General features: G+C 43.7%; 1 protein-coding gene across 1 annotated transcript; it reads left to right on the forward strand.

Moving 5' to 3' along the window:
• The first annotated feature begins 34,044 nt into the window (after nucleotides 1-34,044).
• On the forward strand, nucleotides 34,045-99,123 carry CHST13 (carbohydrate sulfotransferase 13). Its single transcript, XM_063123397.1, has 3 exons — nucleotides 34,045-34,230; nucleotides 92,322-92,404; nucleotides 97,932-99,123. Exons 1-3 carry the CDS (start codon nucleotides 34,137-34,139, stop codon nucleotides 98,775-98,777), a joined length of 1,023 nt encoding a protein of 340 aa, XP_062979467.1. The 5' UTR covers nucleotides 34,045-34,136; the 3' UTR covers nucleotides 98,778-99,123.
• The last annotated feature ends 21,615 nt before the right edge of the window (nucleotides 99,124-120,738 follow it).

The following is a 120,738-nucleotide window of genomic DNA, read 5'->3' on the forward strand; positions in this document are numbered from 1 at the left end:
CAGAGGCTTCTTACACTAGCGTAGAAACAACTACACATGATGTCCTTCTCCAAAGGTCTCTGGCATATGCATTTTCCCTTTTGCCATATTTGATTGTCTGTCAAGTTCTACTATATGCTTGTGTCCTATTTCTACTTTATCCCCATTTGTACAATCAAAAACATTTTCACCTTCATCTCCTAGAGATGATTCATCCTGAAGTGAATGCTCCTTAACACCTGTCGGCTTTCCTTTTTACCAGTCCCCTCATTTTAGAAAAGTTTCCTGTTTTGTAGTCAAGTGGGACTGTGTTGGAATTACTTGGCAATTTTCCACTTACATACAAATTAAATTTGATAGCACTGTGATCACTATTTCCAACTGGTTCAACAAGTCGCAAAAGTGAAATGACAGTTAAGGATAGATGCACAAACACCTGGTGCAGGCATGGAAGCTTATATTGGCCTGCTCCAGTGACACACACACACACACACACTCATAGATATAGATCAACACAGTTGCCTGTTTGCATTTTTGGATTCTCATCCCGAGTGCCTACACTTCCAGATTTACCACTACACCATTGCATGAATGCTTATGCCAGAAAATATATATATTAGTCTTTAATGTGCTACAAGAGTCTTTATAGAAGTTTTACCTCTTTCTTGTGACCGAAACACACATTTATCTGGTCTCTGTGAAAGTAATTAAAATCACCTTTGAATACTTCCCTGATTTCCATTTTTCATCTCAAGATTGCCATGAACGCTGCCTACAAAATGTCAGCCACAAATAAAACATTTAAAATTAATTATATTTTAAAAGCACCCAAATTAAATTCACAGCAGGATGTTACATTGCCCTTTGTTTAGGGTAGTGGCCTGGAGGAGGAAACAAAATGAATTAATTCAGCAAGCAGAGGAGCGGCGTCTGATGCTACAACTTAAAAAAAGGTCGTGTTCCCGGAACCACTGTTTCACACCTAACAACTCTCAGCAATGTAAGGCAGTTCATTTTATTAGCATACCATTCTTAAAAGTAGAACCTGGGGAACAGAAGAATTGAGGCTTTCCATTCCTAACTGGAACTATTTTCTTCCAAGGGCTATTTAGAATGGACAGGCAGTTGAGGTTTAATCCATGGGTTGACTTCTTAAAGAGAGAATCCATGTTTACACACAAAAAAGTCCTATAACTCCCAGTATTCCCTAGTCGACCATTATGGAAGACAATTGTAGGACTTCTTCTTTTCATCTAAACATGCATAGGAATGAGCCCTAATAATCTTTAGGACTCTTACGGGATCCTTTGAAATTGCACCCCTTGTAGTGAGATATGTTATTTACCATGCGTGGGAGTGAGATTTAGAACTTCTACTTGCCTTTTAAGAATTCCTCTCTCCACATTATTTTAGAAATCAATGTAACCTGTTGTTTAAGAAGTTCCTCAAGCTGGTTTTCCGCATCTTGGTCTGCCTAAAAACTATAGTTCTGATTTAAGTAACTGTTGGTTCACTTGCACTCACTATATTTGAATTCATGATTTCCATGAACTTTCCTTAAAGCTCCAATAATGTGGGGTTTAGAGAAGACACCGTTGTTGCAGTTACATTAATCTTGCAGGTAGGTACAAAAGGTTTAGCAGATGTCCACCTATACAGCAGCATGAGCTGTTAGCTTGTCATGGCTACTCCCCCAGTATTGAAGCGGCTGACCAATAGGGAGGATTTAGACCAGTTTAGAATTAATGGCTATTTACTGGTCTGACACCCACTTATGTGTCCCACTAGTGGTGGAGTGATTGTGGAGGTCTATACAAAGCTCAGAGCACATGTTTTGCATGCATGCATGCAGGTTCAGTCCCTGGCATCTCTAGGTAGAGCTGGGAAATACCCTTGTCTGAAAGCCTGGAGAGCTGTTGCCAGTCAGCATGTAGAGCTTTTTCTGTGGGGAGAGGACCCTCCCCAGAAGCAAAACCTTCTGAAAATGCCTCCCACAGCAAGTAGGCCTTTTAAAAGCCTCCACTGGCACCAATGGAGGCTTTTTAAAAACCTGATTGTTGTGTAGGGGGTGGCAGCCGGAGATAGCGAGAGGGTAGGCCCTGCAGGTCGCATCAAGACCAGAGGCCCGAGGTTCCTCCAGCCCTGATGCAAACAGTATTGAACCAGATGAGCCAATAGTTTGTCTCAGTTTAAGTCAGCTTCCTAAATCCCTCAACGCTCACACTGGCACTCTGAACTGGCCTGTATTGTATGAATTTTGCTCACATTCTGCGTGTCCAATTTTGGGGAGGGAAAAATTACTCAAGTCAGATGAGCTGCTGACTGAAACATTTAGGTTGGCTAATTTGTCTGGAAGTATTTGCTTATAAGAACCCTTCTGGCCTGTATATTTCTCTTTGCTTGTAGCAAATTTTGCTCTGGGTTATGAAAGTTGATGTGTGGATACCTGGGTGCTAGATTGTCCTTCTTTGCAGCAAAATGCTGGACTAAATTGCCTTTTGACTCTAAGATTATTTTCCGGGGGGGGGGGGGACTTTTAGCGATGTGTTTTTAACATCTTCCCTTCAACCAATGTAAATGTTGATCTACCAAATTAAGCAATAGAGTCACAGCTGTTCTGACTTGCTACTGTAATATAAGATCATAAAATTAATAATTTCTCCATAGCACTAAAGGAGCCTCTTATGGCGCAGAGCGGTAAAGCAGCAGTTTCTGCAGCTGAAACTCTCCCCATGGCCTGAGTTCAATCCCAGCGGAAGCTGGTTTCAGGCAGCCGGCTCGGGTCGACTCAGCCTTCCATCCTCCCGAAGTCGGTAAAATGAATACCCAGTTAGCTGGGGGAAAGGTAATAACGGCCGGGGAAGGCAATGGCAAACCACCCCGCTATAAGGCCTGCCAAGAAAACGTCAGCAAAAGCTGGCGTCCCTCCAAGAGTCAGTAATGACTCAGTGCTTGCACGAGAGGTTCCTTTCCTTTTTTTTCCATAGCACTAAGCGGGGCAATATTCCGTGTGTCTGGGGCCACGCACGTGCACACACACACGCCCCACTTTCCTTTTTCTCCTCTCTTTTAAACCTGAAACGCAAGTGAGACAGGAGCAAGCAAGGGGACTACTTCATTTGGACTGTTCCCCCACCCCTCCTCAGTCCAGGAGATGAGAGGTTAAGCAAGGCCATTTCCACCAACCCTGCTGAACGATCCCCCCCTCTTCCCTCCCCATCCCTTTTCCCTTGTGTGTCAGGTATTTTTTAAGATTGTAAGCCTGAGGGCAGGTACTTGTTTTGTTTTACTAATTGAGTGTAAGCTGCTCCAGGAGCCTTTTTTTTTTTTTTTAGCTGAGGGGCAGGTTAAAAATAATTTAAATAAAATTATTATAAATATAAATATTCCTTCCTCCTCCTGATTCACATCTTCCTTCCTGGTGATTCTGGCTCTTTCTCAGATGATTCCATTTCCCAAGCTCTCCCACTGTTGCTTCCTCTCCTACTTTTAATTTCACCTTCACCATTTCTCCTTCCCTTCTAATTGTTCTTCTTTCCTCTGCTGCCTCATCTCTTTGCTTCTCCTCCACTTCTCCTGCTTTCACCGGACATTTAAATATTCCACTGTCATTCCCTGGCTCTACCTCCCCTCTCCTGTTTGTCCACACCTGTGGCATCTTTTAGGTAAGCCAGCAAGCGTGCGATGCTCACATGTGATGTCATCAGTGGGCACTGGAGTCCACTGCCAGGCTGCTCCAACTCCCACCATGATTGGGAACAAAGAGGATGGTGTGGTGAGCTCTCGTGGCCCACTACGCTTGGATGGATAGGCCTGCTGTGGGCCTGCCAGCAGGGGGGGGGGCTGGTGGAAGAGTGAGCGCTCCACTGATGCCTGTGGAGCAACCCTACATGTGACTCTGTGCATGTGGGCCCTGCAGGATTCCACCCATGACATAGAATCATAGAATAGCAGAGTTGGAAGGGGCCTACAAGGCCATCGAGTCCAACCCCCTGCTCAATGCAGGAATCCACCCTAAAGCATCCCTGACAGATGGTTGTCCAGCTGTCTCTTGAATGCCTCTTGAATGCCTGAATTTGATTGAATGCATCAAATTCACTACAATGGGGAACAGCAAAGAAATTAAGAAGCAATATTATGTGAGTTAAGGACAAAGAAAATGTTCAGTGACGAGACAAGAAAAAGCTGATTTCTGCAAGCTGCTCTTGTGCTTCTCTTTGTTGCCTAAATCTAGACTACGTTAAAGGCAAATCATATTTAGAAGTTATGATTCATTCGTTGTCAGCATACTCTTAGCCTTGGTTTATTTGATGATGGCTTCTAAGTGACAAGTAAGGCTGAACATGTGGTTTACCCATGAGGCATGCATTTGGGAGGGAATGAATCCTGCCATTTCTGAGGGCCTTTTTTCAATTCTATATAATTACTGTAGTGGTCATTTTAAGCTTGGTGCACACCCTTTCCAAACCACCATGCACAGATGATATCAACGAAATAGATTTTTTAATTAAAATAAAAGTTACTTCATTTGGTATTTTTATAGTTATACAGCATTCTACCACAAACCAGCCATGCAAGCTATTTGACTGGTAAAATATAGTAGTTTTACCTGCATGTACAGCTTGTTCATGTGAACATGCTTAATCATGTAAGCCAGTGATCTTCAACTGGTCCAGATGTAAGACCCACCTTGGACTCTCAACCTGCGACATGGGACCCACAGTTTTCTCCATGCCCAAGATGGCGGCAACAGCTTTTCTGCAACCTGTCTGGACTGATCTTGTGACCCACTTTTGGGTCATGACCCGCCAGTTGAATACCACTGATGTAAGAGAATGCCACGGATTAGTTGAGTAATAATTTGTAAGATCAGGCTTCAAGTTGGTGCATTTTAAAGTGAACAAAATAGTAGATTACTCACCTTTAATACATGCCAGCATAACATGTCTAAAAATCCTGATTAGTTTACATTACAAACATCAAAAACACATTCATTTCCTGAGGCTATAAACAGTCATAATGTTTGTCAACGGCATAACGTTTTACTTGAAGATATGTGAATTCTTATCCAGAATCTCCTATTCTGCACCATCATGCTCAATTTAAATGTGATGCCTAGCAGGCATCTTAGCCATGCAGCATTGCATGCACCTGGCGCCAATTTGTTTGCCCGTCCATTACCATGTTCAAATTGGACCCCAAATGCTCCAAATTGACAACATAGCTCTGGTTGTGATAGCTCTCAAGGTCAATTCACACAACTCTAATTTGTCATACTGGAGGTGGTCTTTTTATGATCTAAGCCCAGAGAGCTTTGGCTATGAGGTGCTATATAAATGTAATCAGTAGAGAAATAAATAAGCTGAAGGTGCACAAACCACAGCCCTCACCTGCTGCTGGTGTGGTCCATGAACCCAGCAGCAACTGCACCCACTTTTCCCCCAGCCCAGCTGATCTTCCCAGACTTTTTCCCTTCTCCCTGCAGGAAAAGGCTCATATCAGCTGCCTTTCTCAAGACTGAGCAGGGAAAAGCTCTTATTTCTGATCAGCTACGTATTGGAGATAAGAACTTTTCATTGCTGAGGAAAGGGGGCAGGGCCCATGGAAGCTGCTGAATGATTCAGTCTTGCTTAGTTCTCAGGCTTATCCCATTTACTTCTGAATAGACATCCAGTCCTGCTTACTTGTGAGTAGAGACACGGCTGACTTTTGAGTGGACCTACAGAGTCTTGGCATTTAGGATGCTATTTGAAAGAGATGCTGAGTGATTCAGTCCTACTTACTTATTGAGTAGGTTAAAGGTCCCTCATATAGTGGTGGTGGTGACCACTACACTAGTGGCAGTGTGTGTGCACATGTACACACATGTGCAACCCCTGGCTCCCCAGCAGAACAAAAAGGTGGTACACCCCTGATCCGAGCAGATAGCTTCTGTTCAAGTGTACTTGTCCCAAAGCTGCACAAGAGTTCAGTCACAAGCAAAAACTGTGATGCAACGTGACTCATTAAAGTTGCTTGGAATGTGCTTGCTTCAACTATACATATACCAAAACGGGAATGCTATGGAAGAGATTAGCTGACCCCTGCTCAAGAATCACATTCAAATATGTAAAGCATAAAAAGAAGAAGAAAAAAGTTGCTTGGGATAGCACATGGTGCATCGTCAGACAAGCGTTTTATCGCACGCTTGCTACTGGCCGCTCAACAGTTTTTCGCAGGTCCCTTTGACAACACCGTCCATCTTCCTTCATCTCCTGCTCCTTCTGAACTTTTACTCACAAACAACAACCCGGTAAATCTGATCTTATTTTATTTTTTAAATGAAATTTGCTGCCATTTCCTGTTGTGTGCAGGAAAAGCAGCACGATAAAAATATCCAGTGAATGGGCCACATGGTCATTTCTGCTTCGTCTGTCTTCCACGTGTGAAGGAAGAGGAAACTGCTCATCCCTATTGTGGGACAGAAGCAGGAGGCCAAAGGGACAGCAGGGAAACGCGATTTCCCCTCCATCTAATGATGCTCATACAAGCACAGTTTATATCTTCTAAAATGATGTCCTTATAGAGCTTTCCTCGCACCTATGATAACTTTCCAGCCCGTAGGTACTGTAGGGAAACTACAGTAATAGTTGTATTCCTTTATTTTGGTCATTTCTACCACTGTTTATTGAAAACTTTTCTGGGATGGCTTACAATAAAATAGAACCACAAAATCAGTGAGTATAACAGAACAACCACACGATTTTTTTTTTTTTAAAAAAAATGAGCCGTTAATAGCAGTACGCTATTAATCATCAGTTAGAAACTCATACTTAAAAGCCTGGAAAAATAAAATTATCTTTGCTCAGCAGTGAAAAGACATCAAAGTAGGCACTGGGCAAGTCTTCCTGGGGAGAGCATTCTATAGTTGGGAACCCATTGCCACTGATATTAAGTATAAACAATAAATAACTTATTGTGTCTTAGAGCATCATCAGACGAGTGTTTTATAGCACGCTCGTTACTGGGCACTCACAGATTTTCGTGGGTCCCTCTCACTACACTGTCCACCTCCTGCGGGCCTCCCGCTAGTTTTCCACTCCTTCTGCCATTTTTTTCATAGTAAAATAGTCCAAGCAAAATGCAACTCTTCTGATTTATAATGGAACTGGTTGCCATTTCCTGCTGCGTGCAGAGAAGTTTTACTATAAAACGCCCACTAGAGGGCGTAGTCACACTACACTGGTTGCAGTTGTTTCCCCTTTCTCTCCTGTGTGATTCTTTCCATAGCAATAGTGGAAAAGCAGCAGGAAGCAAGAGCAACGGTGAGGAAATGCAACTCCCCCCCCCCAATCTGATGATACCCTTATTTATACTGTGTGATATTAACGATCATGCTTTTACTCCATGAGTCTTTCTTGTACATGGAAAAGTATCCTTTAACTTAGTGGGTCCAACCTGGAGAAGGTTCGTTGCGTTTAAATCACATTTAAAATCATTGGAGTAAGTTTAACAAATCCTGTAAAGCATTTTCAAGTGTTCATAACTTGAACGTTCCTTTTTCTTGTCCTTGATTGCCCAGATCATAATCTAGAGTCTTCTGAAAACTTTCCTGAAACTTTGTTTACTTGGATGAAGCCTTACAAGCAACATCACAGCCGCCCATACACAGTGATGGAGGAAACGACCATCAATCTTCCTAGAGATTTCCCTTACAGGTAAATGAGACGTAATAACTTTAGAAATAATTCTGCATTTCTGAAGCTTAATTCCTCTTAGTGTGTTTTAAAATGCCTTGGAATGATTCATACAAATCAATGTTCCATTCCTCTGAAATTAAATTGATGGAGCACCAGCTACTTTATTTATACAACAGTTTAGAAGAACTGGAGGCTAGGGATGATGGATATATCAGTACCTAGTAGAGTGTTGATCAGTGGTGGTGAACTGGTTCCCAGCCCCCACTTCATTTGCTTTTTTCAGACCAATCTTCAGAGCTTTGTCTTTGAGCAAATATTGGTAATAGCAGCCATTTTTCTGTCCTAGTTCACCCGTTGACATCCTCAAGTTATGACATCTCAGCTTTTCCTGACTGGAAAGATTGCATGGAGATCCATCTAGAATTCGTCAATGGAATCTGTTTAGATATGGAGTGGTGTATAGATGTTGTAAATAAATAAATAAACAAATAAACATTTAATAGGGGAAATTTATTGTTCTTCTACAACATAAGAAATTCCTTGCCAAGTCCTGATAACCAAGCATAGGACTTGTGAATGCACCTCTCTTATCAGGATATTATATATATTTTTCAGTAACTAAAGTACAATATTTTGTCTCTATGAAAATGAGACAGGTCCCATTCATAGTACATATGGCATGGCTACATATTGGATATTCCCTGTGAAACAACTCGTGTCGAGAGACACGACTTCCCTCTTCTTCTTTTTTTTAAAAAAATTATTCGTGTATTTGGTTGAATTGCACCATGCTTATTCTGCTATGCAACTGTAATGCTTATTAGATTTATTTTCGGAAATTTGAAGATGAACAAGTCTACCTATTCTGTTTCCGGCTACCTTCAGTTTTGTAAACCTTTATGTATATTAAAATTTCCTGAAGGTGGTGGAACTGGCCTCCTTTTTGTGGGTATATACATTAACTTAGATTTAAAGAAATGGAGGAGGACAGCACAGGTGCTTCGAGATGGAGGGCTCCTACCTCTATGCCATCTTTTCCTCCTTAACAGATTTTTTTTTTTTTTTTGTGGTAAAAAAGATGGAAGAAGAGGTGGGAAAATACAGGAAGATTACAAGTGGAAGACGATGACATGTTGTCCCCTTCTAAAAGTCAATGAGTGAGGCAAGGCAATTTCACGATAAAATCCTTGCCTTGAAATATTTCAGGCTGAGTATCTTATCCAGCTCATGCATTATGTACAGAGAATGTATTATTATTACTGCATTGGAACCTATAAGAGTATTATGCTAAGGATGAAATGCAGTTCATGCATACTTTGCCTTATCATGCAGAAAGACTCCGAGTCTGATCCAATTCATGTTTACTTGGAAGTAGGTCCCATTGTGTTCAATGGGGCTTACTCCCATATAAGTATGTATAGAATTGCAGCCTGAGACTCAAAATATGCAGGTTTTATTGATTTAACATGTATCTTCATAAACTAAGCTACAACTAGTCCTTTAAGAATTCTTTCTCTATTATTTTCAAAATCAGTGTAACCTCTTATATTCATAGGCTGGCTTGGGGAACACCAACCACTCAAGATCTGGACATAAAGCTGTACCACCCCAAGATGAAGTTAAATATGCAACACAGAATAAGCAGCTTGCTTACAGAGAAAAGTCTGCAACCAACGAAATCAATCCCAGACAAAGGGTATGTTTGGAAAATAAGTCATTCTCATGCTAACAAGCCTCTTAACACTCTGTTTTTGCCTTCCATTCATTGTGGAAGCTATGTCAATCTTACTGCTTTTCTGAAGTTAGCAACACATTTTCATTCCATGGATTCTTGTAAAAGTAGAAAGAACTCTAATTTTCACCTTGATTTTTCTTTATGTTTTTCAAAGGTTGGTAGACGTTTAAGCAAGAGGAGGATTGATTGTGTAAGAGGCAGGATTCCGCTTACTTTAGAAAACTTATCACAAGAATGCATCGGTTCATAGAACTGAGATCTTAGCTTACTAGATTTTTTTTTTAATGTAAAGACATTACGTTATTTATTATTTTTAGGTTTGCCACTAAAATGTGCAAATCTGGAAAAGTGAACTGGGCAGAAAGGCAGAATCAACCACAAATGTGTCTGGTCACTTACCAAAAACAGCAGGTTACACCAAGTTCCAGCGAGGTCCTCTAGCCAGACCTCACCAGATCTTTGATAAAACTACTGCATGGCCAGCAGGATCAAATGATCCCAATAGTGTATTCTAGGGTCTAGAGGTATTAATGCAGGTTTCTACCTACAAAGATAGGATTGTTCTATTAGCACCATTTCTCCACTGGAGTCATCTTGGGTATACACTGGGCAGGGCATGATCTCAGCCTCATATTTGTGGTTTGTTCAAGATTTCTCAGCATTTTTAATAGTCTCCACTTCAAGTATTGCCTCGAATGTTTCCATATATCTGCAGAAACATTCAGGGCTGCTGTGTCATGTTTAACAGATGATATGAGCAATTTCACTATTGTTTTGGCATAATTAACTATTTAAAAACCACTTGCATATTGGCAGATGCCAGACGGTGTTAATGGACACACTGAGCTACAGTAGTGGTGAAAAAAAAGGAGAAAAGCATCAGAAAAAATAAGGAACATGAGAGGAGAGATAAGACAAGCTTCAAACTGCTACTGAATTGGCACCCTTATCCTTGTAGAATAAAAGTCATACAAAGGCCGACACCCTTTCTGTGCCATTGAGAGATATTATTTCAGTGTGATGATGCCAAGAGAGTTCTCTTTAAAGAAAAATAATGGCATATTCTACAGCCCCTGAAAATCCAAAATACATTGGACCTGTTCTAGTAGTACTAATTTGAGACTTGCTCCTCATCTTGTTTTTTACTTCTCCTGAAATGCCACATGACTCTTAAATGGCAGGAGAACGTTCCCGCCATGTTGGAATGACGAAATATACTTTCTCTGAATATCTAAACTAGGAGCAGGAAACCTCTGGCCCATGGGCCTAATCCAGCTTGCAGAGGATTGGGCAGCCTCCACAGGACCCATGTCAAGTCCTGTCTCCTGGCCTGGAGCCGACGAGGACTTAGGGAGGAGTTGGGGAGAGGAATCACTTTGCTATCTTTGATCTATGATGGGAGATATCTAGGGGATTCTCCCACACATTGTTACCTCCTCCCTGCTGGCATTTCAGGAGTTGGAAATATGTCCCCCAAACCAGTACAGTTTCCTCACCCCTCATCTAAACTCATTAATTTTACTAGGATATTAATAGCCCTTGTGTTGGTAATTCACCATGAGCAAATTTCCCACAGCTTGATTTGGAGTGGGCTCAGTTAGTGTGAGTTATTATATAAGAAGTAGAAAGTAGCTCATTTTTCCCAGGCCCAATTTCAAAATGTCTATTTTGTTTGGTTCCCAACATTGAAAGAACATGCAGGCCCAGACTTTGTTCCAATACTCCATGATCCTCTTCCACTTACCTGGTGGTGATGACAACAGGATGGTCATGCAGGAGGTTTCGCTGTGCTGTCATGAGTCAGCATCCCAGTTGCAAGGAGCCTTGGGACACGTAGCTGACAATCTGATATCCATATTAAACACTCAGGAGCCTTCGGAAATTACATTTCCCAAGTCTTTGTTGCCTGGGATATTGCTGTTTCAATGTTCCCAATATCAGGGAGGGAGGGAGGCTTTGCAAAAGGATCCCTTTATTACTGCAGCCACCACCAGATAAGTTTTGGAGGAATGGAAAGAGGCAGCTGCAGTAGTGGGGAGAGGTAGCATTGGGCAAACTAAATAGTCAGACTCTTAATTTTAGTGGAGTTTGGGCTCAGCTTGTAATGAAGTAGGGGGCAAACTCTGCAGTTCACCATCATGAGTCCTCAATTCTCAACTTCTGTGTCACCACTGTTGGTAGCAAACAAAAAAGTGCTGAACAAGTTGAGAGAACTCACCATTATGAGACAGGTCAATGCAATTACCCGTTTTTGATTCTGTCATCATATATTTCAAGCTTTTTATTGAAAACAATTCCCGTCTCAAAAAACGCCAGCTGTTAATCTTTCTTTTCTCCCCCTTTTCAGGAGATTCATCTTAGTGAGTGACCCGATTTCAGCACCTTCTACTCCTTCTTTGAGCCCCCTGGAGAGCAAGTTACTCAGTGTCCGTTTCCCTAGGCAGAAGGAAAAGATTCTTCGTTCTCTCCTCTTGGATGGGCAGGAACCGTGCTAGTCTTTCCTTTTACATGCAGGAACTTCGTTTTACTGATTGAGATGCCTTCAACACCTTACGCTCCTTCCATTAGGTCCACAGGACAGCAGGTTTCTGAGGGTGCAACTTCTCAGACAAAGCAACGTGCATCCGTCATACTTTTTTCTTCCCAAACTTGTGTGGGCAGTGCTGCCTTTTTTCGTATTGTTTAAATAAGTCAGTCTCCAAGGTTGGTTAGCCGAGTAATAACACCAATATCTGAGCCCTCATATTTCATTTTTCAGTATGAATTCTTTCTATGATGCACTATTCGCTCCTTGTAGCAAATACTTGAGAAATTGTTGTCCTGAGCTCCAGAATATTTAGTAAATAAGTATTAATGGTCAAACAGACGATTTAGAGATGTATTACTGAGTAAAAACCTAGAGATCAGATTTGTGCAGATGTTTTTAAAGCCTAAACTTGTGAGAAAACTGGTTTCCCAATAAAGTAAAGTAATCTCTCCTTGATTTGGGCTTTGGATGAGACTTCTAGCACTTCCTTACAAACTACACACATTCCTGTTCTCTTTCTTCCACTCATATTTTTGCAAGAAACAGGGTTAACTCCTTGCAGTTAGCCTTTGAGTAACTATCGGCTTGACTACAGGCACTATCACACATTTTTATGTGGTCCATTTGGCAATCTGACAATCCATTCCTTTGCTCTCTCTTCCTCCTTGAGGACTAATTGGGATATACATGAATGGTTCCCAATGCTACTGATAAACTCTGAGTGAAACCTAATCAGTTTTTCAGGACTGATTTCTTCTTGTGAATACTGAGGGGTCTGTCAATTTGTGAAAACTGTTCCACCTAAAAAATGGTTGTGAGTGAGCTCTCAGATTGCTCAAGCCTACCTAATAGGGTTTCTTTCCTTCTAGAATCCTGTTTTTAAGTTGGTAGTAAAGACCACTAAGTCCTGTCTCTTTTAAGTCACCTTAGTGTATGATAATGTCCTTGAAGAAATTCAAGGACAGTGTACCCAGCAAACAACAAAAAGACGACATCTTTAACTCATGCTATTGAAGCTGACGTTGATAGAATTTTACTAAATCAGTAAATACAATGCATTTTAAAAATATTTTATTGATAAAACATTGTTCAATATTTTTTGTCCTTGTACAAGATTTTGTCTTTCAGTTACATGGTGTATATTTGGGCAGTCTTTCAGCTGCCTTCTGGGTACAATTCAATGTGTCTGCTCCCCACATATCTTAGAGCCTGCCTTCTTCACTCCATCCTATCATGACCTTGCAGATCTAGAATACCCTCTATAGCACACCCTTTATATGACATTAGAACAAAGGCAAACGGGGGCATCCGTGCCAGCTTTACTATAAAGTTGCACAAAACAGTTGCTTCAGGCTGCCGTTCCCACAAGGGGAAACTTTTCTGCCCCTATATGTCCTAAAATGAACTTCAAATCATTTTTATTTTTTCTCGCTAGTGTGAAAATGTCTAAGGTTTGTGCTGAGAAACTTTCTTCTTGGTTTCTTTTCAACTCTGAAACAACTTCTCTTCCTCCTCCTCCACCTTCTTCCGAAGCTGGAGCATCTTTCGGAAGTGTTGTAAAATCTTTCTTTGGGCAAGCATTTAGTATCTTGGAATCCTGAAGGGAGATTTAGCGGTACGTTTTAAATTATTTTGTGTTTTAATATATTTTCAATACTCTTAACATCTTTTTCCCTTCTATCATTTAGTTTTTATTGGATTGTCACCTAATCTAAGGGCCAACTAGTCGTGACATTTAAATGCACCAATAGATAATTCCTTCTCAAAGCAAATAGCTTTAAAGGAGCAATTTTTATCAGAATTATAGCAGGGGACAAAAACGCATGCACACCCACAGTTGCTGTTTGCATTTAAAACTGTCGGGCACCCATTTTTCCTGTCGGGTGCCGCATGTCAGTGGTGAGTGGGGCCGTAGCCAGCAGTGGGCAAGACCAGAGCCAAAACTAGGTGGTCATTCCCTTTCTGTTTGTCTTTCTCCCATCTGCTTTTCTCTCTCCCTGGCACCCACTCTTCCTTCCATGAAGAAGCCTATCGAGGAAGGGCCCGGTTGCTTTTGAACTGATAGCATGCAGAGGGCTCTTAGAATTGGACTAAGGGCCACAGGTTGTCCATCTCTAACTTAAATGTGCAGGTTAAATATGTGCAGTTTGGGTCTGTGGTTGAGGAGGCTTATGTATCAGAAAAGAATTCCTACCAGTTTACATGTGTATTTCCTTTAAAAGTTTCCCAGCATTTTGAAAACAATAACCCAGTCTGATAACTTGATTAAGAAATAAGGTGGGGAAATTTGTTCTGCTGCTGCTGAATCCTATCTCACATTTCTATTGGCATCCTTCCCATGCATGTCCAATGGCTTAGTTAAAGGAGGAGCTGGATTGGACCTAGTATTGTATTCTTCTCTTTTGCCCCACTATATTCTTCTCAGGTTATTTTTCAAATGTTGTATCAGTTCTCATAACAGCAGCACATTCAGACTTTAGCTTTACATCCTGTGCTATTTCAAGCACAGCTTTAGCCACAGAGGCTATAATTTGTTTTGCGGGCATGTGTGAGCACACACACGCAAGCTTTATCATGACACTGGGTGCATTTAGTTAGAAGAAAGCACACACGGATTCCTTATTCCATCAATCGGGAGGGGAAAGCAACTGAATAGTGTCCAACTTCGCTAGAACTTAAGCCTTGTGGAAAATTTTGACACTGTTGAATCTAAATGGCAAGGCTTTTGAACAGCCAAAATGTTTTCGCAGATCAGTGGCTACTGCCCAGCTTATGGCAGGCAGCAAAGCAACCTGGCTTCCCACTACCCTTTGAAACCCAATGCTTAGTGGAACAACACACAGAGGAGAGAGACTGGAAGGAAGCAAAATGGCTCCCTCAAGCCATACTGACACCTTCCTTGCCTGCTGGCGATGGGAGAACAAAGTGGCAGTGGATAGTTTGGCAGCAGCAGAAGCCCTTCTTTGGGGAGGTCCATTCAGGAGACAAAGTTACAGATGGTGCTAGAAACATGCCATAAAAGACCTTGCATCTCCCATGCTTGGTGTGTTTTGTTTTTGATATCTATTTTTATTTATTACATTGCATTGATATCCTGCTTCCCCCCCCCCCAAAGGAACTCAAGGCAGCATACATAATCCTCCTCCTCCATTTTATCCTCACAACAAGCCTGTGAGGTAGGTTAGGCTGAGAGTCTGTGACTGGCCCAGAGTCACCCAGTGAGTTTCTATGGCGGAGTGAGGACTACAATCCGGATCTCCCGGCTCCCAGTCCAATGCTTTAGCCACTACACCACACTGGCTCTATTGTAATGTTTTAAACTTCAGCAGGCTGGACACTTTCCCTGCAAAACTAAAGTATGGGTAGCACCCATCCTGCTCCCAAAGTTTTGGATTCCTTTTGTCGAGTTACCCCCAGTTGTGCAAATCCTCAGGACTATTTCCCCCTTAAATCTAGAAGCCACTTGCTTTTCTTCTTTAGCACACAGCCTGCAATTGTTCCTAAAATATTGGCAAACATTTCCTCCCCCTTTCAACAGGATTGCCCTGCACTGCAGCCAGGCTTTCATGCACATGCACTTGGGTCTTGTTTCTCTAGGATTATCAGAATAAGCACTAGAGTTATTGTCTCTCTCTCTCTCTCTCTCTCTCTCTGTGTGTGTGTGTGTGTGTGTGTGTGTGTGTGTGTGTGCATGTGCACTCTGGTTGATAGCTTGGGGTGGGGAAGGGTGTGTGCTTGGAATGATTTCATATAGTCCTGCCACTATTCATTCTAAGTGCCACAGTTACACTGACATACCTTGAAACTGCTGCTAATCACTGTGGACTGGAAATCTCATGAACAAAAAGACTTACCTTGTGGGGACTGGCCTCTCATTTTGAGTCATAACGAAGTTGAATCATTTAAAGCATTTTTATAGGGAAGGTACAATTGGGCACATTTCCTCACTTACCCACAGAGGTTTCTCTGTTTGTATGCTTTTAGTATTATTAGGACATTTAACCAAACCACTAGCCTGGGCCTGAAAGGCAGTGTTATTTGTTTTAACATGCTCACCCACAAAATCACGTTGGCTGCATCAGTATTGGCACACATCTGTGCAGGGATGAAATGGTCAGAAACCTTGAAGATTTTTTCTCTCTCCTTGTATATTCACACCTATCAGCAACGTGGTTTCCCCCATGTGCAGCCAAAATGGGTTTACACCCACTCATATGCCACATGCTGCATACAGGGAGACAGGATCCTTTGGACTGTGATGGGACTTATCTCTGTTTAAAGGGGAGATTGGCCCTGAGAGGCCCATTTCTTCTGAGATCAATTCTTCTCCACACCCTTCACCCATTATCCTCCCTGCCCCTAACAGGGCTCCACTTACTGAATCTACAATCTAATTGCTGATCATTTGCCAAGAACATGTCAGTTTCTGATAGTGGGAGGGATACCGAACTTTGGTGATTATTTCAGCATTCAAGATTTCGTACTACTCAAAACGAATGTTTAGCAACATCGTAACTCTGCATTCTTGTCCAAAAACAACCTAAAGCTTCAGAAAGGGGCAAATCTAGACGTGTTCAATGTGCAGACAAGTACAGCTCTTATGTGCAAGTGCAGGGGAAGCTGAGCAAGCACTTTTGTACACATCCTAACCAGTGGGGTGGAGAAGGAGTGTGTGTGTGTGTGTGTGTGTGTGTGTGTGTAGTGCCGCTCCAGGACGTTTTTGTTTTGAGAAGGAGCAATGGCATCTTCAGTAGGAACACCAGAGTAATTGATGCACTTTCTTTGCTCTGGCAAGTAAATGAAGTGATTACAAGGCTTTCAGTTTTTACCACTGTTTGTGACAAAACAGCATAAAGAAAGTCAAAGGGAAACCAAGAAGACAGTCTTTTCCTTTCCTTTGATTGTGTTCCTACTTCAAGCTAGCAGTTTTTTGCTAACTCTTCTTTGCAAGTATGCATTTTGAATTAAAAGCTGAAAGTTGCATTTCACCTAGTTTAAAATTTTTCTTAAAGGCTAAAGTGTTTTACAAGTTAAGCCTTTGCAGTCAGAAGTCAGCACCATTTAAGTTCAATGGAGTTTACTTCCAGATAACTGCATAGGATTTGTAATCAGATCTTCCAAACAATTGGGTATATTTTTTTACTATTGGTTTGTTTGTTTGTTTGGAATGCCTGTGTTTTATGACAGAGATTTTAACCACAGAATTAGCTCCTTTGAGTATAAATAATGGGAAAGCAGAATATAAATAAACAAAATTCAATGTCATGCATATAAAATAAGAGTTTAAACTGAAGCTTAGTTGCTTTCCCACCAGTGGTTTTCCAGCAGCAGTGGAGTCCAAAATAAGGATGTGTCATAAGAATATGAGAAAAGCCATTTGGATCAGACCAAGGGTTCATCTAGTCCAACTGTTGGTGGGAAACCCACAAGTAGGATGTGAGCACAATGGCACCCTCAGACTCTTGTGCCCCAGCAATTAATGTACATAGGCATACATCTCCTTTTACTGTAGGTAGCATATAGGCATCAGGGCTGGTAGCCATCAATAGCCTCACCCTCTATGAATTTGCCCAATCCCCTTTTAAAGTCACCCAAATTGGTGGCCATCGCTACATCTTGTGGAAGTGAATTGTAAGGGCTGTCGGAATGTTTTATCTGTCCTGAATCTCCCACCAATCAGCTTCATGGGATGGTCTGGGTTCTAGGATTATGAGAGGGAGAGAAAAATGTCTCCCTGTCCACTTTTTACACACCATGCATAATTCTGTGCACCTCTATCTGTACTATTCTGTACTCCCCTAATTTGCCTTTTTCTAAGCTAAACAGTTTGAAAAGTTGTAACCTTTCCTTATAAGGGAGTTATCACTTCCCCTGCCCTCCCATCGCAGAAAGCTTCGCAGTTGCTTCTCTTCCCAGATCACTGTAGTGATCTCAGAAGAGGGTCTGGGAGAGAGAACAGCTGGTGGGACTATGAGCGGGGAGGGGGAAAACATGGATCTCCTAGATCCAAAAGCATCTCTATCAATCTGAGGAAAGGCTTTGACAAATATTGCTGTGTGTGTCCTTTATTTGTCCATCCCAATGCAATCTATGCACTGACAATGGAACCAGTCACCTAGGGAGGTTGTGGGCTCTCCCACACTAGAGGCCTTCAAGAGGCAGCTGGACAAGCATCTGTCAGGGATGCTTTAGGGTGGATTCCTGCATTGAGCAGGGGGTTGGACTCGATGGCCTTGTAGGCCCCTTCCAACTCTGCTATTCTATGATTAGAACATCTGAGGACAGCCCCCCCCACCCCCAGCTGCAATGTGGGCAGTAATAACACCTGGTGGGCAATAGTAACACTACTTTCTGTGGCAGGATTGCTGTGAAGATTACCAACCTAATGCAAGTGACATGCTGAAACTCTCTCAAGCTTTATAAAAATGCTAAGAATCAATATTATTTGTCTGCTGATACTTAATACTGTAGCTAAGAAAAGAAAGCTTGAAGCAAGGTGACTTTTGTTAACTAACATTGTTGCATTTCCTGTGAAATGAAAATGCTGGTGTTTAAAAACTGGAACAGTACATTTAAAAATATGAATTGCAAAGTAAAACTTTCCCTTGCCAGCAATTTTGTTACAATATTTTCTACGCTGTAAAATACAAGTATGTTTCAAGCAGATGGGAGCACCTCCTTCAGGGAAGAATTCTGTAGCCTGTAATTTGGTTTCATACCATCCCAACCATAGCCTTGCTTTGTAAAATAAAGCAGCTTGCTTTTTTATTTTTAATTGCGCCAGCACAGGAGCTATAAGAGGCCGAAATGATTGATTTCCTGAGATCTATTTTGGAAATGTTCAACGTGTCACTGAATAAGCCTAAGCTTCCAGTCTGTGTCAAACTCTTTCCAGGGATATTTTCCGAAGCACGATTCTGAAGGTTTTTTTTTTTTTGCTGAGTAGTATGTGGTTATGATTGCTATTCCTAAACAGATGTGTCAGCAGTTCTACAGTATGACCAGCCCTATATTGCTTAAGGTTGCCCACTAGTTGCCAGGCACATCCTCTGATTGGGCACCTCCTCCTGATCATTTCCCAGAAAAGAAATATGGAAAGCAAGGGCGGAGAACCATTTTTCACCCCAAGCGTCACATTCTTTCCAGCTCTATGCCAATGTTGCACAGAGCAAAAGTGGACCAGAAAAAAAAATCTGTCCATTTTTTTCTGTTAATCCCCTATTTACTTATACCATACATTAACAACAACTACAACAACAACATGATGATGATGATGATGATGATGATGATGATGATGATGCTCACACTGATTTTTTTTTAAAAAAATAAAATAGCTGTTTTTCCTATGGCGGTCCTGCAATGCATATGGTTTTGAGGCCCTGTGCCTTCAATCCATTTTTAAAAACAGATAGTTTACTTTGCAACGTACTCAGGAGATGATCAGAGATGATTTGTCTTTAAATTTCCATTTTTAAAGGTATATGATTGCCAAGAGGGAAAGGATACTCAGGGGCCCTAATATTTGCCTTAAAATCATAACATTCAAGAAAGTACAACTGATTGCAGTGGATCTTAGTCAAATGTGCTTAGAGGGACTTTTTTTTTTTTTTTTTAAAAAGGAAAGTTCATAATACAGGATAAAATACTTTGTGTGTAAAAGAAATTTGAGGCTACCACACCCAAAAGGTCTGAATCTAGAACAATGAATAACACAGGAAAGGCAGCTGGCAACACTTCACCAACAGCAAGAACCACTAACATTTATGGCATATATCACTATAGCTCTGAAGCAGTAAGTCCTATGCTCATGGTTTTAGGTCTGGATGGTTTTTATGGTGGGATTGCTATTGTCCCAGTATAGTGACCTCCTGGGTTGTAGAATGTTGATGCGCACACAGAGCTTCTGCCTAGTAGGTTTTCCCATCATTTCAGCATAAGGTGAAAATCCCCACCCGAGGGCAACGTAGGGTGAATCTCTTGCATGCACAAGGAACTATATAGACTTGATCTCTTAACTGAAGTGAACATGAAAGCCAACCAGGGTGGATTTGATTTACATCAATTTGATTTAAATCATGATTTAAATCACTACTGAGAAAGGCTCGATTTAATCATGTGACTTCCCCCCCCTCAAAAAAGTGCACTCTTCCTCGCTATATTTTACACATCTCAGAGTTACCGAAGTCTCATTCTTGCTGGTATAATCTTAATATTTACAACCAGATGAAGGTTTCATTTTTAGAATAGCAACTTTTCAGATTAGTTTTACACTTATATCAAAAAATACTGACTTGGTTATACTATTAGAAACACATCATAGATAGATAATTATGAAATTATTGCGAGGTGAACTATCTCCATTTTAATAGGTTAAAATCATACATATTTGGACAACTTTTCTGCTGTACTTTATTGGAAGGACAAAAATAATCTTGCGCAAACCTCTGGAAGTGCATGACATTGTGAATGGATTAATGGAATTCATTTACCAAAAAAATTAAACAGCCTCATGCTACATAAGTAAAAAACTAATCCTTATTTCATGATGAATAACCTTTGGACTATAATGTTTCTTAAATAGAAAACTATCTTTAGATAGATTTTTCCTCAAAAAGTATTTCATTTTTTAAAAAACCATTTTTAATGTGTGTGTTTTTAAATTATTAATTTTTATCCACCGTGAAGCCAACTAAAAGCAGTTCAAGATAGGACCCTTCAAATGAGTGGAAGAAATTATTAATATAAAAAACAAACTGTTCCCCATGCCTTTAGTATTATTATTCATTCAGTCCTATTGAAACCAAGTTGTGGTTTAAAAATGAGGTATCAGGATTTTTCAGTTATTTCCACAAGCAACATCCCAGGTTTTGCACAGTTAACAAAACATTAACTGTATCAATCTGGTTCCCCAAGCAATCAGCAGAAAACATTTCTATAAACTGCATTGTTGCTTGAATTTTATTTATTTATTTATTTATTAAAAATGTAACTTAAGGAAGGCAATAAGAATGCTTTACATTCATTTAATCATACAAAAAGATCTGGCATCTTAGTGTAAGATCAAAATATTGTTATAAAATTTCTTTCCTGCAGCACAGAAATTATACTTATCTCACTGTAATTTCCCGAGCAGTTTCCAATTTCCTTGCCTCTGAAACAGGTTTAGAATTCAATTCATTCACTGGGATAAAGGGCAAGAAAAGCAAAAATTCTGCTTGAATGGATACTGGAAGAAACTAGTAATGAATTATATTAATCACCAGTGCACTTTCAGGACAATGAAGATCCTATGGTCCTAACCGAGTTAAAGTTAGTCTTAAGTGCAATCATATGCACACTTAACTTGGAAGGGAACTCCACTTCGAAGTTTCAGGTAATATATAAAATCATGTACATCCCATTGAAGCCTACTGAAAACAACTAACTGGAGTCCTATTTCATTGCTTTCAATGAGACTTGGAACTAACCCTTGCCTGATTAGGGCAATATCTCTTTCCAAAGCTGATGGGTTACACAGACCATGTGTAAGAGAGAACACTCAAGATTAAAGCCATATCCACTGCGGTGGTTAGACCCCGACCGTGCTGTATAAGAAATGAATTGGAAAGAGCTGGATTCAAATCCCAATTTACCTGTAAAGCTCACTGGATAGTTTTCGGAAGTCCTCATTAAACCCACCTCCCAGGATTGTTACGAGGATAAAAAGAATCATATATAGGATAAAGATAGAAAGTATCACTTCTTCTTCGTGGTCTCTGTGCATCACACATATGGGCTCGGCGCCTGCGCGAAGCCCCGCTTCGGGAATTTTCTATAGCTAAAAGGCATTTTGGGCGGGAAACCCTCCCCCTTCCACTGCGCATGTGCAGGAGGGTTCCCGCCCAGAATCCCCAGTTCTTCTTTGACCGTCTTGCAGACAGCCTCGTCAGGAACAACGCTCTTCAAAAAAACACTATAGCTAAGACTTACCTTAATTTCTCTAACTACTTTCCCTCATAGATTCTCTTTTCCTTCTGTATTCTACCTTCTTCTTCTGAATTTTTTTTTTTTTTAAATCCTTATCCTTCACTTATCTTATTCTCGCTTTCTCCTTCTTCAATTAAATTCTGGACCGCATGGGCCCCAAGGCCCCATTTAAAAAGTGTACCCATTGTGGTACAAAACTACCTCCATCGGACGGCCACAACCACTGTGTTATCTGCCTGGGAGAAGGCCATAAGGTGGACACCTGTACCCATTGCCAAGCCTTTTCAAAACTTACAAGGTGGCATAGAGCAGATAAATTGCGGGCAGAGCTGTGGGAAAGGGCGCTTGCATCGGTTGATAAACCTGCAATGGCTTCGCACCAACAGCCAGTAGCGCGTCCAGCTCCTGTCGAGCTGCCAAGGATTCAGGCCGACAGACCCCGCCAGGAAACCCCTGCAACGCCAGGGCGAACCCTGACTACCTCAGTAGCAAAAAAGCTAACAAAAAAGGCACATACATCGAAGTCCACGGAGGTGGTGAAGCAAAAAAGGGCTAAGTCGGCCAAAACTCACGACCGCCAGAAAACTCGACCATCGATGGCCGCAGCATCAAAGGACGCATTGATCCCTTTGATGATTGAGACGGTCTCCATTCCTGTTCCTGCCTCGGTATCGACGATCACTCCAATGCCGCCTCCATCATTATCGGAGGATGAGATTAGAGAGAGCGAATCCCACCAAAGTAGAGATCCAATACGTTCTACAAGGGGATCAATTAGAGGCTCACCTCAAGGAAACTTACCTGACCATATTCAGCAGTACGATGATCGAAGACCGCCTACACCGCTCGATCGTCGAACACAATATCGACGCTCACCGGACTCCGTTTGTTCGATTGAAGATCGATATCGAGAAGACCAACGTTATTTTTATGCAAGGCGACACCGATCCAGATTCCCTGTAAGAGAGTACGACGAACAATCAGAATACTCTCTCCCACCAAGACCGAGCTATTATTATAGAGATTGGTATGATGACCGTGACCGATATCAACGAAGAAGCAGGCTATCACCTCCTCGATATCGACAACCACCTTCTGCAACGATATCGGCACCGGAACAAGTCACTGAGATAGTACCAGTACCACTACCGATTACGACAGTCGAACCGACAACTTGAGATCCACAAACAACGCTCTCCATTGCAGAGCAAGTTCCTGATATGCAAACTGTACGAATACCTTCATCCCCTGAGGAACCGGACGACTATGGTTCAGACTCAGTTTCGGTTGTCTCACCAAATCTGTCTATCCCATCTCCGAATTCGATGGTGGAGGCGCAGGGATCAGTTTCGCCATCCGAAGGACTGGCCCATTTTTCGGACCTTATTCAGAGAATGGCGCAAGCACTGGGCATAGAGACCAGACAGACCTTGGAAAGGCTAGTCGATCCTGTTTTTGAAGCAATTTACACTGAAGCAACAACACCAATTGCGATACCCTTTCTACCTACTCTAACCAGGGCAGTCAAAGAATCATGGAAAGACCCAGTGACGTTACAGCCGTCGTCAAAACGGCTAGATAACATGTATAGAGTACTCAACAAGGATGCGGAATTCCTTTTTACACATCCTCAGCCAAATTCCATTATTGTAGAGTCGGCGCAAGGACGATCTCAAAGGGTGCATTCAGCACCAGTAGACAGGGAAGGTCGACGCCTCGATTTAATGGGCAGAAGATTTTATTCTACTGCAGCACTAAGCCTTAAAATAGCAAATTACCAGGCCACGATGTCCCGGTATCAGTTATTTTTGTGGGAGAAAGTGATGTCTTTGTGTAACAACTTAGGGGATGACCAAAGGGAACTAGCAAGAGTTTTCCATGATGAACCCACCAGAATGGCAAGACAACAAATAGCCACAGCTAAGCATCATGCCGATTGTGGCACGAAGACGATGATTGGAGCAGTCGCGCTAAGAAGACATGCGTGGCTCAGATCCGCTGGGTTGTCACAAGAGGCCAGATCACGCATCGAAAGTCTACCTTTCGATGGTACTGGCCTCTTTAATTCCACAACCGATGAAACCATGGACAATGTTCAAAAGGCTAGAATAATAGCACGTAAAATGGGACTAGGTCCAGCTCAACACCAACAGCAACAGTTTAGACCAAGAAGATGTTTTAGACAGCCTGGATTCGCTACCACAAGATATCAGCCGGAGCGGCAACCCTATAGGCAACAATTCCAACCTCAACAGGGGAAGAAGCAATTTCCATCCGCGAAACCCAAATTTCAGCGTTGCAAGCCCGATTACCCCCAAAATCGGCATCTTTGACTTCAATTCCCACACTACAACCACTCTCTTCGGCGACCGTCTCTCGACCTCAAGGGCAGCATGGAATCGAATAACTACAGACAAATGGGTGCTTTCCATCATAGAACATGGCTACAAGATAGAATTCGATTCCCTCCCACCCTTGGGAGTCCAGAGATCAACTACACCATCGTCACCGCTCCTACAAGAGGTTCGCTTACTCATAGAAAAGGGAGCAATAACATCAGCACCAAAACATCAAGTAATGAAAGGATTTTATTCCAGATACTTCACTGTCCTGAAAGCCGATGGAGGCATCAGACCCATTTTGGACCTACGCAACGTAAACACCTTTATAACACCAAGAAAGTTTCGTATGGTCTCGCTTCCAATGATCCTACCACTTCTCACAAGAAAATCATGGTTTGCCTCCATCGACCTCAAGGACGCATATTTTCATATAGCTATCCATCAGGACAGCCAACGATACCTACGTTTCGCCATAAATCAAACGGCGTTTCAGTTCAGGGTTCTGCCTTTCGGATTATCAACAGCTCCCAGAGTATTCACAAAGTGCATTGCTGTAGTTTGTGCTCACTTTAGGAATCAGGGGATTCAAATCCACCCGTATATAGACTACTGGCTTTTAGTAGTGGAATCAAAGCAGGCCGTCCAGCAGCACATAACCTATGTTCGGGACCTGATGATGGAGCTAGGTCTATTACTAAATATCAAAAAGTCTACCCTCACACCAACCAAGACCATAAAGTTCATAGGTGCAATCTTGGATTCGCAGACTACCAGAGCGTTTTTACCAATACAAAGGGCCATTGTTATTCAAAGGCTAGCGATCAATCTCTCCAAACAGAAAACCATTACCGTGTATACAGTCCAAAGACTTTTAGGGTTGATGGCTTCAACCACCATGGTTGTACAGTTTGCAAAACTCAAGATGCGACGCTTGCAACTCTGGTTCACCAGGGTATTCAACCCATTGCAGAATGCCAAACGCATTGTTCTTTCCTTACCATCAACAGTAATAAAATCCCTACAATGGTGGACAAGCCAATACAATCTGCTGAAAGGCGTTCCTTTCCAACCATCAATGCCAACCAAGTCAATCACAACAGATGCTTCGACGACAGGATGGGGAGTTCATCTCGACTCCCTAAGAGTACAAGGCACGTGGTCGGTGAAGGAGAGAAAACACCACATCAACTATCTCGAGCTCCTAGCAGTCCAAAAGGCCCTAAAGGCATTCGAATCCATGATATGCAACCACCATATTCAAGTGACATCAGACAACACAACAGTTGTTTTTACATCAACAAACAGGGAGGTACAAAGTCCTTGTCCCTAGCAAAACTCACCATACACATATGGGAATGGTGTGTTCGACGACAGCTGTTCCTGACTGCGGTTCACATAGCCGGTCTATCCAACACGCTGGCAGACAATCTCAGCAGGCACTCGTCGATAGCCCACGAATGGTGCATTCATCCTCAAGTGGTCAAGGAACTGTTTCACCATTGGGGACAGCCAAACATAGATCTATTTGCAACAGAGAACAACACAGTGTGTCACCAATTTTGCAGCAGAGCAGGAATAGGAAGGAAATCGTTGGGAGATGCATTTCTCCAACACTGGAACACTCACCTCTTGTACATGTTTCCTCCATTCCCCCTGATAACGAGAATCCTTGCCAAGATTATTCACGACAATGCGAACTGCATAATTCTAACTCCCTGGTGGCCCAGACAGAATTGGTTTACAACCCTTCTCAACAGGTCACAGGGTCGCTTCCGACGTCTACCGATGAGAAGAGACCTTCTGTCCCAGGGTCACAGACTGGTATATCACCCAGACCGCGACACCCTTCACATGACAGCGTGGAGGGTGATCCCCCAGTAGAGGATACAGACCTGGCAGCTAAGATCCAAGAGGTTTTGGATGCAGCACTAAAACTGTCAACAAGGCGGAACTATAACAGAAAGTGGTCGGCTTTTAAAAACTTTGCCTCTGAACATGAGTTTTCACCTACAAGTTGTTCTATTAATCGCATCCTGTCCTTTTTATTAATGTTGGTTGACAGGGGTTTAAAAGTTTCCTCTTTAAAGGTGTACTTGGCATCTATATCCATGTTTCATGAATGTGTGGATGGTCTTACTGTTTTTTCCCATCCTATGGTTAAGCGGTTCTTGAAAGGGTTACTAAATTTACATCCACCAGTAAGAACATTCTCCCCTTCCTGGAGCCTATCAGTGGTCCTACATGCACTCTCAAATAAACCATTTGAACCTTTGGCAACTACTGACCTGCGCCTCTTGACTTTGAAGGTGGTTTTCTTGGTGGCTATCACGTCAGCAAGACGTGCTAGCGAACTATGTGTGTTAAGGATAGATGAACCTTACCTCATATTCCATGTTGATAAAGTGGTACTTCGTACTGACGCTCAATTCCTTCCCAAAGTTGTCTCTAGTTTTCATGTCAACCAAGACATTATTTTACCAGCCTTCTTCCCAGCACCTTCATCTGCGTTGGAAACAACCTTACACTTATTAGATGTCAGAAGGGCCTTAGCCTTCTACAGGGATCGCACTGCTTTTTTCCGCCAGTCACAACGCCTATTTGTATGTTATGGACAAAACAAAAAAGGCTTACCAGTATCAGCTCAGAGACTCTCTTCGTGGCTGGTGCAATGTATCGTCCTAGCTTACCAGTTGCAGAAGTTAGACCCCCCGACTTCAGTTAGGGGGCACTCTACTAGAGCTGTCTCTACATCCTCTGCTTTTCAGCGTGGTGTCACGATTCCAGAAATATGCAAGGCAGCGACGTGGGCTAGACCAATGACGTTTGTATCTCACTACAAGCTGGACGTCAGGTCAAGGTCCGACTGCTCCTTTGGCAGAGCCGTCTTGTCATCTATCTTCACCTAGAGACACCAACCCTCCTCCGGTGAGTAAAAGCTCGCTAATTGCCCATATGTATGATGCATAGAGACCACGAAGGAGGAGGACAGGTTGCTTACCTGTAACTGTGGTTCTTCGAGTGGTCATCTGTGCAGTCACACAACCCACCCACCGTACTCCCCCCTTGGTGTCCAATGTTTGTTACTAATTATACTGTTAGTGTTGTTTCACATACACCTACAGGTGTCTATATCCTCAGACGAGGCTCTCAAGTCTCAGAAGAACTGGGGATTCTGGGAGGGAACCCTCCTGCACATGCGCAGTGGAAGGGGGAGGGTTTCCCGCCCAAAATGCCTTTTAGCTATAGAAAATTCCCGAAGCGGGGCTTCACGCAGGCGCTGAGCCCATATGTGTGACTGCACAGATGACCACTCGAAGAACCACAGTTACAGGTAAGCAACCTGTCCTTTCTTTCATGTGACTACCCGTGCTTTAAGGCACCCTTCCCCAACATGTCACCCTCCAAATGTGTTGGACTACAACTCCCACCAACCCTGTCCAACATGGCCATTGAGCTGATGGGAGTTGTAGTCCAAGAAAACTTGGGCTACATTCCCCAGTAAGGCTGTTTTAAAGTCTAATTTGGAGGCACGGTTCCAAGTCCCCCGCTGATTGAAGTAGTGCAGGGGGCTACTTGAGATAAGGAGGGCTTTTAACAGTGGCACCAAAGATTTGAAACTCCCTCCTCATTGTTTGATAGGAGATCTGGAGCCCTGTGAGTGTGAAGGCATCTTCTTCCCTGGATCCTCTCCCAGGTTCGTTCGTTCTGCTGTTTTTGTTTGCTGTTGCTTAATTCATTCACTAAAGGTTTGTTGTTGTTATTAATTATTTGCTTGGTGTTTTTTTTAATTGTTAATCAATCATTGTTTGAATGTGCATTTGTTTTGTAATGATGCTGCTAGCTGCCATTTAGACCCTTTTCAAAAAGGCAAGCCTCAGGATATAAATCTCCAAATATAAATAATATGATTAAATAAATAATATGATTAAATAAAAATGCTATGCATTTGTCCTGGCCTTTGGCCTGAATGGTAACATTTCTCTCCCTTGAATAAGTAAATCTTATATATTCTGGAGCTCATCAGAAAAAGAGTTGAATATGACAGATAAATGCCTGTGACACCATTAAATGCAGACTCTTTAAGAGCCATTTTTAGCCAAAAAATATATGGAATTGTGTTTATAGCACTAGAAGGCTGATGTGGAAATTTCATGGACATTACAAGCCTGCACTCATTTCTTTCAAAAATGTCCTGAGAAAGAAAGTTTCCTGGGGCTACCAAAGCCATAGTACTGGACTGAAACCGAGGAGCCTCATTCTTTTGTTGGCTTTATGTAACCTGTTTTGATTTTCCCATTGTAAATAGCCTCTGAGAAATACCCCTGCCAGCTGAATCTTTGTTTTTGTTCTTGCAGACTCTCTCCATCCCATATAATACCATTGACCTGTAAGGCATGGCCAGGAAAGTCAATACAGATAGAGTTTCACCCTCTTTCTCTCTTCCCCAAGCAGGGGGGATTTTTGGGGTAGACTTTTGCAGAGTTGGATTTTCTTCCAGAGGAGGAAGGTCACTCGAGGCTTGTGCCTTCATTTAAATCACTTTTCTTGCCAACTTATACCTTGAACAGGTACTGGGGGTAGGAAGGAGAATAGCAGAAGTACACACGGGTAGGCTTTGCTAGGTTCACAGCAATTTCAGACCCAAAGTAACAGCAGCTACCCTGAGGCTGCAATCCTATGCACACTTTTACCCACAGCATTACTTCTGAGCAGAGCATCAGATTGCACAAGTCAAAAAACTAATTTTCTCCAGGAATCTCCTGTCCAGCTAATTCTTCTCACCACAAACATTTTCACATTCTTCCACCTTACAAGTGGGAATATAGTGATCTGCCACACTGATTGTCCATCAGTGCAGTAATAGCATGTATTAGCTATCAACCCATGCTACAGCTAAAAGGTAGTTTTGAATATAAAAACCCTGTGGCTCACAGCAATGGGTGTGCTGCTAACACTGCCACTCTGATATAAGTTTATTGCAATTCTCATGTGGGCTTTTTAAGCTGCAAAATCAAGCGTTTGCAAAAGGATCGGTTTATAGTGTGAAAAATGTTGTTCATTTGTTGGGGAAGTTCTAGGGCTCCATCACACCTACTTTTTTCTCCTGGTTTGCCTCCGCGATTTCTACCTCCGTTTCATTAGCATGTCAAGTTAATGGTCCCTTTCACGTGTGTTTGTGGTATCACCACTGTAAAAGTGAGATCTCCTTTTGCTTGTTTGCTCTCCCGTTCCTTCTCCTTCCCCCTCCAGTTCATTGGTTCTTGACACTGATGGACCTTGTGATGGACAGGCACCGCTCTGGCTTTGTTGTCTAGTGTTTTACCAACATTGTTATCTTTTCGGCGCCAGGTCAAGACTTTTCTCTTCTCCCAGGCATTTTAACAGCATTTAACAATGTTAAGTTTGTTTTTAATGGACCCCAGAATTGTTGTTTTTAAATGGATACTGTTTTAACGTTTTTTTAAATTTTGTATACTTTGAATGTTTACTATTTTTAATTGTTGTAAACCGCCCAGAGAGCTTCGGTATATAAATGTAATAAAATAAATAAATAAAAATAAATTTAACATTTCATTGGCTGGCTGCCATTTCTGCAGGCAATGAGAGTGGGGTTGGAGCAGCAAAGTCAGTCCAACTGAGGCCTTAGCTAGACCTAAGGTTTATCCCAGGATCATCCCGAGGTCATCCCTGTGCATCTAAATGACACGCAGGGGATCCTGGGAACAGGCAGGGATGACCCCGGGATAAACTTTAGGTCTAGCTAAGGCCTGAGTCAGCACAAGCCCATTCATTCAACATGGTGTGCTGGAAGAGGAGAACCACCCCACCCACCTCTTTCATCAGCAAGACCTCCCTTCAAAGCACACCCACCCAACAAAGGACATAGCGTGAGAACAGCAATATACGGAGGCGGAAGGACACTTTAACCCTGCATGGAGGAAATAAACTGGATTTTCCCCACTCTAGGAAAACACAGAAAATGGAGGGGAAGAGGCGGGGTGATTGCAGGTCAGGCACAATGTCATGTGAGTACCGCGCTGCAAAATGGCAAACCAGGCATGACGAGCGTGCGATAAAACGCTGGTGTGATGGATCCCCTCGACACCTCTTCTCAAAGAAGCACTTCTCTTGTGGGGATGCTGCATTTTCTCAGCAGTGAGCCACTAATTATCGCTGGGGGTAAGCTACATCTTTCATTGCCAGCAAAGCGACATAGAGTGCTGTCTGGAATGTACGTGCTATAAGATAGCACCTGTAACATCATGAATCATGAGCAATGCAGCTGTCACCTTGTACTGGCAAGATGTTGTGGTCCTGACACCAGGCATATCCTGCGTATAGATTTCTAGGGGAGCTGAAAATGCCAGTTTGGCACTACCACAAAAAAAGAAATCCTGTCTATTCCACCCACCCATTAAATTTCCAGCGGACACTCAAGGGTCACTGGAGTTGCTTTTAGATCTCAAGAAGGTTCAAGTATTACTCAGGCTGGAATAAACAGTATATCAAATGGAACACAAATATTTGATATTGATTTCCATCTCTTTTTTTTCCTTTTCTTTTTTTAATGGACCATTTGTCTGGTGCCCATCTTCTGCATTTTTCAGACAGTGAACAAGGAGATCACCATTTTCCTAAGGTTGACCTTTGGGCTTTCATTTCTAAATCGTTGGAAGACCAGTGTTCTAGAACCATGAAGCACCCCAAAACTCTTCCATAGTGTTTCTTAATGTTACAAGTAAACATGTTTTTGTTTTAAATAGCACTGTCAAGAATCCCAAGATGATAGATACTGTACCCGTGATCTCAGTGAGCCTTAACTCCTTTCCATCTGAAGGATCAAATACAAATAGGTGAATTTAAACAGTTGTATTGTCAACTTCATTACTACATGTTGCATTTATAAAATACAATTATAAGAACATGCCGGATCAGGCCAAGGGTCCATCTAATCCAGCCTTCCTCAACCTGGGGCGCTCCAGATGTGTTGGACTACACCTCCCAGAATGCCCCAGCCAGCTGGCTGGGGCATTCTGGGAGGTGCAGTCCAACACATCTGGAGCGCTCCAGGTTGAGGAAGGCTGATCTAGTCCAACATTTTCTTCACAAAGTGATCAACCAGCTGCCCATAGGATACCCACAAGTAGAACATAAGTGCAACAATACTCTCCCACCCATGTTCCCCAGCAACTAGTGTATGTAGACTTATTGCCCCTGATACAGGAGGTAGCACATAGCCATCAGGACTAGCAGCCATTGCTAGCCTTCTCCTCCAGGAATTTGTATAACCACACTTTAAAGCCATCTTGTGGTAGTGAATTCCATAGTTCAACTATGCACTCTGTGAAGAAGTACTTCCTTTTATTTGTCCTGAATCTTCCACCAATCAGTTTCCGGTTCTAGTATTATTGGAAAGGGGAAAAAATGTCTCCCTACCCACTTTCTCCTCACCAGGCATAATTTTGTATACCACTATCATATCTCCCCTTACTCACCTTTTCTCCAGGCTAAACAATCCCAGCCGTTGTAACCTTCCCTCATAGGGGAATGGCTCGTCCTCCCAGTTTAGAGACCCTTTTGGAGCTCCTCCATTGTGTTTTAACCGCCTTAAATAATTTAGTGTCATCAGCAAACATGGCCACTTTACCTGCTCACTTCTAATTCCAGATTATTTATGAATTATTTGAAAAGCATTGGTCCCAATTACATCCCTCCACAGGGAGAATTTACCATTTATTCTTACTCCCTGCTTTCTGTTCTTTAACCAATTACTGATCCATAAGAGGACCTCTCCTCTTATTCCATGCCTGCTAAGCTTGCTCAGGAGTCTTTGTCGAAGGCCTTTTGGAAGTCCAAGTAGACAAGGTCTATCACTTCACCCTGTCCACATTTTTATTGACACACTCAGTCCTGCACTGACCCAGGAGATGGGAGACCTAAGATCTTTTCCACTTCAGATGCCTTTTATTTACAACTGTCTGATGGATTTGAATATGGGCATGAATATGTCACAACAACTGCTATATGAGGTGATTAAGAAGTTGCCCAGCTCACAATAAGTGTCGCATGGTTATTTGTCCTTTGCAGAAACAACAGACAGCCCCATCCTATGCTATTAGACGCATTGCCTTTGGAAAGGAGCCACCCCACACCCCTTCCATGTACAGAACCCAGTCAGACTGGCAATTGAATCTTACTACAACATTGGCAATGGGACAGCCTGGTCTTCACACCTGAGGACGGGAGGCTAGTTTAGCGGGTGCAGAGCAGGCTGTGCGTGGCACACAGCTCTGCCTTCCGACACTCTGCCGCCTGAGCCAGCCACCTTACTCTGCCTAATGGCAAGACCGGCTGCAGCTGCAATCCTGCACCCACTGGGAGTAAGTCTCATTGAACTTACTTCTAAGTAGACTTCTCTAGGATTGCACCATAGGTCTACTGCGATCCTATGTACACTTATTTGGAAGCAAGCTTCACTGACAACCCTGGGAAGGGGCGTTGGCTCCGTGGTGGAGCATCTGCTTTGCATGCTCCAGTCCCTGGCATCTTCAGATAGGGTTAAGGTAGGGTGACCATATGAAAAGGAGGACAGGGCTCCTGTATCTTTAACAGTTGTATTGAAAAGGGACTTTCAGCAGCTGTCATTTGTATATATGGAGAACCTGGTGAATTTCCCTCTTCATCACCAGTTAAAGCTGCAGGTGCCCTGCCCTCTTTTAAATCTGGTCACTCTAGTATAGCTCCTGCACTTTAACTGTTGGGATGAAGAGGGAAATTCACCAGGTTCTCCATAGATACAAATGACAGCTGCTGAAATTCCCTTTTCTATGCAACTGTTAAAGATACAGGAGCCCTGCCCTCCTTTTCATATGGTCACCCTAGTTAAGGGCTTCGCTCTCAAACCTTGGCAAACTGCTGCCAAACAGTATAGGCCACCTATCCCCAGCCAGGGTTGAAGATGTTTCAAACTTCAACTCCCATCAGCCCCGGCCAGGAATTCTGGAAGCATTCATCCAAAACACCATATTAGAGGGACCAATAGCTATGCTCATATTGCATGTATGTAGTGGGACTTACCTCCCAGGAGACATGCCTATGGAATGGCGTAAGCTGCAGAAGGGCTGAAGTGATGGGGGGGGGGCACTTCCAAGCATCTGGGACAAAAAGGGAGAAAAGGCTCCTGGGCCTTTTCATGGGCGCGCTTCTCGAATCCTTTCCTCTTCACATGCTCAGAGACCTTCTCGCCTTTAGACACACACACACACACCGGCGGGGTTGAACTCCAGCGTCCGAAAGGAAACAAGATCCGGAGCGGAACTTTCGGCAGCCCCAGCAGGTAGGCAGCTTGCAAAGGCGGCGTCGAGCCTCGGTGTGGGTTCGTGCGCGCCTAAGTGACGGACTCCTACCCCCCCCTCCCCGCTCCGCACTTCAGGCGGAGGGATCCACGGGGCGGGAAGACGCGGCGGCGGGGGGAGCCGCCTCCCCGGACGAGGCGCGCAACAGGCTCTCCCCGCGCTTGGTTGCGTCGGATCCCCTTGGAGAAGCTGTGCCGAGAAGCGTCCGCGGGGAGCGAAAGCGCTCGCCAGGGGGCAACTCTCCCCCGGACGCCTGCTGCTTCCTCCCCGGGCGGCCCGCTGGTGTCGTACGGCCCTGCCCCGTGCAAAGGTTTCCCTCGAGGAGGGGCTGGCGGAGGCGGAGGCGGAACTTTACCCTGTCTGCTGCTCACGCTGTAGAGTCAGATCCAGCTGAAGCTGCCGAGCTTGGATCCCCGCCGCCAGGACCAGCATCAGTAGTGCCGCGGCCGCCGCCAAGGCAAGCCGGGCCATGAAGAGCTGCCGCGACTCCCTCGCGACTTGCCCAAACTTCCTCGCTGCGCTGACCCCGGGGGATGCCGTGTAGGCGAGAGGATGAGGAAGAGCCGGGTGCAGCGGATGGTGCTGGCCACTTGCGTGGGGTCTTTGCTGCTGGTGATCTTCTACTTCCAGAGCAGCCTCAACCCAGGTGAGTTAAACATTCACCCCGCGTCCTCCTCACCCCCCCCCCCCCGGCCCATGAACCAATCCTGCACTCCCCAATCAAGTCTTCTTTACTTCTTTTTCGGAAGTTTCTGTTTCGTTTGGTAGTATCCCGTGCTAGCCCTATGCAGAGTGGACCCATGGAAATGAATGGGACTTAAGTTAGCTGTGACTCGTGTGTTTCAGTGGGTCTACTCACTGTAAGGCTAACGCTGGATACTATCCATTGAATGACTGCGGTTCAGAGCAGCTTCTCACTTTTGTAAGGTGTCACCCCACCCCAAGGCACACTTTCTGTGGCTTTTGCTGTAACAGACTTAACGCAGTCGCCCCACTTGGAAACTATAGTTCTAGAGTTGCTTTCTCACAGCTTTCCCTCCCAAATCCTTGTGTTTCCGTTTGAAACGGATTAGATTAAACAACAAAGAGTCTTGTGGCACCTGGAAGACTAGCACATTTATTCAGGTATAAGCTTTCGTGGATACTGCCCACTTCACAGGAGCTGCCCATTAAGGAGAACAGAAGATCATGATTGCCAAATGTAACGTTGCGGTTTGTTTGTTATTATTTATTAATACCTTTATTGGTCACTTTTCTAGAAGGATACCTCTAAAAGTGACATGTGCTGTTCTGTTTGTAAATCTATATCAGCTGGTGTTCTGTGTGTATACTTAACTTGGTTGTTCAGTCCCATTGGACTCAGCAATAAAAAACATATGTAGGACTGGGCCGCACAATGGATTAAAAACGGAATGGCTGGATCATGCCCTCAGTATTTTCAGGTAGTTAAGCAGTTTTAAGTCCATCAGCTTCAGTGGGAAAGATTTAAACAGGTGGTTTAAATTTCATACTGAAATCAATAGTTGGTTGTTGTTGTTGTTGTTGTTTTTAAAAAATCAGCTTTGCTTGAGTTGGGCCCCAAAACAGCAGCAGCGTAATTGATGTTCAACAGGTAGCTGTCAGTCAATACCTGGAAAATGTCTGTAACAGTATTTTATTGCTTGGGTCCAAGGATCATTGCAAGATAAAAACAATATCAATTAATTAAAACAGTAAAAGGCTTACATATTTTGAACCAAGATCACAATTTAAAATAACACATAAAAGATTAAGAAGATGGATACCTGGAAAACGTCTTTTGATATGGAAGTGCCTTTACCTATAGATTAAAGCTGTTTAAAGATCATTCTGGTTGGAATGTTGGAGTTCTAGAAAGTAAGTGTCATTGTGGGAATGCCACACACACCCCACACACACTATTCCAAGTCCTACTGGGTCTTCCCTTGCTGTACAGGGTTTATTTATTTTATTTATTTATTATTACATTTGTATCCCACCTTCCTCTTGCAAGGAACCCAGGGCAGCTTTCGTGGTCCTCATCTGTATTTTATCCTTGCAACAACAACCCTGTGATGTAGGGTAGGTGGAGATAGTCAGTGACAGGCCCAAAGTCACCTAGTGAGCTTCATGGGCAAGTGGACTTGAATCTGGGTCTCTCAAATCCCTTTATCTAACCACTACACTGGGAATATTATTGTGTTTACAGTGCTGTTCTGTTTTGCTGGTCTTGTGACCATAATAAATCCTCCTTTTTCTCAACCACTACACCACACTGTCTCTCAATGATCTGCAGTAGGACTGTTGAGAATTGGAGCTTGAGTCCCTCCAGGATTTAATTCCATTGAATTCAATTAAGGTGAATGTGTCTGTGAAATCAATTGGGCCTTCTGCTTGCTGAAACACTCCGTCAGCTCGGTGCAACTTAACATGCCGGGTACGTGAAAAAGTTTGGTAAGCAAATATGAGTGTGCTGAAAAATCCTTCTTAAGTTGAATCAACACAATGGCCCCAGGGGAAGTCACTCTTGAGAATATTACATATTTTCTGGCTAAGATCACTCTTCCTTATCGATGCACGTTTTTGCAGATGGATGTGAAATCCAGAATACACTCACTGGAAACAAAGCTGTATTTAAAAGCCGACCTTAGCACAGACCTCAGTGTCATGCTGAAAGGTCTGTAGTAGAGGTGGAGCCAGCACAGAGGTCCTCCAGATCCAAACCCAGTTGGTCCTTCATAGGTTTTATTTTCTTAGATGCTAAGTAAGCCACTTTCTAGGGGAGCTGGAGCTGCAACCCTCAACATCCTTACTCAGGAGCAGGTCTTGTTGAACACAGCAGGCTTACTTCTGAGTAATGTGTGTCAGATTGTGCCCTAAGAGTTAATTCTTGTATGCAGTGCTGAGCTCCCATTCTATCAGTGTATTGCTCACCCTCACACAGACGTCCGTGGCTAGTTTTTCCAACTCGAATCTATTTACAACATTGCGGGACTGCTTTTCATTCGCGGGGAGCGCCGCACAGAGACACAACCATGCAGATGTGAAGAGGCTGAGATACATAAGCATTCAGTGGTTCCCAGACAGAGGTATGTGTTGCTGTATGGCACATGCCACAGTGGGCTGAGGCATGCTTGTATAGTCAAGCCACAACTCTGTCCCACAACCATAAGCAGATGAGCAGAAATAACGCTGATCATTTTTTGAGGGAAGTGAAAATCCTGAAGATTCCAGTAGGGCTGTGGGGAGGGGAGCTTCCCATGGTGGAAAATAGTCCCCCACATCTCCCCCCTCAGACTAAATCCAGTCCCCTGCTCTCTCCGACAACAACACATCCCTATTGAAGGCAACCTTAGTGAGGCTGCACACAGGCAACTCCTACTGCTACCTTTCCACATCTGATGCCCTCCAGAACTACACCTCCCAGAATTCCTGATCATTGGGCATGCTGCCTGGGGCTGATGGGGGATGAAGTCTGATACATCTGGAGGGCACCAGGTTGGGGATGGCTGCTCTTCTGAAGGAGTTTTTCAGTCTCAGGAACGTGCACACAGTACCCTTTCCGGAGCTAGGAATGTGCTCAAAGAAGGTTCTTTCACACATGTTTGGTCCTAGCTGGACGAGAGCATGTGACATCAGCAGAGCAACTTAGAATTCGTACCCAGCATGGATGTACCCTATACAAAAATGGCATTTTGTCCCTCTTTCCTCTTTGTAATGAGTGCAGCCCAGAGAACTCTTGTGTCCTTCTTCTTTTTTTTAGGAGTTAAACATACTCGATTCTGCATTTGTTGCATTGATTTCAGTATGACATAAGCACATTATCACTGCGTTCCATACATGTCTACTCAGAAATAAGGCCCATTGAGTTACACTTACTCCCAGATAAGTGTGTACAGGATTGCAGCCTGACTTGTCTTTTTGAATGAAGTCCAGAGCCTTCATTAGAAGCAAGAGTTTCAGTGAATCACAGAGCAATCCTATGTGTGTTTTAACCAGAAGTAAGTCCCACTGCGTTCAACAGAACTCATTCCCAGGTAAGCATGTATATAGGAATGTAGCCTTGGAGTTTAACTGTCTTGATGACTGCAATATTTAAGATCATAAGTCTTCTGTGGCTGTTTTATGAAGGCAGCAATGGCTCCTGCCTAATAAAACAGTGATTTTTTTTTAAAAAAATCTGAAAATCATGGTGAACACATTGGCTGTTTCAGAAATTTAGAGCATTGACAGTAAAGCTGTCAGCTGTGAACAGGGTTCTACAAAGGGTCTGCTTTAATTAAAAGCTTATTCAAACTTTGTGGCCAGATTAATCTACCAATTAATTCCATTAATGTTTTCAGCTGTACAACCAAATGATGCCAAGCTGAGAAGATCCAAGGTTTCGCTGCCAGTTTCCTGCTTTTATATTCACAAGTAGAGAAATGTGCCTGTGTAATTGTTGTGATTCAACACTATACCGGTATTTCTCATTATGCTCTCAGCTGTTACCAAAATTGCAGTGACCTCAATCTGAACAGATTTTTTTGTTTTGTTTAAATTCACGATGGATTGAATGGTGACATTTCCATGTTACTGCGTTGGAGGGAACTGTATGATTTAGTTGGCTGAATAGCTTACAGTTTGAGCAGGGCATTATGGGATTGATGTGTGTGTTTAAATTTTTTACTGTGGAAGCATCATATAAAGTTTAGTAGATGAGTTCTACAGTTTTGAGAAGACTGTACTGGAATCTCCACTTTCTAATCCTGTATTTTAAAAGAAATAGCTGCAGTTTATCTTGATTTTACATTTGCTTAGTGGAAAAATACTGGAAAAGAGAGAGAGACAATCCAAGCTTCCCTGAAGTCAGTGGAGAGATTTTTGCACTCGCCTTTTGTAGTCCTGTGTATGCTTACTAGGGAGTAAGTCCTATTGAGATCAGTGGCACTTAACGTCTTGAGTAATCATGAATAGGTTTGGGTTGTAAGTCAGTGCAAATGCATCTCCACCAGAAGGGGGTAGAAGAGGTTGACTGATACAGTAGCATTGCTATAGTTGTGGCAGGTCTGATTCATGACTTGTCTGTTCTATTGTTGGTAAATAACGGCAAGATGGTTCTGCCTAAATGTTCCTCCAAAGTCTCCCTATTTGGAGATGGTGAAATTAGTCGTGCAGCTAGATAATTCTAGATCCAGGACGTAATGGTGTTATGCGACCTCCCTGAGTAGGAGGTGGTCACATGTATTAATTCAGTTGTGGAATGCCTGACAAACATTTCTCTTCTCCCCACTCCCATGCCATTCCATGCTTTACAACTGCTTCTACATTTCTTCTAAGTTAGAGCAGAAACCAAAAGTGATCATGCACACACACGAACTGTTTGCCAAACCTGATCTAAAACACACACACACAACCAAAGACTCCAAGCATGTGCAGATCTGTATTTTCCCCCTAATATCTTTTAAAAGTAAAAATGATAAAATGCATATCTAAAACAATTACATGCCTACTATCAGCTTCGGCTGATACGCCACCTGTGCCCCTTCCTAGAGTCGGAAGACCTAAAGATGATAGTGCACGTGTTGGTAACTTTGAGGCTCGACTTCTGCAATACACTCTACATAGGGCTACCTGTGTTCCTAGTCCGGAAACTTCAACTAGTTCAAAATATGGCAGCCAGGCTGGTCACCGGTACACCTAGGGGTGACCACATCACACCACTTTTAAAATCTCTTCACTGGATGCTGATTAGTTTCTGGGCGAAGTATAAAGTGTTGGTTATCACCTTTAAAGCCCTACATGGTTTGGGTCCAGGCTCTTGCGGGATCGCCGCCTTCTGTACAATCCACCCCTCATACTCAGGTCCTCTGGGAAGAACTTCCTTTTAGCCAGCCAAAACAAGGCTGATAAATATTACCCAGAGGACCTTTTCCTCTGCTGCTCCCAGACTGTGGAATGGCTCGCCGGAGGAGATTTGTCAACTTAACAGTCTTTTAGCATTTAAGGAAGCTATAAAGACTGATCTCTTCCGGCAGGCCTATCCAGTGGAATTTTAGGATGCTTTTAGGATGTTTTTAATATGTTTTTAGGAAGTTTTAAATATTGTGTTTTGATTAATATTTTATGTATTTTATACTTGTTGTTGTTCCCTGCCTCAATCAGGATGGAGAGGCGGGTTAGAAATAATTTTATTATTATATTATTATTATGGCCCAAAAAGAAGGATGCTGTAGCAACTTGCATCAGCTCTGCTTGTCTGTGTGCTGGCACTGGGCCTGTTTGCCTGTGGCCCCATCAGCTGCAGCTCTCTAGAGCAGCCCGCCCCAATGTGGTGCCCTCCAGATGGTTGAGACATACTGGGTGTTGAAATCCGACACACCTGGAAGTCATCAGGTCGGGGAAGGTTGCTCTACAGGGTCATTTGGGTTTTCCTCCCCTGAGCCGTGGGGTCCTGGACCTCTGCCCTGAGGTCTAGCCCACTTTGTGAAATCATGTGTGATAAAATAAAACAGCATGATAGACATGTGGTTTATTATGGTGGATTGCGAGCTGTGAATCCCTAGGACATGTCCCTGTTTGCTTTTGAGCTTCTTCTTTTGAGAGGCCGGAGAAATGAATCCTACTGTGAGTCCTGACCCAGACCCCAGCATAGATCTCCTTTGCTGTGTCAGTGCCATCAAGGCCCTTGTTTGCCCCCAGGCCAGGCTGCTGGGAAGTTGCCAGATGGGGGGAGTTGCGCCTTGGATCTCGGCTGGCTGCAGCAGAGCCTGTAGAACTAGATAAGAATCTCTGGGGAAGTACAGACGGGCGTCTTGTCAGCTAGGCTAATCATCTGCTGGTGTTGGGCTGCAGCCACCTTTTCTAACCTGGTACTCTCCAGGCTGGCTTGGGAGGATGGGAGTTGTAGTCCAATACATCTAGAGGGAACCAGATTGAGGTCATCCTGTCTTGTCCCTGTTTCAGGAGGTGCAGATTTTTCATGTTTGTGAATTGCAGTGTCTCCTTGTGCGCTCCTAACCCGGATCTGATCTGTATAGCATTTCTGGAGAGGAAGGCTTTGGATCCCTGCTAATCTCCCGTGTCTGTTCTGTTGCCCCTAATCCTCTTTCCCTAAACCATGTTGTTAACATGTGAACACAAAACAAGCCCTGCTGGATCAGACCAGGGGTCCTGCCTTCTGTTTCCATGGTAGTTTGTGGGAAGTCCATAAGTGGGACATGAGCACAGCAGCCCTGCCTCACTCAGGTTCCCCAGCAATTGGTATAAAGAGGCTCTGATACTGGAGGGAAAATATAGCCACCACATGACTAGTAGGCAATGATAGCCTTATCCACCATGTATTGGCCTAGTCCCCATTAGAACCAAAATCCAGAATGGGATTAACACACACACAAAAAAACCATGGGAGTGGGTCTACCGTGCTCATGTCCTGCCTATGAACTTCTCATAAGCCACCATGGAAACAGAACTGAGGTACCATATCAACTAGTTTTAAAATGATGCCTTCCTTTTGTCATCTTAAGAACAGAGATGTGACTCATTTACTTCCAAGTTCATGATGTTCCTTTCAGTTCTTTGTTCCGTTAGCACCATGAAAAGAAGAAGAAGCAAGAGTGCCGATTTCGTGCACATCCCACCAGTTTCCTGTGAAGCAAGCTGATTCCAAAGATGACTTCTCATTTTTAGTTTTGATTTCGAAGTTGCCTCTGTTTCTATTTCTAAGTTGGTTATGATGAACCTGATGTGGATGGGACAGTCATCTGGTATTGCATCTTTTCTGGAAAAGGCTTTTTCAAAATAGCGTTCATTTGTATAGGTCAATTAAATCATGTCAATTTCCATTCACGTGGTTATCTCTAGTGAGTAAGACTAGAGATAACCAGATAAAGAACGTTTCTTAACCAGAAGCAGGTTGATCATTTGACTTTTAGATTCCTAGTGAACCAAAAATAACCTATATGTGGCCAGGTGGGATGCTAATTGTTTTAATAGGCCAGTAATAGTTGTGAGCCACCTTGGGAGCCTTTTTGGCTAGAGGGCAGGGGGAAAAAGTGCTATAAATAAACTTAAAAGCTTTCACTAATTGGTTCAAATGTATTCAGCTTAGAATTGTCCATTGATTGGTATGTAAGCTAACAAATTAATTCTGAAACAGTGCACTTACCAGTGTTTTAAAAACACTCTTAACTATCAGCCAGAGCTGTTAATATCTAAGGTCCAGCCACAGCTGTAACTAATAGGTTTTGTACACTGGGCAGACCCAAATTGAGCAAAATACCAGCTCTGTCTATTTTAAATTCTAGACATGAGAAACTGAGCTGATAGCATGTTCTCGTATTCTCTTTATCAGTTGATTTTTTCTGTGCCAGTTTTTCACCCCTTCTACGTGTGTTTTTTCTCTTCTTACGTCTTCTGTCTATCTATATAAATAAAAATGTAAATGTTCGTTTGTTCCTAATCTAAAATCTCCGAAAGTTCTTCACTGATTGCTTGGAAATTTTGACACAACGTTGCATTCGAATACGCGCGTGTTTTTATGTAACTATATTATAGATGGGGACAAAAGTGTGTCTTAAAATCGAAGAAATAGGGTATATAAAAGCTCAGAGGCCTCCTCCAAGCCACTTATGCAAATAGGAGAGAAGTCATTGTGACATCACCAACCAGTAGGCCAATCCACTGCCTCTGCCTTCAGTTAACTGCTTTCTTCACCTTATGTCAAAATGACGCGTTTGCAAAAACACTGCTGTATTCGGAAGTGCCTACGTATTACACATGGAATGCGAGTAGAAAAACATTTGAACGACGCAAACGAGGAGAACGAGTCGACGGACAACCTGGCATATTCAAAGAAACTACGATAGGCAGACTGTACACTGTGCATCCCAATCAAGATGAATGCTTCTTTCTTCGCATGCTGTTGGTAAATGTGGCCGGTCCAACGTCTTTCCAGCAATTGCGAATTGTCAACGGCGTTACACATGCCACTTTCCACAGTGCATGTCAAGCTCTGAATTTATTGGAGAACGACCAACACTGGGATGTATGCATTAATGACGGGTGCAACACGTCACATCCAAATCAAATTCATGCATTGTTTGCAATCATATTGATCGCCTGCTCTCCTTCATCTCCAACAGAGTTATGGGAGAAATATAAATCGCACATGGCTGAAGATATTTTCCGTCGAATACGCAACGAAAATTCAAATATGAACATAGAATTCACAGCAGAAATCTACAACGAAGCGTTGATAATGATTGAAGATTTGTGCTTAGAAATCGCAAACAAAGTTCTCAATCAATTGGGAATGCCATCACCGAATCGATCTGCTCCTGCTTCGTTCGATGTAGAATTGCGTCGTGAACAAAATTCCAACACGCGTGATCTTTTGTCGTATGTGCAATCAAATATTCCTAAGCTAACGCTTGAGCAAAATGGCATTTATGATCAAATAATGCAAACTGTCAATAACAGGGTTGGAGAAATCTTCTTCTTAGATGCGCCAGGAGGAACTGGTAAAACCTTCCTAATTAGATTGATTCTGGCAGCAAATCGATCCCAAAATGACATAGCCTTAGCTCTTGCCTCGTCCGGAATAGGTGTGCCATTGCTACCAGGTGGAAGAACTGCTCATTCCGCTTTGAAATTGCCATTGAACATGCAATTCATTGAAACTCCCACGTGCAACATTTCCAAAGCATCCGGCATGGGAAAAGTATTGCAGAAATGCAAACTTATGGTTTGGCATGAATGCACAATGGCGCAAAAAAAATCGCTCGAGGCTCTTGATCGATCATTGCAAGATTTGCGTAGAAACATCAGACCATTTGGGAATGCATTAATATTGCTTGCAGGAGATTTCAGGAAAACATTACCTGTAATTCCTCGATCGACACCAGCGGATGAAATAAATGCTTGCCTGAAATATTCTACTTTGTGGCGACACATAAAGACTTTAAAATTAACTACAAATATGCGTGTCCAGCTGCAAAACGATCGATCAGCTGAGATATTCTCACGTCAATTGCTGGAAATTGGGAACTGAAAGGTGCCGGTTGATCTGACCTCAGGACGAATTTCATTGCCTCATAACTTCTGCAATTTAGTGACGTCAAAAGAAGAATTGGTTGAAAAAGTATTTCCCAATATTCAAACCAATTATAAGAATCAGTTGATTGGCTGAGTGAACGAGCTATTCTTGCGGCCAAGAACAAAGACGTCTACGAACTTAACAATATTATTCAGTCTAACATTCAAAGCTAGGCAGTCCATACAAGTCCGTCGACACTGTTGTGGAAGCAGATGAAGCGCTTAATTATCCAACAGAGTTTTTGAATTCACTTGATCTGCCAGGGATACCACCGCACGTACTACAATTGAAAATCGGCGTGCCAATTATCATGTTGCGAAATATCAACCAGCCAAAGCTTTGCAACGGCACGCGGCTTGCAGTAAAAAAATTACTGAGCAACGTCGTAGAAGCAACAAACTTGACAGGACCTTTCAAAGGTGAAGATGTCCTCATTCCTCGCATTCCTATGATTCCAACAGATATGCCATTTCAATTTAAGAGATTGCAATTCCCAATTCGATTGGCGTTTGCAATCACCATCAACAAAGCTCAGGGCCAATCTTTAGAATAGGTTTTAATTTTTGTGAACCGCCCAGAGAGCTTCGGCTATTGGGCGGTATAAAAATGTAATAAATAAATAAATAAATATAATTGTGCAGTTTAGATCTAGACACGGATTGGTTCTCACATGGACAATTATATGTTGTGTGTTCTAGAGTCGGCAAACCAGACAATCTCTATATCTGCACAGACAATGGAACAACAAAAAATATTGTATACCCACAAGCATTGTGAAATTAAACATATTAGAAACGTGCGCTTTCTCTTTTCTTTCTTTTCCATTTAACCAGACTGAGCTACAGCAATGCGTGGCTGGGTACAGCTAGTTTTCTAATAAGGATGTAGTTCTCCCTTGGAGTATTACTACTGGGATGGATAAGATAGATAAAGTGACAGTGGCTCAGTTCAGACAACACGTTTCTCTACGGTGGTTTTTAGAACTCCACAGTGGGGGTTTTACACCACCATTGAGAAATGTGTTGTCTAGAGGGAAAACTCCACCCCACAATGGAGGTTTTTTTTAGAAAACACTCCACGCTGAATATCCATGCTGTGCAGAGGAGAGTTCCTGCACAACCATTGTGTTGTGTGGAGGGCTCCATGGAGTTTCTCATTGTGTTGAGTGGACTTTTCCCACTGGCTACAGAGTTCTCTGGCAAGAGTAGTGAAAGGAGAGAGTGCCACTCTAGGAGAGCCACTGGGATTTTTTTTTTTTACAGCAATGGCTGTTGGGATACCAACCGGAGGACTGGGGGAGGAGAGAGGGCAGAGGAACTGTCAATCAAACATTGTGTTGCCTTTTTACTCAACTCCATGGGAGCCCACAGTTATACAACAGTGGAGTTAGAACATCTACACTACTGCTTTAATGCGCTTTATAACAGTTTTGACAACTGTTGGGGCCCAGGACACACTGCATATACAGTTGTCAAAACTGTTATAAAGCGCTTTAAAGCAGTAGTGTAGATCCGGCTGTGTGGGGAATACCACCTAAAAACTCAACCGTTGAGTGGAGTTTTCCCACTGTATAGAGAAACGTGTTGTCTGAACTGAGCCAGTGAATAATTTAGGGTGGTTTCCACTGCACCTTTTGTTTTGTTTTTTGTTTTAAAAACCCCCCACTGATACAACTTAGGGAAGATTAAAAGCTGATTCAAGCATTCACAAAACTCAACATGCAACAAGATTGTGAAATTGTGCCCCAGGCATTTGACATGATCTCTAAATGTGCTATCTGCACATAGGTTTCTGTGTGTGCATGCCTGGAAACACCTAACCCCCTCAAAATCTGAGCATACATTCATATGTAGGACAGAATTGAGATTCTGAAGTTTAGATGAGCACAAATGGTGGCCTGTGGTGATCATGGAAACCTGGTCTTTATCAGACAGGACATGAAAAAGATTGTCACTGAGTACACAGAGAGGAAATCTCGTTCTAACTACCAATGTTTTAGTTACTTCAGATAGTAGCATACTCTCATGATGTTTGTTCATTTCAAGAACATGATATCCTCTTTTTAACCCTGCAGTGAAAAAGTGGGCTGGAATTAAGCAGTCAAGAAAGAAGGGGAGATCTCTTTTTCAATTCATTGTTCTTTGTACTCAGCAGGGCTGCATATTTTAATTATCGGGCCCATCTTTTAAAGACAATTTTCTTTCATGATAAGAGGTAAGAGGCTAAGCAAAGAGAGGTCATTTTGGGAAGAAACATTTATCCACCATTGACAACTAACCCTTTGCCATTTTCCATTGTTCAATGAAGCTGAATGGTGGGAGATTTTGGACAGATAAAAGGAAGTGCTTCTTCACAGGGCGCCTTGTTAGACTGTGGAATTCACTCTCACAAGATGTAGTAATGACCGCTAATTTGGATGGCTTTAAAAAGGGATTAGATGAATTCATGGAAAGGAAGGCTATCTGTGGCTATTGTCATGGTGACTATATGCTACCTGCAGTTTCAGTGGCAGTATTTATTTATTTATTACATTTAGATCCTGCTTTTTTTTCTCCAAGGAACCCAAGGCAGTTTAAATGGTCCTCCTCCTCTTCTCCACTTTATCCTCAGAACAACAACCTTGTGAGGTAGGTTGGGCTGAGAGTCTGTGACTGGCCCAAAGTCACCCAGTGAGTTTCCATGGCCGAGTGGGGACTAGAACCCAGATTTTCGGACTCCCAGTCCAACACTTTAGCCACTACACCACATTGGCTCTCTATGCCCCTCAGAGTTCTTCTTGTGGGCTTTGTATGGACATCTGGTTGACCACTTTGGAGCAGAATGCTTGCCCAGATGGGCCTTTGGTCTGATCCAGCATGGCTTTTTTAATGTTCCTATGGTGCAGGGAGAGAAGAAAAGTGTATTTGGCTAAATCTCACCCCTCTTGGTGGGACACAATATAATAAAAATGAAGCCCCTGCAACCGCCACATACTGTAAAAGTGGATTTTAGCCAACTCATTTCATCTGGGCATTCTTCATTTAAGGATGTTCAGTGCCTTGCAGGATGTGGCCATTTCTGTGCCCCCTCCCAACATTTTACCCTATGGTTGCTTTCCATGTGTTCAAGAGCTGTGCTGTATTTGGAGCACAACTTGGGGTTTTAATCTCCATTTCTATTCCTATAGCACTGAGAAGTGACTGTACTTAAAAAAAAAATATTAATTAAAGAATCGTTATCTTCTGCTTGAATCTTAAGCTTTTGGCTCAGGCTGATGAGAACTGCTGGATGCCACTGTGTTTCCCGATCCATTCTGCAGCACCTCCCTCTCCGTCCCCCATCCTCAGCCCAATTGTATACACATGGTGAACCCTTTGATAGTAAATATCCCACTTATCTCTTGAGAGGGAGACATTTTGGGGGGAAACAGCAGGACACAAAAACTGTTTGCTCTCCAACTAAATGCAGTAAATGGATAGCTTATGCATGTGCGACTTGCTGAGCTTGCAAAATTGGATGCTGCAGAAGAAAAGAGACCTCCACTGCAGTCTTCCCCAACAGGGTGCCCTCCAGATGTGTTGGACTGCAACACCCATAAATCCCAGCCAGCTGGGTGTTGTAGTCCAACACATCTGGAGGGTACCAGGTTGGGAGAAGATTGCTCTGTGGTGTTCCTTGTGGGTGTTCACTTCTTACTTAGCTTTTCCCACCACCAGCCACTCAGTCCACGAATCTGTCATGCATGAGCACCTGCCTGCCCTGGGAGATGCAACCTCTAATGCCGTTTGCCTTTTTACAGTGTTCTCTGTGCAAGTTGGATGGCTTAAATTTCCCTAAACTTCCTTCTCTCTTGCAGTGTTGGCAGCCCAGCTCAGAGATGCAAGTGTCCTGTTTGATGGTTTGGGGAAGAAGATGAAGTGAGGGCGAGGATGTGTTGTGGCCCTCTCCCAATCTCCTCTAGGAGACATTAGTGGTTCTGATGTTGCTCCCCGGACATTATGTTATTCTTTATGACCATGCACTATTGCAGTCTTTTGGTAATGAGACTTGTCTTTAAACAGAGGTGGGTGATAGTATCTGGCAGGATACACCCACCCACACCCAGCTCTTCACATGGCACATTTTCAGGTTCAACCATTGGCTAGAAGGAAAGATGGAGGATGGGAAATATCCCTGTACAGCAGGAATGGGAACCATTTTCACCTTGAGAGTTGCATTTCCTTGTGAGTAACTGCATGATAGTAACAGATGGTATCTATTGTTATTATTATTGTTATTATTATTTTATTTATTTATTTATTTATTTATTTATATAGCACCATCAATGTACATGGTGCTGTACAGAGTAAAATGAAGATCCCTTCCTTCACCTCCACCTATATAGCAGTGACGCTTGAGAAAAAAGCCTCCTGTTGAATCCAAGGGGAGGCTTTTAAAGAAAGGCTAATTGTCACATGGGTGGATAATTTTTTTGGGAAGGGAGAGCTTGCAACATATGGGGAAGCTTAACTCTCCCCTGCCCAACTGTCACCCCCCCATGCTGCAATTAGGTTTGGCTCCAATGGGAGGCATTTTTTCAAGCCTAACATTTATGGGAAAGGGCTCACAAGCCACTTTTTCCTTACTCCTGCTGTAGGGTATAGTCAGGTTCTTGTTCAGAACCTCTGAATGGGATGTTTATTCTCACCAACTGATTTTTTCCTTCATCTTGGCATAAATGGTAGATGATGTGTCATATAATAATCCATCCTGTGGAGAAGGAGGTTGTACATTTAATCTAATGACCTCAGTGAAGTTGTTGGGTTTCTTTAGCACTGACTGATAGAGGTCAGGGTCCAGACTTTGGTTTCTAGTTTTCAACCCCATCCCCACCCCTTTGTGGTTGACATTTTAAGATGGTATCTACAGGAGAGCTTTTGCAAACAGCATTATTTCAAATTTTGCTATGTGATAAATGTGCTGCATTCTGACTCTTGCTGATCTGCACACATTTCCAGCCTTCTCAGTTGTGCCACCATCAATCATTCAGTGCAGCCTAATAGACAGTAAATGAACCTGGAAGTGTTCACTGTGCAGGCAGGAGAAAGACTAGCTCTAGGGAGCCGTGGGGGTGGGCCTCCTCGTCCAGCCCCCTAGTCAAGACTTCCTTTGAATAAGCCTGCCTCCTAGTGGACAGAGGAGAGCACTCCATTGTGTAGGTCACTGGGTGGCACCCCAAGTAGAATCCCTGGATTTAGGGATTTAGGCTAAACCTAAATCAGCATTTGACCGTAATACACCAGGTTTCGAGTCTAAGCACTTTTATGATGGCATACGCTCTGTTGAATTCAGCATAACTTACTTTCAGGCAAAAATATTTAGGGTCATTGTGCACAGTCACAATGTCTACTCATTTCTGACCCCAACTGATTGGGTGATGCTGTTCACTTAACCACTTTTTGTTGGACAAAGCATGCAGGCTTGTAGAGAACTCTTCCTTAGGCAGAAAGCTGAATTGTCTTGGGAGACTTAGAGACTTTCATTCACCACCATAGCTTGAGCTGCAAAGCATACTTTATATCCATCATTCTCTGGGATAAACAACTTTCTGTTCATCAATTCTTCAAAAGAAGTATAACAATGCGATTCCAGAGATCCTGTTCGCAACGTATTTGGATGGCTGTAACCATTACTGTAACAAAATTGCAAAAGTTGTTTCTCTTCCCTGGAGATTCCTAATATAAATTTTAAAAGAGCCCGATTCTTACGAACATAAGAAAAGTCTAACCCTATCCTGTTGTGTTTAGGTGGGATGGAAGATACTGTCCCATGGCTAGTGTCAAAGAGAGATTCAACCACCAGTCCAGTCGACTTTTGTGCATGAATGTGGGCGGAGCGCCGTCTTGACCTTCCTCAGGCAGCAAAATGTATTGGGCTGACCTGCATATTTAATGGTTGCTCCCATTTCATTCATAGTAGCTTCTGTAGAGGAGTAAATAGCCGACGTGTATATTCAGGGAAAAGCTTGCTAAAGTCTTTGTTGCTACTCACAATGGGGAGGAGAGGGTTAAAGAAAGTGTCTTGAGTTATGTAAGAGTAAGTTGGCAGAGTTGGCCAAAGAGCAGTATCCAATATTAATCCTACGCAGAGTTGAGTCATTGAAATGAATGAAACTTAAATTAGTCGCAACTAATTTGTCCCATGCATTTCAATGGGTCTACTATATGTAGGACTAACATTGGATACCACCCAAAGGTGCTGACCCTTCAATTCTTGCTCAGTTCAAAATTTGCCCCCATTTTTATTTCATTTTTATTTATTTGCTTATCAGGGTGTTTAGGTGGGGGCCTCTTTTTCTTTGGCGTTTTTATGACTGGAAGATTGCTTGGCACAAACCCTTTGCTTTCTGTTAGCATTTCTATTTTAGCATTGCAAATATTGAAGCTAGCAAGCAGGTTGGCTTTTGCTTGTGCATTTTTCTCTCTCCACATGTTCCGTTTGCCGTGGCTGTTAGAACTGTGTCGTCTTGTTGCTGGGGTTAGTGAAAGGGGGGGGGGATTTAAAGCTTATTCTAAACTTGACGTCTTTCCCTGCTTGCAATATATTTTACACCTCCCTGACTTGGAGAGCCACTTGGCCAACCAGAATTTGGAAATGGGCTGGAGATGTACAGAAATCCCCTTTATCCATTGATTAGGCCTGTGCTTTGGTTTTCTGGATGTCGCCTACTTACCGAATTACTTCAGCCCATGTTGGGGAAAAAGGGGCCCGGGGGTGGAGGTGGGGTGGGGTGGGGTGGTAGGATGACACCTCTGCTGCTGCCCTACTCCAGAACACCCCCCATCAGAAGCTCCATCTGCCATTAGTTTCTCCTTGACTCCAGGAGCAGCTGACCTCTCCTGATTACATAAAAGGGGCTGGTCCTAAGAACTACCGCTTCTTTGAAGAGAAGAGGGGCTGTAGCCTCAGTGGGAGAGCACCTGGTTTGCATTCAGAAGGTCCCCGGTTCAATCCCCGGCTTCTCCAGGTAGGTCGAGGAAAGAATCCTGCCTGACACCCTGAAGAGCCACTGCCAACCAAGGTTGACAGTACTGGGCTAGATGGACCCATGGTCTGACTCAGAATAAGGCAGCTGCCTATGTTCCTAAGAGGTTTTTGGGGTTGTAGCAGCTCCTCTTCTCCCTCCCCCATTTTGAGCATGTGGGGCCAGGTCAGGGCCAACCAAGACATTTTGTTGCCTGAGGCAAAGTAGCAAAGTGCCATCCCCCCACATTAAGATGCCTACTAGAGAGAAGATGGAGCAAACAACCTACACTGCTATGCCACCTGCGTCCTCTTCCCATAGAGTTAAAAGAATGGACCCCCCCCCCCAAACCCAAAGAGCCAAGGTGGAGCCAGAGATACATATTTGCTTTAAGGTACAGCATATCCTCTGGGTTTCTGCAAGCTTTGCTTTATTTCTTCATTTATCCGTGAGGAATTACTTATGCAGACTAAGGCCATGGCTAGACCAGGCGTATATCCCGGGATCATCCTTGTACATTCAAATCACACACAGGGGATACTGAGAGCAGGCAGGGACGACCCCTCCATTTGCCCTCCATTTGTCTAGCTAAGGCCTAAGAAGAACCATGCTGAGGGTCCATCTTGCACGGTCTTTTGTTCACACAGTGGACAAACAGTTGCCCATGAGAAACCCACAAGCAGGACATGAGTGCAATAGCATTCTCCCACTCAAGTTCCCCAGCAACTGGGGTATAGGCATATTGCCTCTGATACCAGGGGCAGCTTTCATAGGCCAGACCTCACTTTTTCAGATGCCTAAAGGGGTCATAGAAGCAGGTAAATGCCTATCTATTTATCTCTCTATCTCTATCTGTTTTTAAGGGCTATTTTACATTTTTGTACCTTTCCCAAGGAATCTTGGGAAACGTAGTTTGGCAAGGATGCTGAGTACTTTGTTAGAGATCCCCCCCTCTCTCTCTCACACACACACACTCACCCAAAATGGCTATAGTTCCCAGACTGCCTTGGGTTGAAGAAGGAACCACAGTTATTCTCCTTTGTCATTGTTAACAAGTCATCTCAGCAATGCTTCAAATGCAATAAAAGCTTTGCAACTCGCTCAAGCAAAAGGGAACGAGGATATGAGGAAAGATTCAGAGCAGATAGGCTGTATCTTTGTTCTTCCATAATCTGGTGGCTGGAGTTCATCAGTTCCAGATGTGGAGTTGGCAGACTAGCTAGAAGCAGGCCAACCAGGCGTGCACAGCCCTCTGAGGAACGCTGGTCTGCGCAATACCTCATCAGGGAAAATCTGTTCCTCCAACTTGTGTGACGTTGGGAGTTCCTGGAGCACATTTGGTGATGTGCAAAAGCTGTAATGTGAAAGGGCTGTGCAATTTGGGGGCAGGCAGGTGGTCACATTTGCTTTGGGGAAAGCATAGGGTTGAATATGTCTATTGAATGCCACTTCTGCATCACTGTTTGAAGCAGTGGTTGAGCATACACTAAACAGGATGGCTGCTTTGAGATGAGGCATTTATTGTGGAATCATTCACATTTTAAGGCGGGGGCGGGGGGCACAATCTCTTTCAGCCTGAGAGACCAATTCCATTTCGGAGAAGCTGTCAAGTCCCCATTCCTGTGGTGGGCAGGGGCAAAGGCAAAAGTGGGCAGGGGCGAAACACCTGAAATGCCCCCATGTTTTAGCTTAAAGTTGTCACTGCCAGTAGCTAAGCCTAGGGGAGGCCTTTCAGCCTTTCAGAATGTGGAAAGATCCAAGAAACCAAGGGACGATAGGTATTTAGGGAAAGAGAGATGCCTCCAGGGAAAGGGGCCTGGCTTTCTGAGGAATTTCTGAGGGCTGGATTGGGACCCCCAGAGCATTTAATTCAGCCCCCAGGCCTGAGGATTTGCACCCCTGTTTTATGAAGACTCCACACAACACAACACCCCCATGTTTTCATCTTGTTTTCCTCACTGATCCCATCTTGTTTTCCTCACTGCAGAAAGTCTGGTGCACCATCTCCACAGGTAGAGATGCCCTCAGTGCTGCTCTTACATATTTTTTAAAAGAGGTGTGGCTTTGACAGGGGGAGTGGCCTGTTGGACAGGTGAACCTATCATAGCTCAGCATGCATTCAGGCTGGACTCACACTGTTGTTCTCTTCCATATGCTGCTGATCCCATTCAGAGCCAAGAGGCTCTTTGGGGATCTAATGTGGGTGGTCATTTTGGGGAGTTGACCTGTGGCTCTGCAGAGAGGGTTAACTCTTTGAAAACTGCAGGTGGTGGTTTCACCCTGAAAAAGGACAGAGAGATGTAAAACAACTTCTTATCGTGGGTCAAATTTTTTCTGAGTTTTTTTTTTTAACTGCAAGTTATTTATCAGACAGTAGGTAAGCAAAGTGAAAATTAAAAAAAAAAGTATATCCACACCTGGTGGTCTATCAACTAGCTGCTCTGGGAACAAAGATGACATTGTCTAGGCTTGGTTAACAGGATTATATTTGGTCTGGTCTTGCATCTTCTGTTGTGGAATTTGGCAAACATTTGTTACGGTGTCTGGATTTTTCATTGCATGATTTATATCAGGTTAAACCTTCAAGCTCTGGTTCTTCCCCACCCCCACCTTTTCGGGCCATTTGGCTCGAGCTTTGCAGATGTATCCCACAATGAGTAAAAAATGAAAAATGGTTTTGAACGACGCCATCCAAAACTTTGACTTGGCTCTGCATGCTTCTTTGAGACTTCCTTTTGGGGCCAGGTGTGCAGACATCCAAAGAACTGGTACGAATGCTTTGGAAACTGGCTGTCATTGAACCAGCTGAGACTTTCAGACTTAATTTTCAATGAGGCAGTCAGCTTATGGTTGGCCCATACCACTTCAGGCTGCAAGTGGGGACTCATATGACCGACTCCTTTTCCATTCAGGAAATAAAAGCCATGCACATAGAAATTATAGGTATCAGGGAGAAAGGCTCTAGCTTAGTTTTCTGTATGCAGGGAATTTTTTAAATTCTATTTTATTTATTTTTATGAAGAAGTATTCTGTCATGCATGAAAGCCCTCATCTGAAGTGGTAGAACCCAGACACATGTTTACTACTTCACTGAGAACTAAGTTTAAGAGATAAGCCAAGTGGGCAAATAAGGAGAGGCGGATAAGGCATAAAACCTCTTTATGATTAGGGTTTATAGGACATCTAGTAGTGCTGCTCAGATGCCACCATCGTAATGTGCATATGGCCGGGTGCCCCACTGCATTCTGCACTTGCTGCAGCTTCCAAACCCAGCTCAAGTGATATTGTTCTCTCTGTTTCCAAAAGAGTCAAATACAACCCTGAGATTGTGTGCTTGCATCCGTGGGTACAATATGATGTACCAAGTAAAAGGCAACAGATACACACACACAAACGTAGTTCTAGTTTAAGGTCGCTCGCATTGCTTGCTATGCATTCCTTAATGATGAGAACATTAGAGACAAAGAGAAAAGTTTTATCCAATGAGACAACGAATGTAACAGGTGATTTATGATTGTATGCACTAACACTTTCTTTGGTAACCTAACATGCTACTAAAAGGACCAATAGGGTGCTATCAATGACAAATTGAATGCACTTTTTTCTGATCAAAAGACTATAAATGTTTCAAGTATTTTTTGATCGGGGTGCTCTGGTTTGATTTGATGCTAGAGTGCCCAATACTGCAGTATTGTTCAAATAAAACTTGGCTAAGTTGGATTCTCGACCCCATGTGTGTTTGATTGGGATATACGTGCCGGGGCCAGGACCTGCAAACCCTAATTGAGGGACAACACAAGGGCAGTCCCCTACAGAGTGTATTACAGTAGTCTAATTGTAAGGTTGCCAATGGATGAACCACAGTGGCTAAGCTATCCCTATCCAGGAAAGGGTGTTGTTGTGCCAACTGAAGTTTGTAATGAGTGCTCTGACCACTGAGGTTACCTGTGGCTCTAGTGACAAAGATAGATCCAGGAGCAGCTCCTATTAGAAACTATATATATGTATATGTTAGGAGTTATATGTGACATATCTCTTCACGTTTTGTGGGAGATTTATCACTTTTATTTAGCAGAGAGAAAGATAGCAGCAACAGAATACTTGACCAGATGTTGTATATTAAACTGTTTCTTTATGATGAGCTTGAAGAAAGTGGCAGAGACTACAAAAAACAGTCTGTCCTTTTCTTAAGATAGACAACAGAAAAGAGATCAGTTAACTGCCTTTTTACAACCACAATGGAATAGAGCAGAAATCCCCCCTCTCACTTTATACTGGTAGAATGTTGCTCTATCTAGAATCAAACTATGCAAAATGCATCATCAATATTTCTAACAGCTCCAAATAATGGACCCATTCCTTCAGAGGAAGTGCAACCCACAACAGGTGAACAGTCCAATTCCTGGACCTGGCAACCACCTTCATAGAATCATAGAACAGTAAAACTGGAAGGGGCCTACAAGGCCATTGAGTCCAACCCCCTGCTCAATGCAGGAATCCACCCTAAAGTATCCCTGACAGATTTTATTTTTATTTTATTTATTACATTTTTATACCGCCCAATAGCCGAAGCTCTCTGGGCGGTTCACAAAATGGTTGTCCAGCTGCCTCTTGAAGGCCTCTAGTGTGGGAGAGCCCACAACCTCCCTAGGTAACTGATTCCATTGTCGTACTGCTCTAATAGTCAGGAAGTTTTTCCTGATGTCCAGCTGGAATCTGGCTTCCTTTAACTTGAGCCCGTTATTCCGTGTCCTGCACTCTGGGAGGATTGAGAAGAGATCCTGGCCCTCCTCTGCGTGACAACCTTTTAAGTATTTGAAGAGTGCTCTCATGTCTCCCCTCAATCTTCTCTTCTCCAGGCTAAACATGCCCAGTTCTTTCCGTCTCTCTTCATAGGGCTTTGTTTCTAGACGTCTGATCATCCTGGTTGCCCTCCTCTGAACATGCTCCAGCTTGTCTGCGTCCTTCTTGAATTGTGGAGCCCAGAACTGGATGCAATATTCTAGATGAGGCCTAACCAGGGCTGAATTGGAAGCTATACTTCTATTAATGCAGCCCAAAATAGCATTTGCCTTTCTTGCAGCCCTATTGCGCTGTTGGCTCATATTCAGCTTGCGATCTACAACAATTCCAAGATCCTTCTCGTTTGTAGTATTGCTGAGCCAAGTATCCCCCATCTTGTAACTGTGCATTTGGTTTCTATTTCCTAAATGTAGAACTTGGCATTTATCCCTATTAAATTTCATTCTGTTGTTTTCAGCCCAGCACTCCAGCCTATCAAGATCACTTTGAAGTTTGTTTCTGTCTTCCAGGGTATTAGCTATCCCACCCAATTTTGTGTCATCTGCAAATTTGATAAGCGTTCCCTGCACCTCCTTGTCCAAATCATTAATAAAAGTGTTGACGAGCACTGGGCCCAGGACTGAGCCCTGCGGTACCCCACTCGTTGCCTCTCCCCAGTTTGAGAAGGTTCCATTGATAAGTACTCTTTGAGTCTAATTCTGTAGCCAGCTGTGAATCCACCTAATAGTTGTTCCATCTAGCCCATTTTTAGCTAGTTTATTAATCAGAATATCATGGGGCACTTTGTCAAAAGCTTTGCTGAAGTCAAGATATATGACGTCCACAGCATTCCCACAGTCCATAAGGGAGGTTACCCGATCAAAAAATGAGATCAAATTAGTCTGACAGGACTTGTTCCTGACAAATCCATGTTGGCTTCTAGTGATCACCGCATTGATTTCAAGGTGTTTACAGATTGACTTCTTTATAATCTGCTCCAGAATTTTCCCAGGGATGGATGTCAGACTGACCGGTCTGCAGTTCCCAGGTTCCTCCTTTTTGCCCTTTTTGAAGATAGGGACATTAGCCCTCCTCCAGTTGTCCGGCACCTCACCCGTCTTCCATGATTTTGCAAAAATAATAGACAAAGGTTCTGAGAGTTCTTCCGCTAGCTCCTTCATTACTCTAGGATGCAGTTCATTGGGCCCTGGAGATTTGAACTCATTCAAGGAAATTAGGTGTTCTTTGACCATTTGTTTATCAATCTCAAACTGCAATCCTGCCCCCTCAACTTCTGCTTCACTTTTTCCAGGGGGGTCATAGATCCGCTTTTGGGAGAAGACCGAGGCAAAGTAGGAATTGAGCACTTCAGCCTTTTGTTTGTCGTCTGTTATCAATTTGCCATCCTCATTAAGCAGTTGAACCACCATTTCTTTCCTCTGTCTTTTACTACTCACGTATCTGAAGAAAGCCTTTTTATTTCTTTTAGCATCCCTTGCTAATCTCAGCTCATTCTGAGCTTTAGCCTTCCTGACACCATTTCGGCACTTCTGCGCCACCTGTCTGTACTCTTCTTTTGTAGCCTGACCTTCCCCTAGGGTCACTATCTTATCAGGATTCAGTGTCTTTATTAGCCTTCATACAGCCCCCTGATGGTATCCAGATACTGGTTCAGAATGCACATGACCTCTCCTGACTAACATGGTACAGAGAAATAGAGGTGGGTGTTATCAGCACACTGATGACATCTTACCACCGATCTCCTAATGCCCACTCCCAACAGCTTCATATAAATGTTAACACTGGGGACAAAACAGTAAGAGCCAAACCACCACATAACAGTGCCTTTAACTCCCTAAGTGAGACAATCCAGGAGGATACCATTGGGCAACAGTATTGAAAACTGCTGAGAGATCAAGAAGGAGTAACATGTTGTACTCTCTCTGTCCATCTTCTGAAAAAGGTAATTTATCAGGATGACTAAGGCTGAGTCCATCCCAAACTGGGCCTGAACCCAGACTGGAATGGATGAAGATAATCAGTTTCATCCAGAAGTCCCTGCAGTGGAAACACCATGACTCTCTCAATCACCTTATTTGTGACCAGATGATAATTAGTATAAATTTGTGGATCCAAGGTGAGTTTTTTCAGGAATAGTCTCACTCCCACCTCCTTCAAGGCTGTGGAAGCCACCTCATCACGCAGTGATGCATTCACCACTCAACCAGTCCATCCAGCCAATCCCGCACAGTTAGCTTGAAGGAGCCAAGGTGGGCAAGGGTTGGGAGGGCACATGGCAGGTCACACAGATGCAAGCATCCTCTCCACATTCTCAGGCCTCAAAAAAGGAAACCAATACCACAAAATAGGGTCAGACAATGAACTGGACACCTCAACACATACTGTATCAATTGCAGTGTTTAAGGCAGCTTGAAGGTGGGCCATATTATCCTTGAAGTGTCTTGCAACCATGTCACAGTGGGTCTCAAAAGGCTTCAATATTGGATTCCCTAGGGTAGATGAAAGCAACCCCCCACATCACTTGGAAAAGCTCAGATAGATGGCTACTTGAAGATGTAATGGAGAGAGCAAAGTACTTTCATTTCCCTGCTGTTCTGATTTTCTAGTTGCAGGGTGATATCACACCCCGGAAAGTGTGATCCCCATATCTAGAGTCGAATCTGTCACCTCAATTCCCAGCTTATTTCTGCTGCCTATGTAGACCTGGCATAAGTGGTGACTTGCAGTGCGGAATCGATGAATGTTTCCCATTTACTGCCTTTTCTCATTTATTTAGAGCCAGCAGTGGTGCCTAGCATGGAAGAGAGCATTGGAGTGGGATGCTCCCTACCAGGAGGCTTAGTAAACAGATAAAACAGGGCTCAGGAAGGTTCGTGTCAGGGATTGAAAATGAGTAATGATAGGCTGGGTGACATAGTCAGTGGAGGAGCAGGGATATTGAAGCGAGGTTGGTTCAGAATAAAAAAAATGGCTTAGTAAGAGAAGACTTCTGGCCAATAGGAAAAGGAGAAGTTGCCCAGGTAGATGGAGCATTGTGGCAGAAAGGAAAGGAGCCAGTGGGGTTTAGCTAGTAACTGCAGCAGGAAATAGAATTGTGTCCTATTGACTACAATTGGGATGAAAATGTGAAAGAAATAAACTGTTGGGCCAATAGAACTGAACTGAGTCAATCCAAATGCTCTGGCTTAAATGGAAGTTGGACCAGGTTGTCCAAAAGCATGAACAGAAAAACAACATATGTTTGAGGGTACTTCTTTTTCCCCCTTCTAGTTTTTGATCTATTTGACTTTTTTGCTATCGTTCTTTGTTTTGGGGGGACTTATTGTGTGCTCATCATTACCTACTCATGGTTGTTTACAGGTTCTTTAGATGATGTTGTGACCCTCCAGTTTCACTTCTGTGCCCAAAGAGCATTGTGAAAGTGAAAGAAACCGCTTTTTTCATGTGTAGTTGTACTATTCTGCTAAACTACAGTGCCATCTAGATGTTATGTAGTGGAAAAGCAGGAAAGGAAACGTTCTTTATGTAGTGCTCAGATCTCAATTTTGTGACAAGACCAAAAGTACAGTAGGTATGTGGATTAACAGCCTTGTTTCGAAAAACTAGTTACAGCTGATCCCAGCACCCATGAGGACTAGAAGTTTTTATTTTAACACAGACTTAAGATGCAATCTAATGCATGTTTAGGCAGAAAAAAGCCTTCCATCTCCTTGCATTCCCCAGCCAGCATGATTGACTGAGGAATGTTGGGAATTGGAGGAGTCTTTTTCTGCCTAAACATGCATAGGATTGTGTCCGAAGTTGCACTTAACACAGGCTTCAGCTCCTTAAGGGAGCCTGGCTCTGTGTTGTGGATTGTGGCCTATATAGTCAGTCACAGCAAGCCAAAGCAAACTTTTCTCCAAATGGGGCAGAGGCGAGAAAAAGTGGCTGAAATCTCCCTTTTCCTCTTCCTTCTCCCCCACCCCTCTTTGTATTACAACAGAAGTTCCCCTACTGAGACGTCTACCTGGCTTGGAATTTCCAAACCATTAGAAAGCACATTTTGGCAGCCAGGTTTTCCTGATTGCTGACTTTTTTTCTTTTTCTTTTTTCTTTTTACTGGCTTTTTACTGGCTGATTTTAATGTCATTGTTCCTTAATCCGTTTGAGTGGGATTAAAATAAGGAAACTGTCTGATTTAGTTAGGGTTTTCTAGCGGTCAAGTTCAGAGCATGCTATCAAGCTCCGTTAATTCTGATTTGGGCCAGGTTTATCCCACATGGCGCTCATCGCCAGATATTTTATGCTGACCACTCCTATGTCATTTTTCAGGTTTTCCTGCCCAGCAAAATCCAATTACAGCAGCACAAAAGGGAATAAATAAATTTTAAAAATGTCAATATCTCTTCAGTATCAATCATCAGAAGTGCATTCCGTGAGCTAGCATGCTGTCGTTGCTGTTAAGTGCCAAATAGTAGTGAAATGTTAGTCGGACACACATAACTACTGCTGCTATTTATGTTGCAATCCTGTAACCACTTTCCTGGGAGCAAGTCCCACTGAACTCAGCGAAACTTATTTCTGAGTAGACACGAACAAGACTGCGCAATTAAAGGATCACATGCTCCTGCAGGAGCCTACCTGATTGTTGGAAACCTTTTTCCGATGCTCAACTTTGTGTGCCCCCCCCCCAGAGCCGGCCCTACCATTAGGCAGTGTGAGACAACTGCTTAGACGTCAGGTGCTGGGAGACAGAGCAGTGGAAAGATGTTGGAGGACACTGCTAGGTGTGGCCTTCAGCCTTCCTTGCACCTCACCCCCCACCCCACACACAAGCTAGCCTGCTGCCCTCCAATGTGGTGAAGGATGCTATCCCATGTCTAGTCAGGGGGCCTTCTGCATCTGGAATGGGACAGAGAGGCAACATCTTGTGCTTTGCCTCAGATAGTTGTGGGCCACACCTGATGCCCCCACCCACAGAAAATAGATGGGTGGTGACTGGGGAGAGGGGTCTGTTCTATGATGGCATTCGCCTAGGGAATAACCTCCCTTGATAAGATAGGAAAGGAGGTGCTACACTATCTACAGAGGTGTAGAACCTGGAGTCCAGGTCTGCCCTTCCGGGGATCCTCGGTTGGCCATGCCCCTTCTCCTGGCCCCACCCCTTTCTTCCAAACACCAATTGTTGGGTGGTGTTCTAGCTTTTGTGCAGTTTTCCCCCTTATCGCATCCTCCCGTCCGGCTTAGGTACTTGCAATAAGAGCTTAAAGCTAAAATACGTCGGCATTTGAGGTATTTTGGCCCTTTTGCCTTCAGCTCTGCCCACCGCTAGAATGCAACCCTTGACAGCTTCACCAAAATGGAATCCAACCCTCAGGTTGAAGGAGGTTCAACACCCTTGTCTATAGTCTTGTCATTTAGGTGCTAGCTTAAGATTTGTTTTTTGTACCAAGACTTTAACTAAACCGTTTGATGCCTTTAATTGGAACTACGCTTCCATTGGCTGCTGTCTTATTAATTATGTCATCTGCTTGCTGTTTATTTTACTGATAATTATAGTTTAGTGATGAGTGGGGTTTTACCAATGGTTCAAGCCAGGTCATTTTGGACTCTCGACTTAATGGTCTTACGGGCTAGGGAGGCGGTGGCGGCTTTAGGCAGCCATGTGTACTACTTCCATTGTGAAGCACCCAGCTGTCCTTTCTCTTTCCTCCCTTCCCACCGGCATTCCACGCTTTATAGCTGCTCCCACATTCTTCATACCTTAGAGCAAAAACACACAAAACAACCTACAGACAAACGAAGAAAACTGTTTGCCGAGCCTGATAATAAAAATACTTTGAATGTGTGCATGTTTGCATTCTAAGCTCTCTTCAATCATAGCACCATCATGCCTAGAGGAATCAAGTGGGGATTGCTTCTGTCGACCTGATGCTAAACACATAGCTCCATTTTATTGTAGGAAAGGATAATATACCTTTTAAAGCAAATAAATGGGATGAGCATCTGTAAGCATGTAGATGCCTGACGGGCTGCTCGCTGACAATAGCATGTTCTTAAAAATAAGGCAGGAAGGATGCTGTGGTGACCTCTGGTGGGCCATTGACTGACGCTGGGCCTGTTTGCCGCTGCCCCCAACACCTGCTGCTCTCTGGGTGGTTATTTAGGCACCGCCCCACCCCGGGCCACGGAACCCTGAACTGTGGCCCCAAGGTCCAACCCTGGCTGGGTTTCATTAGCTGTTTTTAAGGGACGTTATTTTTAAGTCACTTTGGAGATACTTGATGAGAAACAAGGTGTACCTTCTTAAAATAAATGAATAAATAAAGCAATTTGGGAGGGTGTGTGTTTGGGAGGGGAGAAGTTGGGTTTCATCAGGGCCTTTGAAACGTCCAACTCAAAGTTTTACTTCAAATGGACTTTGAATTCAAGGACCCAAAATGCAGAGTCTCATTTTTATTTTGGTTCTAGTGTAGGTTCAATTGAGGACACTTTTCTGCTCCAAGTAGTTGCAGTGTACCTTGAACGAAGTACATTTCCTCAGTCTGGCCTAACACTACTGCTCTTATTTCCATCTTGCTTCAGTATTCAGGATGTCATTAGATCTGTTCTCAAATAGCAAAATATGCCTGCTTTCTCTTAGAATAATTTCTCACCCAGGAGTGGGAAGAACCTGATCCACTTTGGGATTTTTTTGTTTTTTATTTGGGGGTTTGGGGTATTATTTTACTAGATTCCCCCACTACCGATCCCGGTGAGAGGAAGCTGTGGAATCAATGACCTCCTACAGCCCATGAGTGATACACTCTATATACAAACTGCAATACTATAAATCAGGAGTTCTAACACAGAAGTCTCAAAGTGGCCAGTAGAGCTGCACAAAGACCTGGCCAAACGTTTAATGGGCAATGGACACTGAGGCTAAGAGATAAGTGACCAGAGCAGCAGGGCATAACTAGCCCCCCTCTCCAATCCAGCCCGTGGAACCCTCTGGGGTTTCTTTCCGTGGTGGGGCTTAATCTCATTAGTACAAGGCTGATCATGGCAGAGAGATTTTATTTTTTTAAAAAAAACTATTTTACTTGCAACTGTGATTCAGAATCCCATGGAGATCTGCTGCAAATCACCCAAAGATCTACAAGTAGATCCTGATTTCCCTCTGCCTGCCCCTGTAACCTGATCAGACTGCTTCTCTCTTCAGCAGGTGCCTAGCTTCTCTTTTAAATAAAGGAGACATAAAAGTTCAGTAGTAGGAAGGACTTCTACAGATAACGAGCTCATAAATATGCCATGTTTATGCTTTGATGAAAGGAGAAGCCAAAGCTGCTGCTAAAACTCTTTTATTTCCTGCTCTCTAAATACCCAGAAAGAGCGGAAATTGCCCTCAGCCACAACAACAGAGACCTCGAAAGAAGAGAAACTGGGCTAAGGGAAAGCAGCAAAGAGTTCAGTTTGCATCATGCACTGGGGTTGAGGAACCAACATTGTTTGGGGCAGTGTGAGCCATGCCAACGACTGGTTTTCCTGTTAAAAATCAGCTCAAAGGATGTGGGTGCCTGTGTGATTCACAACCGCGGCAGAATGCATGGATGGCTCAAGCCATAGATCAAGCTTGCACAACTCTGAGCACGTCTTGAATACTTTCCCCTTAATCATTGCTGCGTAGTTCTCAGCCGTTCTGTACAGAACTGACTCTAAGCACATAACCATCATTTGCATTTTAGACAGGAGAGCAGAACCACAGCACCGGGGGCCATACTGGACTTCCAGGGTCCCAGTCCACCATGATTCCCCAGATGGTTGTGCTGTCTTTCCCTGGTGGCACCCCCTTTTCCCCATCCATGAATTTTTGGGAGAGTTCCAGCCTTTTGTGCACTGTTTCACCAATACGAAGGTGTTGAAATGTCTCTTCTAAGGCTTAGTTACAGGCAGTAAGAGTGTTAAGCTAAAACACACTGGTAGTTTTGGGGGGGGGTTTTGTGCTGCACCTTTTGTTTTCGGCCCTACCCACTACTGGAATGCAGCCCCCGGACATCTCCAAAATGGAACTCAGCCCTCAGATTGAAAGTGGTTCTGCACCCCCTACAATTTAAAACACTAAAAATGTGGCATGTTTGTTTACTGTCATATGGACAAGCTTCTGCGGTCCCAGCACCTAGACTGGTAATTCAACTGAAATCAGGATTAGTTGCTAAGTTACTAACAGCTAAAGGTTGCTATGAATTCAGTTATCTGTCAGGGATGTGTAAAGGTGGATTCCTGCCTTGAGCAGGGGGTTGGACTTGATGGCCTTATGGACCCCTTCCAACTCTACTATTCTATGATTCTAGGAATTCCATTTGGAACTTGGCACATGTACAGATAGCAGAAAGGGCTAAAAGTGGGGAATGACACATAAAGTACTTCAGTTTTTTTTTTTTTTAGTTATTATTTTGCAAACTCCTTGTTTACCTTTCGCTTTGCAGGAAATTGACTCTTGTTTCAGGAAAAAAGTACCTTTCTCTGTTATGTTTGACAGTAATTGAACACCTTGCAAATAAGCCCCAGTGACTTGAGCTGTTGTATCATGCTCAAATCAAACAAATTTGGAAATGGCAGATTGGTTTTGACTTCATTCAGCACTTCTAAATATGAGTTTTTGACATGTCTGGAAACATTTTTCTTGCTGTTTTCCGGTACAAATATTTGCATACAGCTATGCTGCTTTCTTTTAAATAGAATATAGTGAGGGGTTTTTTTTAAAAAAAAAAACTGGCCAAGACTTAGATTCTGATGCAAGGAAATGAAAAATTAAGAGCAGATATTTGATGCTCTAATGAGCTTCATCCAGTCTGTTTCCTGTTCCCAAGAGCAGTGGAAAAGAAGGAAAGGGTTTTAACTTAGCAGTCACATAAAGAAAAAGGAGAGAGAAAAAACCCACGTTGGAACACAAAGCCATGAGATGACCTAACTGTGGTTGCTGGCATTTAATTTTCTTATGTCTCAGTGTCTGTTAACAGATGTAACAGCCAATATGTCTCCTTGTAGGATCACCTCATATAGCTGCTGACTGTAGACTCCAAAGCACTGGCTGCCAGGAATAACTAGCAGTACGTCAGAACTGGCCCAGGGACAGAATGGCTTTCCTGTTTGAAAGGGTATCTCTGGAGGGATCCATGTCAAAAACGTTGACATCGAGTGCAAAACTCTTTTTTAAGGAGCAAGTCTCCTGCTTCTGGAGCCTTTCTACAAATACCCTGTGGATTTGGAATTCTGACAAATGTTCCCCCCACTCTTTGAATTATTATTTCTTAGACATTCTTCTGTGGAGAAGAGAAATGTCTGCATTGGCCAAAGCTGTTCTTCTCTAGAGCACTGTGTGCTTTCCCTCCTAGATCACAAAAGGTTTTCTCTTTATGTCCCTAACACCTATAGATGAAAATAAAGGCAGGCATTTAACACCCCTGTTCCCATACCATTATGTGCAAACCGTCTGGCTCTAATGTCCCTGAGAAAGCTCTGCCCCATCTACTGCAGGAAGGTGATTTAGAGCTTATTCATAAAATGATGGAAAAACAAATATAAATTGAGCTACATTTGTTGGTACCTGCAGTATTACTTATGTTTCCCCTTTTTTTATAACTCTTCATTTTACGCAGAAACTGACAGGACGGGAGGTCTCAGCTTCTTGGACTTAAACCGGCTTTCCCCAAGGAAGGAGCCTTTTAGATGTTTTAGGTTATATTTGTTAGTAGGTATAATAAAACCTATGTATAATAATTCCATAGAAAAGAAACCAGTCTTCTAAGGCTCTTCAGAAGACCTCCACCCATTGGCATTGCTCTAATTGTATGGACCATAACACCAAACCGGGCAGGTTATTATTCATTTATTTTGAGTTTATCCCATCCCCTTCCCCAAGGAGTTTCGGATGGTGTACTTAGTTTTTCCTCCCCTTAATCCTCATGGCAACTCTGTAAAGGAAACTGTTGGGGATTTGAACCCAGGTCTTCCCAATCCCAATCCAACTAACTGCTACACCACACTGGCAGGAGTGGGGAACCTGAGGTCGGAGTTCAACTTCAGAGAAGCTCTCGCGGCCTGCATTCCAGTGGTGGGTGGAGCCAAAGGCAAAAGGGGCATGGCCTTTTTTTTTTTTTTTTTAATCACATTGTAGCTTAAAGCTCTCACTGCCAGTAACTAAGCTTTCAGAGTGGTATTTCAGCCTTTCCGAATGGGAGAATAAGCTGCACAAATGCTTGGAAACTACCCAATGAACACCGATTGAGGGTAAGGGGCAGAGCCAGGGCAAGGGTGTGTGTGCCCTGGGGAACCCCAGAGGGCTGAATTTGGTCCCTGGATCTGGGGTTCCCCACCCTGCTTTTATAGGCTGCTTTTTCTTCCCCTTTCTCAGACTGAGCTTGTTGCTTTTTCTTCCATTCATAAAAAAACAAACTTTAAAAATCCCCAAAATAATTTTACTTCCATATGCTGGCTGGTTGCATCTATACCAGTGACGCATCAAACCATTAACAGTGTGTGTGTGTGTGTGTGTGTGTGTGTGTGTTGGCTAGAAACATGCTTTCATTATCAGTAGGGAGTGGAGTGGTTCAGCAGCTCTGATTACTTTCTGGGTCTGCGGAGTCTCCTGCGATTCAAGAGAAGTTGCCGTCTGATGGGAGCGGGAAGAAGGCTGGGCCAGAACTGCTGCTTGAGTATTTAGCTGTTTCCCTTTAACAAAAGTTGAAAGGAGACTGCTCTATGGGGAAAGGGGGATGTGCTACACAGTGCTAAGTGCCCAGGTCCTAATCCCATGTATCAGAATACTGCGCCATTGTCACCTGAATGTGGATGTGTGTGACTGGGGAGGAGACAGGGAGGCAGAGAGTGAACTATTTCATGGATCTGGGACGAAGACCATGGGCAGTATCCAGCGGTGTCGTTCTGCAAAATCAAACGGTGCTGGTGGAGCTCCACCAAATCTTTCTCTTGTGCAAGTGGTTGTGTACATGTAATATGCTCCAGGGCTGCACAGCCATGCTTGCACAAACTTCTTCCTTTTACGCATAGTTTAGAACTTAGTTTCCACGAGTGCAATGTCATTTGTGATAGTGGGATGACACAGTTCAGTGCTGGCCCATATATACCCTGCAGCTCAATATTGCGTTTAGCATTATATGCGAACCAGGCCAATTTAATACAAAGGTAGAGAGAGAGCTCTGAACCAATCAGAGGACTCTTGCTGCCTTTGTATCAGATTGGCCTGGTTCACATATAATGTTGTATAAACCTGTAGTTTATTTAACCCATGGTTTGTAGCCCTACGCAGCGTTTGTCTGGCAGACCATTGAATAAACTGTGGTTTGCTTTCTCAATTCCTGGGTTGTTTATCTTTCAGCCACTCTCTTCCTGTATCCCAAATGCCTTTGCAGCACTGTAGTATTAGCATATAGAGCTTCTGGCTTTTTTGACCATTCTTGCCACTGTGATGCCTCTGTCTGTAACTCATGAACAACTCATGGTTCTGAGTTCACACATAATGGCAATGCATGATTTAAACAACCCTGAGTTCACAACCCAACAACAAATCACGGGCCGTCTTTCTGGGTTTTTGATGGTTTAGAAACCATGGCTTATTAGCGTGGCCACATGCGCAGATCACAACAATCCAGAATTCAACAACCCATAACAAGTAGGGCGTTGTTTACACATTCAGCTGCTGCTGAATTGGAAGTGTTTACTCCACAAGGGTTATCTCATGCCAAAAAAGCTTGTCTCCAGGCACAAAGGAAGATTTGTTTATCTCTCGCCCACATAGTGTCAACCCATTTTTTAAATATTTTCTTTTCTGTTTTGTCTTGCAAAGCAGTATGCAGTTGTATGCTTCCCAGTCCATCTAGCTGCACAGTCTGATATGGAAGATTCACGCGGTGAACAGCCAAACAATGAAACGTTCGCAAACACAGGCTCATGGTCATCTTTGGGCTGGGCAGAATGGGCTGCAGAATGTTGATGGCATTGCCAGGGCATTAGGAGGGCAAAGTGCCTTGGAAGTAGCAAAATCATTAATTTGGAAGGTCATTTATTTATTTAGAATTGCTTTTATATCCTACTTTTTCCCTCTTGCAAGGACCCCAAGGGTGACTTACATTGTCCTCTGCCTCTCCATTTTAACCTCGTAACTACCTATTTTCTTGATCAGGGGTTGAGGCATTGTGTGACAGAGAGCTAGCTGCTTCGAATATGTCGGAGCTTAAAATCCATATGGATTTTTCAGTGAAGATCAGGATGTAAAATGCTGGTATCTGCTGGATTCTGTACCTGACTTTCCTTTCTGATGATGATGATGATGATGATGATGATGATGATTAGTATGCTGTCACATAGCCGAAGCTCTCTGGGCGGTTTGCAGAAGATTAAAATATTAAAAATGATATATAAATTTAAAACCATAAAAATGTAGAACAGACAGTATACACAAAGACGACATACATCTAAAAACAAATATGAGCTGTCAGCCAAACCTAAAAACAGATCTGGATTGATTAAAAACTCAACACATGCTGCTAAATGCCTGGGAAAAGAGAAAAGTCTTGACCTGGCAAAACAAACATCACACTATCTCGATGACAGTAGCTAAAACACTGGACTATTTGGTATCTTCTTCCTTCACTCTTAATTTGGCACTCCAGTCACTAATAGCTGGAACCACCCAGAGCGTGCTAACTGATACAGGCCTTGTGACAAATGGAAAATATAAGCACCTGGTGGAAACAGAATGGGTGTGGCATCCAAATGGCAGATTTCCATCTGCCCATATTTTTTATGGAAGATTATATTGCAGCTGGAAAATTTGGGCCCTTTTTAAGCTTGTGCTGCTGTGAGGCATGGTAACAACGCCCCCCCCCCCCCACACACACATATACGATGACTCCCAGAGGTTTTCAGCCCAGCTGACGCAGGTTGTGTATTAGTTACAAGCTAATGTTACAAGTTACAAGCCAGTGGGTTGTAGTGGCTAAAGTGTTGGACTGGGCATCAGGACACTTGGGTTCTAGTCCCCACTCAGCCATGGAAATCCACTGGGTGACTTTGGGCCAATCACAGACTCTCAGCCCGACCTACCTCACAGGATTGTTGTTGTGAGGATAAAATGGAGAGGAGGAGGAGGATTATGTACATTGCCTTGGGTTCCTTGAAGGAAAAAAGATGGGATATAAATGCAATAAATAAATAAATAAAGTCAGTGGGGCTGTGGACAATTCCTTTAAAGTTCTGACTGAAACCCGGAGCGGATTCACTGCCCCACTGACATTAGAGCCACCAGCCTCCACTGATTACAGGTACCTTAAATAAGGGAAGGAAATGTTCCCGAATCACAAACGTTTCACAGAGTTGCTCATCTTTCTGCCTTCAAGAAGGTGTTTGTCTGAAAGGTTCGTGGAGCGTGCCAGTGCGATTTCCCAGCCAGGCCTGGCAGGAGTTTTGTCTGGAACTTTGCTGGAATTCGCCCCATAGGAAGGGTGCTGCTTCTGAAAAGGCAGTTGTGCAGAGGTGGAAGGAGCTTGATACATTTCAGGTCACAAAGCCAATTTTGCCACTGCTCTCACTCTCCTGTGGAAGGATCAAGACAGGGAGAATGTTGGCGGCCTCCTGGCACAGACCCAATAGCATGGTCCATCTAATGGGCAAGTGGCAAATGGAGCAGAGATATGCTAGGAGGGTCTTCCACTTCAGGTGACCTGGTTTGCCAGTTGGGCAGGTTATTTATTTACCTCCAGTGCTTCTTACACGATTTCTCATTGCGTGGGGAGGCTGGTTTGTGCATTTGTGTACATCACTTGGTTACCATAACCTGGACAACCAGAAGGTCTAAAGTGGCTCCTCAGAAAAGAATTATGTATAAGTAATATTATATCCTCTGCACCTTCAGTAAATCTAAACAAAAATAAAAAAAAAACCATGCATACTTAAAGACTATTAAAATAAATTAAACTACAAAACAACATAAAATAATCAAATAACAATAGTAAATTTTACAATAGAATTTTAACTAATGGCATTGTGAACTGACTTTTTTTCTTTTGCTGTTGTTTTTTGCAAATCAAGCATATTATTATTTATAAGAATGATAATAATCAAAACAGAAGCAGAATAAAACACCATAACCTTCAAAGGAGAAAATAGAAACGGCTGAGTTGTGTTTTTAAAAAGGCAAAGATCTTTATCTGGGGCTGTTGTGAGGATAAAATAGAGAGGAAGAAGAGGATTATGTATGCCACCTATGGTTCCTTGGAGGAAAAAAGGCGGGATATAAATGCAGTAATAAAGTGTAGGTGCCCTACCAGCTTCCATGGGAACAGCACTCCATAAACATGGCACCACTGCTGAGAAGGCTCTGTCTACAATTGCCACTTGCCTACCTTCAGAAGGTGAGGGGCACTTGGAGAAGGGCCACTAGCAAAGATCTTAACACCTGACCAGGTCTGTGTGGGAAAAGATGGCCCTTCAGGTATTATTATGTTTAACTCAGAAGGTCTGGTCCTCTCAATAGACTGCTTTTTTTTTAACAGCAAAAGTAAAAATATTGTGTCCTTAGGGTTCAAGAACCCCTTACCTAAGGCAAATAAGAAAACTTCAACATGTTCTTACAATTTATAAATGTCCTCCTCCTCCCCTTCCTCACTGAAGCTAGCATAATGATTTTTCAACAATTTGAGTTAGTGCTCCTGGAAAGAAATTTTTGCCTTCCCAGCTGCGTAGAAGGACCAGTTGATATGAAGGGCTTGCCGCAGTTTCCAGTCAACCACATTTTCCACTTAACGTTACTAAAATAAGAATACCATTTGTGGCTCTTGAGCTCATTCATGATAAATCTCCAGTACAATCCTCATTTTCACTCAGCCCCTTTAAAAAGCCTCTCCTTATTTCTCTTTCCCGTACTGCTTTCAGGATCACATGTTGTTGTACAATTGTGCTGGTTTCCATTTAAGATAGCGCTCCTGCTTCTTAATATATTACTAACTCCCTCACAATTATCTGCTTATTCTACCTGAATGAATTTCTGTTAGGCCTCTGGATTTTTACTATGGTTGTGACAGGTCGACCATGTAGCAGTTTAAGAAAACTGGGGGTGGTTTCCTTTCTAAGCAATTGGGGCAGGATGGAGGGCAAGGTGAAACCTTTTGGCGCTTCTGATCAATATTCATTCAGCTTTATCAATGGAAAAAGGTTTGGCAAAAAGTACTAGGAATTAATTTTAAAGGACCTGGTTGCATGTAAAATATATTTGGGAAAAATATGCTGGGAATTTTGAAAAGAATAGACCAGAGATAGGGAACTGTGTGATGATTCCATGGGTGTGGGTGTTTTTCCTAGTGGTGATGATGCCAAATTCTTAGAGGTGTGCCTGTTGTAGACTCTTATGTCACAGAGTCTATCTGTTTAATGCTCAACCCAGCCCCACAGACCTCAGCATTCCACAGGGTAAACCTAAAACCTTGACAGAATAGCCAGAGAGCCTGGGTTAGACACTGATTCAGTCATTCCTTCATGTTTAGTCTTTACACATAGCCCCTGCTACATATCAACCACTCTTTTCTTCTTAAAGCCAGTGATTTGGCTACTTCACATAAGACTATATGGCTATTACCTCAGTATATGAAGAATATGTTTTTCTGTTTAAGTGTGACAAATGTACTTCAATTTGTATTGGCCCCAAATTTGTTCACTTTAAGCTCAAGCTTGTTCTGAGCTCCAGGTCTCATTCTGTGCTTGATGACAACATCATGAATAGGTCAAGCCCTGGAGACTTCCATACCTTCTGTGAACTCCCACCCTGCAGGGTAGCATTATTAAGCTTTGAGGCCTACCTATCCATAACCCCCTCAAAACCACCCCTGCATGCAGGCCCCTTTCCCTACGCTATTTAGACCCTAGAGAACAATGCAGGGACAGCATCCCAGGTGTCAGGATCTGTGGGGCACGGCACTTCCCCGCAGATTTGGTGCCTGCAATGCTTTGGGTGAGAACCTCAGCTTAGTGAGGGTGTGAATTGGTCCCTTATTCATTCAGCCAGAAAGCTGAAGCAGCCAAATGGTGTTTGGGGTCCCTTTACCCGAGTTTCAAGACTGTTTTCAGCACTGGAAAACAACATTCTAGCTGGGTTGCTCCACCACCATCATTTGCTGGTGCCTCTGCAGCAAAGCCTTGTGCTGGCTGTGCCAGGCGCAGGTCTTTGCCAATCCACCATCTCCATTGCATTGCACAGGCAGGGTGTTATGTCTGGGATAGATTGCCTGAGCTTGCTTGGAATAGACTCCAGCCTGTTGTGTGTTGCTTTGTCAAACCACAAACACGCAGGTCTACCTTGGGAAAAGGAAAATGCCTGTAGTCAGGAGACAGAGATGCAGCTGGATGAAGGGAACATGAGTGATTAAGGATAAAGATGGTATTCAAGGGCAAAGTAGGTCAGGGCCCAGCAGGCAGAGTTGCTGCTGGATTTCCTCCATTGAGAACTGCACAAAATGGTCCAGATACACCTCCTGAATTTTACATGTGGCTTTTTATCCACAGATCAGATCTACCCAACTAAATTACAGATGTGATGCAACTGTCTACTTAAAGAGAAAAAGGTTGCAACTTGTTGCATTCCCCGGTTGTGCAAACAGAGGTATGAAAAGTGTGTTGGGCAAAGGCCGTTGCTTCCCCCTTCACACTGTCTCCACCAGCCCCAGGATGCCCCCCTGATCCCTACAGGAAACCAGCTATGCTGATGACACACAGGCTTGTCCATCTAAGGATTTCAGCTCTCAAGGAACCGTTGTAGGCTGAACCACCCCATATGCACCCAGCCCTCTAAAGTACAGCTTAAGCAGGCCAGAAAGGTCCAGAAATGTTAGTCTCATTTCTGGAACGCCAAAGGAAAGCTGAAGTTTGGGTTACTGTGGTTTGTTTGTTTTAAAGTTGACTTTTATTTTTGCAGTGTCAATACAATGTCTGATCTAAGATATTATAGAGTGAACCTCAAAACAATGTGTTGATTTCGTGTTGTTGTTGTTTTTAAAAAATGAGCATTACATTACATTGTGTATTCCAGTAATCAAATGAGGAATGGCCAAATCAAATCAAATCCTCCACCTATATGGCTCATGTGATTGTAGAATTTTTTTTACCTTGTTCACAATACTCTTTTCCCCTAAGGAACTGTGTTAGGCCATTTAAACCAACACTATATTTTGTTGGTAAGAGAGATAAAGGTGTAAAAATACAGTCAGTTTAGAAAAGAAATCAAAATATTAAAATACAACTAACCTTTTCTTATTTTTAGAAGTCTAGTCTGCATTGATGGTAGTTTGCTTGAGTGAGCCCTTAAGCGTTTGCAGGTTCTTAGGCTAAGAATATATATTGCACATTTACTCACATCTAGATCAGAACCAAGAATGGCTGTATTTTCCCAAAATGTGTGGTTTCTGACCCCTGCTTTTAGAAAAGTCTCTGTTTTTAAGGAGGATATTTTGGAGGGTCAATTTTACTTTAGGACTCTTGGCCAATGAAGCTTGCAAATTTAGAACCAGCCAATGGGGAAGTTGTCTTTGAATAACTCAGCCCTTTGCTGTGTTTTGCTCTGTTAATACTTAAAGGCAAATGGGGCAGGAAAGGAATAACTTATCCCTTTGGAAATAAGTATGAATGAAGGGAGAGCGGCTGTGAGACATCTCTCTGGGCATGGCTATGTCTTGGAAGGTGACTTAATTCGTCTCTCCCAAGGAAATTTTGGGGCCAGTATTTAATTTATAGGTAGCTGAGGTGTCAAAAGGTCACCAAAAATAGAGGGGGGAGAAGTGATTTTTCAATCATTGCTGTAAACTGGATGCATCTTAAGCCACAGATAGTCTCTGTCCTTGTTGCATTGTTTTCAGTGGGACAGATGTTCATGCATGTTGACTGCATGTGCCGACCCGCATGGGGTGAGACACATTTACATTGCTATTCATATGTCAACAGCCACCATTTTAAAATGCAGCTACTGCTGGATCAGAGTATGTGTTTTTGATCACCAAACGGGACCTTGTCAAACATCAGCCATTCATTTCAGTGAATATGTTCACTTGTTCACTCCCTGAATCTTGGATCACAATCACATGTAGTTCAAATGATATTTTGCCAGTATTGCAGTGGGTTCCCCCCCCCCTAATTTTTCCTCTTTTGCAAGTGCAGCACAGGACCTAGAAATCCTCTTTGGTTAGCCTTGGGGTGACACAGCCATTTCTGCACTCCACTACTATGCCTTTACCTCTGAAATGGCAGAAGCAGCCCACCGTATCGACTGCAGACTTTTAAATTCTGCTTTGCACTTAAGCCACTGTATCAGCAAACATGTTTTTTCTCCATGAGGAGAACGTATGAATGACCCATCTTTCTAAAATATATGATGAAAAACCAGCCACCAGCGAACATTTAATTTTGTTCAGTTTGATGAATACAAACCAAGAGCTGTTTCAAAAATAGCTCTGGCCCTTCACTTCTCTGTGTCATTTAGAATTTCTGCTTATTCTTCCCAATCTCTAATCTTGAACTTCTGGCTGTGTTATTCTGGGTTGTTGCACGTTCCATAGCAGGTATGAGAAAGCAACTGTGTATATAACTCATGCTTCCATTTCCCCCATTCCCCCAGGTCTCATGTAAAGGGGTGTGTGTGTGTGTGATATCCCTTTGAAGGGAGGTGTGAGTTGTCCAAGGCAGGATCTGCACTACTGATTTATAACGGTTTATAGCACTTTTGACAACTGTTCAGGCCCAGGACACATTTTCAAAGTGTTGTATCCTGCTTGGTGTAGATCTGGCCTATGTGGAACCAACGGCAGTATTCAACGAGCTGCAACTGCTAACGTAAATTATGTTGCACTAGTGTAAACTATTGTAGTGCAAAACCAGTATCTAACACTATTGAAGAGAAGGTGGAGCACTAGATAGCCCGCTGTGACCAATTTGTGCAACACTTTGCAGAACAAAAATTGATCATATCAGTGCTGACTGGGATGCCATAGTTGATACAGGTCCAGCAGATGTAACTTGGACCTCTGTTTTTCAAGTTACAATGAATGCTTTCCCATTTGTACAGCCTGAAGATATGGACAGGATCTTTGGAGAAGTGAGGCCTATCTCTTATGTGCTGGACCCTTGCTCTTCCTGGCTTATAAAAGCATTCGGGATGGGGCGGGGGATGGCTGAATGGGTAAGGGTAGTGGTGAATGTATATTTACTCAAGGTTTGGTCCCCTCTTCCCTAAAAGAGGTGATGGTAACACCTTTGTTTGTTTTTAAAGAAAACCTTCCTGAACTCCAGTGAATTGGATAATTTCGGGCTGGTCCGTTATATTCCATTCTTGGGCAAGGTACTAGAATGTGTGGTGGCTTCTCAGTTCCAGGGATTTCTGGATGATGCAGATTATCTAGATCCATTTGAATCCAGCTTCAGGCCTGGCTGTGGGATAGAGATTGCTTTAGATGGATGTTCTGCACAGGGAACTGGATAGTGGGAGTTGGTTTTGCTGGATCTCTAGGCAGCTTTTGATTACCATTGATCATAGTATCCTTCTGAGGTGACTATCTGAGATGGAACTGGTAGGCAATGTTATACGGTAGCTCCAGTCCTTCTGGGAGGGGTGATCTCAGAAGGTCGTGCTGAGGGATTATTGTTTGATGCTGTGGCCATTGGCTGGTGGTGTCCCTCAGGTTTCCAACCTATCCACCATGCTATTTAATGTATACATGAAACTGTTGGGAGACATTGTCTGGAGTTTTGGTGTATGATCTTACCAGTATGCTGATGACACCTCTCTCTCTCTCTCTCTCTCTCCTTTCTATCTAAATACAAAGTAGCTGTTCTGGTTCTAAATCTGTACCTAATGTCAGAAATGGATCGGATGAGGGCAAATAAATTGAAACGTAATCCAGACAAGACAAAGGTGCTCCTGGTTAGTCAAAATGCAAAACGGGGATTAGGGACTCAACCTGCGCTGGATGGGGTTACACTTCCCCTGAAGTCTCAGGCTGGATGCCCAGGCCTTGAACCTGGATGCCCAAGTTTTGGCAACGTCCAGGAGTGTGTTTGCAGAGTGGAGGTTAGTGAGCCAACTGCATCCATTCCTAGAGATGTCTGATCCAGCCATGGTCATGTATGCCTTAGTTACATCCTGCTTGTACTATTGTAACATGCTCTACATGGGGCTGCCTTAGAAAACTGTTCTTAAACGTCATCTGGTGCAGAATGCTGCAGCCAGGCTGTTGACTGGAGCTGGTTCCAAGGAGTACTCAACTCCCTTATTACACAGCATCACTATCATTCTGTTTCCAGGCAGAATTGAAAGTGTTGGTTATAACCGATAAAGCCCTATATGGCTTGGAACCAGGCTGCTTGAAAGACGGCCTTCTCCCATACAAGCCTGCTCCGTTCTTAAGAACTTCAGAACAGGCCCTTTTTTCAAGACTGCCGCCTTCAGAGGTGTGTTTGGTGGGGACATGAGAAAGGGCATTCTCTGTGACTGCTCCCTGGCTGTGGGACTCCCTCCCAAGGGAGTCTAGGTTTGCTCTCTCTTTGCTGTTCTTCAGTCAGAAGGCAGAGACTGCCTTATTGAAGCGCCCTTTGGCCTGTTGAGTTCGATGCTGTTTTTCCTCTGTTGCTGTGTTTTGAATCATTTTAAATTGTGCTTTAATGTATTTGCTCATTCTTGTTTTTATCAGTGATTGTATGCTGCCTCAGGTGCCATTTTTTGATAGAAAGGTGGGATAGAAATCAAATAAATAAATATATACTGGCATTGCACTAGAGTAGTTCACAGTAGTGCAACATACTTTACGTTAGTGGTCACATTCCATTGGGTATTTCCCCAAATGTCTACTTCCTTTTGGGTTGCATTCCACTGGGTATTTCCCCTTCACACACAGCCTAGAAATGGTGGGGGATGGGGTGGGGGAAGGAAATATGAATAACTCCCTAAGCTAGGGTGACCATATGAAAAGGAGGACAGGGCTCTTGTATGTTTAACAGTTACATAGAAAAGGGAATTTCAGCAGCTGTCATTTGTATACAGGCAGCACCTGGTGAAATCCCCTCTTCATCACAACAGTTAAAGCTACAGGAGCCCTGTCCTCTTTTGTATCTGGTCAATAGGGCAGGGTTCCTGCAGCTTTAACTGTGGTATTGAAGAGAGAATTTCACCAGGTGCTTCATGCGTACAAATGACACTTGCTGAAATCCCCCTTTCTACGCAACTGTTAAAATACAGGAGCCCTGTCCTCCTTTTCATATGGTCACCCTACCTAAGCATGTCTCTTTTCATGCCTGAAGTTACTTACAACAGTCTATCTTGTGAATGTAAAACTGCCTTGGTTGGCTTCAGAAAGGCAGTACAGAAATAAAGATTAAAATAAATAAATAAACCTTGCATTGACTGCAATACATATTTGTTTGATTGATTGACATTTGTATCCCAACTTTCTTCTAAGGAGCTCAAGGTGGCTTACAGGGCTTCCTCCCCCATTTTATCCCCACAACAACCCTGTGAGAGAGGTTAGGCTAAGAGAGAGTATGACTGGCCCAGAGTCACCCAGTGAATATCAAAACTAGGTGGGGATATGAACCTTGGTCTCTTCAGTCCTCGTCCAATACTAACCACTACATCACATGGGCGCTTGATAGTTTAGATTCTCCTTCTAGCTCTTGTTTAATAACTTTACATGTGGCACTACTCTCAGTAGAGATAATCAAAGGGGGTATGTGTGTGAACTTTATGTGTGACAATGCTCTAATTGTGGACTGGCTTGGAGTACAGGAGGCAATGTATGTTTATTATGGGTTGGCAGCAACAATAACCCATTTTATTTAGGATGGGTGCTTCTTATAAGGACACAAATCCATCACAGAAAAAGGCACATTGCTCTTGTATCCTTTTCAAATTACCATTTTGTGGTCATTGTTGGACATTTAAATTGTTCACTTTAACTAAGGAAGAAAGGTAAACATATTCTAAATGCAGTTGCCCTCTTCAAAGCAGTACTCTTCCTAAAAGCCAACAAAGACACACAATAATTAAAAAAGGAGAAGAAAGATCTTTTCCATCACTTTTCAGGATTTTTCCTTCCAGTCATGTCAGTGGCTGTAATTACTGCCCAAAGCTATAATTTCTGGCTTTAAGACAGCTCTATCATTTCCCCCCTCTTTTTATATCTTGTACAGATACTAAAGGAAAGGAAAAGGGTGGTTAAATTCAGTAGCCTCAGAGGGGGGTCAGAGGAATTAATGTAGTGTGTGACTGCATGTGCACTCCTGGTATCCCTTCCAAGTTTGCTACGGAAATGATCTGGCCAAACAGGAGCATTTTTAAACCCCTTGATCCATTTTGATGGGAGAGTTAAGTATGTGCTCCATTTTCTTCCATTGAAATGAATAAATGTTAGAGTTCTAACCATGGGCATGTCTGTACCAGGGGAGGGAAGGGGGAGGATCTCACGATATGCTGATTGCAAGATCCTCCCCTTTGTCCACATGCGGCGTGCGACGTCCAGGGAGAAAGGAGAACGTCGGACCCGCCATTTTTTAAAACTGAAGTTGAGCACATGTGCTCTCCATGAAAACATCAGTAAAAACAACAACAACCAACCGATACCACTCCCCTCCCACCCCGATGGGCACGGAACACCTGAAGAGCTCCATGCCCCTTGCCTGGTTCCTGTCTCCTCACGTTTACTCGTGAGGAGGCAAGACAAAGTCGGGACGATCCCGAGACCACAGGAAAAATTGGGCTAAAAGCCATCCCGGTTATCCTGGGGAAATGAAGGGATCTTCCCTCCCTGCCCCCAGGATCCCCTGTGCGTCATGGGGATGCACAGGGATGATCCTGGGGCAATCCCCGCGATAAGGTATGGTTTAGACATGCCCCATATTTCATTCAGTGAAATACCCATTGAATTGACTTCTCCTGAAACAGCAGACGTTCCTTCTGTCTCTCTTCTTTCATGCATTGGGTTACATCCAGACTAAGATGGTCATGCTCCACATTTAGCCCCAATAAAATCAATGGGACAAATTAGACAGAACTAGAATCATAGAATCATAGAATAGCAGAGTTGGAAGGGCCATCGAGTCCAACCCCCTGCTCAATGCAGTAATCCACCCTAAAGCATCCTTGACAGATGGTTGTCCAGCTGCCTCTTGAATGAAATGAAACCCCATTGATTTCAGTGGGACTAAAGCACGATTATCTTAGTCTGGATCCAGCCCTGCATGACCTGGATTCCCATTTTATCGTATAATCCAGGAATGCTTTATGTCTAAGGCTGTGAGCTTTTGCATTTTGGGAATCATTGCTCTACAGGGAAGCCCTGTTGGCTGCTGTTTACATGATGTCACATTTGGCTACCCTTGAATGTTGTTCGTTCTATTTCCAACCAGTCACTCTGCAAATTTAAAGGCCAAGAGCACTACTAGTAACACTAAAAGTTCTTGATTTTTCCTCCAGAAAGAAAAATCAGGGCATGTTGTTTCCTAAGACCAGGTGTTTTTTTTAGTGTGCAGTTGGACACAAAATGTGTAGTTGAAAATCTGATAATGTGCAGTTCAAAATGTGGTGAAAAAAATAAGACACATGTTATGTGTTATGTGTATGTGTTTATTAAGAAGTTAACAATAGACAAAGTCAGGGATGGCATGTAACACAAATTATATAAGGATGCAGGTGAAGGAGCCCTTGATGGTGTGACTGATGCTGTTGGGTCCTGTGACACTGTTGCCTGAATAGATGTGGGGGCAGAGCTGGCACTTGGGTCTATTGCATGGTCTGGTCCCTCTGTCTGTGCCACTGTCCTGTGTACTGTTGCTGGTTTAGCATCCGCTTCAGGTTGGGAGGTTGTCTGTAGGCCAGGACTGCTCTGCCTCCCAAGGCTTGTGTGAGAGAAGTGTCTGTGCTGATGATGGGTTGGAGTTCACTGATGATCCGTTGCAGTGGTTTCAATTGGGGGCTGTAGGTGACAACCAGTGGTGTACTTCTCTTGGACTGTCGTTCTTCCTGGGTATCCGTATGGCCCTGTCAATCTGTCTTTAAGTTTAAGGTGCTACTAGGCTTGGGTGGGGGTGGGGGGATCTGGCAGGGCATTTGTGCAGTTGGGAAATTTGCTTTTTAAAAACCCTGCCTAAGACAGAATAACTAATGGTGTCTACCCACAGCCAGTCATGGTAAAATACATGTGTGAGTGGAGAGAGAGAGAGAGGGAGGGAGGGAGAGGGAGAAGTACAGATATTGACTGTTTAATGGTTTGTCAAATGTGCACCTTAGGAAAACAGCTTCACTCTGCTTGACCATTAAACTGGGGGACAGACCTGGGGACCCCAGAGGGCAGGATTAAGACCCCGAACAGCTGGATTTGAGCCCAGGGTCGGAGGTTCCCCATCTCTGGCTTAATGTCAATGTCTGTCCTGCAATGGACTACTGACTACTGTGGGAGAGCTAGGGTCCTGATAGATCTTTGGGCAATTCTTCAGTGCTATTCAGCCCTCATGGTTAGGTGGTCTTTTGAGTATTTCAGCTTCCTCTTTCAGTACTTGTAGCGGAGCCCTAAACAGTAGTGTTTTACTTCTCATCTGATGTATTTCATACATCCTGCCTGCACTCACCTGTTCTTTTGCCAAACCACAGGTTTGGTTGTGATAGATCCATGCTGTGCATGTCTGTTGGCCTGTTCCGTAGTCCTTGATATGCCCGGCTGGAAAGGAGGAGGAATTGCAAACTGGGGGCTGGTGGGCAGCAAACTGGAGCTTAGCAGTAGCTGATTCCCCCACTCTGAAGCTGTGAGGAAACCTGACATGTAGAATTCAAAATTTGGCTTTTGGTTCTAGATGGGAAAAGCTGTGTGTATTTTCCAGTTCTGTGATGGTGCTGTGCATGCACAGAAATTGGGTGGGAATTCAGCATTTTGAGAAACTCAGTGTTGTTGTTGTTGTTGTTGTTGTTTAAAAAGAAATGTGTACATGGGTGATACCTGCTAAAATATCAGAAGCTTGTGCAGAGGATAGAGGACACGGGGTTGTGTAGGAATTCCAGGGGCTGGTGGAGCCTCAGTTCTGTGTGTAGCTCTACACCCCTCCCCATGTTTAGCAGGAACTGGTTAAGCCTAGGGTTCCCAACATGGTGCCCATGGGCTCCATTCTTTCTATGTACACCTTTCTTGATGCCCTACAGGCCTCTTGCCTCTCCTGATTTTTATTTTTATTTTATTAAGATTTTTTAATTAATATTTTTTTAATTGGCTGGCTAGCAAGCTGCAAAGTGAAGGGCTGCCTTCCAGCACCATCTTTATTTGGGTTCAAAGGAGAGGTTTTGTGTGTTGGAGTTCAGACCCCACCTCTGCCTTATCTTTTGGTTCTTGGACAAGTTACTTTTCTTTTTGCCTCACCAGTTTGCCTTCTGGGAAATGAGTGTTTTGTGACTAGCCATGCCCACCGTGGTAGCCATTTAATGAGTGGGCATGCTTCTTTGCATGGCAGCCATTTTGTGAGAGAAGCCATGACACTCGCTTAAAATTCCAAATATACCCAGCATTGAAAAAAAGGTTGGGGACTCCTGGGTTAAGCAAAATAGGCAGATATAAGCAATTTAGTAATTAAATTAATAAACAGAGACCGTGGAATTCCAAATACAGAATTTAGGTTGCCATAGTCACATTACTATTTTTTAATTGTGTTGATTGGTTTTTAGCAAAGAGCATGAGTAGCCCTGAAGGTAATGAGACTTTGTCATACCAATATTTGGGACTCTTCTAAAATTCATCTTTTAATCCTACAAACTAGGGGTTGTGTGCATGTGTACATCATCATTCTTGCCATAAATTTGCAGTGGAAGAACAAAAGTGCAGGTGCTGGATAATTTCAGATAGATGTATGAGCAGAGCTGATCCCAGGTCTGAGGGGTGGGCAAAGTGCCCTCTGGTGCCCCCCTCATCTCAGTGAGACCTGACAGACTTACCTGCAGTGGCAGCCATTCCAAACAATTCTGGGCCACTTTGTCTACCCCCCTTTGTATTTCCCACAATGCCCCAGGGTAATGCTTGGTCAAGGGTAGGCATCAGGAGTGAACCTGTGGCCTTGATACCTGCCCAAGGATGCTATATGCTGATGCTGTCTTTCTGCCTGAGAAATAGATGATTTCTGATAAACAAAAGCAGCATTGTGGTATGGCTCAAAAGGTTCCAAGCAGCTATCTCTCTTTATCATCTGCTCACTCAATCAGACTAATAAAACAACCGGCTTAGCTTCAGATTGATTTCCCCTCCGTTTTTGAAAGAGAGTTATGGGAACCAGCTGACAAGCCATTTCACGACCCCAGTTTACAGCTATTATTACTATCAAACTGCTGGAGAATAATAGCACCACTGTTTAATAGAACATTACTTCAATTTGAAGTGGTGTTTTCCTTTTCCTGAGGCCTCTAGGCAGGATTGATGGCAGTAGTGGTTAACTCAGCAAAACCGTTCTTCATACATTAATAGAATGGAATCAACCTTTGTTAACAAGTATCAGATAATTACTTTGTTAGACTTCCTCCTGAAATTCCTTGCAGTGGATTTGTGTATGGCCGGGGGCAGTCCCTTGGGATTGCTTTGCATCTCATATAAATGATTGGGGCCTTTTCATACATTACATTTTTTTTTTAAAAAAAAAGATACCTACAAAGTGTTAAAAATGTGTTTAAAATGTACTGTGTCAATGTAAAAAATTCAGGAATCTCCAGCTTTGTGCTTCAAAAATTATGGAGAACATGGCACCTTCAGAAGCGTTCTCTCTGATGATCACAAACATCAGGCAGGGACGTAAGGGATGAGGCAGTCCCTGAAGTAACCTGGTCCCATGTTGTTTTGAGCTGTATATGTTAATGACATCAGCTTAAACGTGGCTTGGTGGCTTGGTAGCTTATGAGCAGCCAGTGCAGTTCTTTGACTAAGGGCAGAATTTGCTGTCAGAAAGAGGCCCTAGTTGGCAGCCTTGTTGCTGCCTTCTGCACCAGCTGCAGCTTCTGGATAGGAAGCCACACACAGAGGGCATTACAATAATCTTAATATTACCAGTCCTGAACCACTGTGGTTAAGCTAGCACAGTCGTGGAACGGTCATAGTTGGCATACCAGCTGAAGCAGATAAAAGGCACTCCTAGCCACTTGAGCCTCCAGTGACAAAGATGGATTTAGGAGAACCCCCATACTACACACCTGTTCCTTCCCCAGGCCACCACTGTATCCTTGAATCCTTCAAACCAAGCTTTCCTAACTCAGTGACTTCCATGCGTTGGACTACAACTCGCATCATTCCCCAGCCAGATTCTGTGGGTGATGGGAGTTTTAGACCAACACATAGGGAGAGCACAATAATAATAATAATAATAATAATAATAATAATAATAATAATAATTTATTTCTTACCCACCTCTCCATTCTGATCGAGGCAGGGAACAACAGTAAATATAAAATACATAAAACTGAATTAAAACATAATATACATTGTTTAAACATCCTAAAATCATTTTAAAAACATCCTAAAATTACACTGGATAGGCCTGCTGGAAGAAATCAGTCTTAATAGCTTCTTAAATGCTGATAGGCTGTTAAGTTGATGAGTCTCCTCCGGCAGGCCATTCCACAGTCTGGGAGCAGCAGAAGAGAAATTGAGGAAGGCTACTTTTGTATAAGAGGAAAATGGACTGGATGTGAGGTTACCGTACAAACAGAAGTTTTACTCAGTTACCTTTAACTCATTTGATTTGCAAAATGAAGCCTGGGGCTTGGAAGAAGATAGTTTGAACAGAACCAGAATGAGGGGCCTGGCAGGGAGCAGGCTGTGTTTGCCTCATAGCACTCTTGCTCTTGGGATATTGCAACTGTGGCTCTGCTAAACCTTTTTATGTCTTCCACATATAAAAGATGTCATGTATGGCACCTGATGGATCATAAAGAAGGTGGATTTTCAGCCAAGACATTGTGATCTTGGAAAGGCCTGTGTGATGGAGAATCCTGCTGAATTGCTGGCTGTGATTCCAACATCTATGGGCAGCTAGTAATGTACTGAGATCTTGCTCTTAAAGGAGGGAGCGCAGCTTTGCACACAGAAGGTCCCACATTCAGCCCTGCCTGAAATGAAATCATCCCTGTACCTGGTTGAAGAAATTGAGTTGCCATATTTTCAAGGGGTAGGTGCATGGATTTTCCACATTCTGTAAATCAAAAATACTATATTGACCAGAATGTACATACGATTAACAACATTAAGAAACGGTTTTGGTTTGCTTACTTTTAGGATGGGCATACCCTTTCCAAAGATATAAGATAATATAAAATACATTTTTTTAAAAAAAAACAACAACCCTCAAAGTTCTAAAAGCAGTTACAAAAAAGAACAGTTCTAAAAGCATAACCAGGCACATTTCATTAAATTAGCATTTCTGACTTTAAGATATTCATTGGGCTCCTGGGGAAAATGCTCTCTGTCATGAAGTGACATTTTGGAATTCTCTCTCAGCCATTTTCTGCAGGCTGTGGATACAGCCCCGTTCCAATGGATACAAGTTGCTGTAATCTTACTCTGGGAAATTTGAGTATAAAGCAAACATACGTTTTCTGGATTAAGACACTTCTTGATGCACGAGCATTTGTGAAATCTGCCGTTGCTTCTGACCCAAGCCATGAAATTTGAAAAGCATACAGTCAGAGAGATGGCGTAATCGTATATTTCACATTTAAAACTGCCAAGTTCCCTGAAGTGAAGAGTCTTGGCTGCTGCCCATTTGCAGGCCAGAGCTTCAAAGCTCTTCCACCAATAACAGCTGTTCAACCGCCCTCCCCCCCAGCTCTAAAATAATAACCATTACATCCTTTTCCCTTTTGCCAAACAGGCGAAAGGTTTCACTGAATGTGACAGAAGTGCATGGAAGGGTCATGTAGACGGTTGCCAAAGCTTAAATGCTTAAAAGACAGTATTCTGGTACTTGATTGGAGCCCCAGCCTGGTGGTCTAAAGGGGCAGCGCCCGGTGTTGGGCGTGTGTGTCAGGAACCCAGTGGTAAAGGGGCAAAGCCCACATCTCTGTGCACATAGCACAGAGATGAACCACTGTCTATCTGTGGTGCACATAGCCATACCAGACCAACACAGATCATCTTTCCACAATGCCAACTCCAGCTGTGTCCCAAGCATAACACAAGATCTAAAAGTGCATACATGGGGCTGCCTTTGAAAACTGTTCATAAACATCAGCTGGTCCAAAATGCTCCAGCCCTACTGTCGACTGGGGCGTGTGGCTCCTTCGTTGCAGCAGCTTCCCTGGTTACTGGTCTGTTTATAGGCAGAATTCAAAGTGCTGATTATGACCTATAATGCTCTATACAGCTTGGGACAAGGCTACCTGAAAGACTGCCTTCTCCCATCAAAACCTGGCCAGGTCTTAAGATCTTCTGGTCAAGCTCTTGTTCCAAGACCACTACCTTCACAGGCACATTTGATGGTGACCCAAAAGAGCGTTTTTTTGGTGGCTGCTCAGAACTGTGGACCTCCATCCCAAGGGAGGCTAAGTTTATTGCCTTTGTGTCGTCCTTCTGCCGACAGGCAAAGGCCGCTTATTCAAGAAGGCCTTTTCCCTGTAAGTGGGTCTGTTGGCTTGGGTGTTGCTTTTAATAATATTATTTGGAGTATTTGTCATTTATTGCATTTTAATGTATTGTTTAAATTAATTTGAATTGTTTTTGTAAGCTGCCTGAGTGCCATTTATTTTTTTTGGTAGAAAGGTGGGATGCAAATAAAATAAAATAAAGTCAGGCAGGTGAGCCCAGCATACACATCAGGATACATGCATAAAACACACACATACAGCATATTATTAAGGAATTAAGTATTTAGAAGGCATTTTAGAAAACATTTGCTCATCTTGCAGATGGGAACCATGGAGGCTAAGACTCTCCAATTCAAAAAGCAATTGGTGAATCCATGGTGGATAATTCAAAACCTGTGCAAAACTGGTAAATAAGCAAGCAAAGCCATAGACTATAAAACCAAGGGTCCCCATGCTAGAGGCATTAAGCATATTTTAAAGGCGTTAAGGATTCAGAAAATGTATTTACCCATCGCACTCTTACAAATGCTTTCATACAAATGGACCAAAACATTCCCTCACTCTGCCACCTTTCATGTTCTCTCTCTCTCTCACACACACACATGAGAAGTTCATGGGGGCTGCTGCTGCGGGGGGGGGGGGGGCAGGGGCTGGCAGCTGGAGGATTTGGCAGGGACTGCTCTGGCCTAGCAGTAATGGTGGCTAGCTGTGCAATCGACAGACCAACCCGCGGTCTACACCAGGGGTGTGTAGGCAGACTTTTAAATTTCAGCAATATAATTTAGGTTCAGCAAGGTGGCTACCTCATGTGCCTTCAGACCATGCCCTGGGAGTCTACTGTAGCACACCCAGAGATTGACCAGTAGATCCAGAACTACCTTTTGCCCACCCGTTCTCCATTAAGAATGATGTAAGATGCTTGAAGCCTGCCCTCTAATTCCTTTTCCCTACCTTTTAATTCCGCTTTCAAAAGGCACATAGCTTTCAGCTGTGCTTTATGATTAGCATAGACTTGGCGTTTCAGTGATTTTTGACAACATAATCAGTGTGTGTCTTCTAGCTTGTGGGTGGAAGGTTATGAATGGCCATGCAGTAATGTACAGTCTTGGAGCTGAGTACATCTATTGACAATCATGGTAGATTTTAAAAGGCACTGTGGGGGTTTCTTTTTAAAGACCATGTCCATTCCACTTTTAAGGAGCAAGTGTTGCAAAGATTTGAATTAAAGTGCAAACCTCCCAGGATAATTTCATAATCCAGCTCAGCATTTCTTGCATGTGTGGATGTGGGGTATTCATCAGCCTTCACCAACCTGGCACCTTCCAGATGTTTCCCAAAACATATGGAAGGCACCCAACACCCAAAATATCTGGAGAGCACCAAATTGGGGGAGGCAGATACACAGTATTCCTTTCCTTTCTTCTTAATATGCATGCAGCTGCATCACTACAGTTACATGGTCAGAGATGGCCACCGTTGAGAAACCTCTTGAACACACAACAGAAGATGGCATTTCCTCTTGACTGCATGGATCAGAGTAGTTCCCAGTAGTTACTGGACTAAAGCCTAAAACACAAACTTGTGTTTTCACAACAGGACATGTCGGGCCAGTTTTAAAACCACTTTAGATTTACAGGGAATATAACAAGACATTTCTGCAATTATCTATTGAAGTAGCTTCGCTTTTAGAAGTGTGAGAGAGATTTGGTACTAGAGTCCGTACTCAAAGCTGTATTTGAATGGAAAACAGCCAAGATCACAAGCACAGCATGCCAGATGTGGCTGGATGGGGCCTGCGATGCAATAGCAGCACCTATTTTAAATGAGGTGACAGCGTGAAACCTGGTTAGTTTGCTTTTTCCTGTCCTTGCATGCTGAAAGTCACCCAGGGTGTGGAATCTCTCTCAAAGTGGCTTCTTTTCAGAGCGAAGTATGTTGTTTGATGCAGTTATGGAGCTGGATGGTTTCCATATGTTGTCATGGAGCATTGGACACAAAGGTCTTGCATCAGAAATGCCATTTGAAGTTTAGATCTCAGACTGATTTTGGAAGAATACGCTTCTCATTCTCAGGTTAGAGATGTTGGTCTAGTGCAGGAGGGAGCAATTTGTGGCTCTCCAGATCTTTGGGCCTACAATTCCCTCATCCCTCATCACTGGCTATGTTGGCAAGGGCTGATGGAAGTTGTAGGTCTAAACATCTAGAGGGCCACAAGTTGCCTACCCTGGTTGGAAAACCTTTCTCAGGGTCTGCATTCCATCAGAGCCCAAGATGGGTGAGACATACACATGCACACATCTAGCCACCTGCCCTCATGCTTACAAGACTGTCTCCAGATTGGACACTGTGACATCTCTAATAAAGGTTTGTCTAATTTGGCTAATTGCTGTCAGTGCAATAGAGCTAATGCTTCTTTTAAACATACATTTTGGCAGTGCCCAATAGTTGCTTGTTTTTGGGAGGAGTTTATTACACAGATAAACTTTGTACTGGAACAGCCTTTAATATTCACTGATATACATGCTCCTTTAAATTATTTACCTGGTCCATGGAAATTAACAAATGGTCAAAGTAAATAGATTCTCTGTCCCCTTTTGATATCTAAAAAACTGAACTTAAATCATTGAAAGGATAAACACTCATTCCCTATAATACAGTGGTTTGAGGACCTTACAACGCTTTCAGTATTTGAATGGGTGGCATATAGGAGCCACCTTAAAATGGATGCTTATTTGAATATTTGGTCTGCTTTTGTTGAAGCCTATGTATAATTGCTAGAAAATTGTATTCATTGCTATGGATGTAAACACATCTATATATGTATATTTTTTTAAAAAATGGGGGAAAACATGTTTAAAACTGGAAAAAAAAAGTTTTGCAGGTGCCTGAGGATACTGCATTGAGGACCGTGCTCTGTGGAGTTGAATGAAGATGGAACTTGGGGGGGGGGGGGGGGCGAGGGAGAAGAGAGCTTCTCTCACCATCCCTTTCTCTTCCCCATCAGAACCACTCAGCCAGGGTCTCACTTCCCAGACAGCTAGAGGGAGCATGGCTGGGGTGTGGTTTGAGGATTGAAGCCCTGATCCAGATAGGACAGAGCCAAGGTCCATATTTGGACTGCAGTCCAGAGGCTCCCAGTCCATGTTTAAAGGAACCCAAATTTCCCCAATTTATGCATCTTCAGTCAAGGGTAGACCTGAGGCAAGACTGAAATAACACATCTAACATGTGGCTACCCATACCTAGCAGAATTACAAGGACAAGCATTTCCTGTCACCTCCTTAACGGTAACTTTGTGGGCCTGGGTTGTGGTTGCTTGCAAAACCACATTTCTGCTCCTCTGTGGTAGAGCCAGAGGGGGAAGAGGGCAGCTCATCTAACCGTCCGTCTCGCCTTGGAGCTTACTTTCCACAGGCCCCTTGCATCAGCTCACTGATGGCTCCTCTTCCAGCAACAGTCAGCCTTGCAGCTCCCACCACTGCACTTTGCTCACAGTGAGCAGCTGTCCCTTCTGAGCCAGGCTATCTCACCGGCTGCCCCAGTGACAAGCAGGGAGAAGGGCTGGCAACACTTTTGTGAAGGGAGGCTGCCCGTGTTTTTCTGCTGGTATCCGAGGTGGCTGTAAATTCCCAGGTTTACATCTATGGCATTCCTTGCCACACTGCAAATCTTACTTTCCCCCTTTGATTAGCATCCTGTAAGGCGGAAGCTGCATTTCCCATGTGCCAAGCAACATAAGAACATGCATTTGCTTCTCTCCCCATCTCAAGGCAGGGCCGATGACATTATGATTAATCGCCTCTAATCTTTTACCTTTGAATTATGGGCGTGTTTGGCATGGAGGCCCATAACGGCCAACACTTGTCCCATCAAAGCCTTGCTTCCCAAACACACTCATCCTGACGCTGCAAAGATCTAGATTTCCCATTCTAAACATGCCTCCTTGTGGCTTGACAAATACAGTGCTGACAGCTGCAGCAGGACAGTGGATGGAAGCTACGAAGAGGCTTTTGACTGGCCAATTCTGCTCTGTGATGATTCATTGTCATGCCAACCAAAGTGCGGATCCTGAGCACAGGCCTTGATTTTGACACCACTGCATCGCCCTGCGACAATAACATGTGTCTGTGTTCCTTGCAGTGGGGAATAAAAGTAATGAGTGAGCCCTTTCAGTTCTTCAAGCACCTCACCCCCACCAAGAGTTTTTAGCCATTGCACAGAGTGAAAGTTTACAACTCTTTAGTTAGAATCGCCTTGACAGATTTCAGTTTTAATCAGTAGGCCTCTGGTGAGGCATGGCCTGGAGCCTCACGCCTGAGCAACTCCGGAGAGAGCAGGGGCTTGGCAGGTGTTTGATCAGGCCCTTCCCTCCACCTAGCACAATGGTGGCTTTGCTTTGTTGCAGGCTGAGGGTCCGCTGGGTTGAGCAAGCCAGCGACTGTTACTGAGCCCTACCACTTGATGGGCCATTTCCTGGGGAGTCTGGCACAGCAGGAAGCGGCTCTTTTCATGTGTCTCCATCAGCTTCGTTATTCACCCGTGAAAGGCTTACATATTGTAAAAGGGCCGTGTTAAATAAGTGGGCCACAAGCATGGGCTTTTCTTTATTTCAATAAATAATGTGTAATACCCATTAACTTAAAATAATAAGCCAAGGCTGCAGCATCTCCCACTACTCACTCAGAAATAAGACCATTGAGATCATTGGGTGTCTGTCTGTCTGTCTGTCTGTCTCTCTCTCTCTCTCTCATACACACACACACACACACACATTCTCTCACACACATTCTCTCTCTCTCTCTCTCTCTCTCTCACACCCCCACACCCCCACACCCACCTGTTGAAATGTTTCAGTGAACATTTACAAAGCCCAGAACTTGGTGTAGAGTCTGAGAAGTCGAAAGAAAATACTTCCTTTTACACAATAAATTATTTATGGCATTTGCTACCCTAAGATGAGGTGATAGTTGCTAGCACAGATGTGGATTTTAAAAAGGATTAGAGGAACTCCTGGAGGATATGTCTGTCTCTGGTTATTATTGCTGCACTGTAGAGAGCTAGAGTTCAGCTATGCCACCCCACCAGCCATCTCCGCTTCTAGAATGTTCCGTTCCACAGACACAGTTCTCCATGCGCGCACCCCCCCTGCCAGCCAGCCAGCATTCCATGGTCACTGAGTATGCTCAGTTCTCATTGGGATATTTATTTATTTAATTACATCTATATACTGCCCCACAGCCGAAGCTCTCTGGGCAGTTCACAAAAGCTAAAAACAGTAAACATTAAAAATTTACAAAATTTAAAAACCATCAGAGACATAAAAACAACAGTATAAAAACAGCAGCACCCATTTAAAACAACAACATATGTTGGTTTCCCCCCACCCACCTCCTTTGGGTTTCTTTTTTATTGAAGTTTTCCATACTTCTGCGAACCTTGGGACTCTCCCAAACCTGCTGATCCCTCCCTCTTGTACATCACGAATGTCCCGTTTTGGCTACATAAAGATGCACACTCAAAGAATGGGGATTTGCTGTTAGTATATAGGGTAGCTCAAGTTCTGTTCAGAGGAAGTATACCTCCAATCATCAGGCCCTGGGGACAAATGGCAGGGGTGGACTGTTAACTTCATGCCCTGCTTTTGAACCCCCCAGGTAGGCTACTGTAAGTGGGGCAAGACAGACACTTATTCTGATCCAGCAAGCAGTTTTCATGTTCTTATTCTTAAAGCCATGGCCCTAACCAAACCAGTTTGCTTAAAGTACTGCTTTTGACCTATCCTATATGCTAACAGTGATCTCATTCTCCAAGTGCTGGTCCTTCTGAAGCCAAAACAGCACCATGCATAGAAACGTAGGAAGCTGTCTTATACTGGGTCAGGCCCTTGGTCCATCTAATCCAGAATTGTCGACACTGACTGGCCGCAATGGCTCTCCAGGGTTTCAGACAGGAATTTTTCTTGTGCTACTGGAGATGCTGGGGATTGAACCTGGGACCTTCTGCATGCAAAGCAGGTGTTCTGCCACTGAGCCACAGCCCCTCGCAGTGTGCAAAGGGGAGATATTGGCATGCTTGGGGAACCCCCAAATTTGCAGAAGTATCAAAACATCCTTTTTGACAGGGGTGGGGAAAGGTAACACGTACTCACAGTGAAACAGCTCAATGAGAACTCAGCATGCTCATTGGAGATAGAATACTGTCTGATAGAATACTGTGGGGGAAGGGGACAGAAATCTGGGTGGTTGTGGAATGGAATATCGCAGAAAGGGGCATGGCTGGCTGGAACTCCGAACAGACGCATGCCATTCAGGGACCCATTTGTAATGCTCTAAATGGCTTTCAGTGCAGATTCCACACACACAGAGCCCTGCATATATGCATGTATGAGCCAGTGTGGTGTAGTGGTTAAAGTGCTGGACTGGAAGTCGGGAGATCTGGGTTCTAGTTCTCACTTGGGCCAGTCATTGACTCTCAGCCTAACCTACTTCACAGGGTTGATGTTAGGATAAAATGGGATGGACCATGTAAACTGCCTTGGGTTCCTTGCAAGAGGGAAAGAGGCAGGATATAAATGTAATAATAAATGAATGTATAAGTATATGTATGTGTTACATAGCAATAAATTCCCAAGAAATCATAGAGCTCTATTCAGTTGTTCATGAGAATATGCGTAGAAGAGGGAATGGGATACGTTAGGAGCTCTGGCAGTTTCTGAGAGATCATACAGCCTGATCTAGCAGGGTTTGCCTTTACCTTGATGGATCAGGTCTTCGGTTTGGAGGTGCTCCTTGGCACAACATTTCCTTAGATATTCAGGAGTTGCCATGGAGTGTTTTTTACTTGCTCCGGTTGGATTGCCAGCTGCGGCCTTTTCTGCAGGAGACAGACGTGGCCTCAATTACCCAGGCCCTAATTGCTTCCAGACTGGTCTGTTGCAATGCTTTCTACATGGGGCTGCCTTTAAAGACGCTCTGGAAACTTTTTCAAATGGCCTAAAATGCAGTGGTCCGGTTACTATCTGAGCCCCAAAGATTGGAGGATACCATTTCACTCTGACGTCATTTACACTTGATTGGGCTTCGGTGTTTTGCTTGACCCAGGCTGAATTGAACACATGTGAAAAAAAATCATCGTCAGACAGCGTCCTCTTTCAGAAGACAGTATCTCAATCACATAATATTTTCCACTATATAGAGCAGCTTTACTTTTATTTAAAAAACCAAAACAAACCACATCTTCCCTCCTCTCTCTCTCTTTCTGTTTTCTTTCCAGCCGCAGAGGACAGGATTTTGAAGACCATCTGGCATGGGAAGTCTGGCCGAAGTCCACTTCAGGCTCTTTACAATAGTGACCAGGTGAGTGAGCTGGGAAGGGGAAGGAATAGAACAGCCAGGAGATGAGAATGGGCTTTGTATGGGGAAAGGTTTCTCAGCAGGAATACAACAGGCTAGCTCCTGTATCTTGACAGCCCTTGGAGATTTGGATTGGGTTTATATATGGCAGTGGTAGACAACTTGTGACCCTCCAGATGTTTTGGCCTATGGCTTCCGTCAGACTCACCCAGCATAGCCAGTGGTGAGAGATGGTGGGAGTTGTGGGCCAAAACATCTGGCGAGGCCACAAGTTGCCCACCCCTGATATATGGAGACACAAGGAGAAGCTTGTTGGTTTGTAAAGGCCTGTGGTAGCTGTGGGGTAGACCTATTTATTATTTATTTATTTATCATACTTATACCCTAGAGAAGCCGGCAGCAAAATAGTGTGTGTCATTTCCCAGCCCTACCTAGAGATGCCAGGGATTGAACCCCTGAATGATGGCCCTTTCCCTGCCTGTCATTTGCATATGACCATGTGTGACTCCCACACTGCTTTGGCTCTTGGGGTATGAAAAGGATAGGGGGACAAACACACCAGGCTTTAAAATGTGCAGGTGGAGTTTCTTATGGGAATTAGGATACTTAGATAAAGAAGGATTGTCTGTGGCTTCTTTTTAAAGCCCACCAAAGAGCCTGGTGCATTGCCAAGTTATGTTGGTATACTTGTCATCCTGGAACGAGGAACCATCTCAGCCCTGCTAAATCATTGTTGGCTGCCTGTTTAGTATTTGGTTTTTATATATTTCGAGTATTTTATTTATTTATTTATTTATTTATTTATTTATTTATTTATTACATTTCTATACCGCCCAATAGCCGGAGCCAGAGTAGTCATCTAATCTGGAATCTCGAACTTCCTTGACCTATTCTGCTTGCATTCATGGGGCCAACCTGAGGATTTGTTTACAAAATCCACCTTGGGAGGCTATTAAACCCTGCATTGCTAGGAAGGAAAAGATGGGTATAAACTGAAAAAAATGAATAAATATGTAGGTATATGTGTGAATGAGTAATACATCCAGAAATAAGAAACCCAGCCTACATATAGAAGGAATTCCATAGTCCCCCCCCGTCTCTTTCTCTCTCTCTCTCTCTCTCTCTCACACACACCTGCATATCTACCTCCCTACCTTGCTGGCTATCTTGAGCATGTTCATATTCCCCTATGGAACACCCACAAGAAAATAACAACCTTGATGCAATTGGCATGGTTATGTTATGCCAGGATGAAAGAAAGTCTTGTCAGGAACCTCTGATCATGGCTGAGGTGCTTGGGTCTCTTGAAATTCATTTTACCATCTGATTTGTCTGCTTGTATAAAGAATGAATCGGCAGTATGTTGAAGGAAGTTCTGAGGTTGTTCTCCCAGGATGAGTGGTTGTGCCACCCAGGCCACAAGTAAGTGTCCTTCCCTTATCCTGCTGATTCCACACTTGACATTTGATGCAAATTGAAGGCAGACTGCTTGTATTTTACACCTGTAATGTGCAGTAGCTCTGGATTTCATCAACACTGGTTTACATTATAATGATAATTCAACACATCATGAAGCCACATAGGAAGCTGCCCTGTACTGAGAGTCAGACCATTGGCTCCATCTAGCTCAGTTTTGTCCACACGGATTGGCAGCATTCTGCTTCAGGTTGCAGGAATGGGGCACACATGGTTGAATAATTCCCTGCGTTAAAACAAAAAAACTCACTTGAGGTTAGGGACAAGAGTTTTGGCCTAGTTTTCTACTGGTGGGGATTTTTGTGTGTGGCAGATCATGCAGTCATGTGAATCCACAACAGCAGTCTGAAATGGTACAGTCCAGCAAAAGGGTTGCCACCTCATCTGAAAATATATTTGAGTGGTCTTAGCTCAACAGGGTTTGGGTACCAGCCCTGTTGATTTGTCCGCACCCCCACTTTGTTGGATGGGCATTGCAATCTAAGAAGGGCCTCATTTAGGTTCTTAAGTTGTGAGTCTCTGTCTGACGAGTCTGAGCAGATGTAGCTGTATCACAGGGCTTGGCTGTAGACAGTGGATTTTGTGGTCTTGCGGTTGGTACATGTTTCCAGCTACCACCCAAAACACAGTTTGGGCCTTTAATAATGTCCTTGGTTTTCATTTCTGTTGCCCCTTCATTTCTGGCCCCAGTTCAAAGTGCTAGTGTTAACCTTGAATGGCTTGGGGATAGGATTCTTGAAGGATTGCCCCCGCTTCCATGTATACCTACCCAGACCCCCATGTATACCAGGTCATTTGGAGAGGCCCCTTTCCAGGTACCCTTGCCTAAAGGGGTGCAAAGGCTGGGTGCCAGAAGGAGGGCTTCTTCAGGAGTAACACCCTAGTTGTAGAGTGCTCTCTCCAGACAGGCTTGCTTGGGGCCAATGCTGTGGCTCTTTGATCACCAGATGAAGACCTTCCTATTTCCCCAGATAGCTAAGATTTGTTTAGTATCATTTCTCAGCTGTTTTAACATTTTGCTGTTTTGTTCTTGTTCTTGTTTTATGCTGGCCCTTGAAATAACTGGGATTCCATAACTGCAGTCTGGTATGTAGAATTTTTGCCCTGGCTCTAGGAGATGTGGGTTCAAATCCTATTTCAGGTGTAGAGTTAAGAACTTAAGAAGAACCCTACTGGATCAGACCAATAGTTTCTCTAACTGGTCCTGGATCGGTAATTCAGAAGCATACTGCCTCTGAGCCTGTAGGTAGCATATAACCATCATGACCAGCAGCCACTGATAATCTAAGGGCGCAATCCTATGCATGTTTAGGCAGAAAAAAATCCTACAATTCCCAGCATGCCTCATTCAGCCATGGTGGCAGTTGTAGAGCTTTTTTCTGTCTAAACTTGCATAAGATTGTGCCCTTATTTTTCTATACGTTTTTAGCATGGTTTTGTCAAGTTACTGTCTGCTAGCTGTAGTCTCATTCCTCTTCTAGAAAATGACAAGAATCCTCGTTTTTCAGGATGACCATAAGAAAGACGTGTGTGTGTGTGTGAGAGAGAGAGAGAGAGAGAGAGAGAGATTTATGTGACCCTCTTTACCCCTCTTACTTTGAAGAGAGTGACCAAATATTATATAGAATGGCAGATGCCAATGCATGAATGAGAACTGGAGACAAGCAGGATAGGTTGAGTATGTGAGCTCCTTGACTATGATATAATAGCAGCTGACAGCTGTCAAGAACCCTCAGAAGCCAGAAAGTAAGGAAAGCAAAGGCCTGCCTATACGTTGCCTCCTGCCGCAGGAGGACAAGCCTATCGCCATGTAGTTAGAGTCTTACCGGAATTCTTCAAGGTTTCATGTTGTCTGGACTGGTTTGTGGCTTGTGAGCTATATCTTTGTCTTAAAATTCATCTTGCTTGATAGAATCCCCCCGATTAAAATTAGGAATGCTCCTTTGGACGTGAAACAAAGAAAACAAAATCAGCTTTATTATATAACTGATCACAGTACCTCCTGGGCAAATCCTTAGGGTTTACCGCACAAGGGTGAAACAAACAGAGGTGTAAGCTGTTTGTGGGGTGGCACAGTTGCATTTACTTTGCAATCACGAATATTTTGGAGTTGCTGATCTTCGAAAGACGTCCCTTGGCAAAACAATAGAACTTGTGGGAGCGGAAGGAGCAACGGAAGAGGGACGCGAACACACACACACACACACACACGGAAGAGAACAGCTTGAGTTCATGGGCTGAAGCGAGAGCTTTCTGTTTTAAGTCTCCTTGTAGGGAAGGGTCTGCTCTAACTGGAATTAGGGGGCAGGGGAGGCTTCTTTCATGAATGGTTGCCGCTTTGTGTGCCCTTGGAGAAAGTGGGGAAGTGGAAGGGCACCAGAAACTAAGGGGAAGCCCCATGAGTTAAATTCCGCTCTTGAACTTGTTCGGAGAAGCAAGCCCTGGGGCAGAGTCATGAACCCTGGGCGGCCTGGCATGGCCCTTACTGACAGATGGCTCCCACAGGAAAAGACCGCAATAAGGGGAAGGGAGGGGACTCTTGAATAGCCGAAGGCAGCCTGTGTTCATGAAGGCAGGTCTGTGTTCCACGTCATTCTTTCCCAGAGTTGACTTTACTCTGCCGAGAGCGCTCAGCTGGGCATTTCATGTCGGCCTTTGATGCCTTTCCTGTGCCTTCGCATGCCCCCAATAATTGAGCACAGTTTAGCAGCATGCACTCCTAACCCTCTGGCGTAGGCACAAACACGTTTGGGCAGCCCTTCCAAAGGTGCTGCGTCGTGCTCCCAATCTCAGGACAGTGAATTATCGTGAAGGCAAAATAATAGGCATACAGGGAAAGAAGAAAGACAAATGATTCCCCCATTTAGGGGAGAGGTTGGTGTTCCAGAAAAGAACTGAAGGGGTGGTGTGCGCATTTCGAATCTATAGCCTGATTGATTTATTGGGTTTCTGCCTCACCTGTAAGAAAGTCTTCTCACAAGGCAGCTTACTATACCCCAACACACAAACATACTAAAATATATCAATTACAATAAACACACACACATCACAGCTAGAAGGATTTCTAAAAGCAAGTCAGTATACACAGGATCTTTGTTTAGTTTTAAGATTATACCAGTTGACTTCTCCCAAAGAATTAGTTTAAATAAGGATGCTGCAAATTCTCAAAGACTGTAGGCCTCCTTCAGAGATCTACAGATTCCCTGGAAGATGTGGGAAGGACTATTAAACCAAGGCTGTGGCGTAGATATGCCATCTGTGACATCGCAGAATATGTCTCAGAGGCCAGGCATTGCATGCGGAGGTGGCTGAACATGATACTAATTGTTGGGATCTTCCTTTCAGACTGTTTTCTGTGGCCACCCAGTTCCCGTTTGACCACCTGCTTCAGTTCCTTACAGCCCCTCATCAGACTGGAAGTGAGCCCAGGATGGGGAATTTGATTAAGCCGATACCTGTTTTGCTATTTGCTGTTTGCCTCTGGACTTCTGCTTTCTTTTGGCCTTTATATCCCCACCACAGCTCACTGGGTTGTTTAATACAATGAAAGCCAAGTCAATTTTCAGTTACAGGACAGAAATGTTCTCCTTCCTCACTTCTCTAGGGCACTGTCATGAATCTTAAAAAAGGAAGATTGTCCTCTTTATATATGGATCAAATACCATCCCTCCCCTGCCTCAACTATTAATACTAAAATCCCCTCTCAAATGGAAGAATGAAGTTCATTCTTTCACAACTCTGTTTGCAAAAAGGTAGGTAAACTATGTTAAGGTTCACTTCCAGCCTGTGACAGGTGATCTCGTGAACACTACCTGTGAACACCACTAATCTTCTTGACACACAGGTGCAGTGGAGGCTGGTGGCTCCAATGTCAGTGGGGCAGTGAATCCGCTCCGAACTCTAAAGGGAGCTATCCAAGTGCATTCACCACCCCACTGACATTGGAGTCACCAGCCCCTGCTGCACTGAACAAGGAAATGATTGGGCTCAAACCCAAGCGATCTTCACAGCCAGCATGCGGTGACTCTCTTTCTCTCTTCTTGTGTCTCCTCAGTTTGAGCAGTCCTCCCTGCAGGAAACTCACCAGCACAGGCGGGAACTGCTAAGCAGCATGTGCAATCGTTACACCCGCAAGCGGCGCCTCCTGACCCCTGACGACCTGCGCCACCTGGTGGTTGATGATGTCCATGGGCTGCTCTACTGCTATGTCCCCAAGGTGGCTTGCACTAACTGGAAGCGTGTCATGATGGTCTTAACAGGGCAAGGCAAGTACCAGGACCCGCTGGATATCCCAGCCAACGAGGCTCACGTCTCATCCAACTTGCGCGCCCTCTCTGAGTACAGCACTCCCGAGATCAACCACCGCTTGCGTAACTACCTCAAGTTCATCTTCGTGCGGGAGCCACTTGAGCGGCTGGTCTCGGCCTACCGCAATAAGTTCACCCGTAGCTACAACACGGCATTCCACAAGCGCTACGGGACCAAGATCATCCGCCGGCATCGTCAGAAGCCCAGCAGCGAAGCCCTGGAACGGGGCCACGACGTCCGCTTTGAGGAGTTTGTGTACTACTTGCTGGATCCACGGACCCAGCACGAGGAGCCTTTCAATGAGCACTGGGAGCGGGTGCACTCCCTTTGCCACCCCTGCATCATCCACTACGATGTAGTGGGCAAGTATGAGACGTTGGCCAAGGATGCCAATTACATCCTGCGATTGGTTGGGGCAGATGCAGGCGTCAAGTTCCCCTCCTCATCTAAGACCACCAGGACCAATGATGACATGACGGCTAAGTTCTTCCAGAACATCAGCCCCTTCTACCAAAGGAGATTATTTAATTTATATAAAATGGATTACTTGCTCTTCAACTACACCATCCCTTCTTATTTACGCACCCGGTGAGCCTGGTGACAAGGGACCTCTCCCCACACCTGCCCCCATCATTTTGGGTTTCTATTGTCCGCTAGAAGACCATTAATTCTTCCCCACTATCTACCCTTGCTGTGATGGACAATATAACACAGTACCAGTTTAACATTGCAGCCACTGCTCTCTCTTCCCTTTCCCTATTTCAGTTGAAGGAATCTACTGTTATTTAGCTACCCTTCCTCCTCAACCAAAGAGAATTGTTTCTAGGAAGTACTGGAATGTTGGCCTTTTGTCAGGAGATGACAGGAGAATCAATCTGGAGCAATTGGAGAAGCAATAAAAAAAAGTATGGATTCTTATGTGTGTGTGGTTGTTTTTTGTTTGTTTTTAAATCCCTTAAGCCTCTCTCTTCCTCATAGATTGAAGAAGGGGGAAAGTGAGCCAAAAGTTTTTATTATTATTAAATTTTTTTTATTGTGAACCATGTCTTAGCGTGAGTTAAATTTGTCTCTGAGACAAAGCCTATTTCATCTCCACTCCCCCACCCTGATTCAGCTGGCATTTGAGCTAAGTGGGCATTTTCTTTGGACACAACCCACCCAGTTCTACTCCCATGCAAATTCCATTGACGTGAGTAGAGATTGCACTGAAGCAGGGGTTAGTAGATCACCCACTGGGTGTGTGCATGTGTTTGGGTGACTTGTGTACATGAATGTCCTGACCAAATGTAATATTTAATTACCTTCAGTCCTTAAAAACAAAGCCACATTAACATGTATTTCCTATCTGAAGGAGTTTGCTCTGGTTTTCTGGGCCCAACCAACTGAAGCTCCAGAACTAGACTCTTCAGTTTAACCACTGAAGGGTGGTGGTGGTAGAATTGAAAAACATTTGGGAATAGAAGAACAAAAATATTTTGCTTTAGCCATTTAAGGAACAATTTCCTCTACTGCCATTTCACATCTCAGCATTTTATATCCCATTACTCTTTAGGCAAGAGGTGTCTTGGCCTACAACTCTCAGCAGTACTAGACAGCATAGCCGATAGAGAGGGACGATGGTAATTATAAGGCAAATGATCTGGGGGGCCACAAGTTGCCCACCCTTGCCTTATGTTAATTTTGGATTATGCCATTTGCCACAGAACCATCATGATGGTTGGCACATCAATTATTGCTTTCCATTCAAAACAGCTGTCTTCTTTTCATGGGCCAAGCTAAACTCCAGAGTGCCAAATTTCTTTCACTGCAAAACCCTTTTAAAATTCTGAGGAACTGAATGCACTCCAGAAACACGGGAAGGTAGAAACCTTATTCAGTGATAATGTGGGATACGGAGGGGAGGAGTGTGTGTGTGTGGATATTTTGCTTGGAGCTATAAATGAAAGAGAGAGATAATGACTTATAATTGGTAAGCAATTGCCATTGTCAATTTTGAAGCATCAGTACTTGAAGAGACACTCAGTCTTTGAACTGTAAATTTGATTCAGTCCACATGGACAGTTTTGCTTAAATAAAGCAGCATTTTTGTCTCTACTATGTTATATTCATCTTTTTTATGTACGCAAGGGGTTGCTTCTGTTATGTAAATTTGCTAATAGTAGAGTTACTGTACAGCATGCCTGATTCTGGTGTGAATACTTTGACTTGTGCAATACTGAGTGTGCCTCAGTGGGATGTTTGAGGCTTATAGAATTTATATGGTAAAAGCATTATGGTTTTGGTTCTTCTGACATTACTTCTTTTGAACATGACGTTCTTTCTCCCAAGGATGACCATTTTCTATTAGCCCAAAATGAAATTCTTACATGAGATTGTGAGCAAGTAGTAAAAAGTTTGGATACATCCATTCACTTGCATTGGCACCTAGTGCCAGTTCCCAATTTTTTCTCCATACTAGAATTAGTTTATTCTGGAAATAGGTGGTCTGACAGCAGGTTAGTATATGTTGGAGCCATGATCTGCCTTTTGTGCAAGGAAGGGTCCTGTTCCTACAAGGTCCCTCCACCCAATGTTTGGAAATCCCCTGTCCACATGCCAGACATTACGCCATTCAGTGGGGTCTCTTGACTCTCTCTGCAGCATTTTCAGGGACCAGGAAGGGCTACTGTGAGAAGGGGTGGGTGGGAAAGTCCACTTCCAGCAATGCAGTCAATCCAACATAAATCTGGATACAACCCCATGTGTGTGTGTGTGAATATAGTGAAACAGAGAGAGAGAGAGAGGTTGGTATAAAGCGGCACAACAGCAAAGCGACAAGGAAGCTCTGGATCCACTGTGGATGCAGTCAGTCTTCAGGTAAAATGTACAAGAAAGCAAGCCTAAAAACAAAGTATTAAAAACATATTTTTAAACAAAACGTTTCGGCTTCCACCCTCATCAATAGCTGTGCTGTTAAATGAGCGTCAGGAGTGGCTTTTTGGAATTCCTGGAAATGGAAGTGACTTAGGAGAAAAAACAGGAATATAAATGACAATGCTTACAAATCGTCCTCCACATTAAGGTCCATTTGGACGAAGAGTTCTGAGTCTATAGATCCAGAATTTTTTCTTTTCGTCAAGCAGAAACCAAAACTTGCCGTGACAAAGTTCATTGGTTGCACTCAGGGATGGGCACACACCTGAACTTGAATCCATATTATTTGGAAGCACGAAGCATTCAATTGTAACAATCTTCCAAGCTAATGGTCCACTGGTTTCCACAACCAAAACAAGTGTGGAAATCCAGAAACAAATGTAAGAAAAGAACATTGTGTTATCTGCTCTTTAAACTGCTCTTTAAAGAAAACCCAGACACACTTAACCACACGGTCCTAACCATGTTTACTTGGATAGAATTCCCACTGAAACATTTCCTTTCTCTAAATGTCCTCAAGATTGCAGCTTAAACATATATTCGTATTGCAGAAGGAAGCTTATGCTAACAGATCCAAACTAATTTAAATGTTCTTACAGCGACAGCAGCGTACGAATGGTCGTGCGCAAAGGTATTTTTTTTTAATTTAAATTAATTTCCCTGCTCCCCCCACCCTACCCCCGATGGGTGCAGCGCTCCTCCTGGCTCTGCATGAGTAATTGCGCCAAGTGGGGTCAAGCCGCGGAAATGGGCCACACGTTTTGCGGTCTCGGGCTCAGCCCAGGACCGCGGAAAAACCAGGCCCAAAGGGGAGGCCTGTATTCTGGGGCAAGAGAGGGATGATTCCTCCCTGATCCCGGGATCCCCTGTGCGTCATGTGGACGCACAGGGATGATCCCGGTGTTCGCCCCAGGATCTAGCCTGGTCTAGCTAAGGCCTTAGGCTGCAATCCTATAGCCACATACGTGGGAATAAGCCTTTTTGCACTCAGTGGGACTTACATCTGAGTAGACACAGATAGGATCACGCTGTTAAGCACATGAAATTAATGGGACCCACATATTCTTAACTTTATTATATTATAAGAGCTTCGGCTATTGGGTGGTATAAAAATGTAATAAATAAATAAGCTCAGAGTGCTCAAAAACAAACAAACATTTTTATCCCACTTTTCTATCAATGATAGTCAATGTGGCTTCCGGCAGGCCTACCCAGTTGGAATTTTAAGATGCCTTCTTTTAATGGTGTGCTGCTTTTAATGATGCACTGGTTTTAAATGTTTTAATTAGTTTTATGTATTTTATGGTGTTTTTATTTGTGTTGTACCCCGCCTCGATCCAGAGGGAGAGGCGGGTAACAAATTAATATTATTATTATTATTATTATTATTATTATTATTATTATTATTATTATTATTATTATTATTGCAGTAAAACAGTATAAACAATGTATTCAAAGAAACTGAAAAAATAGCAGCATGTGAAAACTACAACCTCCGGGAGCATTAAAATAAATCATAATAGACCTAAAGGCAAAAATACCTGTTGGAACAAGTGGTTCTGCAAAAAGCAATCCATCATGACGGGCCAGGTAGATCTCACCCAGAAGGGCATACCAGAGTCTGAGCACTAGTATAAAAAAGGCCCTGTCTTTTCTACCTACCTGCCAGGCATCCAACAGCAGCGGGACAGAGAGCAGAGCCTCAGGTATTGATCTCAAAAGCATGGGCAGGCTCCTATTCCCTTTTAACCTGGCAGCCTAGATTGAGAGGCAGTAACTGGGCTCCACTGAGCTTCTTGGCCAATCAAGGATTTGAACCAGTCTCATGCATCATGGCTGAGCAACCTTTGGTTAGCGGGCCTAATCTGGCCCATGCTAAGGCCCAATATGGCCCAATCTCTGGAGATAAAGGGATTCACCTTTGCGCTACTCATCACCAGAGGGTGATCAGTGCAAAGGAGAATCAGAGTTTGGAGATAAAGTAGGGTGGGTTCACCCACACCACTCGCCATGCGACATACACAATCCACTCCACCGTACGATCCACTTTCCCGCTGTCTGATGGGATCTCACAGTAAAATGCCATGGAATCTTCAGAAAACGCTGGCTTGTTCAGACCTGTCGGGCTTCTTTCTATAGGCAACAGCCAGGTTGCTTCCATCAGATGCTTGAAGCAGATTGAGAAGGTGGTTGGTGCAAACACCCATGCTCTGAAGTCCATTGGGAGTGGTTAGCACAAGGGGCTGGATCCGGGCTGAGTCAGATGAACTGAGGTCAGCTGATTTCTAGTGGGGCCAGTTAGGCATGGCTTAGCTTCATTTCCATTGATTTCAATGGGTTTTGAGAGCAACTAATAGTGCAATATCATAATGTCTATTCAGTAGTAAGTCCCATTGAGTTCAATACACTTTACTTCCAGCTGAGTAGATATAGGATTGGCTCTGGATCCCACCAAGGAGAGCTAAAAATAATGGGAATGCAAAAAACCAAAAGTACATTTCAATAGTAGTCGTATGCATGTTTATTCAGAAGTAAGGCCTTCAAAGTTCATTGAGCCTTACTCTCTAGTAAGTGGATTTATGATTAGTGCAGAGGTATTTAATGTTTAAATGTCCACAGACAAGGCCATTGTTCTACCTTGTCTGGTTTGCCAAGGCTGTCAGAGCATAGCCTTGAATGGATGCTCCTCTTGACTTGAAGAGCTGCATTGCACCAGCAGGTGGTTTCAGAAGTATGAGCTCTCCCATCTGTACAGCTCTTGCATGGAAAGAGCCACAGAACCTTTCTACAAAAGGCGTTTATTGTGCACTTGGATTCCTCACTTGTGGTAGTTTGTGGGTCCTTTACTGTGATGTCCTCTCCTTTGTTTTGCAACTATTTTGCAGGGGGTGGGGTATTCCTAATGAGGAAAATCTGGTATTATTTGTGAATGGTGGGATAAAAGCTAGCGTAATTGTGCAATTCCGCTATACCACAACGCCACCTAGTGCTTGAGTAATGGAAGATAAGGAGAGGAAGAGAAATAAACCTTCCAGAAAAAATGTGTGTAAAGGAGCCAATAAGCTTGCAAACAATCCAGAAACAGAAGCCTTGGTAAAAGTCTTATGTAGAAACAGACATCAATCCACTTCTTGCAATGCCGTTAACACATAAAAGAGTCCTGTTCGGGTCAGGCTGTTTTCCTTTCCTCTTTTACCCCAGTGGTGCAGCGAGGCCTAGGCCTTGGGGCCAAAGTCCAGGGCACCACAGCCCAGGGTTGGCCCAAATGACCATAGAGAAAGCGGCACCCTCATCGCCCTGCATTTTATTCCTGTAATCATGATGGTGCTGTCAATTAAGAGTGTTTAAAAGGCAAAACTTCCCCTGCTCAGAGGGTTTTGACAAAACGTTTTATCGATCTCACCCATTAGAAATATAGAAGCAGTTATAAAGCGTGGAATGGAGGCTGTAGTATGAGAATGGGGAAAAGAAATGTTAGTTGTGTGTTTTACATATGGCTGCCTAAACTGCCCATAAGTTCGTTAAGGGCAATCCTATGCCAGTTTAGACTGAAAAAAGTCCTCCAACTCCCAGCATGCTGGCTGGGGAATGCTGGGACTGTTTATTTATGTGTTTCCTATATTTATATTCCACTTTTTTTCCTCCATAAGGAACCCAGGGCAGCGTACATAATAATCCTCCTCTCCATTTTACCCTCACAACAACCCTGTGAGGTAGGTTGGGCTGAGAGTCTGTGACTGGCCCAAAGTCACCCAGTGAGCTTCCATGGCCAAGTGGGGACTAGAACCCAGAGTTCCTGAGTCCCAAGTCCAACACTCTGGCCACTACACCACACTGGCGTAAGGCCTTTTTTTCTGTCTAAAAAGGGCATAGGATCGCATCCGAAGTCCATGGCCTACAATTACCTAGCTGCACCTCTGGTGGTGGCTCTTGCTCCAGTTATTCCTGGCCAAAGCTGTGCTCCCTTTTGCTTCTGAACAGTGACCTGTCTGTTTCCCTGCTCCAAGCTCCACTACCGTGTGCAAAACAAAGCGGGCTCTGCCCACTCCTTTGTAGCAAAGCTAGGGCCGGAAGGTGACTTCGACCTCCACCCTTTTCCCTTACTTGCCGGGCGAGGCAGGATCTTCACGGGAGTGGCCTTTGAGTGCTTCCTCTAGAGAGGGCTTTTAATAGAACATCTGGAAAGGGCCTCCGATAGCCCTGGGACGAAGGAAGGACAGCACAGCACCAAAAAGGCCAGCGCAAAAAGAGAGGCGAAGAAAGGCCGGGCCATTGCCAGGAGCCCAGCACGGCTTTCGAGTATCAATTAGCCCCCCTCACGGCACCGCTAATGTATGCTCTTGTGTGTGTTACGGTGCCTGTGCTCCCAATTTGCTTCTGAGCTGTGGAGGACAAAGCACCCACCGTTCTCACACCTGCTTGCGCTGCAGCCTGGAGGGCCTCGCCTTTTGTTGCCTACTCCGGCTCTCAAAGGCAACCTTCGGATCCCGCCGCCCCCCCCCCCCATATACCTAGAGTCAACGTAGAGCTTTGGGGACACCTTGAGGCCAAGGGGATGAACGGCAAGGGTTTAAACCAAATGTGGTGCTCGTCTAGGCAGCATCAACACGCCACACTTTATTTAAAATGTTTTTAAATAAATAAAAAAAATCAACACGCCACACTTTCTGTGTAGTAATTACAGGCCTGCTCTCTGCCACGTTCCTCCTGCTGTTTAAAATGACGGGGTAAGTCTGATGTCATTTTGAGTTAATAAGCATCCAAACCTTCTTTCTGCTTAGGCAACTGACTCTGTGATGGTGGTTAGTGGGAGATGGCATTACAAATGACTTCAATACGGCATCTTTAAATATGGGATGTTTCAGAGAGCGAGAGAGATGCTAGAAATCTGCTGAAGGAGCGGGCACTTATCTGTCCAGCTCTACTGACCCTCATGACATACAGTCGTATGAAAAAGAAAGTACACCCTCTTGGAATTGTATGATGTTACATATCAGGACATAATAACAATCATCTGTTCCTTAGCAGGTCTAGAAATTAGGTAAATACAACCTCAGATGAACAACAACACATGACATATTACACCGTGTCATGATTTATTTAACTGAAATAAAGCCAAAATGAAGAAGCCATGTGTGAAAAAGTAAGTACACCCTTACTGCTTCCATAGGAATTAAGATGCTAAGTAGCAGACAGGTGCTGCTAATCAAATGCCCGTGATTAATTGATCATCAGCAAGTATGACCACCTCTATAAAAGTCGAAGTTTTTTCAGTTTGCTGGTCTGGAGCATCCAGGTGTGTGTTAACACAATGCCAAGGAGGAAAGACATCAGCAATGATCTTAGAGAAGCAATTGCTGCTGCCCATCAATCTGGGAAGGGTTATAAGGCCATTTCCAAACAATTTAAAGTCCATCATTCTACAGTGAGAAAGATGATTCAAAAGTGGAAAACATTCAAGACAGTTGCCAATCTTCCCAGGAGAGGACATCCCAGCAAAATCACCCCAAGGTCAGACCGTGCAATGCTCAGAGAAATTGCAAAAAAAACCCAAAAGTTACATCTGACTCTACAGGCCTCAGTGAGCATGTTAAATGTTAAAGTTCATGACAGTACAATTAGAAAAAGACTGAACAAGTATGGTTGTTTGGAAGGGTTGCTAGGAGAAAGCCTCTTCTCTCTAAAAAGAACGTGGCAGCACGGCTTAGGTTTGCAAAGTTGCATCTGAACAAACCACAAGACTTCTGGAACGATGTCTTTTGGACAGACGAGACCAAAGTGGAGAAGTTTGGCCATAATGCACAGCGCCACGTTTGGCGAAAACCAAACACAGCATATCAGCACAAACACCTCATACCAACTGTCAAGCACGGTGGTGGAGGGGTGATGATTTGGACGTGTTTTGCAGCCACAGGACCTGGAAACCTTGCAGTCAGTAAGTCGACCATGAACTCCTCTGTATACCAAAGTATTCTAGAATCAAATGTGAGGCCATCTGACAGCTAAAGCTTGGACGAAATTGGGTCATGCAACAGGACAATGATCCCAAGCACACCAGCAAATCTACAACAGAATGGCTGAAAAAGAAAAGAATCAAGGTGTTGCAATGGCCCAGTCAAAGTCCAGACCTCAACCCGATTGAAATGCTGTGGCGGCACCTTAAGAGAGCTGTGCATAAACAAATGCCCTCAAACCTAAATGAACTGAAGCAATGTTGTAAAGAAGAGTGGGCCAAAATTCCTCCACAACGATGTGAGAGACTGATAAAGTCATACAGAAAACGATTACTTCAAGTTATTGCTGCTAAAGGTGGTTCTACAAGCTATTGAATCATAAGGTGTACTTACTTTTTCACACATGGCTTCTCCATTTTGGCTTTATTTCTGTTAAATAAATCATGACACGATGTAATTTGTCATGTGTTGTTGTTCATCTGAGGTTGTATTTACCTAATTTTTAGACCTGCTAAGGAACAGATGATTGTTATTGTGTCCTGATATGTAAAATCATACAATTCCAAGAGGGTGTACTTTCTTTTTCACACGACTGTACATTTACCAGCAGAGGCTGGTGGCTCCGATGTCAGTGGGGCTGAATGTGCTCCAGTTTTCTGTCAGACCTCTAGATACAGAGTTCCTCTCCACACCATGGTCAGCTCCTTTAGACTTTAGACTGAAACCCTGACCAGATTCACCGCTCCACTGACATCGGAGCCACCAGCCTCCACTGAGATGTACTTTCAAAACCCCAGATGTAGGGACTATTATAAAAGAGTACAAGTAATTTCTCCCTGGCCACTTTGCGCCTTTGTTGTTCTCTTGTCCCTTAGAACAGGGGTGGGCAGAAACTGGATCTCCAGATGTTTTGGATGCCAACTCCCAGCATTCCTGACCATTGGCCATGCTGGCAGGGGCTTCTGGGAACTGAAGTGTGTCGCGCCCGCCATTTTTTTTAAAGGAGATGAGCTCCCCCACACCCCTGATTCCTCCTGGCCCAGTTCTTTCCCTCTACTGATCCCCGCTACTCACGGGGAGGATGGAAGAAGCCAGGACAGGCGGCCATACGTCCTGCTCGGGATGATCCCGAGACCGCAGGAAGAATCAGGTTTTCTGAGGGATTATTTATCCCTGGGAAAACCCATTCTTGTCCCTCCTTCCTCTCAGGAGTCCCTGTGCGTCATTTTGGACGCACAGGGACTCGGCCGTGACCAGCCCAGACTTTCGGGCTGTTGTAGAAACGGCCTCACTCAGGCCCAGACAACGGTGGCAGTGTGAAGGAAGGAAGAGCAGGAAATGCCCCCTGCCTGCTTGCTCCCTGGCTCTCTGCCTGTCAAAAAAAAAAAAAAAAAACGAGTGGGAGCAATGTTGCAAAAGCGGATGAGAGGCAATAGGTTGTGACAATGGTAATGAAAAGGTAGGGCCCCTCTGAAGGCCTCATGACCAGGGGCCCTCAAAAACCTGGAGCTGAAACTATAGGCAGCAGTCTGATTGATGCAGCTTTTCCCCAGCACGGAACTGCTGCAATTCAGGCCAACAGATGGCCGGCTTACAGCTGTGAGTCCAAAGAAAGGCTTAGTAAAGAACCAAGTTTGTACTGTATTCAGTAAAGACAGAGGGGGCGGGGGGGGGGGGGAGAGGGTTGCCAGCTGGTTCTCCTACATAGCCTGCAAGCTAGCAAGAGGCAAACTTGTTTTTACCAGAAGTTCCGTAGCTGTGACCCGAAGCCTCGGGTAGATCTTTGGAGTTAATTAGGGCCCGTCTTTACTTGTTCCCTCTGCTGAAGATGGCTGCCCTGCTGTTGCATCTCTGCAGATTGCTGAATCCCTTCCCCCGCCCCCCACTCGTCAGAGTGACACTAATTCTTTTTTCCCTCTTGCTTCTGGAGCAGCACCCGTGAAACCATTTATCATCCCTCGTCTGCTGAAAAAGTCTGAAGAATCTCATGTGGTTTCAATCTTTGTCAATTAGATTAGAGTACACTGCGTAAAATGGATTTAATCTGCCCTCTCCCTGGCTGAATTAATCAATAAACTGCCACCAAATGTCCACACTTCCCCCCTCCCTCCGCCTTTCTCAGCGGGAGGATGCAGACCTGTTCTGCAAAAGGCTCTCCGAATGGAACTTTAAACAGTCTGTTTCTTCGTAACACCAAAGAATGTGGCTTAATCATACATCTTTGTTTCCCCTGCAAAGATTTTTTTTTTAAAAAAAAAAAAACCTGCCGTAATTGCCCCGGCCTGTTCCTCTAACTGCACCCCTTTGAAATAGCTTATACTGTTATGTGTACCCCACTTCTGTAAGCTGTGAGACGTTCCAGGGGTACAGTGTTAACCTGGGGTTGGTTATTTTGGAAGGAGGCTGCTGGAGGCTTATGGGTGTTTCATCAAATTGGTAGAAATATACAGATTGAGTATAGGTAGAAGCCTACAGCTCAAACACTCCAGCAGATGATCAGAGTCCTCTGGTCCCACATCAGATATCTAGGTAGACATGAACTAGCCTTCTAAGCAGTACTGGCTCCAGTGTTTTGAGGGCCCTTGGGCAAGACACCCTCCATGGATCTCCTACCTCAGTAAGTCCACCTTCTCACCGCCGTTGTCACCAGCTGTTCTTGCTCCTTATCTTGTTTCTCAACGTTTCTACCACTTGCTTGCTTGACAAGCAGAGAGTCATCGTCAGTTCTTTATTGCGTCTTAGCAAATTGCCATTATACACAAACAGAATAAAACACTATACAATTTTAAACTCCACCAACAAACCATTAAGAGTTGAATCGTTTTCCATACAGTTTTTAGACTTTGTGGCACGGATTTGTAGAGCATTGACAAGGAATTTGGAAGTTCTAAAAGAGACATACTTCTCAGCATCAGACAATAGGAAACAAGCTGTAACAAGGGATGGCCTTCCCTTGAACGATCTTAACAACGGATGAATGTATTTGGTTCGGAGATCATTATACACAGAGCATTCTAGCAATACATGAATAGTATCTTCAATTGATACAGAATTGCAACTGCATTATCCTTCTTAGGAACCCCCTTGTGGCGACTCACCCAGTCTGCCAATGGAAGAGCATTTAATCTTCCCCGAGTGAAGGCAACCCTCATTTTAATATCTGGTAGATCTACGAGGCATTTTGGAAAAGATAAATACAAGGGAACGTAGGAGACATGGAAACTATCAGCTTGGCAAGTCTTGATCTCAACATTTCTACCATTTGCTTGCTTGAGAAGCAGAGAGTCAAGATCTACTGCTCCTACTTCTCATCACCACTGTTTTGTGAGTCAGAGTGAGAGGCAGGTAAACAAGTGGGTTGCAATGCTGAGAAGGAACACAGGCTTCTTCTGGGGTGTGGGCTATCAACAGATGCTCAACTTTGAGTCAGCCCTGCCTCTACTAAGATGCTTCCAGATTCCAAAACTATCATCTCTTTGTGTTTTTCTCAGCCTGCCTCCCAGCTGCAGTCATTGGTCTTTTTCACAGATGCTTAAATTACCTCATCCCCACCAGGAGTTGTGTAGTGGCAGAGGAGAAAACCCTACCTATTTTCCTAAATGACTCCAGCCTTTCAGAATAATTTCTGGCTATTTCTGAAACTTTGTGGATTATTCACCAGTAATCTCCTAAACAAAAGGACCTTCTTCTGCCTAGGCTCTTAAAATTATCTGCTGTAGTCTTAGTGGTTCCATTGCCCAAATCCCACTTTTGCAACACTTTAGAAGAAAAACGTCAAGTTCGGTTGGAATTTCCAAAGGGCCCTAGAGGTGCCTGAAAACCATATCCTTATGCCTTATATGGCTGTGGTTACTATAGAAAAAGGTTACTACAGAGAAGAAAAAAGTTAGTACAGCCAGCAACTAGATTATATCAGTTATGAAATACTGACTCACTTGCTCTGCTTTCTGGGAAACCCACATCTCTTGTTCTGTGTGACTTTGGTAGGAACCACAAGAGAGAAAGAATATCAGTCAAAACATACAAAAGTAATGCTCAGTATTGTCACAGACTGTGGCGCCATAATAAATGGAGTGACTGGGCAATAATAACCACTAATGACATGTGCCCACTCCATGTTCTTGATGTGTTCAAGTGATGAAAGCTTGTGGTAAAGGGATCTCTGAAAAGATCAGACAAAAGAAAGTACTTCTTCACACAGCACCTAGTTCAGGGGTAGGCAACGCGGGAAGTTCAGGGGGCATTTTCACCTGCTGGACCCTCCCCCCCCCATGGGCCACACTCTGCAAATTTGGCGGCAAACCCCTCCATAGCACCAACAAAGTTAAATTTAGCTTGTTCTCAAGTTAAATTTGATCCTTTGGGTACTTTGTAGAACAATGGAATGTTAAAATGGTCAAAATTAGGTTCAGGACAAGCAAAATCTGACCCTTTTAGCAATCCATAGTACTGAATATTTGTGTGGGGAAAATGGTGGATTAAAAAAAATAGACAGGCTTTTGGTCTGACCCAGCAGGGCTCTCCTTATGTTCTTATGCTGAACGAGAGTGAGTGATGGATGAGACCACAAACAGGAATTTAAAGGTAACATTGCTAGGGTAGGAGTGACCTTGGACCAGGCATGGGGATCATGCAGCCCTCCACATGTTGGTGGACTGTGACTCCCATCATCCCTAGGCAGCATAGGTAGTGGTGAAGGGAGTTGCAGCCCAACCACATGTAGAGGGCCACACATTCCCCATCCCTGCCTTAGACCCTGGGTCAAACATTACTGCTGCAGTGCTGGTGCCACTGTAAAAGTGCTGCCACGTTTGGCTGCCCTCTAAAGAGCCCATGCTGCAGAGAGAAGTCATGCAAGCACTGTGCTATATTGGTCACTCCTGAGGCAGCCACCTCTTACCACAGGTGCTGGATGTTCCCCTTTAAATCTCCAATTGGAAAGGCACCTCCATAGTTCCTCCTTCCCATTCCCTACCTGAACCTTTTGCCTTCCTTCTCCTTGTCTTCTTACTTGCTGTGAGCCCCAGCTGGAGACCTGCTCCCTGCAGGAGGTGAGCAAGGTAAGGACCTCTGGGCTGTAGAGGAAATGGGTGGGAGGAGCCTCTCCTGCCTCAGTTGGACACTAAAGGGGAGGGACAGGCAGGGCTTTTCTACCCTGGGCTTTTAACCCACACCTGTACCGAGGCTTCTGCTTTTGGATCCATTGCGGGATTAAGATCGGCACATTAACTTGTGTTTTTCGCCAGGGTTTTTCTTTCTCTGCCTTTTTATATGTTCAATTACCCAAACACTAGAAAGTGCTGTGGTGCAGCAGACTTTCACAATTACACAAGAGTTCTATAACGCCATTGAGAAAAAAATCCCACATGTTTCCCATTAAGAAAAAAAGAAACGTGAAAAAGGTTACAAAGCATGGGAAAGGCCTTGGAAGACGACACCGTTGTGTAAAGGACCCACAAACTACTGTGAGTGAGCAATCACAAACGCACAATAAAAAGTTAATGCAGAAAGGCTCTCCAGCTCATGTGGTGACTGACTTCCCATAGCAGCAGCATTGATCTTCACAAGGGCACAACATACATGTGTGTGGGAGGGGGACCCCATGACCCAGGTTATCCATCATGCTTTCATGGGGTAGAAGCCATTGCTCCATGCATTTCTAAGGTTCGACAGAACAAGAGTGTTGTGCCTTTTTCACCTTGTGGGAGAAGCTTGGGCGGGGGGCTGCATTCCAGTGGTGGGTGGGGCTGAAAGCAAAAGGGTGGGGCCAAAATACCAGCTTATTTATTTTAGGGTGACCATATAGAAAGGAGGACAGGGCTCCTGTATCTTTAACAGTTGTATTGAAAGGGGGATTTCAGCAAGTGTCATTTGTATGCATGCAGCACCTGGTGAAATTCCCTCTTCATCACAACCGTTAAAGCTGCAGAAGTGACCAGATACAAAAGAGGGCAGGGCTCTTGCAGCTTTAACTGCAGGAGTCCTGCCCTATAAAAAACATTTACAACCATACCTAAGCCTTAGGAGAGGCATTTCACCACCAAACGATTGGTGGTTGGGCAAAGGGGGGGGGGGAGCCAGGGAAAGGGGTGTGTGAACATCTGTCCGGGGAAACTCAGTGGGCAAAATTTTGCCCTGGAGACTGAGGTTCTGCCTCCTACCCCCGCTTAGTAGAACTGCTACCTTGGTTCCTCTGGTCTCAATGGAAACAATCCCTCTAGCGATGGGTGCATTAGAAGTACAAAATCCAACCCTCAGTGACAAGCCTGCAACTCTGTTGACTTTTTCGGAGATTGGCTCCTAGTGCTGAGCTGAAAGACAGAGCCTTTATTTCAATCAGAATAAGCAACAGTTTGATCGCTTTTCACCTGACTGTCAAATGCATTTCTATCACTTGGAATTTTTGTAAACAGGGGAAAGACACCATCCAGTCTTCTCTGCTTAAAGAACATTGTGTTTTGTGCCAAACTGGGCTGCAGGAGAACCAGTGGGGGGTGGGGGTGGGCAATGGAGGGGATATATGTGGATGACTGAAAGGCACTAATACCAAGGTCTCCTTTCAGTGCTTGCTGTGTTAAGTAACACAGCTTTAACTGTGAGACAGCCGTCCCTGAAAGAGGAAAATACTGTGTTGGGCACTTAGGGACTTTCTTAAAGGAGGCTATTCAATTCTGACAGTGTTTACTTGTTGGCATTTCACTTCGCTCCCCATTAAAGAATGTTGCATCTCTATCAAATTCTGGAAAACTGCTGCCAGATGCTCAAGAGTGGCTCTGTGTGGTGGGGAATCAGTAGTGCGCTTGCCCTGTCTCCTGTGAGATGAAATATGATCGCCACAGTCAGCCCAGAACATTTGGCCACCTGAGGTAGGCCAACTCCTCCTCCTCCTCCCACCCCTATGGGCAGAAAATAGACCTCCAGATTCTTTGGATGTCAAGGCCCGGCATTCCTTACCATTGGCCATGCTGGCAGGGGCTTCTGGGAACTGAAGTCGAAAACATCTGGAGGTCAACCTTCTGCCCTATGGAGAACTGAGCTGTTCCTCCTCCTAATTCAAACACTTTGTGCGGCAGCTCAGACCCTCCTGGAGACTTTCCAGGGCCAACATGCATGCCATAATACCTCACTCTGCACTGGGTAAGAAGCCACCTTTTGAATTTCCCACAATGCCCCAGAGCAATGCTATGTCACAGGCATTGTGAGAAATAGTGGCTCACTTTCCAGGGATGAGCAGAGACCCTCAGCCAGGCATTTGCAGTAGGCCCTGCTGGGACAGCTGCCTGACAAGGTGGTGCACGGATGCTAGGTCTCCGGACGCCCCTTTCTTAGATCCTCAACTTCCTCTTTATATAGGAGTCATATATGTGATTAAACAAATGTGGCTACTCCCCATCACATCTAATTTGATCCTTAAGCATGGACAGGCTTATGAGTTGCAAAATCCATTAGCATATACACCCACACATTAAAAACTAAGTTCAGGAGAATGGGTACATTAAAGTACTAACGATCATGTCCAAGTGTCAAAAAATGTTCTTGTGATTTATTCAGTGGCTTCCAGATGCTTTAAACTACAACTCCCATGAGCCCCAGCCAGCGTGGCCATTGTTCAAGAAGTACATTTATTATGGTGGCACCCAAATCTTCTGAATTCTAATAAGGTTGCCACCAGCTGTTGCATGAACCTCAATTCTGAGTTCTTTCCAAATCTCTTTACAAAAGGGGGAAACATTCATTTTGCTCATGGGGTGACACAAGGCACAGTTAATGGAGCCTTCAAGTGCTAAATATTGTTATTTTTACGGTATGCTTTCGAGGTTTCAGCTATTGATTTCAGAGTTATTTTTCTTTACAACCTGCTGGTGTCATGGAAAGAATTGCTTTCTAAAATGAATGGGCCATTTGATACCTACAGGCGAGGAGCCTGCTGTATTGCTTTATTGAGGGAGAAATCATTCTACCTTTGTCAGAGGTTTTGGCTCTGTGCTTTGTATAAGAGATGTTGAAAAGAAAGAATAATGTATAGCCCCTCTACCTCCCTTTGTTTCTCAAACTGGATGTGAGACCATAATGACAATAAATATTATGGGCTGGGAACAGACAATAGTTTTTATACAGGTTTCCCCCAGCGAAGTCCTCTCGTTACTCTCTACAGCAGGGATAGCAGAACTCCAGCCTATTGGAGATTGCCCATCTGGCCCCCAGAACCCATGATGTGGTGCAATGATAAACTACAGAACCCCTGATGCAGTGCAACTGTTAGCAAAGTATGCACATGTGGGACAGGCAATAACATTAAAGATAGTAAGAGATGATAGGAAAATGGGATGTGATGGGCCAGCTGGATGACTTTTTATGCATCTAGAAAAGGTAAAGAGATTTTTCACTGGAATTCTGCATGGAGGTCTTGTGTAGCTGTACTAGGGGTGTGGTTCAGACTCCAATTCAGCAAACAGTTCATTCATTACATTTCTATAATGCCCAATAGCCGAAATTCTTTGGACGGTTTACAGAGATTTAAAATAATTAAAACACATTATGCATAGTATAAAAACTACGCACATACAAACATATAAACAGACAGTACACAGACAGACACACATATATCTAAGCAATCTTAAACAATCAACAATAAGAAAAAACATATGCTGCTAAATGCCTGTGAGAAGAAGATCTTAGCCTGGTGCTGAATAGATATCAGTGTTGGTGCCAAGCAGGCCTCGTTGGGGAGATCGTTCCAGAATTGGGGAACCACCACTGAGAAGGCCCTCTCCCTTGTTGCCACCTTCTAAGCCTCCCTCAGAAGAGGCACCTAAAGGCGGGCCTTAGATGATGAATGTAATATAACTGTAGGTTCATGATGGGAGAGGTGCTCTGTCAGATAGTGAGACCCCAAGCCGTGTAAGGCTTTGTAGGTTAAAACCATCACTTTGAATCGGGCTTGAAAACATATAGGCAGCCAGTGCAAGCGGACAAGAGTCAGTGTTATACGTTCAGACCTTCTTGTCCCTGTTATCTATCTGGCCACCACATTTTGCATGAACTGTCTTCAGGGGCAGCCCCATATAGAGTGCCTTGCAGTAATCTAACTTGGAGGTTACCAGATGGCACACACTTCAAGTCGGATCCCAATCTCACTTTGGAGATCCAAATCTCGAAATGCCTCCCTTTGACTACCATTAGAAATCAACAAAAGTCTGTAACTTTTGCCTGGTTGGAACTGGATGAAATGCACAATCATAGTAATGCCTTATAAGGTGATTATGTCTTTCAAATCTCAGACAAATAGGTGCAGGAGGATTTTGTGCTATGTGCCTTCAAATTATTATTATTGAACTGCCAATAACTTTATTTCTTGGCAGAACTGGATGAAAATTTCAAGTATAGTTGCCCTTTCTGATGAATAGGTGTTGGGAGCTTAGTGCATTAACAGCCTCTACACTTTGGGGTTATTTTAAGGTGCGCTTATTCTCCTATATTTTGTGTATGTGTGGCAATTCTTATGAAAATGGCATTCAGCAGAATTACAAAACTCCTATTTAATAAACCTGCAGAATTTCAGAAGAATAGGTGAAGTATTTTGTGTGTGGAAGGAGTTTGTCTTAAGGATCCTTTCCTCAGTAGGAACCAACAGCTGAAAGCCAATGCCCAAACTGGGCCTAGAGCAGACCACCCACTTTCAACACACAGTTGTGCTCCATCTAATGCTATTTTACTTCCCTACCCAAGCCCCGTTTTAATATTTAGGAATTGCACAAGAGCACAGCTGACTCATGGACAGATGTTCTTCCTGGGCTGGGCCCAAGCTGGAAATAAATCCTGCAGTAGGTTTGGATGAGAAGAAAACTTTCATTTTTGTCTCTCTACTATAAAGGGGACAATTTCTTGTTAGGCTTCCAAAGGAAGGGCCTATCCGAGCAGCAACTTACTGGGTCTGGTGTAATTAAAAGCAGATGCTATAGTTACAGCAGCAGCACTGTGAAAAAATGCAGAAGTCCTTATAATGGCACTGTTGGGGCATGCTGGCAAAACAAGCATGCAAGGGACTCTTGAATTGCCACTATGCACGCTACAGCTGGTTTTACAGAGAGGCCAGGCATAGGAACATCTTTTTCTCTCGCTGACCCATTATTGGCTCAGGCTCAAGTTACAGGAAGCCAGATTCCGGCTGGACATCAGGAAAAACTTCCTGTTAGAGCAGTACGACAATGGAACCAATTACCCAGGGAAGTGGTGGGCTCTCCCACACTAGAGGCATTCAAGAGGCAGCCGGACAGCCATTGTCAGGTATGCTTTGGGGTGGATTCCTGCATTGAGCAGGGGGTTGGACTCAATGGCCTTCTAGGCCCCTTCCAACTCTACTATTCTAGGTTTCTATGATTCACTCAGTTCTTTCAGAAGGGAATAACCCATTTTTTATTATGCAAAGTATTGTGTAACTTACCAAGGAATTAACGGATTCAGGTTTAGTCATACGTAGAGTCGATCCACTGATATCTATGGCCCCTATTATATTTATTTGTATCCCACCTTTTCCCTAATACTGGGACTCAAGGCAGCTTTACAAAATTAAAACATATACCATTATTTATTTCAATGGGTCTTCTGTAAGTATGACTAAATCTGGATCCAACGCCAGTTCATGAAGTATTAAGAATTTCTACGTCAGAAATGCAATTTCAATACTGGAAAATATAATTTAAGGAATGGTGAGGTTTAAAGATTTAATTATAAAAATAAGACTACATTTGTGTGTTGATAGTAACTATAAAGTATTATAACTATTTTATTTTATTTTTAAAAAGTGTTATGCAAAATACTAATCACCTTTCTATTTGTTTATATGGGAATTGTACTATATTACTGGGTTTACCAAAATGTATTTGTATTTTATAATATACAAAAAATCATTTTTAAAAAAAGGCGTTGCAGTTTACCAAGCTCTCTCACCACCCTCTGTGAATCACTAGGAGTAGCCACTTCCCATTTTTTAGAGTAAGAAACCGTTCTTGGGTGGGTCACAGTAGTTGCAGCCCATCTGTGCTGTAGTTAAATGCAGCTGGACCCATATAGTTTTGCCTTCATGCTCAACCATATGCAAATGTTTGACCATAAAAGCAAGCCCAACTGAAACATTTCTGGGGCACGTCATTTCAGGACGGTCTGTTTGGAGATAATTTGCGGGCGGGGAAGTCAAGTGTTCACTAGAGAGATTACAGGGGTCTTGCAGGTTGCCTCAATTGAGGGCCACTAGTCTGGAAGGTTCCTTACACTTACACACACAGAGAAGAGCTGGTGTTGAGTAGTGGCAATTCAAACATCTTCTGCATGCTTGTTTTGCTGGTGAGGCCTGACTACAGGGCCATTTCAGGAATCCTGGAACCTCCGAGAGGCGGCCAGGGTTCTCCAAACCCCTCTGTGGCTACTGCTTTAGCAGCCATTCTCTCTTCCCCCTACTCTGAGGGAGCCTAAGAAAAGAATTCTCAACACACTCTCCCCAAACTACGATTCCCAGGATCCCTTGCGTGGTGGGGAAAAGGGGAACAATAGTAGTTAAACTGATATTAAGCTATTGTTCCTTCATAGCGTAGGGATATCCTTAGGATGATTCTCTGGCAGGCCTGTGCCCCTTCCCGGCAGGCTGACATTGTCACTGAACTCATGTCAGCTATGCGCACATACCCGTCTTACCAATGTTTCAGTTTGGCGGGATGGATCCAAGATCTCTGAAGCATGCTTCAACTGACTGGCCACTGTTTTTATAGTACTTTGTTTTGAGTTGTGCAATTTTAATTTGCTGTTTTTAATCTTCTTTCTTTTTACTATTTCATTCCTATGTGCACCTCTCTGGAATCTGTTTTAGATATGGAATGGAATATAAATACTGTAAATAAATAAATAAAGGATTCTTTCCGGCCAGGGACAGCTCCCTCACCTGAAGCTCCTAATGAACCTGCTCCAGGGCGGTTCTTTCCATTCTTGATCCTGTTTTATAAAGAGGGAAACAAAACTGATGAGATAGCAGAGAGCCTTTGCCTGCCAAGTCTTGGTTATAGCCTCACAAATCTAGGAGAGGGGCACAAAATAAAACCGCCAAAGCCCTAACAATTTTTACACTTTATTTTATGTGTGTGTGTGTCTCTATAAACCATACAAACAGTCGGCGTATTTGAAACGGTAAAACAAAACCAAAAACGAGGGAGAGAATGAAAATTCAATCAACCTTGACACTGATGCTTGAGGGCAAAGCAAAATTCGACCCTCTGGTCTCCCTGGCCTTCACTTGCATGGAACTCCCTGAGCTGCCAGCTCTGTGCCAGGGAGAAACGCAGCTGATCTTCTTGTCCATAGAAGAGCAGGCGATTTAGCAAGACCATATGGCTCAGTTTTTTCCTGATGCAGAACTATAAAAGCTCTGAGAGCATGGGAAGGCCTGCTCTTCCCAGTACATTGCGCCTAGGGACACTGAGCGCCCTCTGGAATAGCGAAACCCCATCTTTATCCCCGGGGGAGCCTTCCGAATACACTGTGTGAAACTGTCTTCGTTTCAAAGGAAGTATTTATGATGCCTATAAAATGAGCTGGTAATTATCATTGGGTCTTTATGCGCAAACATGCGCATAGCCTTGCACCCGGCATTGGACAGGATGCTGGTATGGAGGGGATGATGAGAGATGGTGGAGAATTCAGGCAATTTCTTACTGTCTGGCATTTGGTTCTTCCTCAGCATCTATTCTGTCCAAAGAAGAACTTTTACATTTCACCTCCACACCAGGGAGACATTCACAAGTGGACCTGCTGCGTTGTCAGACTGCACATCTCGAGGTGGGGTTGGGGATGGAGCAGAAAAGTGCTATTTTGGACGAGACAGAGCCCCCATTCAGACAACATGCTAAACCATGCTGCTTAACCACAAAATGGTTCACAGAATGCATTAACCTTTATGCATTCCATTAACCATTTTGTAGTTAAGCAGCATGGTTTAGTGTGTTGTCTGAACGGGGCCAGAGATGCTGAAGAACAGGATAAATAAGCACTTGCTTCCCTGTTTCCCTTCCATTGCTCGCATGACAATTTGATCTGCTTTTTCAAGATTTCCTGGATGGTTAAATGTGTTTGAAAAGATGGAAGCAGCCAGTGAAAGGCATCACTATTCTGTTTTGCCCCTTTCGGCTGGCTTCGAATTGCATTCCCCTGTCTTTTCACCATGTACACTTTGTTCTCGCTACCGCCATCTCAAGAGTTTGGACGTTCTGCAAAAGACCACACAACAACTGCACAACCAGCAGCTCCTCAAATTAAGTGTAAGCATGCACACTGAGACACGTAATGCAAAGTACATAAATGGTTGTATATGTCATTACTATGCATGAGGTATTGTGAAGCACAATCTGAGCTATTGTAGTGCAAGGTTTTGGTTTCCCTAGTGTAGGATACAGACGTTTTTGGTGTAGAGTGTGAATAGCCCTGGACATAATTCTCTCTCATTCTCCCCCCTCCCTTTCTCTGCAGGAGCATACAGAAGAAAGGCAGACAGTAAAATGCATCCTTTGATCGCCAGCTGATGCCTGGCAGAGACAGTACAACATCCTCATCTGGGACATAATCAAAACCCCACTGGTGGATAACCTCCCGTTAGCATCAATGGGCTTTTTCCCCCCCAGGCCATTGCAGCAACACTTCGTG

This window comes from Elgaria multicarinata, chromosome 3 (genome assembly GCF_023053635.1).
Source record: "Elgaria multicarinata webbii isolate HBS135686 ecotype San Diego chromosome 3, rElgMul1.1.pri, whole genome shotgun sequence".
NCBI lineage: Eukaryota > Metazoa > Chordata > Lepidosauria > Squamata > Anguidae > Elgaria > Elgaria multicarinata.

Coding starts and splice junctions, on each gene's coding strand:
- CHST13 (XM_063123397.1), top strand. CDS start 34,137: ATGAGGAAGAGCCGGGTGCAGCGGATGGTGCTGGCCACTTGCGTGGGG. Junction 34,231..92,321: donor CCAGAGCAGCCTCAACCCAG/GTGAGTTAAACA, acceptor TTTTCTTTCCAG/CCGCAGAGGACAGGATTTTG. Junction 92,405..97,931: donor CTCTTTACAATAGTGACCAG/GTGAGTGAGCTG, acceptor GTGTCTCCTCAG/TTTGAGCAGTCCTCCCTGCA.